The sequence below is a fragment of the Panicum virgatum genome, chromosome 3N (genome assembly GCF_016808335.1).
Source record: "Panicum virgatum strain AP13 chromosome 3N, P.virgatum_v5, whole genome shotgun sequence".
Lineage (NCBI taxonomy): Eukaryota > Viridiplantae > Streptophyta > Magnoliopsida > Poales > Poaceae > Panicum > Panicum virgatum.
The window spans coordinates 65,969,117-66,111,435 of NC_053147.1; the positions used below are offsets into that span (position 1 = coordinate 65,969,117).

The window sequence follows — 142,319 nt, forward strand, 5'->3', positions numbered from 1 at the left end:
CGCAGCCCGCTCTTGGGCGCCTCTCTCTGTATAGCAGCAATCTGGGCCTCATGGGCTCTCCTGGCCTCCTCCTGAGCAAGCCTGTCCTCTCTCTGCTGGGTCACGAGCTGCTGTAGTAGTGAAGTGAGCTCGGACGGCTGAGTCACCTGAGACTCAGAGACTGTAGCAGCTGCTGAAGTCGGAGGTGCTGGCTGTCCTGAACCTCCTGCCCTCGTGATCGTGACTGGCTGGGGCCAGCTGAAGGCAAGTACTCAACGTCGTCGGAGGAGTCTGACTCAAGCTCAGACCAGTGAATCTCATCATCTCCCCCGGGAAGCTGTGCCTCTGCTGCTAGGAGTGCCTCATCCTCCTCTGCCACTCGTGCCTGAACCTCCGGTGACAGTCGAGCCATCGCTGCTCTATCTGCGTGTCTGCCCCTCCTCTGTCCTGTGGAGCTGTGGGTCGGTAGACAGGGAACCTGGGAGCCTCGTCGTGACGGTAAGGAGCACTGATGGGTGACTCTGCTGGCACTATCATAGAGCATATGTAACTGATCCAGTGCGCATAGGGAAACTGTCGCACCACACCCCATCCCGTCTGTGATCACATCCTCTATCTCAGCCAGAATAAAGTCAACTATGTCAAACGGCTCGTGAGTGAGGATGTGTAGAAGCAGGAGCTGCTTGCAGTCCCGTAAACCCCCTCTGGGTAGCCACTCCTCGGTAACAGAGTCCTCCGGAGTGCCATGTGAACAGCGTAAGCCTCTGGGTCAGCAAGCTCGGCACTCTGGCGTAAGAGGCTGGGAACAGCTGGCGGAAACCACTGAGTGATCGCCTCGTGAGAAGGAGCAATCCCGCCAACCATCGCCCTGCGGGGTGGATCTGAGTCCCCGTAAACCCTCTCGTGCAGCGAGACGTCGACCAGGTCAACTCCAAGAATACCAGCAATGGTCGCCCTCGACAAACCAAAGTCCTGCCCTCCAAACATGAGTGTACAGCTCTGCGCTCGGGGGCTATCCAAGCTGTAGCGTAGAACACTCTGACCCAGTCCTCGATATAACGGTTCTGCTCCATCTCTAGCAGTCTAGGCAGACCTCTGAAGTGAGCAAAGTGTGCTCTCACATCTGCTCCCCCTGCGGCTGTCCTCAGTGAGACCCAGTCAAGAACCCTGTGCTGAAAGATCCGGTGGCCCCGCCTCTGGTAGGTCTCGTAGAAACTGGCCTGTAGCAAAGTCCAGAACCTCCTGTCGACTCTGCTGTCTCGGGTCACCGGGGAACCAGACCTCCTCGTCAACACTCCACCTGAGTCTCTTGACCTTGGCCGCATTGGCTCGGGTCAAGTTCTGGAGCAGCACACCTGGCTCCAGACGCACAACAGTGTCCATACGGAACACTGCGCGCTCGGCCTCTAGGGCCTCGGCTCTACGAGCTGCTGCTGCTGTAGCTGTGGACCTGCGAGGCTCCTGTGGCTGGTGACCTCCTCGCGTCCTCGGTCCAGTGCGACGCTCGGTCGCTGGTGAAGTCTCTGCTGCTGGGGATGTCTGCCGAGTGCGGCCAGACGGTCGTAGAGTCGGTGACTCCTGTGTGCTCTGCCCCTGAGACTGCTCGGACTGCTCTGCCTCTGAATCTGAATCTGCAGCTGTATCTGACTGATCTGACTCTGGTGCTGCTGCTGTCGCGGCTCTGGTGGCCCTGGCACCTCTTACTCTGCCCATGCCCCTGCCTCTGCCTCTGCCTCTGCCTCTGGGGTCCTCCCTGATCTGGAACGGACGAGCGCGGCCTGATGCCTGCTCCTCGGCGGCCTTGCCACCATCTCGGCCTTCTACTCGCTCGCCTCCTTCTCTTCTGCAGGAAGAGTCCGCGTGCGAGGCGGGCCTTCTCGACCACGACCCGACCACTCTGTCCCTTTCTCTTCCTCGCGACCCATCTCGAACAAGCAAATTGTCGAGCACCTGGTTGAGCGCTGATCGGGTGCTGCTGCGGCGTGGAACTGCGGCTGCGGCGTGGGGCTGTGGCTGTGGCGTGGTGCTGCGGCTTGCGTCGTGAGCACGGCGGCGCTTGGAGCACGGAGGGCGCGCGCGGCTGGCGTGATGGCGGCGGCGGCGGCTACGCGCGCAGGCGGCGGCGCAGAGCGTTTGCGCGGGCGGCGCCGGTGCGCACGGGCGGCGCTGGGCGAGCGCGAGGGCGCGGCGGCGGCGACTCGACGTGGCAGGCGAGCGGCGGCGAGTGGTGGCGCGAGCGGAGGGAAGGCGGCGGCGCGAGAGGAGCGAGTCGAGCGGCGGCGGCGTGAAGGAGTCGGGCGAAACAGAGGCCGGCAGCGCGGGCAAGAGACATATATGACAGGCGGGCCCACGATTTTTCTTAACGCCGGTCGATCCGACGCCTAGGTTTTGATCACCGGTTGATTGCGTCGGTGTAGTTCACCCGAGGCTTCTGCAGATCTGAAACTGAACGCCGGTTGAACCGATGATGTCAAGAGTATACTCGTCGGTTGATAAATCAAAACATCGGTTGATTGCTAGGTCTGATTTGCATTTACTATCACCGGTTGATCCGATGGTCTGACTTTTGTATACGCCGGTTGAACGCCTGAAACTTGACTGAGCTGAGACAAAACTTAGTAACGCCGGTTAAACCGATGATGATGCTCCATTGAACGTCGGTTTAACCGGTGAAGCCAAAAACCCCACACTCAGCTCACTCTTCTATGCTAAGTCCAATAAACTTATAAAATTCAAATAAACTCAAGTCAATGGACTTGCATAGGCGACTTTACCCTCAAAATAAATAGGATAGCACACTTGCTTAAATAAATTTCTTTTCAAACACAAGGAAAAACCGCAAGAGAGACAAAACGCCAAATAAAATGTATGAGCCATGTCATAGGAATATTGAAGATAGAAAGCTTCAAACTCATCATGACATTGCTCATTAGGCAATAACGCACCTAACACTTTGCTCTTTTCACTTTTCATGAATTAAGATCTTGTATATGAAAACAAGTCTCATTTTCATCAAGTGATCTCCTTTGTGACCCTTACGCATGCAATGATGATGCAAACTACAACCACATGCGAAAGTATAGTAAACATGAAGTGCACATCTAGATGACAAGAAATGCATAACAATAAATTAAGATCTACTTGTCAAGTTTGAACCCACGGGAAGCTTCTTCATGATGAGCCTTTCTACAAGCCTAGAGGAAAAACAAGTGGACCACCACCTCTAGCTAAACCCTTGCTCATCACTATCTTACCATGGTTAGACAAGTGTCCTATATGTATGCATTTTTCTATATGACATGGCAACTTACATGACGTTTGCCGCATCTAACACATTGAGCTCATTTCTTAGCCTAACAAAGGTACTCTCGTCTAAAGGTTTTGTGAATATATCCGCCAATTGCTCCTCGGATCTCACACCTTGAAGGGAAATGTCCCCCTTGGCTTTGTGATCACGCAAGAAGTGATGGCGAATATCAATGTGCTTTGTGCGAGAGTGTTGAACTGGATTCTTGGCAATCTTTATGGCACTTTCATTGTCACAAAGGAGTGGGATCCTATCTAGTTTCACACCAAAGTCCAAAAGGGTTTGCTTCATATATAGGATTTGGGCACAACATGCACCGGCCGCTATATATTCCGCTTCCGCGGTGGACAAAGCCACGGAATTTTGCTTCTTACTCGACCAAGAAACTAGAGAACGCCCAAGCAAGTGGCAACCCCCGGAGGTACTCTTGCGATCCACACGGCTTCCGGCAAAATCCGAATCCGAGTATCCCAAGAGATCTAAACTAGCGCCTTTGGGGTACCACAAGCCTATGCTAGGAGTGTGCTTGAGATACCGAAGGATCCTATTCACAGCCGAAAGGTGTGACTCCTTTGGGTTAGCTTGAAAGCGGGCACACAAGCACACACTAAACATTATATCGGGCCTAGATGCGGTAAGGTAAAGCAAAGACCCTATCATAGAACGATAGAGGGATTGATCAATCGGTTTACCGTCCACATCCAAGTCGAGATGCCCATTTGTTGCCATGGGTGTCTTGATTGGCTTGCACTCATCCATCTTGAACTTCTTCAAGATATCTTTGGTATACTTTTCTTGATGGATGAATGTCCCTTCCTTCATTTGTTTGACTTGAAAACCAAGGAAGAAGGTCAATTCGCCAATCATGGACATCTCGAATTCCCTAGACATCATGGTAGCAAACTCATGGCTTAGCAAATCATTAGTTGAGCCAAAGATAATATCGTCAACATAAATTTGACAAATAAAAAGATCCCCGTTGACGTCTTTTGTGAATAACGTGGTGTCCACCCTCCCGATCTTGAAGCCTTGCATGATTAGGAAGTCACGAAGCCTCTCATACCAAGCCCTTGGAGCTTGTTTGAGCCCATAGAGTGCCTTGTGCAACCTATAAACATGGTTAGGATTCCTCGGATCTTCAAACCCGGGAGGTTGCTCAACATAAACAAGTTCGTTAATAACACCATTTAAGAATGCACTTTTCACATCCATTTGATACAACTTAATGTTATGATGTGAAGAGTAAGCAAGAAGGATGCGGATAGCTTCAAGTCTTGCAACCGGAGCAAAAGTTTCACCAAAATCCAAACCTTCGACTTGAGAAAACCCTTTTGCCACAAGTCTTGCTTTGTTGCGTACCACCACCCCATGTTCATCTTGCTTGTTCCGAAAGACCCACTTGGTGCCGATGATGTTCTTGTCTTTTGGAGGAGCTTCGAGAACCCAAACTTCATTGCGGGTGAAGTTGTTCAATTCTTCTTGCATGGCCATCACCCAATCCGAGTCCTCAAGCGCTTCCTCTATGCTAGTGGGTTCAATACAAGAAACAAACGAGTGATATTCGCAAAATGAAGCATGTTTAGAGCGAGTTCTTACTCCCTTTGATGGACTACCAATGATTTGACCAATTGGATGATCCTTGGAGATGCGACCATGCTTCACTAGCGGTACTTGCGTGGATGCTTGTTGGGGTGGATCATGGGTGACTTGTGCTTGTGGTGGAACGTTTTGCTCTTCTTGTTCTTGGACTTGGGGTGTTGGCGTTGGCACATCTTCTTGAGGTTGTGTATCATCTTTTTCTTGATCTTCATCCATTTGGGGCGCCGTGGAGGTGCTTGGTGTAGATGAGGAAGATCCTCCCCCTTGATCATTGTCTTCATGCACCTCTTCCGGCTTGATATCCCCAATGGACATCTTCTTCAAAGCTTCATCAATCTCCTCATCACCTACATTTTCATAGCCAACAACCTCCTCTTGGGAGCCATTAGATTCATCAAACTCCACATCACATGTTTCTTCAACTAACCCGGAGGTTTGATTGAATACTCTATATGCTTTGGAGTTTGATGCATAACCAAGAAAGAAACCTTCATCACATCTACTTTCAAACTTACCGAGCCTTTTCTTCTTATAGATGAAGCATTTGCAACCAAAGACTCGAAAGTATGATATATTTGGTTTCTTCCCGGTGATGAGCTCATATGGAGTTTTCTTGAGGAGTCGGTGAGGATATACTCGGTTGGATGCATGACACGCCGTGTTGATTGCTTCCGCCCAAAACTTCTCGGACGTGCCATAATCATCCAACATTGCTCTAGCTAGGGTGATGAGAGTCTTGTTCTTTCTTTCCACCACTCCATTTTGTTGAGGCGTGTAAGTGGCGGAAAACTCATGCTTGATGCCCTCTTCATCGCACCATTCTTCAATCTTCATGTTCTTGAACTCGGTGCCGTTGTCACTCCGGATCTTCACAATTGGGGAGTTGTACTCCCTTTGAGCTCTTCTTGCAAATGTCTTGAAGAGTTCCGGAGTTTCACCCTTATCGCCTAGAAACATAACCCAAGTGTAACGTGAAAAATCATCAACAATTACTAGGCAATAGAGGTTACCACCAATGCTCTTGTATGTAGTTGGACCAAAGAGATCCATGTGAAGTAGCTCGAGCGGCTTGGAGGTAGACAACATCGTCTTGATGGGATGATGTGTTGCAACTTGCTTCCCGGCTTGACATGCTTTACATAGCTTGTTCTTGTCAAAGGTGACGTCCTTCAAGCCGGTGATCATCCCTCTCTTGTGGGCTTTCTTGAGGTTGCTCATGCCAATATGAGCAATTCTTCTATGCCAAAGCCACCCAAGAGAAGACTTGGTGAAGAGGCATGTCATGGTGCTTGTTTGCTTTGAAGAGAAATCCACCAAGTAAATGTTGCCATGCCTAAACCCCGTGAATACCAATGACTTGTCTTTTTCATGAGTTACTACAACACCATTCTTGTCAAAGGCACACGTTAGTCCAAGATCACACAATTGAGCAATTGAAATAAGATTAAAACTAAGTGCTTCTACAAACAAAACATTAGAAATAGATAAATCTTTAGAAATTGCTATTCTACCCAAACCTAAAACTTTTCCCCTTGAGTTATCACCATAGGTGACGTGTTCATGATCGCCGGGGTCTTCAAGGGAGGTGAACATGCTATCATTGCCGGTCATGTGTTGAGAGCAACCGCTATCAAGTACCCAATGTTTTCCACCGGCTTTGTAGTTCACCTACACACATGAGAATTCACTTTTGAGTTTTAGGAACCCAAACAAGCTTTGGGCCTTGCACATGTGTGACAAGAGCTTTTGGGACCCAAAGTTGCTTGGGGAGCTTCTTCTTTGACTCCTTAGTGAGTTTGCCAATGAATTTGGCCTTCACCTTGCCCTTCACTTTACTCAAGAGAAAATGGTTATTTTCAAACATTGAAGAGTAATTCTTGGGTAATTTAGGAAGAGGACGTGATGGTAAAGTGCACTCCCTAGTGTGGTGCCCGGTGACTTGGCAATGTTGGCAATATGATCCAACTTCCTTGATGAAGCTAATCTTGATCTCCGGAGAAGGAGTAGTGCCTTGATTTGGCTCCGGAAATGAACCAAGACCTCTCTTGCCATAGTCACGTGCATTGTTGAAGAGAATTTCCTTGTGGATGTATTCTCCTCTTGAGAGCTTCTCCACACTACTCTTGAGGCTTGCCACTTGATCCATCAATTCCTTTTCCCTAGAAGGTGTAAGCTCGGGCAAAGCATTAGTAGCATTTGCATTAATGAGTAGGTCATCACATGAAGTAGAAGCATTGACCTTCTCAATAGTTTCATGAGCAAAGTTCTCAAGACTTGGGTCAATTGCTTCATAGGCAAATTCAAGTTCTTGATACTTGTGAGCCAACTCCCTATGCTCTTGTTTAAGCTTTTTGTGGCTCTCTTCAACTTGCTTAGCAAGTACAAGTGACTCATTGTGCTTTTTGAGCAAGTCATTGTACTTGCCAAGCAAATCGGAGTGGGCAAGCTCTAACTTGGCACGAGTGCTCTCAAGAACCTTGACTTTGCCCTTTTCCCTCTTGATGACGGATGTATACTCATTAATGAGATTAGCAAACTCATTAGGGTCAAGCTCATCATCACTATCATTTTCACTCTCACATACCTTAGAGTTACCTTTGGCCATGAGGCACATTGGAGGTGGAGGTAGTGATGGTTCTTCATTTGTGAGAGCGATAGTGACTATGTCTTCTTCATCACTTGATTCTTCGCTTGATGAGACATCGGTCACCCACTCTTGCTTTTCCACCAAGAAGCTTCTCTTGGTGTTGCCCCTTTTCTTTGGGAAGAGCTTGGTCTTTTTGTCATGGCTCTTCTTCTTCTCAAGCTTCTTGTTCTTGTTTTTCTTCTCATCTTCTTCATCATCGCTTGAATCATGGCGATGTTTGCCTTTGTTATCCTTCTTTCTCTTGTCCGGCTTGGGGCAATCGGGAGAGATGTGTCCTTTTTCCCCACAATTGTAGCATGTTTTGTACTTGACATCTTCCCTATACCGGAACATCCTTCTTTTGGGGTCAAAGTTGTAACCCTTCTTTTTTATCTTGTCGCTCAAGCGTGTGAACTTTCTCATCATGAGAGCAAGTTCCCCATCTTCTTCATTATCGGATGAGCTTTCATGATGATCTTCTTCTTCATTGCTTGAGCTAGATTCTTGCTTGATCATCTTGAGCTTGCGGTGCTTGTTGACCTTGGTTTTGAGAGCAATTGATTTGCTTGTTGTTGGCTCTTCTGTCATACCAAGGATACTCATTTCATGAGCGCGAATTTCGCCCACAAGCTCTCCCACTTCCATTGTATCAAGATTCTCCTTTTGAAGCATAGCATTGATAATGTTGTACTTGGGCTTCGGAAGGAGCATGAGAATCTTGCGGTTGATGGAGCCACTGTCAATTTTGGAAACTTCAAGAGCATTAATGTCCTTGACAATGACATTCAAGCGGGAATACATATCATTGCAATTTTCATGAGCAAGCATTTTAAAAGAATCATATTTAGCTCTAAACAAGTGATATTTTTGTTCACGGACTTTTGTGGAGCCTTCATGAATTTCAATTAGCTCTTTCCATATATCACTTGCTAAGTCCATGCCATTTACTCTAGCAAAGACTTCCTCACTAATGGCTTCGAAAATTGCATTTCTAGCCTTTGCATTCCATTTTAATTGCTCGGCGGTGGGAGTTCCGGTGAATCCGGTCTTAGTGGCCAACCACACTTCGGGGGCAATCGCATCAAGGTATGCGGCCATGCGAACTTTCCAATAGGCAAAGTTCTTGCCCTCGAAGTGAGGCGGCGAACCACCCATCTTGGCCATAGCTCTAGGCGGTGAAGCCTAATGATCCAAATGAGCAACGAGGCTCTGATACCAATTGTAAGGATCGATGGACCAAGAGGGGGGGTGAATTGGGCCTTTTTCAAATTCTAAAGCAAGGTAAAACAACCTTAACCTATGCAATACTAGTAGGGCACCAATTCACCAACCGGATAACTAAGCTACCTACACAAGCTAAAAGAGATAAAAACAAAGTAAAGCCTAGCAAGGTAGAGCTAAGTTATGATCTCTAAGTCAAGCTCATAAGTAAATTGCATGAAAGAAAATGCTTGAATAAAGAGAGTGGACAAGAGACGACCGGATTTTTCCCGTGGTGTCGATGTGTTGGCACACACCCCTAGTCCACGTTGTGACACTCACTAAGAGTCTTGTCACCTCCCATGTCACCGAGACTTGGGCGCTCACTAAGAGTCTCCGTTCACCATCCCGGCGTGGTGGAGCTCAAGCCACGTACAATCTTCTTCTCCGGGCTCCCACAATCCTTGGCAAGCTCCGCGAGAAACACCCCGATCACCAAGATCGCCTAGGTGATGCCAATCACCAAGAGTAACAAGCTAAGGCCTTCACTTGAGCAAGAACTGATCACCAAGAACGGATGCACACTAGCTTTTCTCTACTCAAGTCCTTAATCTTGCTTCTTGATTGATTGAAAGCACAAGTATGTGAATGATGAAGCTCAAGGTGGCTCTTGACTATGGTATGAGTGTTTGGATGTTGCCTGGTGTCAAGAGTAGGCGAAATGACCCATTGGAGGGGTATATATAGGCAGCTCACACAAATAGAGCCGTTGGAGAAAAGCTGCCAGAAAACTGCGTAGCGCCGGTTAATCCGACGTACCCCCCATTGTCATCGTCGGTTTAACCGGTGAATGTAAACTGCCTCTTCTGAAAACTAGCCGTTACAACTGGGGCAGATTAACCGACGTAGCATCGGTTTAACCGGTGAGTGTAGTTGTCCACTGAACCACTGAAAAATCAAGTCTCTGGACAACTGCACCGACGTTAACTCAAACCTATCGTCGGTTTAACCGGTGAGTACAACTTTTGAATTCCTCTGAAAAAACCATCTCACTGGTCAATTGCACCGACGTCTTGATTCAAACAGCGTCGGTTAATCCGGTGAATAGAACTTGAATTTCCCTGGAAAAACCAACTCTGGACCAATGCACCGACGTTAAATTCAAACACGTCGGTTTAACCGGTGTATTGAATTTGTCCAGACTCTGCTGACTTCGTTTAACCGACGTATGGAAAATTGAGAGCGTCGGTTAAACCGGTGTATAGACTTTTTCTGATTTTGTCTTTTCTGATTTGAGTCTTGAATGAAATCCAAATATTCTTGAGATATAGTTTGAGAACCACTTATTTGAACTTCTAGAAACCTGAGTGACCATAGTGTGCATCCATTTTCAAATGACCATGTCCATGCTCAAGTTACTAAGCTTTAACCCCTCTTAATAGTGCGATCACTACAAAACTATAAAACCTATACTAACCTAAGTGTCCTTCTCAACCTTGTGACACTTAGGACTAGAAAGATCCTTAGCCTTGACATAAAATTGAGTTGAATACCGAGATCGCCTTTTTGAATAATGAAATTTGAGGGGCCTCTTTTGACATATGACCAAATGAGCGATAATGATCTTTTAAGCTGCACAAACTCATTAGTCACAATAATGGTTGTCATTAATCACCGAAACATACCTTGAGGGCCTAGATGCTTACAGCGGCGAAGATCAAGAGGCTCAGGTGGAGCGTAGCAGAGGAGGATTGGTTCCCAGTGAGCCGAGATGGCAGAGTGGACCACCGGTTCTGGACACTTCTTCAGGCCAGCTTCTACGAGACCTACCAGAGGCAAGGCCACAGGCTCTTCCCGCACAGAGTGCTTGACTGGGTTTCACTGAGGATAGTCGCAGGGGGAGCGGACATTAGAGAGCACTTTGCACACTTCAGAGGTTTGCCCAGGCTATTTGAGATGGAGTAGAACAGATACATTGAGGACTGGGTTCGAGTGTTCTATGCCACAGCCTGGATTGCTCCCGAGCGCAGAGCGGTACATTTCATGTTTGGAGGCCAGGTCTTTGGTTTGTCGAGGGCGACGATTGCAGGGATCCTTGGAGTCGACTTGGTCGATGTCTCCCTGCACGAGAGAGTCTACAGGGACGCAGATCCACCTCGTAGGGCGTTGATTGGCGGGATAGCACCTTCTCATGAGGCGATCTCTCGGTGCTTCCGCCAGCCTTTCCCAGCCTCATATGCCAGAGTCCCCAGCTTGCTGACCCCAGAGGCGTACACAGTTCACATGGCCCTCCGGAGGACCTTGTTACCGAGGAGTGGCTACCCAGAGGGGTTCACAGGACTGCAGCAGCTACTACTACTCCACATCCTCACTCATGAGCCTTTTGACATTGTGGACTTTATTTTGGCTGAGATCGAGGATGTGATCACTGATGGGATGGGTGTCGTGAGGCAGTTTCCTTATGCACACTGGATCAGCTATATTTGTTCTATGATCGTGCCCGCTGACTCACCGATTAGTGTTGTCTACCGTCAGGATGAGGCCCCCCGGTTCCCAGTTTACCGTCCGACTGCTCCCCAGGACCGGAGGAGGGGCAGACAGGCTGAGAGAGCTGCCATGGCACAGCTATCAGCAGAGGTTCAGTCCCGAGTGGCCGAGGAGGACGAGGCACTACTTGAGGTAGAGGCACAGCTTCCCAAGGAGACGACGAGATCCACTGGTCAGAACTCGAGACTGACTCCTCTGAGGACGACGAGCACTTCCCTCCTGCACCAGCTGCTCACGATCACGAGGCAGGAGGATCCAGAGTGCCAGCAGTCACTACTGTCTCCGAGTCTCAGGTGACTCAGCCGTCCGAGCTCACCTCTCTACTTCAGCAGCTAGTCAGTCAGCAGAGAGAGGACCGGCTCGCGACAGAGGCCCAGCTCACTGCCATCAAGAGGGAGGCTGCTCTAGAGCGTGCTGCATCAGAGGAGCGGTTTGTCGGCCTACTTGACAGAGTCACTCAGAGGACAGACGCTCAGTTCCAGCAGATGCAGCAGGGCATGATGGCTATGTTCGGCATGATCACACAGCTATACTCTCACTCCGGACTAGCCCCACAGCAGCCAGGTCTTCAGGGTATGGGAGCACCTCCACTTGCAGTCACTCCAGCTCCAGCCTCTACAGCAGCTCCAGCTTCGTCGACGACACCGAAGACCACTTTCTCGTTGTCCGCACTTCTTGGGTCTACCAGTCGTCAGATCTTCTCTCCACTGCCAGCGACTACGCTGTTTCAGGACTCACCGTCAGTGGTTCAGTCAGTCGCCCTCCCCGTCGTACCACAGGCACTACCTTCAGGGGGAGGAGGAGGAGGAGAGGAGTCCCTACCACCACAGTCGATGCAACCAGCAGCCTCAGCAGTCACAACTTCAGATGCTGACACCTCTTCTGCTGACCCGCTTACGACTTCTACGGATCCTCTCCCAGGCAGTGCCAGCACGAGAGCCTCCACGATAGCTACACCTCCAGTCAGCTCGGACCCGCAGCTCCCGTCCATCACCGAGGGTTCTCCGTCCGATGACGACGACCTGGACCGCTTCCTCGCCGTGCCGCGACAGCAGGACCCGTATCTCGCCTTTTTGGTGCTTTGATGCCAAAGGGGGAGAGAGTTAGGGGGAGTTAGAGTCAGGGGGAGGGTAGAGCTCGCAGAGTGATCGTAGATGCCAGGACTTGATTGTTGTATCTTTATTGGCTTCTAGTTCATGGACATGTATATTTGACTCTTGTGCGTGTTGCTCTTTTATGACATGTCTATGGATTCTGTTCGAGCCTTCGTGCTCTTTGTGCGTTCCTTTTCGCGCGTTAATCTTTCTTGCTTTACTTGTTTAAGTTATTATTTGTGTTGTCATCAATCACCAAAAAGGGGGAGATTGAAAGCATCTAAGCCCTCAAGGTATGTTTCGGTAATTAATGACAACCATCATTGTCACTAATGAGTTTGTGCAGCTTAATGAAATCTTATCGCTCATTGGATCATATGTTAAAGAGTCCCCTAAATTTTATCATTCAAAAAGGTGATCTTGGTATTCAACTCAAGTATATAACAAGACTAAGGATCTTTCTAGTCCTAAGTGTCGCAAGGTTGAGAAGGACACTTAGGTTAGTATAGGTTTTATAGTTTTGTAGAGATCGCACTATTAAGAGGGGTTAAGGCCAAGTAACTTGAGCATGAACATGGTCAATCAAAAATGGATGCACACATTGGTCACTCAGGTTCTTGGAAGCTCAAACAAGTGCTATTCAACTCATATCTTAAGAAGAATTGGACTTCATTCAAGACTCAAATCAAAACAGACAAAATCAGGAAAAAGCCTTATCACCGGTTTAACCGACGACATCAATTTTCTATACGTCGGTTAAATGCTATCACTGAAGCATGGACACTGAGTTCACCGGTTAAATAGACGATATTTGAAATTAACGTCGGTGCAGTTGTCTAGAACGTTGGTTTTTCTAGGGAATTCAAAGGTTATACTCACCGGTTTAACCGACGATATTTGAAATTAACGTCGGTGCAGTTGTCCAGAACGTTGGTTTTTCCAGGGAATTCAAAGGTTATACTCACCGGTTAAACCGACGATATTTGAAATTAACGTCATTGCAGTTGTCCAGAACGTTGGTTTTTCTAGGGATTTCTAAGGTTATACTCACCGGTTAAACCGACGATGGATTTGAGTTAGCGTCGGTGCAGTTGTCCAGAGAGTTGGTTTTTCAGTTGATCAGTGGATAACTACACTCACCGGTTAAACCAATGGTACGTCGGTTAAATTGCCTGAGTTGTAACGGCTAGTTTTTCAAATGGGAAGTTTACATTCATCGGTTAAACCGACGATGACTTTTGGAGGGCCGTCGGATTAACTGGCGTTGCGTACTTTTCTGGCAGCTTTTCTCCAACGGCTCTATCCGCGTGAGCTGCCTATATATACCCCTCCAATGGGTCATTTTGAAGTCTCTTGACACCAGGCAACACTCATACACTCATTCTATTGTTGAGAGCCACCTTGAACTTCATATTTCACTCATTTGATCATTCAATCATCCAAGAAGCAAGACTAAGGACTTGAGTAGAGATAAACTTGTGTGCATCCGTTCTTGGTGATTGGTTCTCGCTCAAGTGAAGGCCCTAGCTTGTTACTCTTGGTGATTGGCAGCACCTAGGCGATCTTGGTGATTGATGTGTTTCTTGCGGAGCTTGCCAAGTTGATTGTGGGAGCCCGAAAAAGATTGTACGTGGCTTGAGCTCCACCACGCCAGGATGGTGAACGGATACTCTTAGTGAGCACCCTCGTCTCGGTGACTTGGGAGGTGACAAGACTCTTAGTGAGTGTCACAACGTGGATTAGGGGTGTGTGCCAACACATCGACACCACGGAAAAAAATCCGGTCGTCTCTTGCCCACTCTTTATATTCAAGCACTTACTTTCATGTAATTTATTCATGTGCTTGACCCTAGAGATCATAACTTAGATCTATCTTGCTTAGCTTTATATCTTGTTGTATCCTTTATAGCTTGTGTAGATTGCTTAGTTAGCCGGTTGGTGAATTGAGCCTTACTAGTATTGCATAGGTTAAGGTTGCTTTATTTTATTTTAGAAATTTGAAAAAAGGCCCAATTCACCCCCTCTTGGTCCATCGATCCTTACACAATGAACGACCTGCACCTAACATCGGCCATTGGCGAGATGATTTTTTTTCAGGTAAAAGAGAGTGTTATCTTTTAGTTTAAAGGATTACAATCATTCTTGATTTCCAACCTGTTCGGCTGGCTGGTGGCAGGTGCTAATTTGTTGTGAGAGAAAAACACTGCTGACTGGTTGGTGGCTGATGCTAATTTAATATGTTAGAAAAACACTACTGACTGGGTGACGTCGAACAAGTTGTTGGACATTCATCGACAAGATCAGGCACGCCACTAGCGAGTAGAATCTAGGATTCCTGATCATCCTTAACCTAACCTTAGCTGGTCGAGACATCGGCATCACCGAAACTCCAAGGACAAATGGCAGGTCGGCAAGGCCAGAGGAGGAGAAGCAGATGCATGAACCCGGCCACGAACGGCAAGGACACATGGGATTTTTGATAGCGGATAGGGGCGGCCGATGTGTCCAAAAAAATATCAGCCGTCCCTCCCGGGGGGCAAATCCGACCACTATTTTCGCTGCAGCGTGTTGCTGACCTGGCAGGCCTCCTGGCCAAGAGAAAGATACGGCGGGGCCCGCGCAAAAAATCCACATTTCGTGGACCGAAACGCCCCTGCCACTTGGGTGCGATCCGCCGGCCCACTTGGCCTGCAACTTGGGGGCCTGTTTTTTTCCCGTCCGAATTATGCTACTACATGGACAATGACTGATGATGAGAGGGACAGGGACACCTTCCTTGTTTCCTGGACTTGTCAGCCTGATATCTCCGGCCTGGTAAAAGGGACCTTTTTTTCTTAGGCCGGTGAAGGGACTTTGGAGCTTGCATTTGCTTGTGTGGTTCTGAAAAGGGGGAGGAGGAGCATGAACATTTGCAGGTGGAATTTTGGAAACTTCGTGTTGGAACCAGTGACGGATTTAGAATTTTAGCATAGGGTATGCCGTGATAATTTTTTCATATACAATTTGATATACCCGTATTGAAACGGTATGACTTGTACATAATTACTCCCTCGGTCCCAAAATAAATGTAATTCTAGGACCAAACACGCAAAACCAATGCTAGATGTAAAATTACCAAAATACCCTTTGTCTTTTGTGATGAGTGCATGAGGTGTTAGTTGTCTTTTGTGAGAATCTTCCGGAAATTAGCTTGTCTTTTGTGGTAGGTGAGTCAAAGTTAACATTTTTTGTGGTATAAATTTTGAACTCTAGAATTGTATTTATTTTGGGACGGAGGGAGTAATTCGTATCCAAGTCTGCCAAGTCATTTGGTATACAATAATACAAAAATATGTAAAGTCTTGAATTCACCAATTAAGTACAACAAAATATGCACAAAAAAGCTAACACATCTAAAATAGTTCAGAGATGATTAATCTTCATGGAAAGTCTCCATTATGTCATCTTGATCACTTTGATGAAAATATCCCACTTAACAAATAACATGCTATCACCCAACTTATTTTTTAACCCAAAACCTTAGCAACAACAAGTACACCAAAGTGGCAAATCAGACAAGGAGCACTCGAGTCACAAATTAATAAACTAAACTAGACACGATTACACAAACGTGTGCTGGCAACTAGGCTTGGAGACTGAAGCATTGGATCGGACTGGATCACTGGAGCTCTGGTAGCACTGATCCCTGGCAGGCTGGAGGCTGGAGGCCGCAGGCGGCTGGCGGCCGGCGCGCTCGCACCTCGCGCAGAACTGACGGCCCTTGGCACAACGCGATCGGAAAATTGAGTACGAGGACAAAACATTAACCCGCCGTGGGCAGCATAAGGCTGCACTCGCGTCCTCTTGCGAAGAAGTCGATACTGGGATAGGCTGGACTGCAGGGTATGCCGCGGCCAACCCGGCATACCTTATGGCTCCGCCACTGGTTGGAACTGTAATGTATAAAGTTATCTAAGTCTATGGTTCTAGTCTAAGATTGATTGAAACAAGATGGTTCATCGAAACATTCTCAGTAGCCTTGCTTCTACGCTCTTTGAATTTCCAGAGTCGGAATTTTACCAAGTCCTAAGCCACATTTGCTAGTGCTTTAACATCAAAAGAAATGGTTTTAGTCTTTGAGGGCAAGTTGTCAAGCTTTGACATCAAAAGAAATGGCTTTAGTCTTTGAGGGCAAGTTGTCAAATCTAGACGTACTCCCTCTATCCCTTTGTAAGTGTTGCCCGGGAAGTGTGTAAGTAAAGATACGGAGGGGACGGAGGGAGTATGCAACAATCTTTAGTAATTGATTAGGCAAAACTTTGCACTTGCATAGCAATCTTCCCGGCATGGCAACCCAAAATTCCACAGTTTTGCAACTCGCCTAATCATCAGAATATAAGACAATTGCAGCACACCATACTTGCATTTTGTTTACCCCACTTGCAAAATGAGAAAAAAAACTAAGGGCATTTCCGGAAAAGGCCCACAGTGTCGCCACTCGCCACAGGTCTCCCCATCAACGCTGCCGGTATAAACTCGCCCCCCTCCGGTGACCACCATTGCTCAGGCTGTTCCCAGCTTCCATCCTCCCCTTCTCACCGAGTACGAGGAGCGAGAAAGAAAGCGACTTTCCTCCAAGCATGGCGGGCGCCGGCGCCGGCGCCGATGACGATGTGATGGAGGTTAGCTGCGGCGGTGGAGACGGCCGCGACCCCGGCGCGTACGCGGCGGTGCTCAAGAGGAGGCTCGACCTGTACTGCGCCGCCGTTGCCAAATCCATGGTGCGCTTTCTCCTCCGTCAAAGATTTGGAGTCGCTTTGGTAGAGTTTGCAAGTTCTAGCCCTCGGTTTCAGGGATACGAATTTTATTGTAAATTTTACTTTTTGGGAAATCTGACAAAGGAAAAAGAATCGGTTGCTTCATTTGAGGACTTGAAAAAAAAATCTTAACTTGGTTGGTCTGCATACTTGTCAATGTAGTCCAACACAGTCAGTGATATGCCGGGGGCCACATCAGAAATTCCAATAGCTTATGGCACCTACTTACATATGGTACAAAAAATCCCCTGCCTGTGAGAAACAGAGGAAGACACCGCACTGTGCATGTCCATTTCTCTTATGCAAACGCTGCCACTTTACATGAAAACTGTATCTCGTACTACTTACTGATTTTTTCCTAAGGTAATCGAGGGAGTCTTGTAGTGGTGACACTGACATGTAGGATTACTGATTTGGTCTATGTGGAATGTGAGGAGGGAGGATGTCTTGGACACTCTGCATACACAGCGTTGGGATATTCTGATGGAGAGTCATTGACCACAAATGATTGAATGAGCCTGATGTGATGGACACCCGATAGGATCTTTTCCTCTTGTTTCTTTTTAGATTTTTTATGAAAGAGTATATCTTCTTTGTTTCTTTTTCCATCTGAAAGCGATAGGAAACATTATATGTTATATGAAAATGAATTTATACGTTGATTTTCATGAGTTAGCTATTCGGTAATTAGTACCTAGTTGAGTGGTTACTCCCGCCGCCCCCCCCCCCCCCCCCCCCCCGCGCGGGGAAGTATCCACTTTTATTTGGATATTGTAAAAGAACATCATGCATGCCTTTTTCTGTGGTCCTCAATCTCGCGCACAGATGGCATGTTTATTTTGCATTTTGGTAATATATATTGAAAGGATAGCCTTGGAATTCCTTTAATATTGACCCTTGCAACCAATGGTTCTGCAAAACTGCAAGCTATGTATAATTGTTTTCCCTTACTATGTGGGTAAGGATGTGCAGTACTAGTGGCTTTCCGGAGCTTAACTGTGACAGAAACCTCGTGTACTGGCTGCACCCAGCCCCTTACCCCTTTGTTGCTGTGATGTTTATGTAAGTCCATTTCAGGAAGCTAAATCACAAGAATTTTCGTTGGGCTACCGCAACTCACAAGCTTCAGACACTTCACAATTGATTTCTCAAGCTTCCTTTGATGGTATTTATGACCTTTCACAATTACATACATGTCAGTGACAGTGAGTCAATCTATCAAGCAACTTGGGCAAAATGTTTACGCCTAAATTGCCTGGCAGGAAGATTTCGAAGGCCTTAGGTTGATGAAATGTGGTCTTGCATGAGGCCTAATGCTAAAAATGTGTTAGAAATCAAATCCCATTCTCAACTCACATTCACCCAGTTGAACATTCCAATAGAACATTATCAGATACCAAATTTCAGTTATCCCAGTAAATTCGATTCTCAGTTTTTCTTCAAGTACTGCTGAACCATCTGCTAGCGGCTATAGTCTTCTGTGATAATTACATATGAAGATCTGGACTCACCAGAAGTTCCGTAGAATAGGGATTAGCTTTGTGACTGGTTGATGTCCATATGGTGTCCATTAATTATTCTGGAGAAATGTTCTTAAACTATGAGTAATGTTGGTGAGGTCATAAATGTTGAGACATGAATAGCCTGATCTGCTTCAGTTATACTGAACACTGACATCAACTCTGTTAGTAAGTTGCACTGGGCATGCAACTCTGTTGGCTCCAATTTGCATCCTGGCAGTGTGCAGATATGCTGCATATGTGGTTTGGAAAGCATACGGGGCCCTTTTGCAACATTCAAACCATCAACCACCATTGGGTTTTACATATTTTACTGTCATGTTTTGCTTTCTTTATTTCGATACACAGATGCTGGAGATGGGGGAACCCTAGTTACAAACTCAAATATCATAGACCATGAGGATTTTCGAGGAAATCCAGCTAACAGTGGTACATCAAAGGAACAATCAGATGATGATGGCGATCTTGAGGAGAATACTGACCCTGCCAATACAAAGAAGATGAGGAGGTAACATAAATTGTTGCATTACATGAGTTAACTTGAGGAGAATATATTGACCTTGCTAAATTGAAACCATTTCTTGATTTTGTTGTGAGTGAGAGATCGAACCTTGTTAGAAGGCAACATACTTCAGTTTTCTCGTTCACTTTCTTTACCATTCATTGCCTTTGAAGGCAGGAAAGATCCAATCACATCAAGCTCTGTCCAATTGTCCATATCCACAAAAAAAACTTTATAAATTGCTTTAGTACTAAAATTAATACCTATATTCCTAGATAAGTTAGTGATGCAGTTCAAAGTAACCAGATCCAGGAATTCCATGTCTTTTGCCATTACCTTGACTCTACATGAAATCTAGTATGTATGTATGTCGGAAGCTTAACACACCATCTTACTTAGTTAAATTTAATGTTTTGATCAGAATGCTGTCAAATCGAGAATCAGCTAGGCGATCAAGAAAGAGGAAGCAAGCGCACCTGACCGATCTTGAATCACAGGTTTCAAATCGTGACAGATGAATTGCCAAGTTAATCTCCAACTGAAGTGAACATAATAATGCTAATTACTATATAATTCTCTAGGTTTCCAAGTTAACATCTGAGAATGCATCTTTGCTAAAGCGCCTGGCTGATATGACTCAGAAATACAAAGATGCGACCCTTGACAATAGAAATCTTACAGTTGATGTTGAGACTATGAGGAGAAAGGTTCGTTTATCTTAACTGCGTCACACATTTTTTCTGTTGTTTGTTGTAAGCTTTTAACCGCATCAGTTTGCATATTATCATACTAATGTTTCCATAGGGAGCATTAGTTGTAGCTATTTGTACTATGCACTGCATCAAGACTAAGATCAATGTTTACATTTCTTTGTATGGACAAAAGGCGGAGAAAAGGTAATATGAAATTTTACTATACTTGTTTTAGATAACATGTGAAATTCAGTTTTCATCCACGGTGATTTCTTACTGTAGCAAAAAGTACAGCACATTTTCTATTTTCCTTTCTACATATGAGAATAAAATATTTTTTCCTTTTCCCCTGTTGCAGTTTTTTTTTCAGATACTTTTTTCTTCTAATAATTTTATTTTTAAGAATAACAGTGTTCTCTTACAGGTGTGAGGAGTTGTAAAATGAAACAAAATATTAAAAGTGCCATTCCATGTTCCAATGCTCCAAGTGTGTGTCCCATTAAACCTGTGGTATTGCCCTTGTGGACGGGCTGTTCTATCTCTTGAGAACATCGATACCGCACATGAGAAGTCCAAACAGGATACTACCATACAAACATTTGATAATGCTTGTGTGTGAGTATATGTACAACTCTGTATTCTTGTATCGTGAGTAAAGGCGTTTTTGAATTTCAAAATGTTCATGTTTTTAGGATTTTTACATATTCAGACAATAACTGCAAACTGGGCTTATACTATAACTGTTCCAATCATGTTTCACAAAACAAAGGTCTTCACAAAAATCTGCTAATTTAACAAATCTGCACACCATCATATATTAAAAAGACATCTTCACAAACTTATACTGCTACCCCTTTTACATTTATGCTTATTTTCTCTGGAACTTTACATTTGTTAATAAGCATCGTACAAAAGTCCACTGAAATAAAAGTTAGCCACAACTGCCTTTATATTCCCCTACCCAGAGGCTGTAGGCATAGACATAATTGGTCCCATATCCTTGTAATTTATTTCTTTAACAAAGTATTGTTTTCAGGTGAACATAGCTGAGGAAGCTGTCAGGAGACTAACTGGAACAACCCTCCTGTTATCCACCACATGTGACAAGACAGCGAGCAGCATGCGCTTCTCTTCATGTCCATCTGATGCGGGTTCTGTTTCTGTCACCATTGAAGATAGCATGGAACATTTTCTTCAGGCGCCACTTCAATGCGATCCAATCAAGCTTGACCACCCAAATGCAGCAATTCTTCTGACCAGACGAGAGATGGGCACCAAGCCGGATTCTCTGCAACGTGTCGCTAGCTTGGAGGACCTGCAGAAGAGGATCCATAGAGATTCAATACATTCTGAGACTGCATCAACATTCTCAGACCCTGAAGCTCTTGCCAATGGGTAACGTGATTTATAAAGATAAGCTCTATGATGAGCAGAGTTGTAACGCTCTAGCGCGCTAAATTTTTTTTGTGGTATGGAATTTGTAGCACCCATATTTGGGTGAGATCGGTAACGGTCCCGGCCTGGGTAACGGTTCTAGGAAATGGCACCAGACCCAAGGTCAGAAAGAGCCGGGGTTCGGGGGATTTCTCGGCCTGCGTTAGAAGGCCTTATAAGAATGCTCGGGGGGCGGCTAGCCCCTCGCAGGTCGATTTTTTTTTTCTGGGTGAGATCTATACTGTGATTTGTACACTATCTTGAAGGTAAATAATCTGTGCTTAAGACTGAAACGTTTGACTCTCTGCACTTCTTAGCCTTATTAATATAAGAAAAAGACATGAACAACTTCTTTAGGATTGTGTTAACATCGATATGAAGCTTGTTCTCCTATCTCTCTTTGCTATGTAACCTATATATATCCTGTTTAGTAGACATCAATCGGTTGAAACTGTAGTTATTGATGTGCATGACTATAAAAAGACATGATTTGTGGTATTGCTCCTATGTGTAACAAAAAGTTTCATGTTTACTTGGATTATGTGAACCTAGAGGCAACGAGCAAGAAAACTTTTCTTCAGACCATGAATCACTTTAGACCCCTGGCAAGGCATAATCACCACAGAAATGCACAAGATCTAAATGAATTTGCACAGTATCTTTCTGTGAATATGATTTATTTTTCTAACTTTACCGCTGCGCTCAGAATGGGATAGCTTGATCCTTTACTGGATCTCATATATTGTAGGTTAAACAACTTGCAGTTAAATCTTCATAAATGTTCAAAGAAAACACTGAAAAGGACTGCATTATTTGACTTACCTTGAGATGAAGTGTTTGGCAGCCGCCGGAATCAAGTGATGCAGCACTGAAATTCTTGGATTGTGCTTCTTGTCCTGGGAACAGACAGGTTCATGTATAGTGTTCCCAGTCATCGATAATCCATCAGGCAGATAAGCATCTGCGTCACATAACTGTGTCGATGATTGGCATAAATTGTATCAGCGAGGCAGCCTATTACAACTCTAACTTGGTAATACTACTGTCAGTCCAAACGGAAGCAACTCATGGAGAAGCCAGTTCCATCATCATCCATCACATGCCTCACGCCTGAAACATACATATTTTGACAGTCATATATTCTGTCTAGAATCCTTATGGAGAGAACAAAATAAATAAGAAGGCAACTGACTAGAGTTTTCATTCGCTGAGCTAGTGACTTGTTCCCTTCTTTACTCTTTAGAGTGTGTCAAGTCAAATTTATAATACAGAACATGCCTCAGATGAAATGGAAGGGACTGTGAATGGCCTTTATTAAGTGAGATAAGAAGAGACGGAGGAAACAGAGTATGTATTGTGAGTTGCCTTAGTCTCAGATGAAATCTTTACTAATTCCAGGGATCGGAACATTTCGCTTCCCAACTGGGCTGATTTGGTTCATACATGGTTTCTTTGTATCAACCTGATTCTCTCTACAAATCTGGTTCGCTCTGCAAGTCGCGTTCTGATTCGCTCAGGTCTTGTTCTGCTTCACTCTGCACGTCTGCTTCTGAGTCGCTCTGCAAGTGTGCTTCTAATCTGAAGCAAAAATCAGTACCTGTGTACAAAATAGCACAAGTTGGGAACAACTTAACGACAAATAGCAAGGGCTACGGGTATAGTATTCCAAATGGGCCAGGCACGATGGGCGGCCCGAAGCACGACACTAAAAAGCACGGCACTAGCCCGACCCTAGGCACGATCCATCGGGCCGCAAGCTGGCCCGGCACGATGGGGTGTTAGTGCCTGGGCCGCCACTCCGGCCCATAGTGCCGGCCCGAAGCACGGCACAATGATGGGCGGCCCGATAGCGGCCCGATTCATTTAATGGCCCAGCAGCCCACCTCCCCTTCCCTCTTCCCCTCCAACATATAAAATCATCAAACCCTAATTTTCCCCACCCCCAACCGACCACCCCACCCCAGCCGCCCCTCCCTCTCTCTCCTCCAACCCTCCAACCCCCGCGGTCCGCGCCGGCCGCCTCCGCTCCGGTCAGTGCCCGCGCCGGTTGCCACCCGCCCCAGCCGCCTCCGCCCTGGCCGCCGCCGACCCGGCCGCCGCCTGCCTCGGCTACCTCCGCCCCGGCCGCCGCTCGCCCCGGCTGCCTCTGCCCCGGCCGCCGCCGACCTGAGCCTCCGCCTCCTCCTCCCCGGCCGCCACCGCCGCCGCCACCGCCGCCGCCGACCCCGGCCGCCGCCGACCAGTCCGCCCCGGCCGCCTCCGCCCCGGCCTTCGCGCGCCAGATGGGCCTCCAGAGCCCGATGGGCCAATCGGGCCGCCGTGCCGGCCCGGCCCTATAAAAAGGCCTTAGTGCCGGGCCTGGGCCGCTAGTTTGGCCCGATGGGCATGGCACTATCAGGCCCGATGGGCTGATAGTGCCGGGCCGCTTCGGGCCGGGCCACGTCAGGCTAGGGCCGGGCCGCCCATTTGGAAATCTATAGCTACGGGACGCGATAGGCAGGCGAGACTCTCACATTCTGACCCCACCAGCAGCTGCCGCCGTCGCCGCCAGGCCGGGGCCAGGATGACATGCCGGGAGACAGACGTCCAGGCGGATCTAAAGGCATTCTCCGTGGCGACATGCGCCATTCCCCTGGTCCAGAACATGCTAAACTGAACCCGCATGCAACCAACCTGACAATGCCCCCATGTTTAACTATGGCAACCTTGAAGAGAAAGATAGCGCAGGATTACATGGACTTGATCAGCGCTGCTCTCCAAATTGAAGGGAGCACGCAACATTTTCTCCAGGGTGTCACTCCAAGATGACCAGATCAAGCCGGGCCAGCAGTTCCTGTGGCCAGTTGGTGAGTTGGGACATGGATGCCAGTGCAGTGGCTACTTTCGAGAATCTGCAGAAGAGGATACATGGAGATTCAATACATTTTGGGACTGCATCAATAATGTCAGATCCTGAAGCTCTGGGTAATGACCTTAATGTGAAGTAGCACGTTATATTTGCAAAGAGATTGCTCTGTGGTGGGGTCCTAGTAGTGCTCTAGCAAGATGAGTTTTGTAGGTAATGTAATTTATAGAGACCATGTATCTGGATGAGAAATGTGCTATAGTTTGTACACAACCTTGAAGGCAATTAATTAATAAACAATTTATGCAAGCCTGCCAATTTTTGGAAGTTGAGTCTTCGCTAGGCTTATGCAGGCAGGGCACAGAGGATTGCTAAGAATACCTCTTCTATTGAATTTGGTATGAAAGCATGTTATACTATGAAGCAAATGTAGCTCTCTGCTGTATAACATGTTGATTCTCTTCAGTGGACACAAAAGAGCTGAGATGAGATAGCAATAGAAGACACCCATTACTAACCAGATGTTATTATGTGAGAAATTTTTTTCTTGAAAAATGCAGGAGAACTGTGAATCATTATATTAAGAGAAAAAAGTTATTATGTAAGAAATTGTTCCTCTGTTGACGTTAAAAGTTCCTCTTCTTGTTTTTTGGCATTTTACTTATTTCTAAAAAGACGAGTACATGTTATGACTTGCCTTTAGTCTCTGGATGAAAACTTAGTAGTTGCAGGAATCTGAACAATTTCCTCTCTGCTTTTTGTCCTGGGTTGAGTTGGTTCATATATTATCTGTTCAGGCTGATTATCTCTGCAAGTCTGGTTCTCGTTCACTCTGAAAATCTGATTCTGGTTCACTTCGCGAGTCTGATTCTTGTCCTGGTTGGTTTGCTTCGTAAATCTGATTCAGGTTCGCTCTGCATGTCTGTTTCTGTTTCGCTTTGCAAGTCTGATAACATTTCTGGTTTTGGTTGGCTCTGCAAGCTTGGTTCTGGATGGTTCTTCAAGCCTGATTTGCTCTGAAATAATTTACAATATATTAATTTGTGGTTTTGTAGAAAATGGCACAAGTTGAGAAAAACAACAGCAAAAGTGGATGAGGAAAAATAAAAGGGGAACGAGTATTAACAGTTATAAAGGCAAAAGGGGAATGAGAGCCATCGCCCTGCCACGTGGAACAACTAAACGAATGCTAAACGAACAGAAAACAAAATAGCAAGGCAACTCCCACTTGGGAGTTTCATTCTCATTAATTAGCATGCCACATCGAATTTCCTGATGACATAGCATCAAATTTAAGAAGAGAGGGAGGACCAGTTTCATCTAGATAAAACTACCTGTACACGGATACTAACTCTTGATGAGAGAGTCATGACTCATGAAATTAAATGTTGGAGCCTACAAAACCACACCATGAAAACTATGCATTGGAGAGGTAGTATTTCGAACACCATTTCATTTTTATTGAGTTGCATGCACCAACCAATTCATCCCAAAAACTTAAACTAGTATGAAAAGGAGGGCAGTTCACTTATATTCCAACACTCCCCCTCACGTGCAGGCTCCCTCAGGCCTCAAACATGGAAGTAGGAGTTGGCTGCTATTATTTTATTTAATCGCATATGCTAGGACCCTCCCTCCCCCCCCCCCCTCCCTCCCTCCCTCCCTCCCTCTGCCCTTGCATGCACCAACCAATTCAACACAAAAACTGAAACTGATAGGAAAAGGAGGGCGATTCACTTATATTCCAGTAATTTTCTTGTTGCTTGGATTAGCCTAAGGATCTAGCCCACTTACTTTTACAAAAGATTGTGAATAAAAAAATTTGAACGATGCAACAAAGCATATACTTGACAAATATCAAATATGTCAAAGAGAAGCCATTTTTCTTGTCTTTGAGACCATCAGTGAAATCATACATCCTAGATGTATGAAGTGGAGATTTATTGGGCTTTTCGGAGACTTCGTACCTGTGGTACTTCGAGTGGCTGTGCCGGTATAAATTTGGGGCCATTGAGTAGAACTTCTGGGATGTGAGAAATCTTATGTGCATGCTCCCCTTTGCAGCTCTCAATCAGCCGTGGACAATCCCTAATGTTCAGTTTCTTCAAGGAAGTAAGGTTCCGTATGCTTTCAGGCATGAATGCCAGATTATTGTTGTTACAGATGTGCAGTTCTTCAAGGGAACTGATCTTTCCTAGCCATTCCGGTAGAACCTCCAGGTGCTTTAAATCCAAATATAGATTTCTAAGAAAAGGAAAGCATGGATGGACCTCTGGCATGGTCCTCATTCCATAAAAACTAGTAAGTTTCAATATCTCCAGGGTGGGTGCAAGGTGCTGAAGTCTACTCCACTTGTCATGAGAACAGTCCCTGCTTCTGATTTCAACTTGAAAAGGAAGAGTGGAAGATGAAAGTTGCCTAAATCCATGTTTTGGCAGCACCTCATCACTGTCACTCAAGTACCAATACATACTTTTGGGCGGATATGGAAGGAACCTCAACTTTGGGCAGTCGGAGACATGCAGCTGATGCAAATTAGGAATTAAGAACTCGTCATCTTCATCACCTGACCGTGTTGTCCACCACTCATCCAAGTTCTCCAATGAATCTAAGTATATAGCTCTTAACTTTTTACAGTTACCTTCCTCTCCATAGAATTCCTTGCCAATTTTCCTGATGCTTTGCATATGACGCAGATCTAATTCTCTAATATTTGGGAGCTGCCCTAATGGGGGAAGCGATTCACATGTCTGTAAATAAAAGAGTCGGATGCGGACGAGATAAGGAAGGTAGGAAGAAATGTCAAGCATCCAGTTAGGTAAGCTCTTGCTCCCATACCAATGTAGTTCAAATTCTTCAAGAGTACAAGGAGGTATCAGGTTCTCCAGTACCAACCGACTCTTCTCTGCATCTTGATTAAATGACCAGTGAAGAGTTAGCTTCCGAAGCTCTGGATTATCACGCAGCTTAGCTCCCTGCGCATCTTCTGGATGACATACATTCTCAAGGTCTCTAATATCTAGCTCTTGACAAGTTGATTGCCTAAGCCCCACTATACTGCTGCACCCTTCATTACTCTCATTGCGCACATGATGTATGGTAGGGGCTCCGAACTTATTAGTTTCTGGCAAAGCCCATACAAGAGTCCCCAACAAAAACCGATATCGTGGTTTAATCCATGGAAGGTGAGTCACGCAATTAAAAGCGTTATGAATGAGAGTATCACAACCAACAAATTTCCATACTTCAAGCTTCAGGTCACCAAATGATTCGCAGAGACTTTCAAGTTTTATGCAATATGATAAATTGAGATGCTTCAACTTAGATAAATTCTTGAACGACTGAGGCAATGCTAGAAGCTTCGAACAACTTGCTAGGTTCAAAGATTGAAGTGCAGAAAGGTTACCGAAACATTCAGGAAGTTTTTTGAGGTCATGGCAGTCTGAAAGATCTAGGTATTTCAAATGCTTAAGTTGGCAAAAGGAATCTGGTAACACTTGAATCTTGTAACAATCAGAGAGGTTTAAGAACTCGAGTTTGTAAAGATTGCCAAAATCTCGGGGCAGGTTTTGTAGGTCATGGCAATCGGATAGATTTAGATGCTCTAAAGTCTTGAGGTCAGCACTGTCAGGAAGTTTGACAAGTTTGGAACAACTTGACAAGTTTAGGAATAAGAGTTTAGGAAGGTCACAAAAGTTATCAGGGAGCTTTCGCAGTGCACAACAATCTGACATGTCTAGGTGCCGTAAGGATTCAAGCTTGTGAATTGATTCAGGCAATTCTTCAAGATTAGAACACCCTGAGAGTTTGAGGAACGAGAGTTCAGAGAGCTCCCCAAATGATATGGGTAACTTACTAAGGCTCCTATTGTCAGATAGGTCGAGATAACAAAGTTTGAGAAGGGTACCAATATTATCGGGCACACTTTCAAGTGCACAGTTGGACAGAATCAGAGTTTGCATATTTTGAAGTTTATGCAAGTTCTTTGGAAGTGCTGCCATTGGCAAACCTGAGGCATCAAGATACCTTAACAGCACCAGTCGATGAATGGAGGATAGCAGCAGTTTTTTGCTTGGAACATGTTCCCCTTGGATGAAACATCCTCTTAGGTCCAATACACGCAAATACTTGGATGAAGAAAATGATTTTCGTTGAAGATTCATTCTGCTGCACTCTGTAAAATGGAGAGATCTGATTTTGCTTGGAAATTCCTTGACAACCTTTGACTGCTTCTGATAATTCATTAGCCGCATATGCCTGTTATAACGCCTTTCAAGTCCACTCCATGCCATTTTTTCTGAAGCATCTGAAACAATTAGCTCAGTGCCAGCTATTATTTTGGCAAGGTCATGCACCAAATCATGCATGGTAACCTTGTTGGGAGCTACGGCATCCCCTCGAGAACTCTGCAAACAGGTTATTTGTTCATGTTAGTATTGAAGTTAAATCTATCAGTACTATATTGTTTCGGTAAGCGGATTCTCACTCAATGTAAGAAATAGCGGGTTAAGATATTTAGCGGAAGCCCTTCCAAAAAGCTAAAAGAGCTATAGCGAAAGCTATAGTGGAAGCTAAATCATTTAGCGGAATGATAAAATAATCAATAATTACATACAAAATAAGAAGCATCATTGGTCTAACACTCTAAAATAGACTTAACACGTCTCTTGACTGCCCAACTGTGCCCGTGTTGCTTTGTGTATGGTCCACCCTAGTTATATTGATTCTTTATTTCTTTTGACTACATCTTTAGCGGACATAGCACACATTTAGTACCACTAAATCCTGTAAAACCCCTTTAGCGGACATAGCGGACAAATATTGTATAGCATAGCGGTAGATCTCCTAAAAAGCTAATAGCGTGCTATTTTGTACATTGTTCTCACTCCAAGGTATTATGCCTTGCATATAGAAAGTAAAGCCATCAGCTTGCAGAATCCATACACTAACACAAACCAGCCTGTAGTGTCGGTTGAAAAAAAAATCTTATATAGATTAATGTGGGCGAATAAAAGTCTAAATTGCCCTTCATCTACCCTGCCCCGCTACATTCATAGCTAAAGGCCCAAATTTATTTGCATGCAAGCACCCTATCAAATATATTTGCATCAATCAGATTAAGCTTGCATGGTAGCATGGAGATGGCAGATAGATGGGAGGGATATTTTTGACTTTCATGGCTCAAGGAACCCCTAGGAACTAAAAACTAACGATATTCCATGACAAATTTTGAATCCTAAAATTAGCGATATGAATTACTCGATTTGCTTGATTGATGGATGCACAGGGAAGAGAGAGAGAGAGAGAGAGAGAGAGAGAGAGAGAGAGAGAGAGAGAGAGTTCTTAATTATATAGGACCAGGATCAATGTATGGAGGCGGCCCGTCATTTTTTCTGGATAGAACTAGGTCCACAATGTATAGAAATAGGTCCAAAGGGTATAGGACCAGGTCCTATATGCACATTGGAGAGGCCCTCTGTGTACTTGTTATTTTTTTTATCGAACACGCAGGAGAGCTGTGTACTTGTTATTGCGACAATCAAGGAATGAAACAATCTTATATCTCTCCTATTTCTCTTATTCCACCATAGGTCGCAGAGGTGAACAGCCCAGGTCATCTTCCAACCAACTATGCAGTCTTGGCCCTCCACCGGACGTATTTGAAGGCAAAAATAGTCCAAAACAACAGAACTATGTGCTAGCAAAAAATTCTTAGCATTTCAGAATTTATTTACTGCATGAATTCTTTACTAAAAAATAAAAAATAGCCATGCTAAATCCTTTGAGTGTTTTTCTGTTGGAACTTATTAGGAGTGCAAGAGTCCTTTTTAAAAACAGATATGTTAATTTACAGTTTTCCATACAAGTATAGTGATGTCAATTTAGTGGGCAATTAATTTAATTTCTACCACAACAACAACAACAACAACAACATAGCCTTTTTTCCCAAGCAAGTTGGGGTAGACTAGAGATGAAACCCGAAAGAAATAAGTTCAAGGTTCAGGCACATTGATAGCTAGTCTCCAAGTGCTCCTATCCAAAGCTATCTCTTTAGAGATATTCCAATCCTTAAGGTCTCTCTTAACCGACTCATCCCACGTCAGTTTAGGTTTACCTGTACCCCTCTTTACATTATCGACCCGCTCAAGAACCCCATTACGCACCGGCGCCTCAGGAGGCCTTCGTTGGACATGTCCAAACCATCTCAGCCGATGCTGGGTAAGTTTCTCCTCAATTGGTGTCACCCCGACCCTATCCTGAATAACTTCGTTCCAGACTCTATCCCTCCTTGTGTGCCCGCAAAACCACCGCAACATCCGCATATCTGCTACACTCAGTTGCTGGACATGTCGCATTTTTGTAGGCCAACATTCAGCACCGTATAACATCGCCGGACAAATTGCTGCCCTATAGAATTTGCCTTTTAGCTTTTGTGGCACCCTCTTGTCACAAAGGATGCCAGAAGCTTGCCGCCATTTCAACAAGCCAGCTGAAATTCTATGCCTAACATCTTCATCAATGTCGCCATCCTTTTGTAGCACCGATCCTAAATACCGAAAAGTATCCTTCTGGACCACCACTTGCCCATCTAGACTAACGTCTCCCCCCTCATGCCTAGTCGCGCTGAAATCGCACATCATGTACTCGGTCTTGGTCCTACTAAGTCTGAACCCTTTCGACTCTAACGTGCGTCTCCACAGCTCTAACTTCCTATTAACCCCTGCCCTACTCTCGTCAACTAGCACCACATCATCAGCAAAGAGCATACACCAAGGGATCTCGCCTTGTATATCCTTTGTGACCTCATCCATCACTAAAGCAAATAAATAAGGGCTCAATGCTGACCCCTGGTGTAGGCCTATGTTAATAGGAAAGTCAGTGGTGTTGCCATCACAAGTCCGGACAAACGTCGTCGCATCCTTGTACATATCCTTAATGAGGGTAATGTACTTAGTTGGGACTTTGTGCTTCTCCAAAGCCCACCACATGACATTTCTCGGTACTTTGTCATATGCCTTCTCAAGGTCAATGAAGACCATGTGCAAGTCCTTCTTCTGCTCCCTATATCTCTCCATCAATTGTCGTATTAAGAAAATCGCCTCCATGGTTGACCTTCCAGGCATGAACCCAAATTGGTTTTGGGTCACACTTGTCACTCTTCTTAGGCGATGCTCGATAACCCTCTCCCAAAGCTTCATCGTGTGGCTCATCAGCTTAATCCCACGGTAGTTAGTACAACTTTGAACATCGCCCTTGTTTTTTTAAGATAAGTACTAATATACTTCTTCTTCATTCTTCCGGCATCTTGTTTGACCGAAAAATGAGATTAAAAAGCTTAGTTAACCATACTATTGCTCTATCTCCTAGGCATCTCCACACCTCAATGGGAATACCATCAGGGCCCATCGCTTTACCTTCCTTCATCCTCTTCAAAGCCTCCCCGATCTCTACCTCCTGAATTCTCCTCACAAAACGTCTGTTGGTATCGTCAAAAGAGTCATCTAACTCAAGGGTAGGGCTCTCACTCTCCCCATTAAACAACTTGTCGAAGTACTCTCTCCATCTATCCATGATCTCCTCATCCTTCACTAGCAGTCGATCTGTCCCATCCTTAATGCATTTGATTTGGTTGATGTCCCTTGTCTTCCGCTCGCGGATCCTAGCCATCCTATAAATGTCCTTCTCCTCTTCTTTCGTGCCTAGCCGCTGATATAGGTCATCATACGCCTTACCCTTTGCTACACTCACAGCTCGCTTTGCAACCCTCTTCGCTAATTTATAGCCCTCGATGTTGGCTGCACTCTTGTCAAGGTGGAGGCGCTTGAAACACTCCTTCTTCTCCTTAATTGCCCTTTGCACCTCGTCGTTCCACCACCAGGTGTCTTTCCCCTCATGTTTGCCCCCTACTCACGCCAAACACCTCTGAGGCCACCTTCCGAACACATGTTGCCATCTTTAGCCATATGTCATCTGCGTCTTCTCCTTCTTCCCAAGGCCCCTCACCTAACATCATTTCCTTAAACGCTTGTGCCGCTTTCCCTCTAAGCTTCCACCACTTTGTTCTCGCAATCTTGGCACGTTTGTCCCGGTGGACACGTACCCGAAGACGAAAGTCCGCCAACACAAGCTTGTGTTGAGGGACAACACACTCCCCAAGTATCACCTTACAATCTAAGCAATCACGTCTATCCTCCCTCCTAGCAAGGATAAAGTCGATCTGGCTCGAGTGTTGTCCACTACGAAACGTCACAAGATAGGATTCCCTCTTCTTAAACACGGTATTCGCTATCAACAAGTCGTAGGCTAACGCGAAGTTCAACACATCCTCCCCCTCTTGACTCCTGCTACCATACCCAAAACCCCCTGCACTCGCTCGAACCCTACATTAGTCGCACCCACATGGCCGTTGAGATCTCCTCCTATGAAGAGTTTCTCGCTGATAGGCACGGTACTAACCATGCTATCTAGATCTTCCCAGAACTGCATCTTGGTGCTCTCACTAAGGCCTACCTGAGGGGCATATGCACTGATCACATTCAAAACCGAATCACCAACTACCAACCGGATTAGGATAATCCGGTCGCCTTGCCTTCTAACCTCTACGACTCCATCCTTAAGGCTCCTATCAATTAAGATGCCTACACCATTCCTACCCGGAGTTGCTCCCGTGTACCAAAGCTTGAAGCCAGTATCATCAACCTCCTTCGCCTTCTGGCCCTTCCATTTAGTCTCTTGAACGCATAGAATATTTACACGCCTCCTAATTGCTGCATCAACTAGCTCGGGTGTAGTGGATAGAAAGAAACTGAAGTATTTAATATTGTCATGCTACATCAACCAATGACTGCGAAAGAAATGTCACTACTGACCTGAGAAGACTTTGAAATAAGAAGGAATGACATTCCCAACAAATAACTGATACAATGATGGCCATCAATTGATTGAACATATCCAAGGGCCCTCCATTGCTGGATCAAGTGGTCACGAGCAATAGTAAAGCCCTTGGGAAAAACTGCACAGTATGTGAAGCACAACTTGACTTCGAATGGCATGTAGTAATAGCTCAACATGAGACTCTTCAAAGTCTTTGATGTTTGATGGTCTTCTGTCATACCCAAAATAATCTCCCTATCCCGTATATCTTCCCATGCTTCTGTAGACTTATTCTGGGAGAGCAAAAATCCAAGAGAACGGGCTAGTAGTGGTAGACCCCCGCACTTCCTAGAGATCTCTCTTCCAATGCTCTCTAATCTACTGATGCCATCATTATGTCCCAATGCTCTTTGTCGCATCACATTCCAACAGTCATCCTCAGATAAAAAGCTCAAATTGACATGATCACTCTTGCGCACAGGGCAGATTATTCTTCGCTTCGCTAGAACAGAGACATCCAGCTTTTCCACAACACGTTGTATACGTGTAGTCAGTATGATCTTGCTTCCCTTCCCACCATACTGTAGCATTTGCTGCAACTTTTCCAAATTATCTTCATCTTCCTCCCATATATCATCCAAAACAATCAAATATCTTTTAGATGGTAGAATAGTTTTCAGTTGTTCTATTATGGTTTGCAAATCATCATTTTCAGTATATCTTTCACTTGTTAAGCTACCAATACTTTTACATGTATGTGATATTATTGCTCCAATTCTGGACAAATTAAAATTTGCAGAAACAAAGACCCATACTCGTAGATCAAAGATTTTGGCTCTCTTGTCTGAAAGAACAGCTTGGGCCAGTGTTGTCTTCCCAAGTCCACCAAGTCCAACAATAGGAATGATCGAGATATGCTCCTCAGCTTCACTTCTCAATAGCAGCTTCATTATGTTTTCTTTTTCAGTGTCTCTTCCTATCATTTCAATGTCTACATCCTCATTTGTCCATGCAACAGTATCTCCATTTGTACTCTGTTCGGCTAACCTTGGTGTGTTGTAATTGGGCACAAGATGGAGGTGATGACCATCTTCCTTTATGATGGCTAACTCCTTCTTCAACTTCTTTATTTTATGAGCCATGGTCAACTGCGTTAAAAGTGGATTGTAGGAGGAAAAGAATAGCTTCATCTGCAAAAAAAAGGAAACCATAACAATCTTGACATATCGTGTTTGACATAAGGGAATGGAGCACTCCAAAATACTTGTTATCATATCTTGGACCAAAAAATGAAGTGGTTAATGAAAGAAATAGCTTCATGTGTTACTAAGAGAGACAATATTAATATAGGCACTTAGTGCAGTTATTTGGTAATAAATGTGCTCAAAATCAAATGAAATATGAAGAACAGTACTGCAAATATTTCAGCAGAGATTCGATTCTTTTTGTGGAAAAAATTAAATTGTTTTCCATGTTGAATAGAAGTGTCAGTTTCTATGGTTGTTGGTTTCTATGGTGGGTTTTGCATATATATAGTTATTCCGATAAGATGTAATATTAGGTTTTAAGAAATCAGTCTATCATAATCTATTGCAAACATTACACATGTGTAGGGACATCCTAGTACAGATTCGTGTAATCAAGTTTAATTTGAGCTCCGAATAAACTAAAAAAGTTTTCTAAGGAAGAACTTAAATTTATATGATATTGCAACCTATGTAATGTTACCCTCAGAAATTTAATTTCAAACTAAAAAAATATGCTTTTAGAAATAGAAAAAATATTAAAGAGACTTGAGGTTCAAACAAAAGAAAAAAAAGCGCAAAAGAACAGAATTAACCATATCTTTTGTTCACTATTTCCACATTCAAAATTTAATTGGTGGGATAATTCAACCCCTTATATTTATAATAATTATATGCATACAAAGGAATGAGGAGGTAAAAGACCAACAGATTACATTCATCACTGAACAAGATTTTGAGAAGCAAGTGAACGACCCCCTCATTCCTCAAACCAAACACCCCCTTGCTATTTGAGGTGTGCTTAGTAAGCATGCACGCATATTTAGCTGTACAATTTTACTGATAAGGAGTTGTTGTGTACTTCCCTGCAGCTGTGTGTGTGCGCGCGCGCGTGCGTGCTGTGTGTGTGCGTGTGCATGTGTGTGTGTGTGTGTGTGTGTGTGTGTGTGTGTGCATGAGTGTGTGCGCGCGCGTGTGTGTGTGTTTGTGTGTTACGAGCCTAGAGCCTCCTGGTGAATATAACTAGGTATTTGGAATTGCTTTAGATATGATTTGAAGTATTTAATCTTAACTAAAAGTGCTATTTAATTTAAGTGGAAAGTGTTCGTTAACCTTTAGTTGGAACCTCTTCTAATTTGACATTGAAAGTGGTTAATATTAAATTGGAAGAGCTAATGACTGGTTGTTAAATTTATGGGCGCGAAAGCTCTTCAATTGCAAGTTAGGAATGAACCAAGAGCAGATGCAACTTGGGATGGTTCCCTATATGTAAAACTCTAACAACGGATAAACAAGCGAATGCATAAAGTTGAGTAAAATTATAAAGTATTTTGGGGGCGATTAGACTTAAAGAAATATTGAGAGTATTCATAATAGGCATTGATGAATCAGGAAATGGAACCCAAGTAAATATTAGTACCTTTGATTGGGTCTGCTTAATGAGTTGAATAGCCTCTAACTTATCCAGCAAGTCCTCAACATCATAAGCGACAGACTTGAACTTTTTCATCCAAAGCTGCACAGTCTTCCCTTCATATTGATTCTTCTGCCTCTTGTCAGCATCATGCATCAAGGCTTGCAGCAAATCCATTGTCTCCTTCAGGTCGCCTACGTCGTCCTTGAAGCTCCAAAGCAGCGTAGCCTCATCCCAGACAAGCTCACCAAACTTGCCAGTGATGAGCTCCGGCACAGCACTCGCCATCTCACTGCTGGTGCCGTGCCGCCCTTGGCGGGTTCAGACCAACTCAAAGCTGGAGCTACTCTTTGCTTTGTTGAAGAACACAGGAATGATTGCTGCTGTCTGAGTTTGTGGAAGAGCTCATGCAGTGGAACGGTGGAAGACAGTGGTGGTGCTACATATTATGCCCCTGCATACTTGTTTTGTCTCTGGCACCAGCTGAAAACGGCTTTGTATCAATACCTTGAGTGGAGTGCACTCTGCACTCGAATCATCAGTGCACTGGAAAGCTACAAGCATCACCAGTTCGTTGGACAAAGCAGCTCTACGAAAAGAAGGGAATGTGGTTCCCTAATGGTGTGCACGGTGCACCAGAGTCCAGAATCCATCCATGAACTCACTTTGGAAAGGCGCGTGCATCAAGAAAACTTCAGGTCCTTAAACTGCTCAAGTGAACCTTCTCTTCGCAGCAATGTTACGACAGGAAGTCAGGAACCGAGGAACAGGATTGTCTTCCTCCCGGTTTGTCTGATTGATGCATTAAAAGCTATCCTAGTCAGAAGATGGCACATAATGCTTAGTAGTAACAGAGTCTAAGGCTCGTATTGTAGCAATATGTCAGCGGACAGCTGAAGAAGCGTTTCGTCGAACAGGTGCCAGGCGAACCGAGCACCGTCCTGTCGCGAGCAAACTAGGTAAGGGTTCAGACATTAGAATGCTAGGGCTTGGCAGACGATAGAGGTGAACTCGCCTTCTTCCCGTTGCTAGCCGGCTGCCGGAGAAGTCGAGGTTGTGCTGCCGCCGCGTCGAGCCGGCTGCCGGAGTAGGCGGGGCGCGTTAAGGGTCAAGCTGACATTGTTTGGAGTTGCAGGTGGTGTGGTCAGGTCACGTCTCACTCTCGCAAAATCGTGGCAGCTGAAGAGTTCGGTTACCGCAGTAGCAGCTGCTGCCTGTGCCGGCGTCAATTTCACGGTTTCTTTTCTACCACATTTTTTTTAGAAATAGAAACAGAGGGCTATATACTTGGCTGCATCTGCATCACGGCCACCACGATCATAAGGAGCGCGAGTGGATGCATGCGGCTTCATCTGACCGACACTTTTCAACATCTCTTACAAATCCGGAACTTTCAGGTTGTGAATCCAGAATTTCCACTTTTGCTGTGATTTCTAGAGTAGAGTCACTGCTTTCTGAATTTTTATCTTCCTGGCTCTTGACAGATGACTCTTGATAAGTTGTGATGGTTACTGATGATATTGAGCAATATTTATTATATAAATCTTTGAGAAATTTTCAAATGAGATAAGTATTTTCTCATATTTCTTCATCTTTAAGAATCATATCATTAATTTCTGTGCACAGAATACTCAACAAATAATCAGTGATTAATGCGTTAAGTTGCATGCAATCCATATCCCTTTGATTTGTTATGTCAACATTTTCCAACTAAAATTTGGAGGGAAAATGCTTGCAACTACAACTTGTTCAGCAAGCGGACCAAGTGTCTACAAATGATTAAGTACATGAATGAACAAGGAAGCATTGTGATAAATTACATGATTAAGTTCAGCAAACGACCAAGCGTGCACGTGAGGCTTTTTTGTCTCTCACAACTCACTTGGGTTACTTGAGCACCGAGACTGAACCAAAGACCATTGTGATGCATCCCTCTTGATAGTACGACATACCTATACTCAAAATCAAAGATAAATTACATTTCAACTTCTTGAACTTCTCTTTTCTATCTTATGCCGCACTTTGATCAATCACAAACTAAAGTCTTCATCCAACTTGTCTTCTTTACTTTGAGCACATCTTCCTTGAGCTAGTGGCCTTCAACTTTCTTCTTTGAATGAAATCCACTTCTAGTTCAAGTCACCTTATTCACACTACGATTATAGAAAGATTGATATTTGCCAACATGAACACTATATATAACAAAGATTCTTCAAATTGAACCCAAAAAAAGTTTCGTCACCCTAGCATTGGTTCCTTGGCACAACAACAATTGTCCTTCTCCAAGCTTAGTTCCTAGAAATCCATTCCTGAATTCCAACTCTTCATCTTTGCATCACATATAGCTTCATATACGTTTGTATCATATTCAACCCAACAATGAAATCCACTTTGATTCACAAGTCATTTTCCTTCTCTAATACGTGACGCTTTTTAATGTGAAATTATTCTTGTCTCTTAAAATTCTTGGACTTGATCATTATCGGTTTCCTTGCTCACGCCAAGCCTTTGCTTACATAGCCTCTAGAAACTCGCCTTTCGATCCCATCTATTTATTCACAAGCGCCCTTTTGAACTCACATTGACTTTTGCTATTAGAATGAAAACTATTTCTTCCTTGCTTGTTAAATCATCAAACATCGTATCCATTTCTTATGACAAGCTTTTCCATATTTGAGATTATGTATACGCATACAAATTTGTCTCATTCATAATACTTTTGATTGTCAACTTCAATCCCACATACGTCAAACAAGCTTCATTTGAATATAAGAATAAATTCTTTATCATTGATACATACCAATTCACATGATAACTGTTGCTTGTTATTATTTTCATACTAGATCATGTCGTGGCATTTATCTTGTCATATGAGCCTTTATCTTGAACATTAATTCATTTCATCATATAAATTGCAAATATGATAATCAATTTCTACTTATATACTCAACAAGATGGTTAGTCCTTTAATCGTGGTGTCAATCAATCCACCAAAAACAACTAGGGGCCTAGATGCACTCTCACTAACCTACACGTCCTTTTTGCAGAAACACATTGCATTTAACATCGAATCAGATATGATTTGTCTCATGTCACGACGAACAACATGATTCAAACAGAAGTTGATCAGTCTTGAAATCCATCCCAATTTCATTTGCTATCTTTTTCTTTCATTGCCAGGCTGTTTAACTTTTGTTAAAATAAATAAGATGCTTCACTTCAAGGGATCTCTCTCTCTCTCTCTCATTTTTTTTGGAGCATTGTATTGGTGAAAAGAAAATGCCGTCAAATATTTGAGTGCCAAGCAAGCTCAACGGCCATCATGAATGTAAAATTAGGAATTGAAAACCTTGGCAGTGAATTGGACATCTCCGACATGGTTTGTACTGCATGCATAGGATGTAGAAACTCTACAAGTATGAGCTTATTACAAACATTATTAGTCCCATTGATTTATATTGTCACACAATTACTATAATCATGAACTATGGCACGATGGGCTATGTTTCTGACATGATGTTGACGAAGTCGACAAAAGTTAGGCCGGCTGCAAACAAAACCCCAGCAGCAGCAGCAGCCACGACGTTGATGGGAGACCGGTCATGAAAAAACGGAGTTAACAACTCTGCCTTGTATCCAATGGCACGCCGGCTGCCAAGCAGCCGCCGGCTCTTGACGTACCGGGTGGGCTGGCCGGCTGGGCACGCACTTTGCAAATGAGAAGGGTTGACATCAAATAAAAATTGTGGTGTCATGCATGTCACAGGCTTCAAAATGTGCTCAGTCCAGTCCATCTTTGGCGAACGACGACTTGCATTAGATATAGATACAAGAAGTTGAGATTCAAACAGCCGATCGAAATGCTACTAGTTTCTGGAAATGATAGTATATATGTTCAGTCAACAGTCTACACGGCATGGAATGATGGGAATGTTACTAGTTTCTACACGGCATGAATAATGTTCTTGGAGAAAGTCGATCAAAGCAAGATCATTATAAATGTTGCCTCCATAGCATAGCATAGCATGTTATTTGACATCGTGCTTACAGCCTCACACACACACACATACACACGATCGTTATGGAAATGTTAACTGCTTTATCACCTGCTTTAATCTCGCTCGTTGTAGTTGTAGCACTACTCCTGTTTATATGAGCAGCAGCAGTAGTCACGACGATCAAGAATGCTGCCGCTGGCTCCTCCACGCCGTCTCTCCCACCGGGCCCGTCGAAGCTCCCGCTGATCGGCAGCATCCACCATCTGATAGCCACCGGCGGCGAGCTCCCCCACCACGCCGTCACCCGTCTCGCCCGCGAGCACGGCCCGGTGATGCACCTGCAGACAGGGCAGGTCGGCCTCGTCGTCGTCTCCTCCCGGGAGGCGGCCAGGGAGGTCATGAAGGTCCAGGATGCCAACTTCGCCCACCGCCCGGAGCTGACGGGGTCCAAGACCCTCCTCTACGGCTGCGCCGACGTCGCCTTCGCCTCCGGCGCCCACTGGGGCCCGCTGCGCAAGATGTGCGTCGTCAAGCTCCTCTCCCCGAGCCGGGTCAGGTCCTTCGCGCCCCTTCGGTGGGAGGAGACGCGTGCTCTCGTGGCCAGGATCGCCGGGCAGCCGCCGGCCACGGCCATCGACCTCCGGCCCATGCTCGAGGCCCTGAGCAGCGCCGTCGTCAGCAGGACGGCGGTCGGCGAGACGTTCGAGCACAGGGGCGCCATCTTGATGAAGGAGGGCCTCAAGCTCATGTTGGAGTTCAACCTGTCGGACCATTTCCCATCGTTGAGCTTCCTTGACGTCCTGACGAGGCGCCGGCTGAGACGGGTGCACCGGCAGGTCGACAAACTCCTCGAGAACGTCATCGGAGAGCGCAAGAAGCTCCGGCAGGAGAACTCCAAGTCCAGGGACACCACGGAGAACATGCTAGATGTGCTTCTCTCGATGCCATGGAACGGCAGGACATGGAGGTGCCCATTACGCAAGATAACATCAAGGCTGTGATCATGGTACATATATAGACTCCCTCTCAAAAAAAAAAAAAATCTAATCCATAATCTATCAACAACTAATAATGGGAATGCAATGGATACGATGCAGGACATGTTTGTCGGTGGAACAGAGACAACATCGAATACGATAGAGTGGGCACTGGCAGAGCTGATGAAGAACCCTAAAGAGATGGCCAAAGTCCAAGAGGAGGTGAGAACGAAAATGCAGGTAGGACAGACCCACCTGGGAGACAACAACAATGTCGGACAGCTCAGCTACCTCAAGCTTGTCGTCAAGGAGACGCTCAGGCTGCACATGGTGGCGCCTCTACTAGTCCCCAGGGTCTGCAAGGAGCAGTGCCGTCTCGGGGGCTACACGATCCCGGCCGGCAGTAGGGTGGTGATCAACGCGTGGGCTTTGGGCAGGGACCCCAGCTACTGGGAGGATGCAGAGACCTTCCGTCCGGGGAGATTCCTTGACAGGAATGTCGACTTCAAGGGGACAAGCTTTGAGTTCCTGCCGTTCGGTGCTGGCCGGAGAATTTGCCCCGGAATAGAGTTTGGGCTCGCCACCATTGAGCTTTGTTTAGCTCAGCTCCTCCTCTATTTCGACTGGAAGCTTCCGGGTGCCATGGAACCAGAGGACCTCGACATGAGCGAGACATCAGTCGGTGCACTATCAGTATACCGGAAGGAGCCTCTGCGGTTGATCGCCACCACCAGTATGCATGCTCATGTTGACCTCAAGAATTGATTGCTCATGGTGCTGCTGATATTCTGATAAAAGTTAAGGGCTTTCACTGCCGGAAACCCACTCTTCGTCGAGTGCTATGTAGTTTGCCGAGTGCATCCTTTCGGGCACTCAGGCAAACAAGCTCTTTGCCTAGTGCATTGGCAAAGAGCTTGTTTGCCGAGTGCCAGAAAAAACACTCGGCAAACAAGCAAGTTTGGCTAGTATCTTTTTTAGCACTCGACAGAGATTTTTTTTCCTTTTCTACCCTTCAAACTTTTTCTACACTCCACATCCAATATTTGATAATCTATGTTCAAATTTAGTATATTTTTGAATTTGTTTGCTATACTTGATTACTTAATTGCATTTCAAGTAGTTTTTTTGAATCAAGTCAAAATTAAACTGCAAGTGATTGAATAATAGAATAAAATGAGTAGGAAAATGATACTCATGTTATTCAGCTTAGTTTGAGACCTTACTTGTGAAATGAAAAGTAATTTTGAACATCTATTCAGGAAACATGGCCACGAACGTGTGGCTGAATGGTTTTTAAAAATTTTAAAAAAGCAAACAAAGTCTGGAAATCATAAGATTTGTCATGATGTGATGGTATCATGCATGGAGGCTGTTCTCGGTGTTTTACCGTCACGTCTATCTAGGGATACCCTTAGGTAGAGATATGATCGTGGGGGATCGCCGAGATCAGGAACACGATGGTGCAAGCAACACGAGGGTTATACAGGTTTGGGTCACGCCGCCGGCGAGATCTCCGGCCTCGTCGCGCTCCCCCCGGAGGTAATCTCCCGATCTCCTTTCCCCTCCAATCCTCCCACTCCTCCCTGGCCGGCACAAACAGATGACTTTGATGGCGCATCTCGTGGCTGCTCTTCAGGCGGGCTCCTGCGGGCTTCCCTGTTGCGTGGCGCCTCCGCGTCTTCCTCCTCTACAAGGCGGCGACGCCCCTCCACTTTCACGCCCTCCAAGGTGGCCCCACTTGGCCGCCGATCCGAAGGTCTGCAAGACCCCGTCCAGCTCTGTGCAACTGATCAAGCTCCACCATAAATCTTTGAATTAAATCTACTGCATACATGGCATTTCAAAAAATTGCAGGAATTACAGCACCGGACTGATAATCAATGAACAGAAGGGCATGCAGTGCTGCTAATCAAGTTGCCTGGTGCTTCTGCAGCTTCCTGCACGGTAGATATGGTGGCCAGCTTTCTTCTCATTAGTCATGCCTGTGTCAATTGCTCGGTCATCTAGATTTTAATCTCAGCTGCTCTAGCCTCCACGGTAAGGCTCCACAGTTCCTTTATTTATTTTACAGAAGGGATGCAATTGTACTCCCATCATATTAGATGACCAAATGCAAATAATTTGTTTTATTTATGTACTTTCCAGTCTAGACTTGAATGGATTTCGATCCGCAGCACAGGCTGACTTGCAAGTGAAATGCAGTGAATCTTTTTCCCCAACCATCCATCATATTCATAGATTTTTTTTTCTAGGTACATCTCCCGCAGGCGTTCTCCCTAAATCAGGCGTAGTTCATGTTGTTAGGTTCCTGTTGGTACCCTGTAGCAGGGATACCCACTCTTACTGCAGCAAGGCATGACCCGTGTAGTTATCCGTAACTGCGCGGAAAGGACGGAGTAGCCAGGCCCCACGGGTCAGACTCTTCCCTCACCAGGCCAACGGCCCCGGACCCGTTCCCCGCCTGGGGATGGGTCCGGAGACGCCATGTGTCTCTAAGGAAGGGAAGCTCCATGTCGACAGCCGAGGCCTCGGACCCCCCCCCCCCCCCCCCCGTAGGGGTCCGGGACCTCCTGCGTCCATCCGGACCTCCCGCACTGCGTGGGGGTCCGGAGCCGCCACGTGGCCCGGAGGCACGGGCTCGAGCGCGAGCCTTCCGCTGGAAGACTCGCGCGCCCACTGCATTTAATGCAGATGGACAAGGCATGCTCTGCCGACGCGGCACGCGAGACAGCCTTTGTCAGGCCTCACTGTGCACCGCGTATTACCAAGGTGCACAGTGCAGTCGCCTGTGCCGCACCCGCGCAGAGCCCGTCTGCAGCATAAAATGGATACGATGGCACGGCACTTTTCCATCATGCCGCCTACGCCGCAAGCTACACAGCCCGCTTAAGCTACGTGGCAGGCGTCGCCAGGCATCGTCCCGACAAGACAGCGCCAGGACGTGAGGAACAAGGGACTCCAGGAGTAGGCAAAGGAATCCAGGAGAGAGATCTCCTTTGCTTGCGACGCCATAATGTGTGAACAGTACGTTATTTTATACTACATCGTTAGGCCCACCTGTCGGGGACCCAACAGCCATGTACGCGCCTCCCTTGAGATATAAAAGGGAGGTGCTCGCTGTGCACAGGGACTCAGCTAAGAAACACACACACACAAGCTCTCGCGAACTCCCTCTCTCCCGAGGGAAGGCAATACAACACACAGTGGACGTAGGGTATTACGCTCCGGCGGCCCGAACCACTCTAATCCCGCTGTGTTCATCGTGTTCTTGAGAGAGATCGAACTAGGACTAGCTAACCCCCGAGTACACACCCTAAGGGCTAGGGCGGGTGCCTTCCGCCACCCGGCTGTGGTTTGCAGCACCACGACATTTGGCGCGCCAGGTAGGGGAGCTAGCTGGTCGCAGTTCGTCTCTTTCTCGCCCCGATGGTTCGGGTGGACGACGTGGAGATGACGGAGGGTGTGGCGTCCTCCACGCCACACGCCTCTCGTGTCCCTGCTCCAGGGGCAACTGTGCTTGTGGAGCAGCCACCGTCGGCGGCGACGCGCGCTGCTCGCCGGCAAGAGTCAGGGCGCCCATCAAGGGCCCCCTCACAAGCTGCGAGCAGCGGAGCGCTGGCAGCGGCTAGGGAGTTGCTTCGCAACCCCCCGGCTGAAGCAGCCTCGCCAGACGCCCTGAAGCAGTGGCGGGACGACGTTGACCGTCTCCTCCACCTAGCTCAGGCCTCCCCCAGTTCTGCAAGGACTGGGCAACGACCTCCGCCCGGCAACGCGGTGGTACCTTACCGCCAGCGTCAGGGCGGTGCGTCGGCGTCCGTGCGCTCCCCTACCGTGAGGGGTGCACGAATAGAAGACCTGCGGGCGGAGCTCAACCGCCGGCGCGCGGGAGAGGATGCCCGCATCTCCGTCGAGAGGGCGCGAGAGCGCCGTCTTAACATTGAGGGCCGCAACCTCAACGCCGACTTGGACGTGGTGGCACCCAAGCCCCCAGTGAACGCCCGGATACAGCCAGGCGCACCAGTTGCTGGGGTGGGCTGCGCTGCGCTAGCGGAGCACCTCCGCGCCGTGGCATGGCCATCCAAGTTCCACCCCCACCTGCCGGAAAAGTACGACGGTACCACTAACCTGTCGGAGTTCCTGCAGGTGTACGTTACCGCCATCACAGCGGCTGGTGGTAACGGCGCCGTCATGGCAAGCTACTTTCATGTAGCCTTGTCTAGGCCAGCCCAGACCTGGCTCATGAACCTCACACCTGGGACGATCCAGTCCTGGGAAGAGCTCTGTGCGAGGTTCACAGCGAACTTCACCAGTGCATACCAGCAGCATGGTGTGGAGGCACACCTTCATGCCATGAGGCAAAAACCCAGAGAAACGCTCCGGGCCTTCATCTCGCGCTTCACCAAGGTACGGGGTACCATTCCTCGTATCTCAGATGCATCTATTATTACTGCTTTCCACCAGGGGGTACGTGACGAGAAGATGCTCGAGAAGCTGGCGACGCACGAGGTGGAAAGCGTCACTACGCTTTTCTCCCTGGCAGACAAGTGTGCCAGGGCCGCTGAGGGCCGTGCATGGCACTCAGCCCCCCAAGACGGAGACGCCAAGGCTGGTGGCTCCGGTGCTACCGCGCAGGGCGGTAACAAGAAGAAAAAGAACAAGAACCAGAGTCGCGGGGAACCGCATTCTGGCGGACCAGTCGTTGCAGCAGCAGCGCCGGCGGCGGCGCCGGCAGCGGCGGCAGCGGCTGGGGGCCAGAATGCACATGGCAAACGCCCTCGCCCGCAAGGTGGAAGCGGAGGTTCATGCCTAGTGCACCCCACCGCTCGCCACAGCACCGCTGACTGCCGCGAGATCCAGAAGCTCGCAAAGCGGGTCAGTGGGCGGCGTGAGCAGTCCTCCAAAGACGGTTCACCCCCTCCTCGCCAGCGGGTCGGAAAGGAGAAGGCCTCCGACAGCAGGGCCGCGGCCGGGGAGAAGGAGCTGGGGGACCAATCCCCCACTCGAGAGCTGAAGGGCGTCTACCACGACGATGACTCCGATTCCGACAACGGCGACCGCCGCAAGAAGCTGTACGTAATGTACGGCGGAAGCTGGGAGCTTGTCTCCTGGCAGGATGTGAAGGCCATTCGCCGGGAGGTCCTCTCAGTGAAGCCAGGGGTCCCGAAGGCGGCGCCGCACCGGAGGTGGATGGACACCACCATCTCTTTCGGGCCATCCGACTGCCCGGAGAATATGGCCGGAGCTGGTGTACTACCTCTAGTCACCGCTCCTGTCCTATCCAACGTAAGGCTCTATCACGTGCTGATTGACGGTGGGGCTAGCCGCAACGTCATCAGCTATGCAGCGTTCAAGCAGCTGCAGATCCCGGAGTCCAGGCTGACTCCCTCTCACCCATTCTCCGGAGTGGGCCCACACCCGGCGTTCCCTCTGGGGAGCATCACATTGCCGGTCACGTTCGGGACCGAGGAGAACTTCCGCACAGAGAGCGTCCTGTTCGATGTTGCGGAGGTGAACCTCCCGTTCAACGCCATCATTGGCCGACCGGCACTCTACCGCTTCATGGCCATTGCCTATTACGGGTATTTGGTCTTAAAGATGCCTTCCCCTGCCGGAGTCCTCACCATGCAGAGCGACCGCACCGCTACTGTCGCTGCAGTTGAGAGAATGCATGCTCTGGCGGCAGAGGCTGCACGTTCCGAGGAGGATCCATCCACCTCGCAACCCAAGGTGCCTGCAAAGGCTCCCAAGGTCCAACCGTCCGATCCGGACCATGTTCCTGTGAAGACGGTGCAGATTGGAGCGGACTCCACCAGGACCACCCGCATCGCGAGGAACTTGGAGGAGAAATAGGAAGACGCGCTCATCGCTTTCCTCCGGACAAATGTCGACGTGTTCGCCTGGGAACCGTCACAGATGCCCGGGATCCCCAGGGAAGTGATCGAGCACAATCTGAGGATCTACCCCGACGCCATGCCGGTGCGCCAAAAGCCTCGGAAGCAGTCCGTGGAGCGACAGAACTTCATCCGCGAAGAAGTCCACAAGCTCCTACATGCCGGCTTCATCGAGGAGGTCCACCACCCCGAGTGGTTGGCCAATCCGGTCGTCATCCCAAAGGCCAACGGGAAGCTTCGGATGTGCATCGACTACACCAGCCTCAACAAGGCATGTCCTAGAGACCCCTATCCTCTTCCGCGTATCGATCAGATCGTGGACTCCACCTCCGGGTGTGACCTTTTGTCTTTCCTAGATGCATACTCTGGTTTCCACCAGATTCAAATGTCTAGAGAGGATAGGAAGCATACTGCCTTTGTAAAAGTAGATGGGCTTTATTGCTACATTGTCATGTCGTATGGTCTAAGGAATGCCTTACCCACGTTTGTACGAGCTATGAACAAAACCTTCTGTAATCTAATTAGAGATATTGTTGAGGTTTATGTCGATGACATTGTGGTCAAGACTAAGGTAGGGTCAACACTAGTGGAGGACCTGTCCCTCGTCTTCGACCGGCTCCGCGCCACGCGCACGAAGCTGAACCCAGAGAAGTGCATCTTCGGCGTCTCAGCAGGGAAGCTGCTGGGTTTCCTGGTCTCACATCGAGGCATTGAGGCAAACCCAGCCAAGATCAAGGCGATCGAAGCGATGAGGCCTCCTGGCCGCATCAAGGACGTCCAGAAGCTTACTGGATCTCTCGCTGCTCTTAGCCGCTTCATATCGAGGCTGGCCGAGAGGGCCCTTCCCTTCTTCAAGCTATTGAGGAGGTCCGGTCCATTTTCTTGGACCGAAGAGGCTGAACAGGCCTTCCAGGAACTGAAGCAGCACCTCACCTCGCTGCCAGTATTGGTGGCTCCAGAGCCCGGTGAGCCGTTGTTTCTGTATCTTGCTGCGTCTGCGGAGGCAGTTAGCATGGTGCTGGTCGCCGAAAGGACAGAGCAAGCTCGCCAGGGGAACACCAGGGTCTCCCTGGCCAAGGATGGTGAGCTGGACCCCGGACACGGGGGCCCGCCAGCCTCACCCCAGCTTGAAGGTCCAGATCCCGCACAAGCAGGTCCGGAGGAGCCTCGACCCAGTGGGAACCCAGAACCGCTGGGGGCCCAAGGACCTGATGCGGTGGATAAGGGCGAGCCGGACCCGGTAACTAGGGTTCGGACCGTCCAAAAACTAGTTTACTACGTCAGCGAAGTCCTCCACGAGGCGAAGGCCAGGTATCTTGAGACGCATAAGCTTATCTACGCAATACTTATTGCATCCAGGAAACTGCGCCACTACTTTCAGGCACACCGAGTTGTCGTAGTGACCTCTTACCCGTTAAGAGCGATCCTGCAAAACTCCAATGCCACAGGCAATATCGCCAAGTGGGCGGCAGAGCTGGTCGAGTTCCAACTGGACTTCCAGCCACGCCATGCAGTCAAGAGCTAGATCCTGGCTGATATCATAGCGGAGTGGACTCCTTCCCCAAGCAATTCTGGGGGTCCGGTCGTCAACGCTGGACCCCCGGAGCCGAAAATCAGGACACCAGTCTTCACCGAGCCCCACTGGACACTCTTCTTCGACGGGTCCGCCCGCGAGAAGTGGGCCAGAGCTGGTGTGGTCCTCATCGACCCAAACGGAGATCAGCTGAAGTACATGGTGCACCTTGAGTTCAAGGCCACCAACAACATGGCGGAGTACGAAGCTCTGATCTTTGGCCTGACATAAGCCCTGTCCCTGGGGGTCCGGCAGCTTCTGGTGAAGGGGGACTCTCAGCTAATCATCAAGCAGGTCCGAGGGGATTGCAACTGCAACAATCCCCAGCTCACGGCATATCTCATACACGTGAGGAAGCTCGAGAAGGACTTCGACTCCTTGGAACTGCAACACATTCCCCGCGAGCTCAACTCAGCAGCAGATGATCTCTCTGTGAGAGCATCTACCTGGGCATCCGTGCCCGAGGGTGTCTTCGAAAGACGGCTACTGAGACCTACCGCCCAGCCTGCCGAGCTGGGTGAAGGGGATCAGGCTAGCACCTGGAAGCTAGCGGTCCCAGCAGCATTCCACCTTTGGTGCCCGACCTGGGCTGTGTGCTCTGTTGAGGATCCTAGTGACCTCATAGAGCCACCCCCACCTACTCAGGGTGCTCCCGATGCATGGATCTCCGAGATCCGGGACTACCTCAAAGATAATATCCTCCCTGATGACGATGTGTCCACTGAGCGCATAATCCGATTGGCTAAACGCTACGCGGTGGTAGAAGGGGATCTCTACCGCCGTGGCGCCAATAGTGTCCTCATGCGGTGCATTTCCCAGGGAGAGGGCCGCGAGTTGCTTGCGGAGATCCATGGAGGCGAGTGCGGAAGTCATTCCTCCTCTCGCACGCTTGTTGGCAAGGCCTTTCGGCATGGCTTCTACTGGCCAACAACACTCCAGGATGCGGGTGAGCTGGTAAGGTCCTGCAAAGCATGCTAATTTCATGCAAAGCAAATACACACCCCGGCTCAAGCTCTGCAGATGATTCCGCCCTCATGGCCATTCGCTGTGTGGGGTGTGGATATCCTGGGGCCATTTCCCCGCGCTGTCGGCGGGTACCGGTTCCTCTATGTCGCCATTGACAAGTTCACCAAGTGGCCGGAGGTTACCCCTGTGGTAAATATCACTAAGAAATCAGCAGTCGCATTCCTCAGGTCCATTGTGTGCAGATTTGGCGTCCCAAACCGCATCATCGCGGACAACGGGACTCAATTCAAATGCAGACTCTTCCAAGAGTACTGTGAGGACATCGGCATCCAGCTATGCTTTACGTCCGTAGCACATCCCCGCAGCAATGGACAGGTTGAGAGAGCAAATGCAGAGATCCTCAGGGGACTCAAGACCCGCACCTACAACTGCTTGAAGAAGCATGGTGCCAAATGGGTTGACGAGCTTCCATGTGTACTATGGGGCAACCGGACCACACCCAGCCGAGCCACCGGGGAGACTCCATTCTTCCTGGTCTACGGGGCTGAAGCATGCCTTCCCCCAGAAATTCACCTGGGCTCACCACGGGTCCAAGCCTTTGACGAATCCATGAAGGAGCAGCTGCGGCGTGACGACGTGGACTTCGTTGACGAGCGAAGGTGGCGAGCAGCAATCCGAAATGCACGCTACAACCAGGCGCTCCGGCGCTATCATCAACGGTTCGTGCACAGTAGGGAGCTCCGGGCTGGCGACCTCGTCCTCAGACGGATCCTGAGCCGAGCAAGGCTCCACAAACTTTCCCCCAGCTGGGAGGGGCCGCTTAGCTGGTTCTGTACCCAAAAGCCTACACACTCCACCACCCTGTAACGAGTACTCTAATACCTGGAGCCAGGTAATTAGGGGCCCGGACCTCGTTCCAGCTCAAGAGTTGGCTTTCTAAGTCCAACACGGCATGTCCAGCCCTATATCTCAAAGGATCGAGTACAACAAAGTGACCTTTCCCACTGCTGCGAAAGGTCTGGGACGATGAAGCCAGGTCCGGAAAGATCGTGCTGTTCCCTGGAGTGGTTCGGAGCCCTGTGTAGCACCTTAGCCTGGTCCCGTACCCTAAGCCTACGCACTCCACCACCCTGTAACAAGCACTGAGCTACCTGGACCTGCGCATCTAGAGCACCGGACCTCGTACCAGCCTGGCACTGGTCAGGGATGAGTCCCGCGGGCCTGCTACTAAGCTGTAAATTTGAAATGGTACACAGGTTAAACCCTGACTGGTGGTAGCCAGTCTCAAACCATTGAGCCTACCTACCAGGGGGTCCTAGTATCCGCTTCAAAGCCTTCATGCAGATCAAGGTCCAGTCTCAATGGTAGACAGACTCAAAACAACTGAGCCTATCTCCCAGGGGGCCCGGAGCATCCGCTTTGTCCCAGACATCATGAATGGATTCTGCATGCGTCAAACAGCTAAGTTGTAGTATTATTGCTACTGTATAAGCGAATTTGATTCTTCTCTCTGTAGTTCTGTATGCTACACAGGGAACAAGGCGCTTGCTCGTCTTACAAACTATGCAGCCCTATGCCCAAGGAGGTCCGGAGTATCTTCTATGGCTCACGTGGCAGACAGGTCCAATCAACTGAACCTATCCGCCAGGGGGCCAGGGCGCCAGGGTGCTGTATACCGCAAACCAACAACTAACAAAAAGTTAAGTTGAAGTTTTTTCTATTTCAAAATTTCAACTAGTACAATGTTGTTACATAATGCAAAAAATACAAAGATACAATGCCCAGCTCAAGGGTCTGCAGGTTCCCGCTTGAAGTAGGCGGCAACGAAGTCGACGACCTCCCGCACGCTGTCCCGAGCGGCGGCCTCCGTCTCCGCTACAGGGCCATTGACCACGGGTGCCAGCGAGATGGCCGGGTTGTGGCTCTGGAGGCAGGTCAGGATGTGCTCCGCCACCATTCGGATCAGCTCGCGACCCTCGGCTTCGAGCTGTCCAGCAAGGACCGGCCCCAGGCGCTGGAGCCTATCCGAAGCAGAGTTCAGCACTGGGAGGGCGTCAGCTATCGAAGCTGGCGGCTCCGCCAGTGGCACCAGTCCAAGTGGCACCAGTGCCAGGCTCACTTCGGTCGCCCAGTCAGCGATCCGCTGGGCCTCCACGCGCTGGTCCTCCTGGTGCTTCCGGACCGCCTCCTGGACTGCCTCTTGCACCCGGGTGTCCAGAGCCGCCTTGGCCACCTCCACCTCGCGGGACCTCTCCTCGAGCTCGCGGGACCTCTCCTCGAGCTCGGCCTTCCTCTTCTCCAACCACTCTTTCAGCTTCTTGAGGGAGTCCCACTGACGTCCAAGTTCCTTCTCTATGCCGGTGGCGTGGGCCTCCCGCTTATAGAGGGACTTCTGGGCCTCCTCCAGCTCCGCCTCGGCATCAGTCAGCTTGCCTGCTCTTTCCTGCAGTTGCTCACGCAATCCCTATAGAGTAGCAGAGAAGACGTCGAGCTCCTACCTCCGGACCTCGAGACCCAGGTTGCGAGTCTCCAGCTCGGACTGCTGGGCCGCGAGGCGGGTCTCGAGGCCAGACCGCTAGGCCGCGAAGCCAACAACCTCCAAGGCAAAAGTTTCCTCCCGCTGGGCTAGGGCCTTCTCCCGGCTCGATACTGCAAGCTCCCGGTCAAACACCTTCTTATGGTTGGCTCGGTAGGCCTCTTGGTCCGCCTTGAGTTTCGACCAAGCTTCCGCAGCGCGGGAGGCTTCAGCCTTCGTGTGCGCTTCCAGGCGGGTGTGCAGTCGGAGAGGCGCTGGCGCTCGCTCTCCAGAGCAGACCATTCCCGCTGGAAGGCCGCCTCGGTGGAGGAGGTTGCCTCCTCGATCGACCGTCGAACCTGAAACAGCACCTGGGGGAGGGGAGTCACATCCTCCTCCGGGGGTTGGAGCTGCAGGAGCCGCTTGCCAAAGACCACCTCCAACTCCTCCTCTGCAACAGGACCGGAGCTGGAGGTGGGGGCTTCCGCTGCAGCACTTGTCTCCAGCGCCTCCGCTGCCACCGCGTTGGGTGCGGCTGTGCCCAGCACCGGCGCCTCCGCCGCCGCCGCGTGGGGCGCGGCTGTGCCCAGCACCGGCGCCTCCGCCGCCGCTGCGTCGGGCGCGGCTGTGCCCAGCACCGGCGCCTCCGCCGCCGCTGCGTCGGGTGCGGCTGTGCCGAGCACCGGCGCCTCCGCCGCCGATGCGTCGGGTGCGGCTGCGCCCAGCACCGGCGCCTCTGCCGTCGCCGCGTCGGGTGCGGCTGCGCCCAGCACCGGCGCCTCTGCCGCCGCAGCGTCAGGGGCAGCAGCGCCCAGAGCCGGCATCTCAGCCGCCGCGGCGTCGGGTGCGGATGCCCCCAGCGCCTGCGCCTCAGCCATCGCTGCGTCGGGTGCGGCAGCACCCAGCACCGGCACTTCCGCCGCCGCCGCGTCGGGTGCGGCTGCGTTCAGTGCCGGCGCCTCCACCGTCGCTGCGTCGGGTGCGGCTGCACCCAGCACCGGCGCCCCCACCACCACTGCGTCTACTGCCTCCACCACAGGTGCTCCCGCCACCGCAGCGTTGTGCGCTGCTGAGTCTGGAAATGACGCGCCAGTCAGCATCATGTCCCGCACCACTGGGCTGGCATAGGTCGCTGTACCTGAGGGTCCCGCACCCGCTGTCGCCGTTGCTGTCGACGCCGAGGCCGCCTGGGTACAGCCGAGGAGCCGGCAATGGTGGAAGAACTACTGGGGCGACGACCCCTGGCAACAAAGTGGAGAAACCTTCAGCAAAAAGCGGGGCACCTGGCGCAAGGGAAGAAAGCAGGATAACACTAACCCAGAAGTACTGGGTACCCAGCGTCCTCGGAGGCCCGGCCTCTTCTCCTGTAGCTGCGATGCAGGCGCAACCCGGGCTTGCTCCTGCTGCTGCTGTCCCCGTGGCTGCGGCACGAGCGCGACCTGGTGTTGCACCTGTTGCTGCTGTTGCCGCTCTCACGCCCGCTGCAACTGCTCCTGCGGCTGCTGCTGCTGTTGCTGCTGGCGGGAGGAATTCCTCGGCGGCGATGGTGGTGGTGCAGTCGCCCCAGAGGACCCGCGAGGGCCGGCAACCCGGGAGCTACCCTGGCCCGCGCCCTCAGAGGTCCTCTGGCGCTTCGCGGCGGGCTCCAAGACCAGGGTCCCGTCGCCCCTGAGTAGCCAGCGCCGGCCTGCATCTCCCGACGATGCACCGGAGCTGCTCTGTGCCCGGCTGGAACCGGCTGTTGCCGCGCTGCTGGCCGTGGCCTGCTTCCCCTTCGTGGTGGCGCCGGACCCCGTGGCGCTCAGTGTAGCTTGATCCCCGGACGCGCCAGGGATCCGGAGCCCACGGTTCGGGTCGCCTCCGGTCTGGCGTGGGGCCAGCCCCCCGTCATCCAGAGTTGGCAGGGTAGCCAGCACCGCCACCCTCGCGGGGTCCTCGCAGAGGGGGGACTATGCACTGAGGGAGGATTAGGTTCTCCGGGATGAAGGCATCTCCCGTCACGTTCCGCACCAGGATCTCCAAGGCTTCCTGGGTCAGGTCGCTCCCCTCCCCGCGGTGGGTCCTGCTGCAGTCGTTGAGGCCGGTGAAGTTCCACGCAGGACGCGGCCGCTGCTTCAGGGGAGCGATCCGGCGCTTCAGGAAATCTCCAAGCACGTGCCACGAGTTGAGGCCGCTCTCCGCCAGCGACCTGATCTTGCTCAGCACAGAGTCGAATTCCGGCTGCAGGGACGGCTTGGCCCTCCAGGTTGCGCGGTCAGAGGCGGGCCCCTCGGTCGGCAGGGCGAGGCGCTCGTTGGCTTCGGTGGTGGCGATCACCCAATCCCTGCGCCACTCCTCCCACTTTCCGCCAGCAAGGCCGGGAATGTAAGGAGTCGGCGGGTCACTCCTTATCTGGAAATAGTACCCCCCCACTTCGTCCCTGCTCCTTCCAAACCTCACCAGAACGAAGAAGTAGCGGAAGAGGATGATGCAGGGCCGCACTCCCACGAACATCTCGCATAAGTGCATGAAGATGGACGTCAGGAGGAGGGAGTGGGGTGTCAGGTGCTGAAGTTGGAGGCTGAAGTCTTCCAGCAGCAGCAGCAGGAACGAAGAAATCGGCAGTCCCACGCCGGTGGAGATGTGCGAGGTGAATAGCACAAACTCCCCGGCGCGGAGGTTGCCAAGGGGAACCGAGCCTGCTCAGACCCCCCAGCCGGTCTCCTGAGCATTCCACCCAAGCAGGCGGCGCACTGTGTTCAACTCTCCCTCGGTCTGGAAGCGGCGGTGATGAACAAGGGATGCCATCTCTCGGTGGAGTGAGGAGCAGCCTGCGTAGGGGAGAAAGAGGCAAGGAAAGCTCGAAGGCAAAAGGGCGCAAAGGCTGGAAGGAAGAAGGCGAATGCGGGAAAGTAACCGCGGAATGCGGTTCGCCCCATTATAAAGCCTGACTCAACCGGCGCACCCCGGAACCGTCGCCGGAACCCAAGCGACGCCCGCGCCTGGTGTTAACCGCTCAGTCCATGACATGGGGGCCCAGGCCCACCTGTCGGGGTGAGCGGGTAACCAACAAGGGTGCGAAAAGACGGGATCTGAATCGTCGCCCGCGCGCGCGGAGCGAGGCGGAAGCTGAGCTGACGTGCGCGTATTAAGCGCTGGCGTGGCCGAGCTTTTCGGGAACTGTGCCGGTGGTAAATGATCCGTTTACTCCGGTCGCAACAATGCCGAGCGTCGCGCGCGTGACTAGGTGAACCACTGTGCGTGGGGCCCATAGTCAGTAAGCCGTTGTGATGTGATGAGGCAGCAAACAACCCGATGGATGGTCAAATCCGGTCAAGACCTATGCAGTAAGAAGCTTCAAGCTATACGAAGCCAAATCGCAGTAATGGCCCCACCTGTGGGTTCGTACCTCCCCCAAGGTGGGCCCGGGGGCCACTGTCGGTACCCTGTAGCAGGGATACCCACTCTTACTGCAGCAAGGCAGGACCCGTGTAGTTATCCGTAACTGCGCGGAAAGGACGGAGTAGCCAGGCCCCACGGGTCAGGCTCTTCCCTCACCAGGCCAACGGCCCCGGACCCGTTCCCCGCCTGGGGATGGGTCCGGAGACGCCATGTGTCTCTAAGGAAGGGAAGCTCCATGTCGACAGCCGAGGCCTCGGACCCCCCGTAGGGGTCCGGGACCTCCTGCGTCCATCCGGACCTCCCGCACTGCGTGGGGGTCCGGAGCCGCCACGTGGCCCGGAGGCACGGGCTCGAGCGTGATCCTTCCGCTGGAAGACTCGCGCGCCTACTGCATTTAATGCAGATGGACAAGGCATGCTCTGCCGACGCGGCACGCGAGACAGCCTTTGTCAGACCTCACTGTGCACCGCGTATTACCAAGGTGCACAGTGCAGTCGCCTGTGCCGCACCCGCGCAGAGCCCGTCTGCAGCATTAAATGGATACGACGGCACATCACTTTTCCATCATGCCGCCTATGCCGCAAGCTACACAGCCCGCTTAAGCTACGTGGCAGGCGTCGCCAGGCATCGTCCCGACAAGACAGCGCCTGGACGTGAGGAACAAGGGACTCCAGGAGCAGGCAAAGGAATCCAGGAGAGAGATCTCCTTTGCCTGCGACGACATAATATGTGAACAGTATGTTATTTTATACTACATCGTTGGGCCCACCTGTCGGGGACCCAACAGCCATGTACGCGCCTCCCTTGAGATATAAAAGGGAGGTGCTTGCTGTGCACAGGGACTCAGCTAAGAAACACACACACACAAGCTCTCGCGAACTCCCTCTCTCCCGAGGGAAGGCAATACAACACATAGTGGATGTAGGGTATTACGCTCCGGCGGCCCGAACCACTCTAATCTCGCTGTGTTCATCGTGTTCTTGAGAGAGATCGAACTAGCACTAGCTAACCCCCGAGTACACACCCTAAGGGCTAGAGCGGGTGCCTTCCGCCACCCGGCTGTGGTTTGCAGCACCACGACATTTGACTGTCGGTACCCCAGGACTGGGGTACCCCCTCTTGCTGTGACTAGGCGAAAGGAGCCTTGTAGTTATCCTTAACTACGTCCAGCAGCCGGACCTCTGTGGTCCGGAAGCCCTATTCACCCGGCAACGGTCCCGGACCCGTCCCCTGGTGTTGGCGCTCCTTAAGTATCCGTTTTATCCCTTGTTTATCCTTGATAATGGCATGAATTCAATATCAAAATCACTAACCGTCCTAACCCCGGCCTAATTATTGGTCATTTTCACATATGCACATATATTTTGGAGGAACTTCGTTTTTGCAGGTTTTTGGCCTATTTTGGAGCATGAAATTACGAGGCCCGTGATCGAGCGCTAACACGGAGAAAGACGAAGGCCAAAGCCCAAAGGAAGGACCAAAGCCTATGTTGATTCGAAGCACATTCATGCACATCCATCCTCCAAGAGAGCCCAAAGGACCAAGCCCACGAAGATGAGATCAAGATACTTCGAGATTAAGCAAAGCAAAGAGATATTTAAGGAAGGATTTTCCATCCTATCCTTCTCCTCGAAGAAATCTCGAAGATAACGACGTCTAAAGGGGTGCAATCGTGAAGGACAGAAACTCTAGAAGATGCGAGGAGTCTACACGCCAAAAATGAGACCGAGGCGAGCCCGAAAAGGGGTAGGCCGGCCGGCCTAGGCCCATGGGGCCGGCCGGCCCAGCCCTTTTCTGAGGCGGTTTGCCTTCCCCTTCGACCGGTGGCTTCCTCGGCTTATCAATAGCTCCCACCTTATTCAACTCGGGGCATCCATCCAACCAGAACTCGACGAAAACCTAGGGCCAAGACCGGAGGAAGACGACGGCCGCCGCAAGTCTTCGAAGTTGTTTAGGAGATGGCTTAGGCCATCCCTAGCCACCATGGCCTCCCTGCATGGTTGTGTCATGGTGGAGTTCATGAGCTAGTTGGAGTCATCAATGGTGTATACGCGGTGGTGGCGATCCAAACGAATCTATTATGTGAGTAATGTCTTCATGTCATCCGATCTATTTAGCGATCATGTCTCTCCTCTTTCGATTTCGTTCTTGCTTTTGGTGCGCTTATTCCTAGATCTATTCTCGAGATAGATTGCATGGGGTGTTCTTGTAGCTATGGTGGCTAGGAGTTCATACCGGTTCTACCCAAAGGGGGTTCGACTTGCTTCAGGGTATCCCGTTGAAAAGGGGGGCGTCGTGACAGGCCGTCTCCACAGAGTAGGTTGGGTATCGAGGGATCGGATTGGAGGTTTTGATTTAAAGAGGCTTTGGATGAGATGCATGTTGAGCTTACTCGTTTAGCTAGAACTACAACTAGAATGCGTGTGATAGGTTTAGTCATGCCTTCGGTCATGCTTTATCTTTACCGATGTTCATGGATGAGATCAACCTTCGTACATCACTCATATCTATCAAAGGTTCACCTTTTATATGCAATTAATGCTTCATGTTAGGATAGATCCGTTAGATTAGATGGAAAACCCTAGTAAGTTCATTGTCGATCCACGGATTGATAAACCTTGGGGGAATACTCTAAGGGAAAAGCTACCACGAACCGTGCGCTTGCGGTATACAAATCGGGGGCGTTAGTGAACGTCAACAAGCTTTTCTGGCACCGTTGCCGGGGATCGGCAACACGAACCCTAGGGCGATCTATCTAGTTTTTGGACTAACCCTAAATTTTATTATATCATATACCCTTGTTTTCTTGTTTGTGTCCTTGAAAGCAGGTGGAAAAAGCTAGACACCAAACTTGGGCTTCGAGAAGTCCACAACCCGCTCCAACAAACTTCGACAATCGACGACAAGACGATCGAGGAGTTCTCGACATCAACATCAAAAACCCTAGATCCACTTCGACAAGATGTGAATAACATCAAGTTTCGCTCTTTAGTGGTAGGTGCTAACTTTTGTTAGTGGCCCAGCATCCGCTATCGAGTCCCCACTCCCTAAAGCAAAAGATGATAAATAAGGTACGCCGCCGTGTCAATTGATTTTAAAGACAAATGTTTTTGGGAAGATTTGTTTGCTCAAGCAATAGGTATGAAGCATGTCCGAAAAGAAAATCGTGCGATTGGATCATCATCATCATCTATGAAGTGTCGCTGTTGTGATGAGTTTTTCGTCCAAGATCAGATATGTTCCATGAGGAAATAATAGATTATTATGAAGTTCCATCAAGTCTTCTTTCCAACGCATCAAAAATTGTTAATTTTGGAGATCGGTGTGAAGAGTTATGGAAAGATCTTTCAACGCTGCGCGTTCTGAAATCTCTCGGGACGAAGCGTAGCGCCGGAGTAAAACAAGCATAACTTTTTCATCCGAGGTCCTATTTGGGTAAATGACCACTTTTTGGAAACATGATTTGATACACCTCACAATGAGCTTGGAGTTTGGTACATGTTCTGCACTGGACAAAGGAGCAATTCAACGAAGAAAGGTGCAGCAGCAAACAACGGAGAAAGGGATGACGATGTCAAAGGATGATTGGAAGGCCGAGTGCACAAAAGTTGATGATTTGAAGTTGACCAAAGCTGGAGGCAACAAGATTAGAAGAATCATGACACCACCTATCTTCTCCAGTGGGATGCTCGATATACTTCTAGTCGAGTGATGCTATCAAGGAAGAAAACCGCTCAGATCATCAACACAAAGCACGGGAGCCTCCACCAATCCCGACACCTTGGGTAAAGCAAGAACATTGGAGAAGACACATCATTGAAGCTGTGATTGCTGGTAATCAATGGTGATGACCTTGAAGCCAAGGACACACGACAAGACGCTCCAAAGACCACATGATTGAGATCATTGACATCTTCGGATGAATTCACAAGAAGATACTATTCTCATCAATATTCTGCTCGACCTCAGAAGAAAATTGCAGTATATTTTTGGATATTCAAAAGCTCCACGAAGTTCCAATTCCAACGAATCAAGAATGAAGTCAATCGAAGTTTCCCACAAGAAGTTATGGCCAAAACATCGAAAGTCGTGCACTCTGAAATTTTCTTGACAGCACGCAGCGCTAAAGTAAAACAGTAATAACTCTCTCATTTGGACTCCGTTTAAAGCGAGTGACCACTCGTTGGAAAGGTAATTTCATAAAATTTTCAATAGATCTATATTTTGGTATATGTTCTGTTGAGTGTACAGGAGAGATTCAACGAAGAAGAGGCAGGAGCAACGCAATGAGAACAAGATAGAAAAGATGACGATGACAACAATGAAGAGGAGCTTGGGCGATGTTTTCATCAAGCGTACATGATAAAATTCAGAGGCTTGGAGCAGAGGAAGAACCCCAATGACATTGGCAAATGAAGGCACAAGCGGTCGACCTTCGACAAATGAAGATGTTGCAAACAAACCACGACGGATTACAAGAGCACAACATTCAACACATAGAGACGTGAGAAGCAAATCACGACGGACCACGAAGAGTGCATCAAGATGACATCTCGCACAAAGCACCACGACTCCAATGAGTATGAAAAAGCTCCGAGGCTAAGGTATACAGTGAATTCTCAAGCTTCTATTGGTTTTGTTGATAATCTTTAAATATCTCATGCTCGAACCGATAGTCGGAATGAAAGTTTAAATTCTATGCCTTGTTCTTTTCATGATGATAGGCTAGAGTTTCTTGAGAAGGTTGATTTCATGCTTAAAGAACCTTTGCCTAATAATGAGCTCCGCGCTATGCAAGAAACACATGCTGCATTTAATTACACCATGTCTTGTTGATGAAATTTAATTGAGGATGTGATTATGTTGCATATGTTTACAAATAATTGCAAATCTCGATCTTGCTTTGCGCTTGGTCAAGCTCATGACCCTAAAAGAGCACATGTCGGGAGAAGCCCGGGATTTCACTAACCATGCAGGACATGAAACTCAAATGATGAGGAGGGAAACCGTGCCCAAAATTTTGAACACCATCATCAACATCTTCAAGTTTCAAGAACGGACGTCGCTAAGCCTCATCAATTTTGTGCACAAGTCCAGAGGTTTACAATGCAAGAAAGTTGAATATTCAGGATCTCCATCAAGTCCTCGGTTCAACGCATCCATGATCGATACAATTGAAGACCCACGGGAGGAGCTATGTCTCAAACATCGGAGATGCACGTGCTGAAATCAGCACGAGGCAGATTGCAGTAACGGGAAAAAGGGGCATAACTCCCTCAATTGGAATGCGTTTTGGGTAAATGAAGACTTGTTGGAAAGAAGATTTTGTGCACCTTGTATTGGATCAATTGGTTGGTGGAACTCCCAATCTGGACAGAGAGGAAAATTCATGAAAAGAAAGGTAGCGACGAAGGACAACAAAGAAGGAGGTGACGATGATGTGAGAGACGATTGGGCAAGTTTTCCATTAAGCGTGATTGATCATGTCCAACATGGGAAATGGAATAAGAGCTGCATGGAACACCTTCACCTCTTGCATGAAGGACCATGGCTTCACATCAATGAGAAGGTATGTGAGAAAGTCGAGCTCTATGACTCTAAATGAAGCGCTTTGCGGGAGGCAACCCGATCTTTTGTCTTATATATTTTAATATGACCGTCTACATTGCACTCTTTAATCGGAATATCAAGTAACATTGTACCATTGCTCTAACAAAAACCACAACTTCATGTTGTTCATTCTAAATGTTATTGAGGGGGCACTTTGTTATTTGATCTTAGGAAACTTGTAGACCTTTTTGTGTGCCTATTAGTGTTTAGAGTCTTTTTCTTTGTGTCCCTTTTAGAGAGATTTATGAAGCATTGTACTACCCTTTGATTCTAAACTTGTGGCTAGTTAACTTAGGCTAACTTTTTGTTTTGTTTTAGACCAACGCATCATGTCATATCATTTTATTCACTCACCCCATGTTGCATTGCATACCATGCTGTTCGTTTCACCCTTGCATTGCATTGCATGTTGCATTTAAAAAAAACTTTTCTAATAAACATTGACTAGCCTCGCTTTTGAGATCCTAAAACCCTTAGGAAAACCACTCATAGAGCAATCCTAAAACCATAAGGTATGTTTTTCATTCAAAAAAAAATCTAACATTTGTTTCTCTCTAGTTTTTTTTTGAAACCATCTTAGATAGAATTTCTATACCCAACACTCTCTCTCTTCAAAATTTTTGTTTTAAGCCAAAAATATAGGAAACCCATAAACCTACTTCTAAAACCTTGTTAGCTCGGTTGCTTGATCCTTTTTCGATAAATAACCTTTTCATTGACAAAAGTTTCACTTCTTATGAAGTGCCGCGAAGGTTTTTTGTCACTCTTAGCAATTGTTTTTGAATAAGCTAGTTGCAGAACAACATCGAAAAGTCCTTTCAACCTTGCTAACACTTGTTTTTGCTAACTTTGCATTTACATTTTGCATCCACCTCATTGTCCTCACTTTCATTTTGTTAGCTTGATCCTTCGGAAGAACTTTATTGATGAAAGCTTTCATATCCATGTTAATGCTTGACGTGAGCATTTTCCTTTTTGCAATCTTGTGTAAACATGGTGTTTAGACATGATTGAAGACCATCATCATTTAGTTACCAAGCTATGAGGTTGCATTTGGTTGGTTTATAAGCTTTGCAATGCGCTTTATTTTTTCTTGTGCTATGAAGGCCTACTGATCTTGGGATAGACATGGTGTTTTGACCTTGGTTAAATAAGTCTTTGTGGCTATGGAGAAGTTCGGCAATCTAGTTGTAAACATGGTGTTTAGAACTAGGTGTAAACATTGTCTTTGTTTATGTACCTTCCTCTCATTTGCATTTACACTAGCACACACGTACACTCACTAGTTTCGCTAAGCTAACTTTGCCACAAATTGAGATCTTAGGAATGGTAGGTTTGTTGGCATTTGTTTCCACTCCTGACCGTCATTCCGGGGGTAGTGTGTGTTTAAAATGTTTTGCAGGCATGAAGAAGCGCTCCCATGAGTTCAAGACCAAAAGAATTTCAATCAAGATCGTCGAAACCCGAGAAGGATGCAGCTGTTTTCATCAATTTGAGAACATGTTCAGAGCTGTACAGGAAATAAAAGTTGATATTCAGAGGCTCCATGAAATTCCCGTTCCAACACATCCAAGATCAATGAATTTGAAGACCCGTACAAGGAGATATGGTAAAAACTTTGGACGTTGCGCGTTCTGAAATTCGTCGGGACAGATTGCAGCGCTGGGATAAAATGGACATAACTCTATTGTTCGGAATCAATTTTGGACGAATAAGGACTCGTTGGAAAGGAAAATTCATGCACTTCGCAATGGAGCAATGTTTCAGTACAGGTTATGTTCTGGAAATTGGAAGAAAAATTCGTGAAGATGCGGCAGCAATGAGACAACGAGGAATTGAAGGTGGCGATGACGACGTGAAGCAATGATTGGGACCATGACTTAGTACAAGAAGAAGTTGAAGGAAATTGAGGCAACAAAGGTGAAGACACATTGAAGATGATATTCATACGCATGAGGGAAGGACTTCAAGAATTTCAAGATGGTCCATCTTCTCCTTCCAAGCCTAGCATCATGCTAAGCATGGGGGAGGATTTCGTGGACAAGGAAGAAAGATCTCATGGAGTAAGATAATCACGGTTGCCACAAGATGCTCATGATTCTTCTTCCATGCTTAGCACAATGCTTAAGTATGGGGGAGGCCGCGCTACACTTCATTACAAGCATCGAGAAGGACGGTAATTCTTCCTCAACTTTCTCTTTTTCTAAATGCTTGTACATATATGCCTTCAACCATAGATGCAACCTTTGTATATATCTCTCAACCTATCACATGGCTTCTAGGAGGACAACCTAATTTTGTTTTTGTTTTCAATAAGTGTAGGATCACCATCACTTTGAGCTCACCACATTGATACATTTTGGCAATGCCTTATGCTTATGGAAAAATGATGAAAGTTGCTGCTTTGTTTTACCTACGCTATGTTGTATATGACTTGACCATTTGCTCTCAATTAAATGGAATTAAAATAATTAAATACCGGCTCTTTTATTTGTGGAGGTTAAATGACTAAATTTTAAACCCACATATTCTATGTTGCTCTTGATTTAAGTCTACCGATGACCTTACACCTTGTGTTATTTAATTTGAAAACTTATTTCCTATGCCATCTACATTTGTGAATCTCTTGCAAAGTTCTACCTACCAAAGCCTATACACATATATTCTTTCATGATGAAACCTTTAGATTGCAAACTTATATTTTGATGAGTTGGATTAAGATTGATTTCTTTGGTACGAGACTAAGAAGCTGGTCATTCCGTTCTTTTTGTGTAACCTTCTTTTTGCTAGCCTATCTATCCATGCATTGTGAGTTTCCACTTCGGGAATTTTGCAAACCTCGCTGGATATCCACCCTAAACCAAAAATATCTTTTTGTGATTACCTCCTTGACCACAACCCAATTTGAGTATGGATTATCATTTCGACGGAATCAAAAGAATCAAGGGCACCATATAAAGAAAAGTTTTGGGAGACAAGGCTCCCCGGAGATACTTTGATGCCTAATAGAATCGCGACTTGGCTTTGGGTTTGCTTTGCTCTTGCATGGTTTACCTAGAGTACATCAACTATCGTGTTCTTGTTGTTCGTTACCGATTATCCTCGTGTAGTGACAGTATGCGGGAGGGAAAGGTTTTGATCCTGGAACACACCTTCAAGCGGTTTTACGAAGAAGAAGGTGAATTTGAGATACTTACCCTAGCTAGTTGGTTCTCCCACTATTCATACTCGAGGACGAGCATTCGTTCAAGCATGGGGGGATGGCTGGGTAAGTATTCTATGTTATCAAAAGTTCTAAGGAGCAAAAAGAAAGAAAAGAAAAAAAAGAAAAATGAAAAAAGGGGAGAAAAGAAAAAAAAGAGAAGAATAAAATGCTCCTTAGTTCTTTTTGGTTTCATTAATTTTCCAAGTTACTTTGAAGAATTATTCCATACTCAAATCTTCCAACCATGTGCAATCCGATAACGAGAACTTCATTTGTGTCTCGGGATCATCCATTTGCCACTTGCACATGTCCACCTATCTAAATGTGTGTGTTTCATCTTTCCCCCTCTCCAACATTATTTTCCAATGGCCTTTTTGACTAGTCTCGGTAATCCCATTAGATCTCTCTCTTAGTTTGACAATATTTCAAATATAATGTTTTGCTAGGATTGTTTTTACCTACCAAGCTCCACATAAGCCTTCCACTTTTATATATGAGTAGAATAGGTTGAAAACAATCTAATGTAGGCTTGAGCGACTTGATGAGATGAGTATTTCCATGATCTTTTGCAAGAGAACCTCACTTATGTTTGATATGCATTCTTTTGAAAACTCTTCACGATAAAACAAGGTAAAGGTTTGAAGTTCGCTTAAGTTTGAGAGCATTGCATTTATTTATTATTGTGGCATGTTCTTTAATTGCTAGTCTATCTTCCATAATGAAAAAGTAGCCGGTCACAACATGAACTTAAATGCTAAATACTTGAGAGAGCAATATGTCTTGTTATGTATGACTAAGTGCAGAGAGGACATTGAGGGGCAACGCTGATTTCTTTATAAGAAAAGCTCCTGGACTTACTCGAGGACGAACAAGGTTTAAGCATGGGGGGAATGTTGGCGCTCCTTAAGTATCCGTTTTATCCCTTGTTTATCCTTGATAATGGCATGAATTCAATATCAAAATCACTAACCGTCCTAACCCCGGCCTAATTATTGGTCATTTTCACATATGCACATATATTTTGGAGGAACTTCGTTTTTGCAGGTTTTTGGCCTATTTTGGAGCATGAAATTACGAGGCCCGTGATCGAGCGCTAACACGGAGAAAGACGAAGGCCAAAGCCCAAAGGAAGGACCAAAGCCTATGTTGATTCGAAGCACATTCATGCACATCCATCCTCCAAGAGAGCCCAAAGGACCAAGCCCACGAAGATGAGATCAAGATACTTCGAGATTAAGCAAAGCAAAGAGATATTTAAGGAAGGATTTTCCATCCTATCCTTCTCCTCGAAGAAATCTCGAAGATAACGACGTCTAAAGGGGTGCAATCGTGAAGGACAGAAACTCTAGAAGATGCGAGGAGTCTACACGCCAAAAATGAGACCGAGGCGAGCCCGAAAAGGGGTAGGCCGGCCGGCCGGCCTAGGCCCATGGGGCCGGCCGGCCTAGGCCCATGGGGCCGGCCGGCCCAGCCCTTTTCTGAGGCGGTTTGCCTTCCCCTTCGACCGGTGGCTTCCTCGGCTTATAAATAGCTCCCACCTTATTCAACTCGGGGCATCCATCCAACCAGAACTCGACAAAAACCTAGGGCCAAGACGGGAGGGAGACGACGGCCGCCGCAAGTCTTCGAAGTTGTTTAGGAGATGGCTTAGGCCATCCCTAGCCGCCATGGCCTCCCTGCGTGGTTGTGTCATGGTGGAGTTCATGAGCTAGTTGGAGTCGTCAATGGTGTATACGCGGTGGTGGCGATCCAAATGAATCTATTATGTGAGTAATGTCTTCATGTCATCCGATCTATTTAGCGATCATGTCTCTCCTCTTTCGATTTCGTTCTTGCTTTGGGTGCGCTTATTCCTAGATCTATTCTCAAGATAGATTGCATGGGGTGTTCTTGTAGCTATGGTGGCTAGGAGTTCATACCGGATCTACCCAAAGGGGGTTCGACTTGCTTCAGGGTATCCCGTTGAAAAGGGGGGCGTCGTGACAGGCCGTCTCCATAGAGTAGGTTGGGTATCGAGGGATCGGATTGGAGGTTTTGATTTAAAGAGGCTTTGGATGAGATGCATGTTGAGCTTACTCGTTTAGCTAGAACTACAACTAGAATGCGTGTGATAGGTTTAGTCATGCCTTCGGTCATGCTTTATCTTTACCGATGTTCATGGATGAGATCAACCTTCGTACATCACTCATATCTATCAAAGGTTCACCTTTTATATGCAATTAATGCTTCATGTTAGGATAGATCCGTTAGATTAGATGGAAAACCCTAGTAAGTTCATTGTCGATCCACGGATTGATAAACCTTGGGGGAATACTCTAAGGGAAAAGCTACCACGAACCGTGCGCTTGCGGTATACAAATCGGGGGCGTTAGTGAACGTCAACACCTGGTTGGGAAAGGTTCGGGAGCACCACGTGTTCCGGAAGAAGCAGGCGCTCAGCCCGGACAGCCGGGGGCTCCGGACCTCCCGTGGAGGTTCGGATCCCCGCGGAATCCCGGACCCCCCATGGGGTCCGGGATCCCCTGGGGCACCACCGGACCCCTCGCCAAGGGAAGGAATCGACACCCCGCCTCGGGGTGGTCCGGAGCCACCACGTGTCTGCAAGCGCAGACACGTATATAAAGCCGCTTGGTCTCCATTTTAAGGTTCACCTACCACTGTATTCATTGCGGTAGGAGGACGTCCGCATTGTTGTAGCAGAAGCCGAGGCGATTCTTTAACCAGGGGGCACTATTGATCGCGTATTACCAAGATGCATAGTGGAGCTGCTGTCACCGCCCACGCCGCGCCTGTCAGTCTGCCATAACAGATGGATGCGACGGCTCGGCTTCACCCATTATGACGCCTACATAATAGCCTCAACAGGTCACGCCGCAAGCTACGATTCCCCCAACGGGCACCTTGCTGACGGGACAAGAGAAGACCTCCCTTCGTCAGAGGGTCAGCAGGGCATGGAAGCATATCGGAAGAAAGATTCGTAACCACTGTAGCCATTTAAGTACTCTGCGCAGTATGCTGCACAGTCACGTTGGGCCCACTTGTCGGGGCCCCAACGTCCTATGTATCCGCACCCCTTGGTCTATAAAAGGGGGCGCCCGCTAGAAGAAAAACTCAGGCTGGGTGAAAGCCAAGACCCGGCAGAGGATAGATTCATACACAACCAAGATCAATACCTCTCCCAGTGGATGTAGGGTATTACGCTCCGGCGGCCCGAACCACTCTAGATCGTGTGTTCTTGTGTGCTTGTCTCAGAGCTAGAACAGCCCAATCGCCTAGTACCTTCCCGAGTACTCCCTCTCTGGGAATAGGCGGGTGCGTTCCGCCACCCGGCTGTGGGTACCCTAGAAATCCCGCGACAGCTCCCCTTTCCCCTTTTCATAGGCTTCATGCCAAACTCTCTGTATTACTGTTTTAAGCAATGGAAATGGGGCTTGCCTCATGTCGAAAAAAATATTCATAGTAAGCTGTGCTTTTGTGGCTCCAATGAACTTCTATGTAGTTGTGTATGCATCTAAAAAAGATTCAGTACATGTTTTGGTGCTTAAGGGCTGCTATGATAATTGAATTGTTGGTTCTCCAAGCCTACATATATCCTTTGGTATCTTGCATCATGAAGCTAATATTTCGTTCATCATTTCTTTAAAATCCAAAAGGTAATCGTTTAGTATCTTCTTATTCACATTATTTGCTTATGTTTGAATTATTTATTTAATCTTAGCCCTGTATATCACGCCATCTACATTTTGGTTTTGATGTTTTATTTTTGATAAAATGGTTACGTCACATAAGCTCTTGGGTACTGTATTTGCACTTGTTAACTTATATTGAGGCATTAATCTGATATTTCTTTTTTGCAGAAAATGATTTCTTTAAAGCACGTCAAAAACTAAGCTTGAACTGAATGAATCTTCCATTGGGAAGAGAGCTGCTTACCATCAGGCTTCCCACCAACACAATGAGGCAAGATAGAACGGGCGGGGGAAGAAAAACTAGGAGCGAGCCACATTCAAGAGGGTTGTCAAAGGCCCTCTCAATAGAGCTATTTTGTCATTGAATCGATGGAGGGAAGACTCCTTCGGTAGGTGCCCCCGACTCTTCCAGTTTCTGGGTGGGATCTTAAGGCTTAATCTCTGATTGCGCAGGATTCATCTTTGTTTGGTAACCTCAGACCCTGAACCAGGAGTTGGAAGCGCCTTTGCCAGACTTTCCAATTGAACACGATGCGGGCGATGCAACTCGGCAAGGAGAAGGCTGAACCCTGGTGCTACACTACAGTAGAAGCTTTGGCAGTTTACCATGGCTTGATGTTATAGTTGTCATGCTAAAGCCGTTGATAGCTACTTCACTTGACGAGCTAAGTAGAAAGACACTTACATTGAACTTAACACAGGGTCTTCTAACTGATATTTGGTAGAGAAGGAATGAGCCGGAACTATACCACTTCTTTTATCAGAAGATTATTTAACACTGATAAAGGCTTTTCTTCCGCAGTCCATTGATGACCGATTCCCTGCCTTTTACTGTTTCCCCTGTACACCCATGGAATATATAAACCACGATTCTCCAAACCTTTGTTACATTGGCAATAAACAGTAGATAATCTTCACTTGAAACACACACAGTTATCAGGGGATGAGCAAAAACAAATAGATTCAAATGCCTGGAACAAAGCTGAACAGAAACGTCCGAAAGGTATTTTGTATTTGTTTTATGTATTATCTTTTGAGGGGTTCCATTCTCGTAGAGTATTTTGTCCTTAAAAAGTGCATCAGCCGTATTTAAAGTTCCGTTCTGTACTTTGAATTATCAAACACGTTGAACTAATCTCAGTCAAAAATGTTGAAAGCCTTGTGGCAATAATAAGTTGTGAAATTTTAAATAATTTTTTGCTATCACTGCCACAGCCAACACCTGATACTATCTGTACATAGCTGTTGTGTAATATTAAAACTAACCCAGACATTTTATGTACTTCTCAAGAGGAGTTGACCAGAGCTGTTGCCAAGTTGGAAAAAACCAAGCAGAAACTGGCAGCACTAAAAATACAGGGAGACAATAAGCAAGGGACTCCAATCCTTGTTCCAACACTGGGAAACAAAAATGCAACTGCAAAGAAGGTGAGAGATAAACAAAGAGAACTGCAAGATCTTGAAGCTACCCACAAAGAGTTAATGGTATGTTTAAAGCTCCAAACTATTTTCTAGACGTGTATATGGACTTTAAACTTAACACATGCTAATATAAGCAGGAATTGAGTTCAAATCGTTTGGAGGAAATTAGGAGACTGCACAAAGAGAATCGAAACTTTGAACAAGACAGCTACATTTCATGTTCACAGTATTACCCAACACATTGTGTGATTGAAGGTTAGGCCTTGTAATGTTGAATTCTACATGATGTTTTTGCTTTTTTTTGGTTGATTCCAGAATATACTGACGTTCACAGAATTCTACATGATGTTTTGGTCGCGCCGAGATGGTGTCAGCCGGTGATGGCGGCGACGCGGCTTGCAGTGACCTCATCTGCGTGACTGGAGGCAACGGCTTCATCGGCTCGGGGCCTGTCCGCTTCCTCCTCGGTCGCATCATGCAGAACCTGGTGATGCTGGCGCTATACCCTGTATGTGAGTGAGGCTGTCCAACATGTGCAAAGAAATATGGAATGGCTTCTCCAGGGAGGCACTTAAGGACCTATGCTGGTTCACTAGAATGCCTTGCCTTCTGCAATCATAATTTAGTGTGGATTGGAATACTTAAATTTCAACAATATCCCCTTTACAGCGTTATAATACATTATGAGTATTTTGCTTTTGGAGAGGTTTCACATATGTTGGTCATTCAAATCTTGATGCAACAAACCTTTGCTACTTATTAGTGACATTTTTTTATAGTAGTTCTATGCATTCCAATTATTTTAAAACAATTTAATTTTAAACACATGCCTGTGGCATGTACATTCCTTACACTATAGATGTGTGGATGAAAATAATTATGGTATGGATTATGATTTAAGCTAAATTGTTGGTTAATTAATCTAAATATCTTGTTTCTTAGGTTGTTTATATAATTGTCACATATCAATCACTGTTTTAAAATATGTACATACTGCATGTGGGCCTATGCTAGAAATCTCTTGATTTTAAAACATGTGCGTGCCGCAGATGGGCACTACTAGTCACTCAAAGGTTGCATTAGGCTGTCTACACTCGTGATCCTCTATATTCATCCTCTAAATGAAATATTCCGTCCTAGTCATTGAGATTCTCTTCTCTATCCCCACTTCTCCCGCACTCGTCATACTCTATATCTCATCCTCTATATCCTAGTCATCTACGTTTTCTACTCAAATCTACACTACCCACCCCACGTCTCTCTCTCCTCCCCTGCTTCTCCTCCCTTCTCCGCCGGCGGCGGCAGCGCTTCGGCAGCGTGCAACGGCGGCGCGTCGGCGCGCGACCCCGAGCAGCGCAGCTAGTCGGAGCTCCAAGCGGCGGCGGTACGCGGCTTGACGGAGGTCCAAGCGGCGGCGGCGTGCAGTAGCGGAGGCCGGGCGCACCACACGGACGGACGGGCGCGGCGCGCACGCAGGGATAGGGGCGCTAGTGCGGGAAGTAGGCAGGGAGGCAGCCAGCGCTAGCGGAGAGTGTCCGCGGCAGCAGGTGGTTTCGCCATGGCGGCGGGCGCCACCGCCGCGAAGCTGCACCTCTCGTCGGCCGCCGCGGCCGAGAGCCGCCACTCGCTGCTCCACCTCGCGGCCGTCGCGGTCCTCTGCTCCCTGTTCTCCATCTACGCTCGGCTCTGACGGCGCGCACGCGGCCTCCTTCCTCTCCCTCCTGGCCATGGAGGCGGGCGGCGTGCGCGCGTCCGCGAAGGCTGCGGTGCGCGGCGAGCGGTGTGCGGGGCAACGACGCGCGGAGGCCGGCTCCTCCCCGACGGCGCGGCTCCCGGCGGCCGGCCCGCGCGGGTAGCAGCTGGGTTGGGGGGGCGGGGCGGGAGCTGCCGGGGCAGGCGATGGCGGGGGCAGACGTCCAAGGCAAGAGGCGGCGCGGCGAGCGGTGTGCGGGGCAACGACGGGCGGATGCCGGCTCCTCCCCGGCGGCGCGGCTCCCGGCGAGCGGCCCCTCCCCGGCGGCGCGGCTCCCGGCAGCCGGCCCCTCCCCGGCGGCACGGCCCGTCCCGGCGGCGCGACTCCCGGCAGCCGGCCCCTCCCGGCGGAGGCCGAGGCAGGAGGAGGCGCGGCGTGCGGTCGGCCGAGGCGGCGCGGCAAGCGGGCCCACGCCACGCTGTCATGTAGAGGGCTTCCTCTGTCTCCTCTCGATTTAGCGAAACTTGGAACTTCCGCTCGTTTACCGTGCTCGTCCCAGTCCCCGCTGCAGCGCTTTTTTTACGCTAAAAGCGTACTGCAGTGCGGGGTACCGGAAGCCGCTGCGGGCAGCCTTATAGGTTATGGGCCTTGGACCTATGAGAGGACGTGTGTGTTTGCAATTGTACACCGTCACCCCCAAATGCGGCCCGTGATGTTGTTTTGAGAATGCTATAATTCTCCACCACGTCTGCTTGGATCTTTTGCTATGCGGCCAGTGATGTTGTTTTGAGAATGCTATAATTCGGTCGTTTTGTGGGCACCTACTCTAGTTCATTTCTTAACCTAAATTATATACACATAATACTATTCTAGTTTATTTTATCAACTTTTAGGTTGACCAAATAATCCAAAATTTATCTAACTTGCATCCCTACATAAACCACAACCATTGCTAGTATATTTGCACCCTTATTATTTAATAACAATACAAAGGCCACCTAGATTATTGCACATGGATATTGCTTGGTATAGTGTAAGAACAAAGACCATGCGTGCCCATACCCAAAACGCGAGAGAACAAGAGATCATATATAGAGACGCAGTAGCTAGCAATCTAGCTAGGCTTTGTCAGGCTTGTTAAGGAACGCCAGATCCCCATACGGCATGAAGTGGCACACTGGGGTTCCACCTGGGCGCGTGTTGAGTATCTCAAAGGCCGGGTGGGCCGGGTTCCAGCTGGAGGTGTCGACGTGGCAGAACGCCAGCATGGAAGCCGCGGGGCCACCGCCTATGCCGCTAAGCGACGCCACGTAGGCTCTGTATCCCATCATTATGTGGCACTGGTAGACGGCGTACGGGAGCGGCACCCGGTGGCAGGACACGTAGTGGCCGCCGTGGATCGGGGTGACCGCCTCGACGGCATGCGGCTGGCGCGGCAGGCCGCCCTGCGGGAGCGTCGAAGTGGACGCTGCTGACACCTAATTCTGTCAGTGCAGAGGCCGACCGGTCTGCCCGGTCGGGCCGACAGGTCAGACCGGTCTGTCCAGTTGTAATTTGAGTAGTCTTCGTTTTATTTTGAAAATTTTTGTATAAACCGATTTGGAGAGGGATATGACTTCCTCGGCATATAAATATAAAGCCTAAGGCCGATTGAGGTATTCCCAATCGAATCAATCAAAATATCGCATTACTTTTTATCTCTCAAACCCTAGTCTTTTCCAACCCTAAATTGCTTTCTTCTTTCGTCTCGACGATGTTTGAAGACGTTCTGAGTGGCCTGCCGACCTCAGAGCAACCCTAGCCGTGCAAGCTCCGACGGGGTCCCTCCCGAGCTCGCGTTTCTAGGTCTTCGCGGTTCTCTGCTCCACACCGGTCAGACCGGTCTGTGGAACCGGTCAGACCGGTCCGCTAGGGCATCGCTGGTTCAGATCGTTTTGACGATATCCTGCGCGTTCTAGCGCATTCGAGTGTGTTGGCGCGATTCAGTGTCAACACATTTTTTGGCGACTCTGCTAGGGAAAGATTAATCTGGTTTTAAAACCGATCTAATCTACTCCTTGAAGAAGATGGGATCTTCAGAGATCGACAAGGAAAACATCATCACGGCTACAATGGAGAAGCTCATCGGAGATGGGCGTAAGGCCTACCTTCTTGTGGAGGAGCACATCAAGGCACAATTCTTGAAAGGCTTCAGGAAGGATCGTGGTGGCCTCGTCAAGAGGGTGGAGGAGTTCGTACTGCCGTCTCTCAAGCTTAGCAAGGATAAGATTGAAGAGATCCCCAATGTAAGCCTCTCTCCCTCTGATATGTTTGATAGAATGTCATCCATAATGGATCAAAAGATTGTTGCTGCACAAGCTGCCGCGGGTGACATTTTGATTAAATTGAGTAGTGATGTTGATGCGCTTAAAGGTAAACAACCCATGTCAGATCCTAACTCATTAGATCCGAGTTCGGCTACCCCTGAGTTCACATCTGAACCACTCTATGGTATGCCGCCGAACTCGTTCTCAGGGCAAACCCCGTCAGCGTCGACCGTGCACACAGCACCAGCCGGACCGGTCCCACAGACCGGTCAGACCGGTTATCAAACCGGTCAGATCGGTTACTCAGTACCATCGCCGACGCCTCTCGAGACAATTCTAGGTTCGGCTACCCCTAGCCGAACTAATGAGTTGTCACTGTATACACCATCTCGCACTACTACTGTAGCGGGAGGGCCACGAGGATCTGGACCTAACCAATAACCGATCCCGACTTCTTCACAGACGATGGCGCATGGAAATTCTAATGCACACCGTTTTTCTGAGTTTTATACCAGCCAGCACTATCAGGCCGATCTCCTTAAGTTCAAAGAAGATCTGGCAAATGCGATTAAAAGTAAGTTTGGGGTGGATATGGGTACTACGCGTTTGTATAAAAAACTTTATCCCGCCGAGTTTGATTTTACCCCTTTTCCTGCTGGTTGGTGTATTCCTGAGTTTACTAAATTTAATGGTGATAATTCTCGTACGACTTGGGAACACGTTAGTCAATATGTCTTGCAGTTGGGAGAAGCCGGTTTCAATGACGCTTTGCGTGTGCGTTTATTTTCTTTATCTTTGACTGGAACGACTTTCCCTTGGTTTTCCCCGCTTGCTCCTAATTCTATTCGTAATTGGGCTCAGTTGGAGCATAAGTTTCATGATCACTTCTTTAGCGGGGAGACCGAAGCGAAATTGTTGGACTTGATGAATCTTCTTCAGAATATTTCAAAAGATTTAAAGAAATTAAAAATTGGAGTTTTAATTTGACGATTTCTGAAAAAGATTTGGCGGATTTGGCATTTAATGGTTTATGTTCTTATTTGAAAGAGAAACTCGAGGGCTTTGAATATCATACCGTGAATTTCTTGCAAGTCAAAGTCATGTGTTTAGAGTTTAAACTTAAAAATGCCAAAGATACCTTCAAGCCTCATCGGTCCAACACGCATATTCTTGATCATGATTCGGATAGTTCGGACGATGATAGCAAGGAGGTATACGCTGCTGAATTTGTTTAGCCATCAAAGGCCAAACCCGGTTCAGTTCCGTCTCTCAAGCCGATTCAAAAGAATTGGCAAGAGGAGCTGAAATTTACTTTTGATGTTTCTAAGTGTGATCGGATTTTTGATGAATTGCTTAAGAATGGTAACATCCGATTGTCACATGCTATTCCATCCCCCGACGAACTTAAACGACATGCATATTGTAAGTGGCATAACTGTACATCTCATGCTACTAATGATTATAATGTTTTTCATCGACAGGTACAATCGGCCATTAATGAAGGACGATTGGTACTTTCTGAGATGCAAATTGACAAGGCTCCTTTCCCTGTTCATATGCTGGAATTGAACAATCCAAAGGTGCTCATTCGGCCGGAACAAGCCGAAAGAGCTAAGGGGAAGCATGTTGTCATCGGTGATCCAAGACCGATGAATACAAGTGACAAGATCCTTGCCCGGGAATTTATCAAAGAGAAGACTGATGATGGCAAGGATACTCTGAAGATCATTGTCAGAAATCCCAGACTCGGGGGGCAAGGAAGATCTCCACCAGAAAATCGGGCTGCTGATCAGGCACGACCGGCCAGACCGGTGTCTCCGACCGGTCAGACCGCTCTGATGACCATCCCCGGACTTTCAAGCCAAAGCGTCCGGAAGTGGGTACTTGGAAGACCAATGAGGTGAAGGTGCAGGGAAGGACTGCTAATCAGAAGCCCACCTTCGACCAGTTGTTGAACAAGTACACAAAGGCCTTTCAAAATTATCGGCCGCTAAAAAAGAGACCGCGATCGCCACCGCACCAAGATCGTCCAGTGTCTCCAAGGAGGGAATCCAGCAGGTGCAGAGGTGATGTTGTCACGTTGTATCCTCCCCAGAAGATGTATGCTACCATGCCATGGGTACCACCGGCGTCAAGTGCAACAAATCCGGCATGGGAGCATGAAGGGATATGGATGCAGTGTTTCCCGATGCCTTATCCTCCACATTATCAAGGGAAAGCTCCAGGGTGCTCGTGCACGACCGATTGGGACCACACCAATCTGGTCTATTGCAGCAGACTACACCGGTCAGACCGGTCTCACCAGAGGCCGGGCCAGGTTCCTGCTCCAAGATTCGAGTATCACATCAAGGAAAAGAAAGAGGAGCAGAAGCCTGTTGCTGATCCAGAGAAGCATAAAGCCGATGTTATTCAAATCGGTGAAATCAAAGTGCCCATAAAAGATATGGGCAAAAAGCCGATGGATATTGAAGAATCGGCTGATGTTCCTTCACAAAAGCAGGTCATAGCTAATGATCATGAGGCCGGTAGCAGCAAGAGCGTAGCGGACAAGTACCATCAGCCTAGGTGGTGCCCTTCAGGTTTAACTCATACACAGAAGAGGAAATTGCAGCACCTTCGCAACAAAGAAAAGAAGGAGCAGGAGAAAGAGAAGATGAGGGATGAGGACTTCAACAGATACAGGCCCATGTTCCCTCAGAGCAAGGTTTGGAAGGTCAAGACAGCTGATTAGCCAGCCAGACCGGTCGGACTGCCGCAGCCGACTGGTCAGACCGCTCTGACCAACCGGTTAGACCGGTAGAGCCTACTGCAGAGCCAGCAGCCGAATCGGCACCGCCCGTTTCAGTTACTTCTGTAGACGAAGCCCCAGAAGTTCCTCTGACAGCAGAAGACGATAAATTGGTGGATTATGAAGCGTCTCCGGAGCGCACCAACTTGGAGATTAATATGGTGCACTTATCTTCGGATTACTTCGTGGTTCCGGAAGAGGATTTGGCTCATCTTCAGTTTGGGCCCCGTGAAGCTATGTTCTAGAAGCCAAGCGAGAAGAACAACCATCTGAAGGCTCTTTACCTGAGGGGACACATCAACGGGAAGCCGGTGACTCGCATGCTAGGGGATGGTGGGGCCATTGTAAATCTTATGCCCTACTCGCTGTACAAGAAGCTCGGCGGCCAAGATGAGGACTTGATCAAGACAAACATGACGGTCAGTGGTGTTGGAGGGAGCAAGCCCCTTAGTGCCAAGGGAGTTGCTTCCATGGAGCTCACCATTGGGAGCAAGACGCTTGCTACGGCTTTCTTCGTCTCGGAGGTGCAAGGTAACTACAATTTTTGCTTCTTGGGAGGGATTGGATTCATGCAAGTCAGTGCGTTCCTTCTACCTTGCATCAGTTACTTGTTCAGTGGATCGGCGATGAGGTTGAGATTGTCCATGGGGACACTTCATCCTTTGTTGCTTTAGCCGATTCAGATTCTATTAGTGCACACGACAATGTCAAGTGTTTATCGGGTGTGGATCTGTCCGATTATGATTTGATTAGTTGCACTAAGGATGATTTTGTTTCTGCTGTACTAAAGCCGATGGATAATCGGCTAAATCATTTAATGTAAATCAAATGAGTACAACAGAAGCTCTAGAAGCGATCGGTCAGACCGCTTGTGCCAACCGGTCAGACCGGTCCAGTCCCGTTCGGTGCACAGAGCCGACCGGTCAGATCGGACACCCCGACCGGTCAGACCGGTCCAACACAGAGTGGTTACAACAGAGGCTAGATCAGTATCGGGCGCGTACGAACGATATGTGTGAAGCCATTGAAGATTCTGATGATCTAGACAAGCTGGGCCAAGGGTTTGCATCGGCCGATCCTTTAGAGAAAGTAGACATTGGTGATGGAACTATCCCTAGGCCGACCTTTGTAAACAAAAATTTATCAGCTGAATATAAAGCCGATTTAATTAATTTGTTGAAGGAATATATTGATTGCTTTGCTTGGGAGTATCATGAAATGCCCGGTTTAAGTCGTGATTTTGTTGAGCATCGTTTACTGATTAAAGCCGGTTTTAGACCTTATAAACAACCGGTTAGGCGTTTCAATCCCTTTATTTATGACGAATTAAAACTGAAATTAATCATTTACTTGATCTTGGATTTATTCAGTCTTGTCGTTATGCTGATTGGATCTCTAATATTGTACCCGTTGAGAAAAAAGATTCGGGGAAAATTAGAGTGTGCAGTGATTTTAGAGATCTTAATAAAGCTACTCCCAAGGATGAATATCCTATGCCTATAGCCGATATGTTGATCAATGAGGCTTCCGGACATCGTGTCATTAGTTTTCTTGATGGTAACGCCGGTTACAATCAAATATTCATGGCCAAAGAAGATATATCTAAAACGGCCTTTAGATGTCCAGGATTTGTCGGTTTGTTTGAGTGGATTGTTATGACTTTTGGTTTGAAAAATGCAGGTGCTACTTATCAAAGAGCTATGAATTAGTCTTGCATGATTTACTTGGTGTCATCTTGGAGGTGTACATTGATGATATTGTCATTAAATCGGCCGGTTTGGATCATCATTTAGCCGATTTGAGACTTGCTTTTGAGAGGATGCGCCGGTATGGTTTGAAGATGAATCCACTCAAATGTGCTTTTGGTGTATCGGTTGGAAAGTTTCTTGGCTTCATTATTCATGAGAAGAGAATAGAGGTTGATCCTAAAAGAATTGAAGCCATGAGGAAGGTTGAAGCCCCTACATGTAAGAAGGATTTACAGAAGTTCTTGGGCAGGGTAAATTGACGATGAACTTTATCGTCGAACTGCCGAAGATTTGCTTCTCAAGTGTTTAGACCCGGATCAGGCCTGGGTTGCTATGAGTGAGGTTCATGAAGGTATTTGTGGTACTCATCAATCGGCTCCCAAGATGAAGTGGTTACTTAGAAGATCCGGTTTCTATTGGCCCGCCATGCTACCGATTGTTTCAAGGACTATAAAGGATGTGAAGAATGTCAGCGGTTTGGTGATTTGCAATTGGTGCCTGCTGCGTTGATGCACCCTATTATTAAACCATGGCCGTTCCGAGGTTGGGGGTTGGATTTCATTGGACAAATTAATCCTCCATCTTCAAAGGGGCATCGCTTCGTGTTGGTTGCTACGGATTATTTCACTAAATGGACCGAAGCGGTTCCTTTGAAGAATATAACACATAAGGAGGTAATTGAGTTTATTACTGATCATATTATTCATAGATTCGGCATTCCACAAACTTTGACAACGGATCAAGGTTCTTCATTTATATCAAAAGAGGTGCGTGACTTTGCCGAATCTTATAAGATTAAGTTGCTCAATTCATCTTCATACTATGCTCAGGCCAATGGGCAGGCCGAGTCTAGTAATAAGATTTTGATCAAACTTGTCAAGAAGAAGATAGAAGAAAATCCTAAGAGGTGGCATGAAGTGTTATCCGAAGCACTGTGAGCTCATCGTATATCTAGACATGGTGCTACTAAGGTTACTACTTTTGAGCTTGTATATGGTCAAGAGGCCGTTTTACCCGTTGAGGTAAATCTGGACGCATATAGATTGGCAAAGTAAAATGACCTCTCCGCTGTTGATTACCATGATTTGATGATGGATAATATTGATGAGGTGACTGACAAGCGTTTGAAGGCTTTGAAGGAGATTGAGAAAGACAAGCTTCGGGTGGCTAGAGCTTACAACAAAAAGTTAAAACTTAAATCTATTCAGGTTGGGGATCTGGTTTGTAAGATAATTTTGCCTCTTGGGATGAAAAGCAACAAGTTTGGCAAATGGTCGCCAAGTTGGGAGGGTCCATACAAGATTATCAAAGTTATCTCCGGTAATTCGTATATGGTGGAGACGGTGCAAGGTGAGCGTCTACCAAGGGCTATCAATGGGAGGTACTTGAAAAAGTTCTATCCTAGCGTATGGCAAAGTGCATGAGGACGAAGATGGCCGGTATTAGATATCGCTCTTAGTTTTATTTTTTAGACTTGTATGCTCTGTGTAAAACATGTACATCAGGATAGTTCTTGCTTTTTGCCTTGTGAAACTTACCAAAAAGCAGGGGGGCATATGTTGACAGCCAATTTTGGCAGTTCAGAGGCCGACCGGTCTGACCGGTCGGGCCGACCGGTCAGACCGGTCTGTCCAGTTGTAATCTGAGTAGGCTTCGTTTTATTTTGGAAATTCTTGTATAAACCGACTTGGAGAGGGGTATGACTTCCTCGTCCTATAAATATAAAGGCAAAGGACGATTGAGGTATTCCCAATCGAATCAATCAAAATATCGCATTACTTTTTATCTCTCGAACCCTAGTTTTTTCCAACCCTAGATTGCTTTCTTCTTTCGTTTCGACGACGTTTGAAGACGTTCTGAGTGGCCTGCAGACCTCAGAGCAACCCTAGCCGCGCAAGCTCCGACGGGGTCCCTCCCGAGCTCGCGTTTCTAGGTCTTCGCTGTTCTCTGCTCCACACCGATCAGACCGGTGTGCTGAACCGGTCAGACCGGTCCGCCAGGGCATCACTGGTTCAGATCGTTTTGACGATCTCCGCGTTCTAACGCATTCGAGTGTGTTGGCGCGATTCTGTGTCAACAGCTGCCCACACGCCGCCCTGGCTGGCCGGGCTCCCAAGCATGCCCATGGCGCTCCGCACGGTGCCCTCCAGCGACGCGGCGCAGGCCTTGGCCTCGCCGGCGACGGGCGGCTCCTGGCACCTGTACAGGGTGTCCCTCACCTGGGCGGCCTCGGCGGAGCCTGCCGGGATGCTGAAGGTGGCGAGGACGTCTGCTAGGTTTCCGAAGGGCACCCTCCCGGCGACGTCGTGGGGGAGGATTGCTGACCCGACCTCCGTCGGGAAGGAGAGCGTCATGGCGCTGCCCGGACGCAGCTGCGCCTCGTGGAAGAAGATGCCCGTCTCCGCGACCATCCGCGGATCACAAACAGAGTTGAAGAGTATGCATGGACTGATACTGGGCTGTGCAGAGTAGTGCTCCACAAGCGGCGAGTGATCAATGCCTCGCTGGACAAGATCTGCAATGGCCGCCGGCATCGTCGTACCGTGGAGGGCCTACTGCCAGAACTGTGCCGCCGGAGTCATAGCTGCAGGGTGGCTGTGCGTTGCGGTGGCGCCGGCGGCCACCATGATCATAAGGAGCGCGAATAGATGCATGCTGCTTCGATATGTATATTTCTGTGTGCTCAAGAATGTACTTGAGGAAAGGAAGCTCTGATTGCTTGGTTGTTGGCTCCGAGCCTCTGTTAGCTGAATAATCCCTTGTGCCAGTTAGTTAGGCGTTTTCATTTTCCGTTTGCTTTCTGTTAGATCAGAGCGCGGCTTGGGGTCTGTCCGAGTCGCGCGCTAGGACGGCGAACTGCACGCTGGATCGTGCGCATTAAGGTGCGTGTGGGATGGCACACGCGCTGCCGATCGTGGCGCGCACAAGCCGGATCGTCGGCCGTTTACAGGGCGTGGCGATCGCTAATAAAAGGAAGAGAAAAACCAGAAAATGCTGCGGCAGTTTGAGCAGCACAAACCCTGTGTCCACTTGTGTTCGTGTGTGTGTGTTCATTTTGTTCACCCTGTGTCCACTTTTGTTCGTGTGTGTGTTCATCTTGTTCGTCACCTCCGGTGATCATCGTCGTGCTCGTCGCACTCGGTGTCCACCTCCAGTAGCTCGTGTTCCGCGCATCGGCGACCACCGCTCCGACGGGCTGGTTCATATATATATATATATATATATATATATATATATATATATATATATATATATATATATATATATATATATATATATATATATATATATATATATATATATAGCCTACTTTTCAACGGCATACTTTAACCTTTAGTATGTTATATTATCTTACTATTACTCTATCCAATTCAAAATACAAAGGTTAAGGACACTCGCAATCATATACTTAGGCTAATCCAAGTGGATGGTTTCATATTGATGTTTCCAAGACAACCACATAAGCAAAAGACTATGAAACAATGTTTGAAACTATCTCTCCCAATGTAAAATTTCATGTTGCAGTTTATTGGGATCTATGTTGCATTTAATTTCAAGAAACATAGATTGTTGGTATTCGTGTAGAGAGAGTTTTATTTAGATGAAACTGGTTTCTTCTCTTTCTACTTAAACTCCATGCCATGTCGCCATATAATTCTACATGACATGCTAATTATTGTGCATGAAATGAAACCTCCACTGGGAATAGCCATAGTGAAATTTTGAGAAATAATTTCTATGGAAATTAAATGACTATGTGAAAAAGTCCATGCATAAGTGATGGGAGAAGATCGATAGAAGTGATAGGCATACCTAAGATGTCAATAAGGACAAGTAAATAGTGTCAGGAAAATGCGTATCACATTTGAGTATTTGACAATATAGAAGTGATGAGCGACGAGTACTGCGTGTCACTATGGTGCATCATTAATGACCAGCTGGATAGTAACATACACTAATTAATTTCACCGTCACTTGTGACCTTGTTTGAAGTGACAAACATTGTTCTTTGCCCATCACTTCTATGCCAAAAGTGGCGGGTGTTCTTTTTCTCGTCACTGTGACAGTGTACTTTTTGTGATGAAGGTTGTGTTTGCTGCTTTTGCTCTCGATCAACAGATTAAGTGTTAGCGGAGTTGCAAAGGTAAGACCATACATCCCCTAATATAGCTATATATGTGAAATTCATGCAAGTCATTTTTTTTATTTTTGACCAACAATTTCTTTAACAATAATTTATTTCAAATAGAAAAAGTTATATGTTATGATACCTGGATTCGTTAACATCATATTTATGTTGTCAATCTTATAATTTTTTACTATTCACAAAATATTTAACTTAGAATAAATATAAGCATTAACTTACTAAATGAAAACAACCTATTATGACATACTTTTTTACTCCTGTCTCACAGATTAATTATGTAAAGACTAGCAAACAAGATGGCTAATTTGTTTCCTGGTTGGAACGTGGCTATACTTGGAATTGAAGAGGTTGAGACGTCGCATTCGGCGCTAACATAATCAGATTGGTGTGTTCGCTTCAATTATGTGTACTTGGTTTTAGCTGCTTTAAATAAACAACCACTACTAAAAGTTGAACAAATATCATTTTTTGTATTTCTCTATCTAGTAGTACAGATAATAAGACACACGCAAAGACAGTACATGCAAGGCCCGGCCGGCCGGCCGGGCTGCGCGACAAATGTTGTTGTCGTCGTAGGGACTTACAAACACTAAAACAACTTGTGCATCCAAATTTGAAACCATAAGAAAGTGATTTGAAATGGACGACAATGCAACACTGACCTCCCACCAGCCAAGCACTCATGTTTCGGACTTGCATGGACATCCATCCTAATTGCATGCAGAGATGAAAGCGACGATTGATTATTTATCTCTTTTTTAATTTTGATGCGTGATGATCGTCGTGTGTGTGTGTGTGTGTGTGTGTGTGTGTGTGTGTGTGTGTGTGTGTGTGTGTGTGTGTGTGTGTGTGTGTGTGTGTGATGTCTGCCGTCGAACGTCTGCTAACGTCATATATGCGACGTCTGCTGTATATGTAGATTTCTGCTTGAGTAGAACACGCATTCTTTCATTTTTTTTGAGATACGAATTCTTTCATCTAAAAAAATGGAACATGCATTCGATCAGTTGGGCCCATATAAATTTCATGTGAGTGTACTATGCTCCAGCCCAGCCCGTTAATTCTTTCTTTCAGCCCGAGTTGTCATTGTAATTAAGCCAATAAGGCCTATAAAAAGGCCTCCAAATTTGCACTCCTCCTGACAGAACATTGATCAGATTTTCTCTTGTTTTCCAATTCAGTCAAATCTCACATTTTTATTGCTATGGTTAAAGTCAACTGATATAGCGTGCAATGATCCGTCAGAACATGTTCGTCAGATCACAATTTTATTCGTAGGGTTACACTGAGTCACTGACTCATGTTTTACTTAATTTATTTGTACCAGTGGTGTTAGGAAAATAAATAAATCTTCTCATACGAATCTTACTGTTAATTTTTTTTAGATAAAAGGATGTTCCGGCCTTGAACAGTCTCAAAAGAACGTTTATAGCCAAATGAGGGATCCGGCTCTCGGCCCCTCACGTTAGATGAGTTCTTAGACTCTAAACCTCGAATAAGAAATTTCAGCAAAACAAGAGAAACTAAAGAACAAAGATGGAAAGGTAGAAGGTTAAGCTTCAATCTTCTTCTTCATTCTGCTTTTGCAATATCTTCACACAACACCAATCCATGACATCTATGTCTGCTTAGAAACTTGATGTCCGGATCATCCGTGCTTGCCATGTATCTTCACGTAAACATCCGTCTAACACATGGGTGTGAGGAGATATCAACATCGCCTCCAAGAAGGGAATGACACCAAAAGGTGTCACCAATGATGAAGTTGGCAAATGGTTTTCCATCGCATCCAGCTTCAACATGGACATATAGGTAGCTAGGGTAGTGCATCGGCAAAGCCTCCATGAAGGAAAGTAGCACCATTGCTGGCTGGCGTTAGGCCGGACTGAGATTTATCCCTGGGATCTTTGAGCCACATCTACATGTCTGGCTTTTCTGCACTAGTTGGCCGAACGAGGCCGTCGTACTGCACTTCGTCAACCAGACCCGAGCGGTGTGCCCACCAGCAGAGGTCCACCTCTTGAGGGTTGATGAGCCTCAGCACGCCTCCACCTATGAGCCGTAACTGCTGGCCCCCTCGCACCTATGCACCTACACCTCAGGTGAGGCCGGATCCAGCCTCACCATCCAAGGATCCAGCGTTGCCTCCCCCGCCTCGTGGCAGGCCCACTGCCAACCGGCGCTCAGGCCGCGCGGGAAGGGAGCGGAGGATTGGGGAGAGAGGCCTTCGCTGCAAGCTGCCGCAGAGCAGTCGCAGCGAGGGTGGGAGGGGGCGGCGCCGGTCAGTGTGGCGAATCACGCGCGCCAAGCCCGAACGTAGCCACCGCCATGCGACCGGCCACCACGCTGCCTCCTTGCTGCCATGAGCCACTAGGGCTGCACCAATGCTGTCAGCGCCTCCTCTCCCCACAAGCCGCTGCTACTAGACCGCACGATAGCAGCGGGAATCGGGTGAAATTGCCCAGGCGCCACCCTCCCGGCTACCACACGCACCTCTATCAGCCAGCTCCGGCAGCGGCATAGGTGGCGGCGCTAGGGTTTCGCCCCGAGATGGCTGGTGACAGCGAGGAGGATTGGAGGAGGGATGGAGAAAAAATCTTACTGTTAATTAGAGACCCTGTTAGCCCTTTGGTGCTTTTACATGGCACGACGTGTTAGAAAAAGAAGTGAATTAGCTGGGGTTGACATGGCGGGTTTTGAGTCATTAGCTGTTTGTACATTATTATTCAAGTATATAGTTTCACTACTACAAAAACTGATTAACAGCGACCTTTTTTTAGTAGCTCTGAGGCGGGCACAAAAAATAACAGCCTCTGTTAATGCCCAGCATTAACAAAGGTGGTCATTTCTTATTAACTGAGGCGGTTACAAAAACCGCCTCATAAAATCGATTAACAGAGGCGGTTGACTTTAACATGACCGCCTCTATTAATCGTCGTATTTTCAGAGGCGGACCATTTGCAACAACCCGCCTCAGTTAATGGGCCGAGCCCATTAAAGACCCATACCCCAACCAAACCCTAACATATCTCACTCCCTCCCTCACTCTCTCTCTCTGTCTCCCCCCTCTCTCTCAGTGCTCCCTCCCCGACCCCGACCTAGGCGGCGGCGGCGCTCATCCACCACCAAGGCCCCCTCCCTCCGGCACCCGCGGCCGAGACCAGGGCAGCGGCCCCCGACACCGACCCGGACGGCACTCCCCCCATCCGGCCCCCTCCCTCCGGCACCCGCGGCCGAGGCTAAGGCGGCCCCTGACGCTGACCCAGACTGCGTTGGGGCGCGACGGGCGGCGGCGGCGGCCGCGGCCGCGGCCGGCGGCGGGTGGCGGCTCCGGCACAGATGGGCTCGATGGGCCTGTGATGGGCTCGGCAAGCCCGTCCTTTTTTTATTTTTTATTCGATTAATAGAGGCGGTTGTAGTGCAACCGCCTCTGAAAATAGCTTATTTACTGAGATGATTGCTCAGAGGTGGTTGCTCTTGACCGCTTCTGAAAATGTATTTTAACCGCCTCTAAAATGAATACTGCAGTAGTGTTTGTTGAACATGTTTCCAAACAAGAAAGAATAGGTTTGGCGGTAGGCCACAGCAATACGTATTGCATGATTTCAGGCACATGAAGCCTGAACATGCATTGCTTTATCTAGTGGAATAGCATCTTGCAACCACAAGTGATCCAAGGCTTTAACTTCATAATTTCTTCATCTTCTGACTGGTATACGATCGAGGATGTCAGTTGTACTAGCAGATATTCATACAATCATATAAATTCTGCTGTGCTAGGGGCTGCACCTTGTCTTATTGATCAACAGAAACCATACTTTTTTTTTGTAATTTCAAAAAGGAGCAGAGAAAGAATAGTAATAGTGATAATAGAGTCTGGATGATCAAGAATGAGCTTGATTTCTAATGCCTTTTTAGCTGCATGGGAGATAGCTAGTTTGATTAAACCTCAAACATTTGTCTTGAACTCTTGATAATCTCTTCTTTTCAAGTAAAAGTTGAGCTCACTTTGTCCTACCACTGATGAATACATCCAAATTGAAAATCCTAAAGTTCTAGAAAGAAATTATAGATGCAGCATTTTGCTAATCACTCTTGTGTAGTGGTGCTCATGTAATAATTAGTTGTTGTGACTTCTAATCCAAGCCTAGAGTAGATTAGAAGGTGCTAGTACATACATGGACTAATTTGGATGTTGAGAAATGCAATTCAAATGAGTGGAAACCACCGCCAACAAAATAAACGAGAAGTGCATGAAAGCTTGCCTGTAGCTCTACCAGATAATATAATGAAAATCCATAAAGGTACGAAGAATAAAATGCATGAGAAGGGGAAAACGGGCATGCCCATCATATGTTCCACATGAGTTTGGAATCATATATAAAGAGGAGTATAACTTAATTTGTCCAGTTGAAGTAAAAGCCTCATGATTGATGTAGTTTTTTTGTCGCTGTGGTACTGAATACTTGTGCCATATTTAGGGGCCTATTCATTGTCACAGTGAGAAACTGGAGGAAAACAAATCAAATGAGCTTGTTAAATGTGAGAATAATTAACCCATCAGGTTGCTTTTGGACCAGAGGAACATTAAGGTACTAGTTAATATATACTCATTTCATCTCAATCCTTGAACCATATACCACAATATGAATATTTTTTCCTCGTAGTTACAGAGAAGTGAACTCTATTTTTTTTTACCAAAAAACCGTAGTCAATGTTAAAGTCGTGATGGCTGATTTCGGTGCTGACATGGTGTTTCAGGATAAGCCGCCTTCGCTCGGCAAGAAGATTGACCAATTCAACAAGAATGATCAAGCAACGGGGCCTGGAGGACTCGGTAACGCTCATCACCTTCTCAAGCAGCCACAACTATGCAAGCGTCTCCACTACGATGACCAGCAAGTCACTGATGATGTGAGTATTAATTATATTGTGATTTCAATTGACAGATCTAGTTGATATCATCACCACCGATAGATATGATCGGCTGCTCTATGATGTTAACATATATAGTTAATTTCCATTGCTCGGTCGCATTTATATCATCTACAAACACATGGAATAGATGATGGCCTTGATCGAGAAGGTGACCAATGAGATTGCCAATGGTATGGAGCGGCTACAAGAGCTGGGTGAAATGTACAAGGTGTCAGTTGCCTGCGAACTCATTGCCTGATGAATTGGCTGCCAGCAGCCGTTTCGGATCCGGAGGAGCAGCTATGCCTATATTGAGACAACCACGTCAACACGGTGAGCAACATGCACAATGCGCAGCTAGATAAATTTGAAGATGCAGCATGTCCTTGTGGTAGACTGTAACACCCTAATTTTCAATTTAGGGTCCCAAATAAATTTAATTGTTTTGGTAATAGGATCGTTAAGGTTTATTTAATTTATCTTGCATTTTAGAGCATTTATCGAGAATTAAATAATTTACTTAGCCTTAAAATGAAATATAAGAAAATAGGTTTTGAGCATTCATGCTGCTTTGCATCATTTACTTGCTTGTTGTTCAGTTTAAATTTGAATTCGTTGAATTTAAATTTGAATTGAATTGTTTGACTCAGTTTAAAAAATGCAAAACCAACTCTTTTTCCCTCTCTCTTTTCAGCCCAGCCCACTCCCTATCTTTTATCTTTCTTCTTTTCCTGCAGCCCAATCCGCGGCCCAAACCCTTTTTCCCTTTCCTTCCTTTCTTTCTTTCCCTGCAGGCCAAATCCCATTTTTCCCGGCCCAAAACTTCCTTCGCGGCCCAACCCGGCCTTCCCTCTCTCTCCCTCTCACACCGCCACTTGGGACCCGCTCGTCAGGGGCGTCTCCTTCCCCGTGCTCGACCGGGACTCCGGTCCGAGTCCGTCTGCACCGCGCCTCCTTGTGCCGCTTTGCCCCGCACGCCGAGGCCCTTTTTGGCCCCATATATAGTGCCACGCCCTCGTCCTTGCCTCTCATCAAAAGCCGCAACTGCCCTTGCTTGAAACCCTAACCGCCGCCGCTGCAAGCTCGAGCTCGGGATCTGCCGCCGTCGCGCCATCATTCCGCCGCCTTCCCCCCGCTCTCGACCACCACTGAAGCTTCGCCAGAGGGTGACGGACCTCTACGACCTTTTTTCCTCTCTCCCTCGCCTTCTCGCGCTTGGAAATCATTCGCCGGAGCAAGTCTGACGGCCCGTTCTGCCGTTCGCCGCCGAGCACCCCTGTCTAGTCTCCCTCTCGCCCAACCAAGCCCCTAATCGAGTTCGCGTCGTCGCGTTCTTGCTCCCCGTCCAAACCCGAGCCAAACCCGACCCTGGACAGCCAATTTCGGCCTACGCCGGCGAGCGAGCCACCGCCGCAGCCCTCACCTTTGGCGCTCAGCTCCGCTGCCTGTGCCGCCGCATCACGCCTGAGCCGCCCGACCTGCAACCGACGGCCGAGATTAGATCCCATCCCGAGTCAAAACCCAGATACTGGTCAACTCCGGTGTTTTTGCACAAGAGCCCCTATGATTTTCTAAAATCAACCCGCGGTCCAAGCCAGTTCAAAAGTATTTATAAAACAGCCCTTTTCTTTTCGTTTTAGTCCCTGATCTTTTATAAAATAGTACCCACCGTCCTTAGCTTGTTGTTTTTCACACTAGCCCCAGAATTTTAGGTTTATTTATGTTTTAGTCCTCAATTTCTTTACCAGAGCCCTTTTTAATGCAAATCTTTTACAAATAAGCCCTTGAAACCATGTTTTGGCCATAACTTTCTTGTTTTAACTCCGTTTTCGACGATTCTTGGGCTCACGTGATCCTTACAACGTGTAGAATAGCTTTGTAACCTCGTTTTGTACTGTTTACATTGTTTGGTATACTATTTTTTATTTATTGCATTTGTTTGCTTGTATGTGCTCGTGTGGTGCGTAGACGATACGCAGTTCGAGGGTCAGCAAGAGCAAGGATTTGATGACGCAGAGCAACAGCGGCATTTTGAGGAAGGCAAGTGGTCCTTGATCATGCTTTTTGTCCCAAATGAATCACCAATTATTCACCTTTACAATTATTGCATGCATGTGTCTATAATTTGATGGGAACCCAATTAAGGACATGCTTAATTACTTGATCAAACTTGGGCTATTTAATTTATGTTGGGTAGCATTGCTAGTTGCTAATTACTTTGGGCTATGGATAATGAGATAAATGCTACACCTTTTTACTACATGTTCATACTTGGTTATTATTGTTAAACAAGATCATATGATTTAATTGGAACATGGAGAACCACATAGGATAACAATACAACCACAATACTATATGACTCTGGTCTTGGCTGATTAATTAGAAACTTTAGCATGTGACGATCTTACCGAAAGGGCAAGAGGGGATGCATCGATGGGGTATAGCCCGGTCCTCTTGGGGTAGCAGTCTTTGCTAAGGTTCTGACCATTAGGGAGGTTTATCCTCTGCTTTGACTTGAAACCTTAGCGGGTTGTCATGTGTTAGGGAATCTTTGTAAAGGCCTCGTAGTGTCCCTATGCAATCACACCTCGGAAGTGTGGTATTGTGCTTGGCCCGCACATGCGTGGTTGGGTTCAAAGTTCTTCGGAGCTTTTACGCGAATTGTGGTGAAAGTGTACAACCTCTGCAGAGTATAAAACTGATATATCAGCCGTGCTCACGGTCAAGAGCGGCTTGGACCCTCACATGATAATTGAACTTGAAGATGATCTAAATCGATGCTTTATTTATGATGTTGAGGTTTACTTCAATTACTTATTTGTGGGTAATGGTATAAACTTACATCTAGATAATGCTTGCTAATAAAACTTGACCAATTAAAAGTGCTTATCGCAGTTAAACCATGTCAGCTATTCCTTGATTTAGCCTTGCTTGTATTGTTTGTTTCCCTACCACTTGTTGAGTACCAACCATAAGTGTACTCACCCTTGCATAAACACTGTTCAGACCAAGATAATTGTCCGGAGTACCCAGAAGACTTCGAGGATTTCTAGGCGTATGTCTCCCGGTCGACTACCTGTGATGATGAAGATTCCGCTGTTACTCTAAGACGTTTACTATTCGCATAAGTTTAAGACTTTTGGTTATGTAATTAAGTACTTAATACTCTATCTCGTTTTGGCATTATTATGGTATTCACTTTATAAGTCTATCATATGTGTGTAAACTTGATCCTGACGCACATATGAGATGCATTTGGTTAACCGGGTGTGACATAGACCTTGACTTGCGACGTCCTCTTCCGAACCAACTCCGGTACATGTATATTACATGCATGCATGACCATACAACATATAAATTAAATTAAATTAAAGATCCTATAATATAATTAATAAATTTTGGTGCTTGCAGAGTTCAAGGACAAAGTGCATGTCGTGTTGTGCTGCTACCTCTACTCTAAGGCAGACGGCTACTATGGACACGAGGACGCCAAGGGCAAAGCAGTATATCCTGTACCCCAACCTGCTAGAGGATTTCTTCTACTGGGACTATATGCACCCCATGCAAGGTGGCTTAAAGGCCGTCCTGGATTCTCTGGAGCAACCCCTCTGATATATGAAGTTGCTTTCTTGAAATTCTTGAAATCGAAATGTAGATTCTTACGCGAGTCATCTTAAAAAAAGAAGGAAATTCTCACAAAAGTTCGACATGAAATCGATCGATCCGATCCTTTTTTCATATAGTTAGGTTCTTTAGTTTATTGTTAGTTAGTCTTAAGAAAAAGAGTTATTAGGTTCTATCTTGAACTTATTGGCTTCTGCTTCTTGTACTACTATGTGAATCATGAATAAATGAACAGTCCGTTTGTTATGGTTGGACATAGGAAACCTAATATCTCACAGCTCTTCGCTGAACCAACCATTCAAGTTATTGACGTTTCACCATTGACCAGAATCCGCTGGTGTTGGCACGGAATTTGGCTCACCCATTTTTCTGTTTTTGCCTTTGTTCTTGTGTTTAGCAAGAATGATCAATAAGCCTGCTAGTATTAGCCACGTTTTAGCCATAAATTAAGTAATCATCTGAGTTTTAGCCATGTTTGTTTTCTCCCGTTGCGAATGCACGAGCATATTTGCTAGTATTTATATACAATACAATCAGTTGTACATGCAACTGACGACACAAATTTATTTCCATAGTCGATCCAGAGTCTTTACACCGATACTTGCACGACTTAAGATCCCAAACAAACCTAGAGGCCCTTTTTATGAACCTAGTTCTAGCACCGTCATTATTCAATATAATAGCCGCCACCTTCGAATGCACACAAGGCCATGCATACTTGTATAGTGCACATGTGTGGTATGAACAAAGATCGCCATGTCGATCCATGTCCAAAATGCGAGGATTAGAGGTGGCCGTTATACTTCATTTATGGCGATGCTTAGATTGCGCAAAGCAAGCTAATAGGCCCTTCCTGCCTTCTTGACGAACGCCAGGTCACCGTAAGGCATGAAGTGGCACACCGGCGTGCCACCGGGGCGAGTGTTGAGCACCTCGAAGGCCGGGTGAGCCGGGTTCCAGCTGGAGGTGTCGGCGTGGCAGAACGCCAGCATGGAAGCCGCCGGGCCGCCACGGAGGCCGCTGAGCGAGACCACGTAGGCTCTGTACCCGTTCTCCGCAGCGTGGCACTGGTAGACGGCGTAGGGGAACGGCACCCTGTGGCAGGACACGTAGCGGTCGCCGTCCAGCGGGGAGACCGCCCGGACCACGTAGGTCTGACGCGGCAGGCCGCCGTGGGGGAGCGCCGACGTGGCCGCCCACACGCCCTGCTCGTTCACGGTGCCGAGCATGGCCATGGCGCTGCGCACGGTGCCCTCCAGGGACGTGGCGCAGGTCTTGACCTCGCCGGCGACGGGCGGCTCCTGGCACCTGCGCAGGGTGTCCCTCACCTGGGCGGCCTCGTCGGAGCCCACCGGGACGTTGAAGGTGGCGAGGACGTCTGCTAGGTTTCTGAAGGGGACCTTCCCGGTGACGTCGTGGGGGAGGATCGCCGCCTCAGCGTCTGCCGGGAAGGAGAGCGTCATGGCGCTGCCCGGCAGCAGCTGCGCCTCGTGGAAGAAGATGCCGGTCTCGGCGACTGTCCGTGGATTGCAAACGGAGCTGAAGAGTGTGCATACACTGATACTGGGGAGTACAGAGTAGTGCTCCACGAGCGGCGAGTGGTCAATGCCTTCAGGTTCAGGGTGATGACAAACCAATAATCAGGGGATTTTTTTTCATGTCCTTGTTAACAGAAGCCGACTAAGTGTGAATTAGTACAAAATAAACCTTTCATGACAAGATCTGCAATGGCCTCTGGCATCGTCGTGCCCGGGAGGGCCTGCTCCCAGAACTGTGCCGCCGGAGTGTCGGTGGCAAGGTGGCCGTGTACCGCGGCGACGCCGGCGACCACCATTATCAGAAGGAGCGTTGATGGACCCATGCTTTGGTATTGCTCTTAGCTTGCTAGCTCTATGCTCTGATTGCAGTTGATGCATTGGCTCCGGATGGTCTGGTATAAATAACCCTTGCTGTTCCTCTGAGTAAGTGGCTCCACAAGACAAAGGCATATATGCTCATTTGGTATTCTTCTATATATTGTCCAATCTTCGCTAGCTGGTTGAAGATGGTTATTCTTATTTATCCTTGTAAGAATATTTCAAGAAATAATTACGAAAACATTTATTAGCTAGCTCACTTAATATACTTTTTTTGTTCTGTGATCAATATATACGGGTTATCGGGAAACAAATAAATAATTTTGTGAGTAGTACAAAACCGAGATATATAGAGAAGAAAAGCACTTGCAAGATTTCGGTATATAGCAAAAGATTATTGTAAACATGGAGGATGGAATCAGCCCACAAGAAATCATATATATGACCAACTCATCGCTAATCATTGCGGGAATAATCTATTTTTTTAAACGAACCAGGACAGCTGCCGATTATTATATTAAAAAGAAGCAACAACGTCTAGACTGAGCACAACAAAACAACAATAAAGACGATAACGGTCGGTTGGACTGAGACATCAACACGACAACTCAACTCCACTCAAACTCTACACAACAAAACCACCGCTCCACTCGACCACGGCAGCAAAGCCGAAAGCAGTAATGTAGCACCCACCCATAAACCACACTCTTGAAGATGTCGAAACCTCAGGCATGACCAAGCGTCGATAGGTATTGAAGGAGGACGAGACCACTGCACCAAGAAAACCCACCGCTATGGAGGACCCTTCGCAATGATGCCGTTGCAAACACTCCACCCGATGGAGTGAAAAAACACCGGACCCAAGCTACTCGCAGGCTGTGTTGTAGTCGCCACCACGACAACACAACGCGCGGGGGCCTCGCCGCATCCGCTGTTGGACTACACCTCTCACTCGTCGCCTCGAGGAAAAACACCACGCACGGGGACCTCACCACGCCTGCCATAGCACTCCACACCACGGATCCGTTTCCTATGTTGCTGTCGGAGTCGAGAGCAAAAATGCCCCGCACCTTAAGATCTCTAGCAAACAGCTAGCCGTCGCCGCAGGTCGACTTCACCTCGATGCATCACCCTTGCAGCTAGCCACTGCCGCCAAAGCAGCAAGCCAAGAAAGTCGCTTGCGCCGTCTTCCAACATTGTACCGCATCGGGTGGCCCCAGCCAAGCTAAGCGACCCGCCACGATCTGCTTCAAGCCTAGTCGTCCCACGGTGCTGTATCCGCAAACATCATCCTCTAACGCAGTCCCACACCGCACTGACCGTTGCTAGGGAACGCTAGCCGCCGCGGTCCATTGTAAGCAGCCAACCGGCAACCATGTGGCAACCCTTAGCACCAATACAGCAAACACCGGCGAAAGCCGCCATGGACAATGGACCGACAATGCCACAAACCGAGCTGGGTCTCTGAGATGACGCCTCTAAGGAGAGCATGATGCCAAAAAACACTGTCGTCGCTCGTCTAGGATCTGGACAAGGGTTTCACCCAGAGAATCCTGTGCAGCAGGGTTGTAGCTCCAAAATGACGCTCCCAATGGGAAAACGACATCCAAGGACGCCGTCATCATCCCACCAGCAAGGGCTTTCGCCTGGAGCATCCCAAACACTCACTGCACGCACACGACGTGGCATTCAGTCACCACAGCCACGATAATCCCCCCGGGCGATGCTGTCTCCACACGCCATGCCGCCTAGCTCCAACTTTGCTTTGCTCACTGGTAGCTGCTCCAGAGCGGCAGCCACGCCCAGAGCGACGTGCCCTCAGGGCCCACCAATCATGCTGGAAGCTCCTTGGGACGTCACCACGCCATGAGGAGCGCCTGGCCGCGATAGCCGCGCCACGCCCTCAAGCCCCCAAGCCAACAACCTTGCCACCACGGGCCACCTCCACCGCAACCGCCTCCACCGCTGACACCTTCGCTTCCGCACACGCATGCCTCGGCGCCTGCTCCTCGTCAATGCCCACACGCACATGATGCTACTGTGCCCATGCTTGACTGCAGTGGCGGATCCAGGAATGATTATCCACCAGGAATGATTAAATGATGAGCTGATTTCTCCTTCCTCCCCTTCCCTTTCTTCTTCCTCCCCTTCTTCCTCCTTCTTTCTTCTCAAAAATGGGGGGGGGGGTCCATTGTTTTTTCGGGTCAAGGAGGGGCTGAGCCCCCCTAGACTCGGAGTTGGATCCGCCCCTGCTTGACTCCCACGCATCGCTGCCCTCGCACCTGGGAGCAGCCCACGTGTCGTAGTCTCATGCCTGGGAGCCGCCTACCACCGCGCCCCGCACCTGGGAGAACCTAGCGCTTGATCCACCTCCGTCACAGATTCGCCACTATGGCCGCCGGATCCGGTCGCAAATCGGCCACTATGGCCGCCAGATTCGGTCGCAGATACACCAGATCCAAGCTTGCCGGCGCCACCGCGGCCCGCCCCGCAGCGTGACCCTTCCATGCCATGCGCGGCTGCACCCTCCAGGCAAAGGGGAGGAGCAAAGGTGGCCCCACTACAGCCGTCCTTGTGTGGCCACATGGGCTTACGGCAGCCGGCTCCGGCGGTGGCCCAGCGACGAGGAGAGGGAGGAGTGGGGCGGCGGCGGCGAAGGGGGCTTCTGCCCATGTCACCCTGCGTGGGGGCGACACGAGGGCACTATGCCGAAAATGTGACTTTGCGGGAATAATCTAGGGTTGAAGTGATTCGGGAGTTTTTTTAGGGCAGGTGATTCGAGAGGTTGAGATGTCATTTTCGGTGGTAAGGTCATCGATCAAATTAGTGTGTTTTGTATTGACTATGTACTGGAGTAGTTTGTTAGAGTTGCTCTCAATAACCGTAAGACACTACGTGGACTGTCCATTTCCAGTCAAGTTTATATCGAGTACTCCCTCCATCTCAAAAACAAATCATCCTCGGAATTCTAAGATAAATTAAAAGGAAGGTAAAATGATGGTGTTTACCCTTATTTATTACCCATATTTGGCACTGATTGATTCTTGCATGCATATGCACTTTCTAAATATTGTAAGATGACTTATTTCTTGGGCAAATTTTAAATCCTAGATTGACTTGTTTTTTTGGGATGGAGGGAGTATATACTCTCTCTTCTCTTTCTTTTTTTTTTGTCAAAGCATATGAGTTGGAGGCTTGGACCTGGGGGGACAACTTTCATCATGGAAAACATGACCAACTGATCTAACGCTTAGCTCATAGGCCACTTTCTCTGTATGGGCTATTCCATACAAATTTCAAATTGAAGGAGAACAAAAACTCGATTGGTTAGGGTATAACAGTCCTAAGCAACCAGCTTCCCGGTCGAGAAAACCTCCTCGAAACCTGGCTGCGCCAACGAGGGGAATTGTTTTACCCACAGGTGGAAATAGACCTATGATGTATCGCCGGAGTGCTTCGACCAGCTGGTCTAGCATCCTTTAGGGTGTCTTGAGGTGTTCTCACATGTAACATCATGTTCTTATATTGTGCCTTGAGGTGTTCTCAAGTATATGTAGTTTCTACATCCAAATTGAAGTACAAAATTTGATTGACAAAGGAAATTGGCAATATATATACCCCATCCACTTAGGCAAAAATTTAAGAATAAAGCACACTGTCTCCTAATAATGTGTGAAGAATGCGATTAATATTCCTGTTCTTTTGCTATCACAACAATGATGTAGGCACGTACGTAACACCACGCACTCAGCACGAACCTAACACTACAGGTATATTTTAATATGAGAATCATATGCGACTTGTTTGAAAAAGTGGCTTTGTAATATCATAGTTTATCTAGGTCTCATAAAGGTAATAGAAAATAATAGTACTGGACAAAATTGGTTATCAGGTTCGCAGGAATAGATGCCTGATATAGTTTATCCAGGTGTCATAATTAAGGTTGCTAATTATATCATTTAATTGTTATGTTAGATTAATAGGTTTAAATTAGATTTGAGTACTAATTAAAGGTGTTAGGGTTCGGGGCAGGACTGGGGCACCTGCCATTTTGGCTAAAATGCACTAGCACCTCTGTTGCTACTATTCTATGATATCACAAATATAAATCCAGTTAAAATTGTTTTGATTGTCTCTCTTTCATGAAGGAACTCGAGTTGCTTTTGCACCGAGCCAAACACAAAGCATAAGCATCAATTGGAAGAGTGGCTGAGAAACTTTCCGTAGACTCCTTTCATCTTCTTTGTATCTTTCTTTGTTTCCTAAAAACTGTGTATGAACCTCCCTTCTTTTATTTTACAATATATAACCAGTAGAGGTAGAGGCTAACATAAAACCATAAAACCAATTGGAGTGTCATCAAAATTATATACTATAAATAGATATATTATGCATGCCTAATATAAAAATAATATAATCCAAATTCTAACTACATATAAATAAATAGTTATCTTATGCCTAATAATTTATATAATAATAACATAAAACCATAAAACTAAATCGGGTCCAAAATACATCTACAAATATTTATCATGTATATAAACTAAATCAAGTGCTAACTATATCTACAAAATTAATTTGCTAAAGTATTAAAAACAATATTACTAACCTTTTAAAAAAATTAAAAAAATTAGCCCCCTCCCCTCACTCAGCTGCCATGAACAGTGAGTTCACGGCAGCTTGGAGGGGGGAAGGGGGCGGGGTATTTATAGTGGGGGCACAAGGCACCAGTTGGTACTCAACAACCGGTGCCAAACACTAGGCATCGGCACCGGTTGAAGTTACCAACCGGTGCCTTTGTGATGGGCACATGGCGGCACCGGGTCATGGCAAAACCCGGTGCCATTGTCCGCTTATTAGGCACCGGTTGGTGCCACCAACCGGTGCCCAACCAACCGGTGCCTATTCCTCCTTGTTCTTTTGGTACCGGTTGGTGGCACTAACCGGTGCCTATACGCGGGTTTTGGTACCAGGTGATGCTTTAACTGGTACTAAACCCCTTACCTTTGAGCGCCGCTGGCCAAAGGTACCAGCTGCAACAGCAGCCGGTACTGATGCGTGGCATTAGTACGGGCATTAGCATGATGGGTGAGGAATGCCCTTGCCCCCACCTTATATATTGAGCTCCTCCGACATCAATTTTCGATGTGGGACTCTCCCCCAGAGATATTCCAGATTTCCCGCCCTTCGGCTTTGATACCACATGTTAGAGTATCCGGCTCAGCCCGCTATACCCACGAGCTGGCGCCCTACCATACCTTAGGTCCATCGGAGCCCAAACAACAAAGGCCTTGAGCCTGATGGGTGAGGACTGCCCCCACCTTATATATTGAGCTCCCCGACATCAATTTTTTGATGTTGGATTAAATCTAACAAGTTCTCGGTGTAATATTAACAATGAATACGGTGGTACAAAACATATTAATAATGAACACACGGTGTGATATTTGTGATCTAAATGTGCGGTAGTGTAATGTATAAACTAATGTCTTCTACATGAGAACCGCAAATCAGTAACGGGCACAGATGGCCTTTTGGTAACGGGCATAGCACCCATTACCATTATCGGGTTACTAATGACCCATCATCGGTAACGGGCATTTGCCCGTTACCAATAACAGTAATTGGTAACGGGCATTAAGTCAATGCCCGTTACCTATAATAGAATATCAATAACGGGCATTAACTACGCCCGTTACCGATAACAAAATATCAGTAACGGGCATCATTACGCCCGTTACCAACAACAGTTATAGGTAACGGGCATTATGGTAATGCCCGTTACCTATGTGGAATTAAACAACAACAAAAAAAAGAAATCAAAATCTCTTGTATTCCTTTATTACATCCATACACAGTTACATCCATACACATTATTACATACACATTATTAGAGTCCTACAGAAAATATGAATTGAATCCAACAAAACAAGTAGATGATCATCGCTATCCCTCATGCCTTCTAGCTCTGTACCAGAAACTGGTCTGCTCACACATATAGAGGCCTATCAGCAAAGCAATTCTCAAAATAGACACGAGAACATGAGTGGATTTAGCTAAAACTAATGTAACCGTCAAGCATAATAAAATAGGCAGTAACAGATGCATCAGTAAAAACAATTTTCTCATCATGTCATCAAGTGATCTGAAAATCTAAGAAAATAAAGTACCAAGCATTAAATCACTGAGAATCATAGGTTTGAGTAATATACCAAACATTGCGATACTATAATTGACAATCATTGCGATAAAGCTAAACATGCTGCATGCAACACAGAGCAATAGGGGCATAGTATTGGGAAGTGTTCTCATGAAAGGAACATTTGGCATGTGATAGTTTACTTGATTACCCCATAAGAGAATTTCATGACAAACGGTTGATATACTGAGTCTGATAAATGTTAAACTTCAGAACATTTACCTCTCTGACAAGAAACAGGAAGGCTACCCCTTCCAGAATGCCTCTATGATGGCTCCTTTCTGGCTTGACTTGTTCCCTGCAAGCAATCATGCATTCAGAATTCAAAAATATTAGAAGTGCATGTTTAACAATACCAACCACAAATATTTGCTTGATGGCCATTCTCCCGGCTATCCAGGAATGCAAATGGCATAGAATAATTTGAGTTTGTGTTTTGCTGTAAAATTGCAGAGTATACTATTAATACAAATGTCCAAACATGCAGGGAACTATTAATACAACCATACTTGTGTTTGTACAATAGACAATAGTCATTCACCATATATGAAAAAAGGAATATTTGTTTATATCAGTAGAAATTCTAGACCAACAGAGCACTTCCTAAACTTAATAGTAACCATGCACATATATGTGAAAGAATATCTATGTCTTATAACACAGAGCATTTCCTAAACTGAATAATAATCATGCATATATATGCGAAAGAATATCTATGTCTTATAACACAGTTCATTTTATTTTTCAAGTATAAAATGAATAATAGTTGCATGCCTTCATCAACCAAATCTGGGCCTAGAGCACATATAATTAATAAAGTTTGAAGAAAGTAGCTCATAGTACCTGACAATGTCTTGAACAGCATGGTAGTACTACCTCCCAAGGTGCTTTTGCAAGACCTGTTAAAAAAAGGAAGACCATGTTCAATAACTTAATACAAAGAGGAAAGATCAACAGTAGGAAGGAGCAGATATGGTTCTGAACCTGGGTGGAATAGAGAGTGCTGCAATCCCTCCTCTCCACTCTCCAGCAACACCTTATCTGACCATAGAATTGAATGGTGTGAGCATTAGGTAGATCCATCTGCCAAATTTAGCATGGGAGCTATCCCCACCTCCTTCCCTGAGGTTGTTGGATGAGGGCATGGTGCTCGTCTGCTACCTCCAGCACCACTCCTCAATAGACTCCAGCTCCTCTCTCCCCTCTAAGGCTCCAAGCACCACTCCTCAATAGACTCCAGCTCCTCTCTCCCCTCTAAGGCTCCAAGAACAGATCAAGATGTCCCTTTCATATATGGGTCAGTTCGATCCATGCCACTCCAATTTCTTGAAATTGGATCTCATGTTGAAAATCATGCCATTGAGTCCAATTCTGCTATAGAATCATTACCTTAGGAGCTCGTGGGTGGAAGGGCTCGTGGGTCACTGATGGCTTGATCCGGTAGAGCCACCTGCAGCAGAGAAGCTGAATCTGATGAATCAGATGGATGGAGCAGCGAGATTGGCTGATGTGATGGCGGAGGATGAAACGGGCGGGGCAAGGCTCCTGGCTCCTAGGCGGCTCCGGCCTGAGTTCGGGGAGGAGTGCACCGGCCTGATCTTGGAGCGCCACGACGAGGGAGGGAGGAGGGCCGGCGCCGCCCTCATAGGAGGTCGTGGAAAGAGGGAGGACGAGGGGGCGGAGGGCCGGCCGCCGCAGATCCGCCATGCCCTGCGCAGATCCGGCCGCCATGGCCGCCGCGCAGGCCTCCGCCACCAGCGCCACCATGGGAGGGCACGGGAGGAGGGAGGATGAGGGGGCGGAGGGCCGGCCGCAGCAGATCCACCATGCCCCGCACGGATCCGGCCGCCATGGCCGCCGCGCAGGCCTCCGCCACCGCCGCCGCTACGAGAGGGGGCGGGAGGAGGGAGGAGGAGGGGGCGGAGGGCCGGGCGCCGCCGCCATGGGAGGGCGTGGGAGGAGGGAGGATTAGGCGGAGGGCCAGCCTCCGCTGCTATGGGAGGGCGCGGGACGAGGGAGGAGGACGGGGCAGAAGGCCGGCGCCGCCACCATGGGAGGGCGCGGGAGGAGGGAGGGGAACGGGGAGGAGGACGGCGCCACGAGGGAGGGAGGGCTGTGGGCGAACGCGAGTGGGTAGGTGTGGGCGGACGCGAGAGGCAATTTAACGGGATTGAAATAAAAATTCGGGTCTGGGAACATTGATATGTAACGGACATTTCGTGACCCGTTACGACGAGTATTATATGTATCGGGCATTAATTGACACCCGTTACTAATAAGGCTGGGCTGTGGTCTGGAAGACTTATAGGTAATGGACGTAGACTCATTAGTAACGGGCATTAATGATGTCTGTTACTTTTAATATGTTTGGTAACGGGCCACATAAGACCGTTACTAATACCGTGTTACCTATTTGAGGTTTTCACGTAGTAATTCCCTACAAGTGCTATTTCCCGCCTGTAATATTTTTGGTAACGGGCCACATAAGACCGTTACTAATACCGTGTTACCTATTTGAGGTTTTCACGTAGTAATTCCCTACAAGTGCTATTTCCCGCATGTATACCGTTGTGTATGTATGATTGGTTAAATTTAAAATAATTCATTATCCATCATGTGTAATACATGAATCCATCATGTGCATTACATGATTTAAGACTATTGCCGAGAGTAGTAAATATAAGAGTAAAATGCACTGTGGGTCCTTAAACTAGTTGAGCCGTTCTGTTCAGGTCCATGAACTTTGAAAATGCATTTTTAGGTCCAGGATCTATTTAAGTGTGTCATCTAGGTCCAATTCAGCCACGCCATACCCTAGACCGTCTATGTGGACGGCCAACTCGGATCCGACATGGACTTAGATCCAACGTGAACTGCCTCTCTCTCTCTTCCTCCCCATCCCCTCCTCCGGCGTCCTTCCCGTGCCGCCGCCCCTACTCTGCTCCCTCCCTCCTCCGCCGGCGGGGGCAGAGAGCACCGCGTGGCTGTCGACCTCGTGCGCCGGTGGCCCGAGCGCACGCCGCCGCCGCTCCGCGAGCCCGCCGTGGCCCGAGCGCGTGCTACCTCAGCTCCGCGAGCTCGCGGCTCGCCGGCCGCGCCTCGTCCTCGCCACGCCTCCACTGCGAGCGGCCGGCGCGCGCGCGCGAGCTGAGGGGGCGAAGGGGGAGGAGTGGCGCCGGTGATGGGGGCGCCTCGCCTCGCCTCCGCTGCGCGACAGAGGAAGCAGGGGAGGGCGAATGCCGGCCGCCATGGCCCCGCGGATGACAGGCTTGACGGCGGGGCTCGGCTGCGGCCGAGCGCGAGCAGGCGGAGCTCAGGCGGGCACTGCGAGGACGGCGGAGGAGGAAGGGGGCGGCGCGCGGTCTTCTAGGAGCTCTGCTCCGCTGCGCGAGGGAGGAGGAAGGTGGTGGCCGTGCGGATCCTCGCCGGGGAGGCCGGAGGAGGCGGTGGCCGTGGAGGCCGGAGGAGGCCACGGCGAGCGTGCGCGCGCGGGCCGAGCAGCGAGCAGCAGCGGCGTGCGAGCAGGGGGCGGAGCGGCGGCGTGCGGGAGAGCTCCGACAGAGAGAGAGGGGCGGGGAGAAGCGGACGGAGAGAGGGGGGTCGGGACGCCGCCGGAGCTCGGGGTCGAGGAGGTCGCCGCGCGTCCGCCGCGGCTGCAGCCGTGCCCCGGCCCGCCCGCCGCTGCCCAAGCCCATGGCCGCCGGGAGGAAGCGCCGGGAGGGAGGGAGGAGGAGGGGGCGGCTCCGCGCGGCGAGGGAGGAGGGAGGAGGGGGCTGCGCGCGCCGCCGTCTCCGCCATGGGTCTGGGCGCGCGTGCCTCCGCCGCTGGCCCTGCGCGCGAGCCGCCGCCGCTGGCAGCGCGCGCGCTCGCCGCCACCCCGCGCCCCTGCCGCCGGAGGGGACGGGACGGCTCGCGGCCGGGGCAGGAAGGGAGGGCTGGGGCAGCTCGCCGCAGGGAGAGAGAGGAGACGAAAGGAGGGAGTGCCGGGCCCCTGCTCGCCGGAGAGGGAGGAGGCGCCGAGAGAGCAGGGGGCGCCGCCGGCTAGAGGGAGGCGGAGGCGGAGGCGTGATGGATAGGGGCCCCACATGTAAGGATCCACATCACCGCACAGTCAACCTGCCACATCAGCTTCTAGGGTATGGCGTGGCTGAATTGGACCTAGATGACACACTTGAATAGATTGTGGACCTATAAATGTATTTTCGAAGTTCATGGACCTAAACAGAACAGACCAACTAGTTTAAGGACCCCCAGTGCATTTTACTCTAAATATAATGATCAAACCGGCTGGCGGGATCAACTATTTTTTGTATCCTATATATGTTGTTGTCGGTCGTTTGTTGGACGGAGAATAAAATATCAGGGATTGAAGCATCATTCTGTTGGGAATCTTCGGTGTGGAGACATTTTTATACTTTTGATGCGATAAATATTTTTCTTAGAGAAGCAAATCATAAAGCACACCTATATCATTTTTGTTTTTTTTTCCGATAATGAACATGCATTTCTTGCACATACTTATTTCATCAACAAAGATGGAATAGTTATAACTACTCAATCATGAGCTACAACACCATTATAAGAAACAACCACCGGCCTAGAATCAAATATCTATCTTAATAGTGACTGATAATATGGAGATCTTGGGTTGAGTAGAGGTAAGAAAGCTTATGAGCATTTGAAAATATAAGTTCTTTTATTAGCTAAGTTCTAAGTCAAACTTCCCTCTAACTTCAATCATGTTTATCGAAAAACACATCAACATCTCAACACATCATTTTTTTTATTAAATCCATCATTATATATGTCTCGATAATGTATTTATTTGGTATTGTAGTATTTATAAACTTTTTCAAAATTAGAAAATAACTTGGAACAAAACTAAAAGGGACTATATTTGTTGGAACAAGGGGCAAATGCCTAGATGATGTGTTTATTTATCCCATTGCTGAATATATCTCGGCATACATTTCCATGGCTTATCACCTGCTCCACCAGCGGGGTGTGCTCCATCCATATAATGATGCATCTTGAAGGAACAATTTATAAGCGCATGTCTCGGTCTTGTGGGATCACCGGCTCCACCATTGAGGTGCTCCATCCATATAATACAGATTGAAGGGACAATTTATAAGCGCATGTCTTGGTCTTGTGGGATCACCTCCTCGGAGTAGCTAGCAGCCATGGCTATATATATACCCAACCGTTGGGAGCCACAGCAACCATCTCCCATCGGAGCAAGGCTCCTTTCTTCTCTCCCTCCACCAGACCAGCTCAATAGCCAATAGATAGATAGCGATATCGAGACATGTATCCATCCGCCCTTCTTCTGATCATGGTGGCCGCCGCCGGTGCTGCCACGGTGCAAGGCCACCCTGCCGCTCACGGTACTCCGGCAGCACAATTTGGGGAAACACCCTGATCGGCTCACGGATGCCGGATGCCATCGCAGATCTTGTCCAGAGAGGTACTTATCCGTGCATATATTGTAAGATCATGTGTAACACATGTTTGCCGATAATACGAAGAAATACTTCACAATACTACAATTCATTTATTCATTCATCATATTTTTTTCCGAAAATACGTACGTCTTGCCATAATTTTTATTAGAAGAAACAAATAAAAACTTAGTTTTTAGGGGGGAAAACGTGACGGTCCCAAAAATCACACAACAACTAGGCGTATTTCCCACAACTTTGATGTCACGACATATGACTAAATAGCTATTCTACTTCCTCCGTTTCAAATTATAGGTCGTTTTTGCAAATCTAGGTACATAAATTTTGCTATGCACCTAGATAAACAATATGTCTAGATGCATGACAAAAATTATGCATCTAGATTTACCAAAACGACCTACAATTTGGAACGGAGGGAGTACATCACAAATCAGTCAGTATCTAAGTCGATTGATCGAAATAGTACAACCCAACTAATAAATAACCCGTCCGAGAACAAGCAACTCACCGAAACAAGCACCCACCATTTAGGGGTGGTAAAAGATTTTAATTTTTTGTCTAGATAATCTAATGTCGGGCTCTAAAAGGGGCGGCTCTAATCTTATACAAATTTTAGCTTAAAAATTAAGATTCAAAAATAGCATCGAGAGCATTAGCGCCATGGGTTAATTTGATTGAGTCTGTGCAGGCATTGATCGCTCGCCGCTTGAAGAGCACTACTCCGCATCGCCCAATGCCAACAACGTGTGCATCATCTACTACGCGATCTGCAACCTGCGGAGCGTGTCGGCGGGAGGAGCAGCAGGTGATCTCTTCTTCCACGAGGCGCGGCTGCGGCCAGGGAGCACCATGATGGCCTCCTTCCCGGCGGAGGTCGAGTCCGCCATCCTCCCCAACGACGTCGCCGAGAAGGTCCCCTTTGGGAACCTCCTGGACGTCCTCGCCACCTTCAGCATCCCGGCGGGCTCCACCGAGGCGGCCCAGGTGAGGGATACCCTGCGCAGGTGCCAGGCGCCGCCCCTCCCCGGCGAGCGCAAGGCTTGCGCCGCGTCCCTAGAGGGCACCGTGCGGAGCGCCATGGACATGCTCGGCGGTGGCGCCGGCGCGTGGCCTGCCACAAGATGCCGTTCCCGTACGCCGTCTACCATTGCCACATGACGGGGCTGTCAGCGACCAGGGCTTACAAGGTGAGGAATGAGTAGTACTCACTCCTGGCTATGATGAGTGAATTGTCAACCGTGCGGTGTGATCGTGTGCTTGGTCTTTGGTTGCAGGTACACGGGCGTCTAGTGTCAACGGTGAGCTGCCGTGGAGGTGCTGTGGCCGATGGACCGTGCGATGGACGGCGGTGAAGGGCAGCCGGGACCGGAGCTCGGGCCGGGCGGTAGCTGTGGCATCCACTCTTGGATCGAGGGCGCAAGCACCGGTGGATGGCGGGTTTCTTGGTTTGTGCCACAAAATCAAGCAGGCAGATGGCGGTTGAAGACGCTAAGTCATGGAGGCACGGGCGTCGGTCTTCGGACTGGCGGAGGAACGGGCGTTGACGGCGTCTAGGTCCTCGCTGCGGGTGAGGAGGTGACAGGCGTCGGGCGGCGTCTAGGGCCGTCAGAAGGCCGAGGCAGGAACGTCGTCTAGGGCCACGGCGTGGAGGCGGGAATCTTCCCGCGCGTGGAGTTTTGGCGGTTTTCTCAAAACCGGCCACCTACCCGGGTTTCGCGGACCCTCCAAAACCGCGAACCAGATCTTCATCAACATGGCGGCATCGCGGAGAAGACTTCATTTCGAAGAAAGAACCTCAACCGTCAGATGAGATTCGTGTCCGAGCACAAGGCTAACGCTAAGGCTGTCAATGCCTTGTTCGCTGGCGTTTCTCGAGCGGAGTTCTCACGCATCCAGGGTTTTTAGGAAGCCCACAAGGTTTGGACGTGCCTTGAGAACTACCACGAGGGCACACCTCAGGTTAAGGCTAGACTGTTCGAGACTCACCGGCGTGAATATGAGAACTTCACACAGGGCCCGGGTGAGAGCATTGGCGACATGTTCAGTCGGTTTCAATCGATTGTGAACAAAATCAGTGCGAACAGATCTGCTAATGCCCTTGACTACACAGAGCATGAGAAGGCTCTCAAGTTGCTCTACGCACTTGACCGCTCTGTGTGGGATCTCAAGGTGAACACGATCATCGAGTCTGCATGCTATGAGACTCTGACCATGAATGAGCTTTTCAGCAAGCTTAAGGCCACGGAGGTGGATAACCAGACACGAGCCAAGCTCAATGGTGCCCCTCCTTCCAAGAGCATCGCTCTTGTGACTGGTCCAGGTGGATCGAGCTCTAACGCTAACTCTGCTCTTGGCTTTTCTCTTGCCTCTTTGCCTTCTGTTACAGATGAACAGTTAGAGACGCTGGGCGATGACGACTTGTGCCTCCTCATCAACAAGTTACAGCGTGTCTACCACAACAGGTAGAGGAAGAAGAACCCTGGGTGCTACCACTGCGGCGATCTGAACCACTTCATCGCCGACTGCCCCAAGAAGTCCGGCGGTGGCAAGAACAATAACTTCGACTACTACCGCCACCGCGACCGCGACAAGGGAGGCTCCAACAAGGAGCATCGGCGCCACAAGTACCGCAGTCGTGACCGAGATAAGGGAGGACGCTTCGACAAGGAGTCGCTCAAGAAGCGCTTCCAGTACAAGGCCAAGAAGCGGGAGAAGGCTTTCCTGGCGCAGCTCAGCAACCTCGACAAGAGCTCCGACACCGACCGCTCTTCTTCACTGACCTCTGACGATGACGACAAGAAGAAGAAGAAGTGGGACAAGGATGCCACCGGCTTCATCGGCCTTTGCTTGGCGGCCGGTCGGCGCAAGGGCTTCTGCACCATGGCGGGTGAGGCCAATGGTGCTCATGCGTCTCCATGTGGACATGCTACACCGACGCACGACGACTCTTCTCCTGGATCCTAGAGCGATTCAGAGGTAAACTCCACTATCGACCAGCTTGATACTGAGGTTAGGGAGTTGTACGCCGCTCTTGACAACCAGAAGAGGCTGCTTAAGGAAGCAACTAGAGAGCGTAGAAAGCTTAGGGCTGAGCTGGCTTGTGCTAGAGAGAAATCTGGTGAGGATGAGTGCGTTAGCTGCATATCTCACATGAATGATCTTGTTGCTCTCCGTGCGAAGCATGATGAGAACATCGCGAACTTAGATGTTGCTAAGACTTCACTTGCTGACGTGTCTCATGAGCTAGCCAAGGCCAAGCATGAGCTTGAACTGGTCAAGGACGCTCCCATTGTTAGTGATGTACTTGAATGTGATGAGTGTCCCATCTTTAAGTCTGATCTAGCCCCTTTGCAATCTAAATTTGCTACTGTTGTGTGCGAGCTAGAGGAGATGAAGTCTAGGCCAGTGTTGCTTGGTGCATGTAAGCTTTGTCCCATGCTTAGGTCGGAGCTAGATGAGAAGAACACCTTGATTAAGTCTTTGGGGAAGACTAAGGTCGTGGAGTCTAGCCCACCTATTGATTGTCATGTTTGCCCTGGTCTGATTTCTGATTTGGACAATCTTGCGGTAGAGAAAGCCAACTTGGAGAATGAGAACACATATCTTAGGGCGATTCTGAGTTGGGTTTCTAGCAGTGAGCCGCAGTTGGGCATGATGATCAAGCAGTTTAAGCGTGGTGATGATTTTGGGGTTAGTTACACATACACGAAGTCAGACTTTGACAAGTTGTATGGTAAGATCGGCAAGGCCGCTGGAGTTTTAAGTACTCTAAACACTGCTAGCACGAGCACGCAGCCTTCGCTTGTTGACCCCGTGGATGGTGTGCTGAAGGAACCACAAAAAGCACCTCCACAGAAGTAGGTTTGGGTTCCAAAGCCCAATGAGCTGAGGAATCCCCTCGATACGCTCCTTGCTGCCACAGCCCAGGTTGGCCAGAAGAAGGGGGCTGCTCCTCTCCGTCCGCAGGCGAGGCCTCCACCTCCCAAGAGAGAGGTAAGGTACCACTATGAGTACTGTGACAGAGAAGGTCACCTGGAGGAGTTTTGCTTCAGGAGGAAGCGGGCTATGAGACGTGACCAAGAGAGACGTAACTTGGATATGTACTCTGCTCAGGTGCATGGTCCTCCTCGGCGTGGTGGTAGGCAAGATTCTAGGGCGCGCCATGTAGGTGGAGGACAGGGAGACGGTGGAGGTTACCGTGCTCCAGCGGGTGGTCGCTTTGCCGGTCGTGCTCCTGGTCGTCCTCAGTACGGCTATGGACCACGGAACCGAGGCTTTGGAGGAGGTTACGATGCACCACGCTTTCCTCGCGGTGGTGGTCGTCAGCCTCGCGGTAGACAGGACAGGGGATACGCTTTTACTGATTTTACTAACCCTTCTGTAGAGCAAATGGCTCGACACTGGTTTGCTTCACACTTTGCTAACCCCAGTGTTGAGACATTTGCTCACCCTTTGTCTCACTACTGATGTGCAGGTTGGAGGCTTGGAGAACAGGTGGATCATGGACTCCGGTTGTTCGCGCCGTATGACCGGGAATGACAAATGGTTCTCCAGCCTCACCCCAACGCGCCACAAAGAATACATCATATTTGGGGATAATGGTAAGGGAAAGGTATGTGGTGTTGGTGCTGTTAGAGTTTCTGATCGCTTCACCCTAAGAGAGGTTGCTTTGGTTTCGAATCTTGGCTTTAATTTGCTCTCTATTTCGCAACTTCTTGATGAGGGGTTTGAAGTTCACTTCAAGGAGGGTTGTTCTCGAGTTTTGGATTCCAGAGGAGACCTGGTTTGCCGGATCGTGCCCCTAATCATGGTATCCGACACTAACTATTTATAAAGAACTAAACACGTTAATTCGTTAACACATGCGTACGTGCACCCAAAACTTTCCATATAAGAAGTTAATCATTATTAATGAAACTGCATACTCGGCCTAAACACGGCAAAACTGAACAATTAAAAAGCTTCAAACCTACACCTCCGGAGACTCCGGGTTTTAACCCAGATTGTCTGGACACCAATTTCTGGAGACTCCGGATACAAATCCAAAGTATCCGGATAAAGCAACTGTGCACGCCGTGGTGGCCAGCGGCGCACGGCGCGACCGTTACCGGTGGCGCGGCGGGGAAAAAGGGCTGGGAGGCGAGGAAGGTGTAGGAGCTCACCACGAACCCATTTTGGGGGCTGATTTGGGTGGAGGAGGGCCGGAGGGAGCGAATCGACGACGTACAGAGCTCCAGGCGGAGTTTCCATGGCGGCCGGAGCTGGAGGGGCCGATTCCGGCCGGGTAGAGCTCGAGTGCGGCATGGGGACGTACGGTGAAGGTGCGGGATGTGGTTGGGGAGGCTCTCGCGAGAGGAATCGAAGGATGGTGGCCGGAGGCGGCCGGGGCGCCGGCGGGAGCAGCTCTACTCGGCTCTGCTCTGCTTAATTGAAGGAAGAGGAGAGAGGGCCGAGTGAGAAAGAGGAGGCGGCTCGGTTGAGGATAAAGATGAACGCCAGTCCGGAGTATCCGAACGTATATCCGGAGTATCCCGGTAATTCCGGAATATCCGGATGCATACCCGGAATTTTCGGGTTCACAATGTCTCCAAGAGATAAAATTGAAATGAGTCGATTTGATATCTTTTGGAAACTTGTTCAAATATTAAAATTGAGTCATTTGGCATTCACACTATACTTTTAGCTAAAACTTAGTCCTCTCCATGTTCATGCATTTTAGTATTATTTGATTTCAAAACCGGCTCAAACCTTTATTAGAATTCATTTTAAAAGAAATTTTCTCATCACATAGGTTAAATTGCTAGCAAAAATTTATTTAGTGGCTTTGTTCATACAGGTTTAACGCTAACGATCATGTTAATCTCGCAATTAATCTTAATTATAGGTGATTAACACCTAGGGTGTTACATACCTATACTCAAGATAAAATGTGAATCACTCTTCATTCACTTGAGCCCTGAAGTGTTACCATACTTTTGACTTTGTCAACCTTGGGATTTGAGCATTGCATTTACTTTTCTTGAGCAAATCCATACTTGAGCTAGTGACTTAGCATTCCCATCTCATTTGCAAATCTATTCTTGGAACCTAAAGTCACTCCATAAAATATTTGATGTATTACATTGCTTCTCCTAATAAGGCTTATACATGGTACTTCAAATACCCCACGGACACTAGTCACTTCTTCGCTCTACTCAGGATCTGTATTTATAGCCGCGGAGGAATTGATGGAGAAGTGGAAGGGCGCCATTCGAATTCGTCGCCGGGAAGTTCAGGAGGTGCGCGTAGGTGCACGGGAAAAGGAACCATCACGCGGGAATTGGCGAAAGACCAAAGATATGGCGTACGCTACTATAAAAAATAAAATTGTGTAGTTGTGCGAAAACAATTGACTAGCGCAGTGGTTTATAGATACTGCCAAACTGCCCTGGCTCGTGTTTGAACCCGTGCAGCAGCAGAATTTTTCCTGTGTTTTAACTCGTGCACGTGTTTGTCTTCCTGCGCCGGATCGAGTTGGATCCTAAAACATCAATTTCATTTTGGGCCTAACATTGAAACAGGATGAGGCCTTATTATCTGCGCCTCCACCATGACACGCTGGACCCCACAGCACATACACATGGACCTCCAGGACCCACCCAACGGGACCTACAGTTACGCGTGTTAGTGAAAGGACCTTGGATGTCGCCTAGAGGGGGGTGAATAGGCGTTTCTAAAAATTCTGCAAATTACAGCACCTAAAACAGAAGTCAGCACACCGACCGGTCTAAAACTTGGACACTGAAACAAACAGGCAACTGGTCAGACCGGTTGGAGGGACCGATCAGACCGGTCCTATGCAGAACCTGCCCAAAATCAGAGTTCTCCCCTCCTCAAGCTCTAGTACAAATGTAACTTGGTGTAGTGCCTCTGTAGGTGATGTCAAGTATATTTCTAGTCCTTGCACACACAGAAACAACACAGCCAAGTAGATCGAGCGGAAGCACAAAGTAAAGCTAGAGAACAAAGTAGTGAGGCAAACCACAAATGAGACACAAGGATTTATTTCCCGAACTTCAGATTCACCAAAGTGAATCCTACATCACTGTTGAGGAACTCGTCAGGTGTAAGTCTATTTCAACTCGGTCCCTTGAGTTGGGTCTTTTTCAACCACTTCTCCTTTCCACTATGTTGATTCTTTTCACCAAGGGGGCAAGATCATGTCCGCACAAACTTGCCGCTGCTCAACACACCATTGGAAGCTAGCCAGCGACGCCTAGCCGTCTAGGAGGCAAGCCTCCAAAAGTAACAAATGCCACAAAGCTTTCTCGACGCCGATCTCAAGTGCTTAAGCTAAGATTGCTCTCTGCAGCTCAAATTTGAGCTGTCCCAAGGCGCACTTGCTCACACACGCTCAATCTCTCAACCTAACTAAAAGATATCAAATCTAGTTAGCAAAACTCACAAAGAGTGTTGGGGAGAGCTTGCTGGTCAAGAGAAAACTTCAAGAAGCACAAGAATAGCCAGGGAACCAGTAGCCCACGCAAGAGAGGGCCAAAGGGTATAAATACCCAACTTCTAGAAACTAGCCATTTGAACTGTCAGAATAAACCAATTAGACCGGTCAGACCGGCTTGGCCGAAACTAGCCGTTATGCCCTAGGACCGGTCAGACCAGTCAGACTGGTCAGGGCCAGAACACTAAGGTAAACCCAAGGACCCGTCAGACCGGTCCTCCTGACCGGTCAGACCGGTCAGGGCCAGAGGAATCCAAACCCAAGTTAAGTTGCCACACTTGGTCCACCAAGCTAACACTTGATCATCCAAGTAGCACAAAGTTAGTTCTCAGGGGTTTTCTCTCAGAATCCTCACTTGGGTGACCTATGAGCACTTTTGAGTGTGTCAATCAACCAATGTTGCATTCCTCTTGATAGTACAGCATACCTATACTCAATATAAAATGTGAATCACTCTTCATTCACTTGAGCCCTGAAACACTTCAGCTTTGCCATACTTTTGACTTTGTCAACCTTGGGATTTCAACATTGCATTTACTTTTCTTGAGCAAATCCATACTTGAATTAGTGAGTTAGCATTCCCATCTCATTTGCAAATCTGTTCTTGGAACCATAAGTCACTCCATAAAATATTTGATGTATTGCATTACTTCTCCTAATAAAGCTTAGACATGGTACTTTAAATATCCCACAGACACTAGCCACTTCACCCTAGCAAATCGCACATGGTAAGCCGTCGCTCTACCAAAGTTTGCTTAGTCCCTCGGACTAGTCATCTCAGTTCGTTTCTTCACCACTTGCCTTCACCTCATTGAATTAAGCTTTGCACATCAACAGTGAATTCCACTATTCATTCTTTATCTTCATGTCTTTGTCTTTGTGTTGTAATCATGAATCTTTGATCCTTTAGACAAATAACTCTTCACTATGTCAAGCCATAATTAGAAACCATCTTTGATCAGCATGAACACTTGTTTCTATTTTCCTTCACACTATGCTTGACTTTCAACAATATTTGCCTTTTGTTTGATTCTTTATCACATGAGCCAATGACAATAATTAATTTATAAATGAATCCCTGCTCATGACAACTTCAACAAAATCATTAGTCCTTTAATCATATTGTCATTCAACTCACCAAAATCCATTAGGGGCCTAGATGCACTTTCAGTTAGCCACGTCGGCCTGATAGGCCCGCAGTGGTACACATGGATTGCTGGGTCCCACCTATCTAGTGAACCCCTCGTTGACAAATTTGACCCACAACCCTGACACGTCGACCTTGGGTCCCAGTCAGCGCATGTCGCTGCCAGGTACACATACTGGATTAGTCAAACGGGACCTACAGCTACATGTGTCAGCCACGTCAGCCTGCTAGGCTCGCATTCGTACACGTGGACGCCCAGGTCACACCTCTCTAGTGGGCCCGTGTTGACATAGTTGACCAACAAGCGTGGCACGAGGACCGGGTCCACGTCGCTACACATGGTAGCCGGTCCAGTTCTATGACAAGTCGGGTTTCGAGGGCGCACCGTTTTGTAACGCTATTAGATGATGTTTTGCGACACGTGTCTTACTTTCGTCACAGTTCCGCATCGGATAAGGGCTGTGATGATGACCTATGATGAAACGAATGCTGATATGTGACGCGTGTTTTGTTTTCTCATAGTTGAACAGGAGCTGAGGGCCGTCACCGAAGACCTATGATGGATCCTAAAATTTCATCATAGAAGCGGTCTATTCAATGACGAATTTCTGAAATGTCAAGCGCAAAACGTCATTGGAGCTCCCATTTCTACTAGTGAAACTAAATGAGCTTGCAAAATGTGAGGATAATTAGCCCATTGCCTCGCTTTTGGAATACAGAGTGCAGGAGAAAATTTGGATACTAACTACTTGTTCTGCTGTCTAATGTTTACAAAGATGTGAACTCTATTTTTTTTCTTAGAACAAATCATCATCGATGCTTTTGTTCGAAGCTGGCGATACAAGTTATTTTTCCTAAAATGTAGACATTAGAATTTAATTTCCCTTTGTCCGATCATTTGTGCTGAGATTCCAAATTTTTCATTACAACATCTTTATTTAAGGTGTGCCATAATTTCCAAATATGTATATGTTCACTACAAATAGACCATTTTGCTCATATATCTCCACATACATAAGAACAACAAACATCTCTACAGCACCATATATAATTCTAAGCAGCAAATATTAACTAACCACACTAACATATTATGGGTACACACCTCCAGTACAGTCCTCCAGGCTGCAAAAGAACAAAAAAGAATTTATTGTGATTTACAAGCAGCCCTCTGGTGTCTGGTCTTGTCAGAAATCTTGGCAGCTATGCCAAGCCCTAACTACATCTCCAAGCTCACGCCTCAGCTCCTCCCACCCGAACGTTTTGCCGTCGCCGTCGGCCACCTCGAGCCTCAGCTCGACGAGCATCAGGGGCGGTGCCACTTCGGACATCTCAACTGTCATCGCGGCCAGCCCTGAGCCTGACAGGCCCCCTAGCGGCAGGCACTCGAGTCCTTTCTTCCCCACCACGACGTACCCGAGCTTCCCGCCGGCGCGCCCGAGCTGCTCCAGCGTCTGCTCCGGCGACGCCATGGTCATGAACCTCTTCTCTCGGTTCCTCTTGTCGAACAAGCCGGACAGGTCGAGCCCCGGTGACATGGAGATGATGTCGAAGGCGTTCACCGCCGGCGCCTGGAACGCTAGCGCGCGCTCCGGCTGGCCGTTGAGCAGCCCACCGAGCTGCGAGTCGACGCTGAGCGAGCGCTTGAACCACGGGTGCGTCACCAGCGCCTCGACGGCGACGCGGGTGGCCGGGTTCGGGTCGAGCAAGCGATTCACCAGCCGGCGCGCTGGCTGCGACACCCACTCCGGGAACTCGTACTCCCGGCGGTGCGCCTTCCGGCACATGTCTGCGATGTTCGAGTCGTCGAAGGGGAGGTGCCCGGCGAGGAGGACGAAGAGGATGACGCCGCAGGACCACGCGTCGGCCTTGGCGCCGTCGTAGGCCTTGCGGCGGAGCACCTCGGGCGCCGCGTAGGCCGGGGTGCCGCAGGCGGTGTGGAGACGGCCGTCGTCGCGGAGCGAGTCCGGGAGCGCGGAGAGGCCGAAGTCGGAGACCTTGAGGTTACCGTCGCCGTCGAGGAGGACGTTCTGCGGCTTGACGTCGCGGTGCGCGACGCCGCGCGCGTGGCAGTAGGAGAGCGCGGAGACGAGCTGCACGAACACGCGGCGCGCGGCGTGCTCGGGCAGGCGGCGCCGCGGGAGCGCGGCGAGCCTGGAGAGCAGGTCCCCGCCCGGCGCGAGCTCCATGACGAGGTAGATCCTGGCGCGCGTGGCAAGCACCTCGTGGAGGCGGAGCACGTTGGGGTGGTGCAGCCGGCGCATGGCGGTCACCTCGCGGAGCACGCGCGGCGCCATGCCAGCCGTGCCCATGACCTCGGCCTTGTCGAGCACCTTCACCGCCACGGGCTCGCCGCCGGCGACCGGGCGCGCGAGGTAGACCTTGGCGAACGTGCCGCGCCCCAGCAGGCGGCCCAGCTCGTACTTGCCGAGCAGGCTCTTGGCCTGCTTCTTGCTCCCCTTGCTCTTGCTGTCCATGGCGTCCATGGGCGCGACAGCAACAGCGAGGCAGGAGCACCGCAAGGTTGGCGCACGGCTTAGTGCTACGGCGACAGCATTAGGTGAAGCTGTTGATTTGGTGCCCTTAGTTTTTTATATGGGTTATGAGTTGGCTATGCAACTTGCCTTTTTTTTCTTTGTTTGCTATAAATCAATAACTTGGGTTTGGTTAACCATAGTTAATAGTATTTGGGTTCGCATGTAAGAGAGGGTTGCGTTAGAGATCGATACTAGCCAAGTCGGCAACTGGGCAGGAGTTTTTGTGACTATTCTTGAACTGCACACACCAAGGAATTCACATACAAGCTCACTTACGTTTTAACACTTACTCCCTCTATTCCGATTGTAGGTTGTTTTGATAAATTAAGATACATAGCTTTTGCTACGCGCTTAGATATACGCACACACTTGATCTATATTTGATTAAGGATCATGTATGTATGTATGAAATGTGTTAAGATAGGATGTTCAAGTAGAGGTATCTTGCTGTGAATGGTTTGATTAGAAGCTTCTAGATTTCATGGTGAATTCATAGCTTTGGTGAGGGGGCACTGAGCTCTCATTGTGGTGTCGGCATATCGCCTACTGGCCCCTGGTATTCTCGGAGGCCATGCTTTGCTACCTGGTGCTGGCCCTTCAAAAGGCAAACATATTCCAAGTAATTTGTGTCATACCAACTTTTGCCTAAAAGTAAAGAGAAAGATATCAGCAGATTGCATCGCCTTGTCTCTCTTTTTTAAACAAAAACTACTCCGGCTTAAATATCCCCTCCAATCACAAATAAGTGACACATTAGACAATTACTCAGTCTGAATACACTAGTTGACTAATACTTTTTTGTTACAAACTATTTTTACAACATAGTATTAAATTTGCAATATCTTTACTTGGTATGGACCAAACTACATAATGTGAAATTGTGAAAAAAAAACTTGAAAATAATAGTTGACATGATTCTTGCCGTCCGTGATGGTATGATAAACCTACATGACCGTACCACCCTTATATACACAAAAGCTTTTGTAAATTTTTTACTGGTTTGATCTTCTCTAGATTGTTGACCATATACAACTATACAAACGCATGGTGTTGTCCCTGCCCTTTCATTTATTTTTTATTTTTAATAAAGGTAAAAATTAACTAGGCTACAAATTATAAGTTATAATACAACCAAACGATGGCACATTTGCTTGCACTATTGGTACACAAGGTCATACATGAGTATGAGAATTTAATAAAGGTAAACAAAAAATAGACAGATCAAAGTTGGTAAGATGCAGGTATCCGTGGTATGAATTAAATTGATAGATTGAAAAAAGCATGAAAGTCGATCTCTTGTCAACACAAACTTGGATTGTTTTAGGCCTTCTCAAGTTCATAAACTTGATCATACTTAGCCAAGAAAACTTGATCATACTAAGAAAGAGTTCCTCACTTAAACAATCCATCAATTCCCAATAATTGGAAAAAAACAATCTCATAGATTTTCATGAGATTGCAATAATTTTTGGTGCCATACATCTTCAAGGCAGTTGGTTAGAACATCTCCAAAGATTTGGGTAGGCATGCCAAGTTGTCATGTCTTAAGGTCGTTATCATATATAGCTCTAGTTTATCAACCTAGTATTGCATCATTTTGTTTTCCTAAAGAAAAACTGAGATAGGAAATACTTGCGGTCCTCTCATTGGCAGCATCTATTTTGGCAAAGCTTATTTGGGGCACTTGCTTTCTCTTCCATATCACGGGGAGAGTGTTAACAATACTTTAGTCAATAGCACATGGAGAGTTGGCATATCTGCAACTTTAATTAAACTAATAAAAACAGAAAGGTTCTAGTTAAATTAGGACTTAAGCACTATATCTCCTCGCTTTAAACTTCACACATGCCCAAATTTTACGAGCTAATATACCACTCTACAATGAAATAACATATGGACATATAAATTTTAATGCAGAACCAGATAAGATCGCCACTAGCATATATTCTCATGTCAAGGAATGGCAGATGCTGTCCTTAATCACTAGTTCACTACCATTACACTATTAGCTATCTAGAGTTGCATGCTCCATATCTTAAGGATAAAATCATCAGAGTACAAAGCTGATATTATAATAATGCACTCATGTCCATAATAAACAATATCAATAATAGGTAGCTGATAGAAAAGTAATTGTATATCAGACTGCTCTTGTCTATAGCATGTAGAATATAATTGAAGGTATACATCTGGATCTAACTCCTTTGCATGATCTGTCCTTTGCTTCAGACATTAGGACCCATATGCTTTTGACAGCATTAGTCATAATCGGACACGTCTTGTTGTTGTCAACTGTATGGAAGAGAAAGTTGATTGGTGCCAAAGTAGATGAGATATTTTCAGGGAAGGCATCTACGAAATGCTTGTTTTTAACCAATGGATGCTTAGTGCCTCGTTCGACAGTTATAATTTATGTGTATATATTCCCCAGCTTGGTTGGCATGGCAAGTAAAGTATTCGAGTATTGATTGGCTCGTATCAAAGTTTGGGCAAAACTATGATAAATTTTTGTTGCGTTCTCAGTGGAGGTATCTCTGCACCCATAGTGGTGGCTTCAGTTTGATCACCTAGCATGTGTGTGTGTCTATATATATACACTACCAGAAAACGGCACATTCGTCCCTGCACGTTAGTACCGGGCGCACTTTGGTCCGGTACTAAAGGTCAATTTAGTACCGGGCGATACGCACAGTGTCCTGAGAGTTGAATAGTACCGGCGGGAATCACCACCGGCGACGAGAAGTAACCGTTTAGTACCGGCTGGTGACTCCAGCCGGTACTAAGTAGCACTTAGAAAATTTAATACCGGGTAGAGTCACCATCCGGTACAAAAAAAAATGTTGAGTTTGTACCGGACGTAGCCTCCGCCCGGTATTAACCGATCACGCCAATAAAAATCTTCTGACCGTGGGCAGCCCGCGGCCTTATCTCTTCCCTGACTTCACCTTTTTCCCTTCATCTCTTCTCTCTTCTCTCAATCTTTCCTTGTTCTCTCGCAGCAGGGAGTGGACCGGCGGCCGGCCGTGGCATGGCGCCGGCGGAGGCGCGCGGGTGCGGGTGCGGCCCGGGGCCGGCGGTGGAGCCGCGCCGGTGGATGCGGCCCGACCCTCATCCCTTCTCTCCTCGGACCGGCGCATGGCGCCCATACCCCCCCCCCCCCCCGCCCCCTCCCCGGCCAGCCGGCCGCGACATGGCGCCGGCGGAGGCGCGCGGGTGCGGGTGCGGCCTGAGGCCGGCGGTGGAGCCGCGCCGGCGGATGCGGCCCGACCCTCATCCCTTCTCTCCTCGGACCGGCGCATGGCGCCCCCCCCCCCCCCCGGCCGGCCGGCCGCGACATGGCGCCGGCGGAGGCGCGCGGGCGGGTGCGCCCCGGGGCCGGCCGCGGAGCTGACCGGCGCATGGCGCCCCCCGGCCGGCCGGCCGCGGCATGGCCCCAGTAGAGGCGCGCGGGCGGGTACGCCCCGGGGCCGGCGGCGGAGGCGCGCGGGCAGGTGCGGCTCGGCCCCGGCGGCGGATGCGCGGCCAGGCCGCGGCAGCTCCCTGCGGTGGAGGCAAGCCGGCAGGCACGGCAGGCCGTGGCGAGCCTGCGCGGGCAGCGGCTCCCTGCAGGCGGCCGGGCGAGGGATTTTTTTTTCATTTTCAGATTTGTAGGTCAATAATGTTGAATCCTTTCTTACAGAATCTGGTGTTGTATAATTTTTCTTATAATTTTATATCTTTATCATCTTGGCTTGAATGTTGTGAAGCTTTTCCGGCTCCTCATCCCTTTCTTTTTGCTCTCAGTTTTCTTCACTGCCGCGGCTTATCATTTTTCTCTGTTCTTGAAGAACAAATGTCTGTTCTTGTTCTATTCATAAAGAATAGAGAAAAAGACGAGCAACGATGGTTGAAAGAAAAACAAGAGCAGAGAGAAAGGGATGAGGAGCGGGAGAAGCAATCTAATTTTTTTTGCGCCAAAATATCTTTAGTACCGGTCGGTGTTTTTGACCGGTACTAAATATGTCATTTAGTACCGGTCAGACCGACCAGTACTAAATACTAGCATATTTAGTACCGATCGGATGGTACCGGGCAGGGAACCGGTACTAACTAGGGGTTGCCGCCCGGTACTAAATACATGAAGTTTTGACACAATGCTTCTTTTTTGGAATTATATCAACGCTTGAAGTTGTCAAATTCTATTGGATATGCATGACCTTATTAGATTGATACTCAAAAGAGTAGTGAAACCAAGTCATAGTTATGAAATTCTAAACAAACACTGGAAAATGCTTAATGTTTTCATATGTTTGTTTCTTGGCCAATAGGATATTTGAGTTAGCTAAGACATTTATCTCCCTATAACATAGAAAAAGGTCGTTTTTTTTCCATTTCAGGTTCATGTCATCCTTTTTTTTTGTGCTCCTGATTTTGAAATGAAATCACGTAACAAACAATAGAGTGGTCCTAAAAGGTCTTAGTAGTATGTTTCTGGACCACTTGTTCAAATGTCATATATATATGTATATATATATGTATATATATATATATATATATATATATATATATATATATATATATATATATATATACATATACATATATATACATACATATATATATACATACATATATATATATATAGTACTCAATCAGTATATATATGTATATATATATGTATATATATATGTATATATATGTATATATATATATATGTATGTATATATATATATATATATGTATATGTATATATGTATATGTATATATATATATATGTATATATATATATGTATATATATATATGTATATATATATATATGTATATATATATATATAGTACTCAATCAGTACCATAGTATTCACGTATTTTTGAGATATTTCTCTTGTTTCCTAGGATCAAGTTCCACATATTCTACCAAAGATATTCATAATTCTCAACCTTCAAATGAGAAATGATTTATTTTTGCTCCGAAGGAATGATCTATTCATCATTCTGCCATGAAAAAATTGTACTTGAAGATTTTAGCTTTAGGATTGAGATTCCCCTGCAAGTGGGAGCGCGCGACTGAAAATATGACCAATCTATTGTCAATTTCTCAACATTGACTTTGCTTTCAAGCCAAGACCAGAATCGCCACCAAATAAGTCAATTTCATATATTGTGTCTCACTCCTCTTTTCAGTCATGGATCCTGAGGTCAGAAACTTTATTCGGCACAATCGAATACTCGTCGCCCTACCTTTATCTAAAATTCGAAAACAAAAAAAATACAGATCTTCTTGTCTTAAGCCAGTGAAATCGGTGTGGAATCCTTCATATTCCCCCCCTCCACATGTTTGCCCATTGGCAGCACTCCAGTTCTCAGCAACCCTGAGACAAGAACAAAACCTTGATGCTGTCACCTTTCATGCCTTGTGATTGGATGGCCCACCACACTCTCCCTGTCCACATGTTTCCGGGACGTGGGCCCGGCGTGACACGCGGTGTGGGCCCGCAGATGCCACTACGGCAGATTAAGGCACTGGCTGCGAGGAGTTGGATTTTCTTTGGCTGAAGAACAAGAGAGCCAGGTCCCATTGCCCACTTCAATAGGTAAACTATTTCAGGTTGCCGTCACAGAGAATTTGGTTATTATGGGTGCAGGTCACCTGTAGTTGTCCTTTCAGAGTATATTAGAGCAAGTGGTCCTAATCAAAGAAGGTGCACTTGCTGTTCGAAATACAGTTCATCATCATCAGCTTGCTTGATTTTTGCTGGTGATAATAAGTTAGTTTGGTAAAAGTTTAGGTAAATTTGCAGATTTAGAATCTGAAGCTATGGCCTCCTCTGAAATGAACTCATGGCTAGAAGAACACAGGAATGCTGTGTTGGTACTCTCTATCCTTACTGGTGAAAACAAATGGTGAGATATGGTGGATACTGGTTAACTATCCTTAGCTTCTTCCGAAATAATTCCAAGCAAATTCAAGATCTTTGATAGTGACTCACAGCAAGATTAACACAGCTAAAGCTAGTTACCTGAGATGAAATCTCCAAGAGATTACATACATCTGACGCAAGCTAACACGCTCAGCTTGGTTTAGAGGTATATACGTTGCTGTCAGCAGATGGAAACATACGCATGCATGTTCGTCCTTCCCAGAGGCAGATCCAGCGGTGGGTCTGGGGAGGGGCTCCAGCCACTCCTACCGCCAGTGGATCCATGGAGCCCCTCCTAAACCCCTCTATAATTTTTTGATATGAATACGTTGCGAGAAGAAGCTAAAGTTATCTAGAGGTAAAAGAAAACCCCTCCTAATAATTATCCTGGATCCGCCACTGATCCTTCCTAGCTGAAGCAGATAAAACCAACGGACGACAATAATCCAGTTGCTGGAGTCTCCTTTCAGTATGGTGAATGAATGGTTTAACAATATGCTCAATCTGTCCGTCAACTTGGCGATAGATGTATATATGCAGCGATCGATCTCAGGGTTCGTCGGGAGATCCAGGAAAAGATCTCGGTTCGCTGTCGACGGTTTCATTTCCATTAATCCCCCAGTATGTCTCTGTCATTTCAGACTTCAGAGCGATGCCTGCCGACGGCGACGGCAATGGTAGATTTTCGGCAGCAGCGTCTAGGGTATGTATATATTGACCTGGTGAGAGCTCGGGCATCATCTTTGATGTAGAGCTAAGCCTGCCTGGTTTAACTTATTTTGTGCCTGTTGTTTGAATGGAGACTGGCCTGCAGCAAGATCAATGCTTGTTTCAGCACTGGGTGGTTTCAGAGAGTTTGCAGAGACATTGAGCTGGAAACGAAACTGAGGTCAGGTTGACAGTTAAAACTGGTGCAGTGAACTGAAGAAACGTACCACTTTTTTTTCACAACCGTGCTTGAGCATGTTTTTCATTAAGAGAAAAGTAGTTACAGACACAAACTTAATACGGTCAGATAGAGCTTGACCAACACAAAAACACAAAAGACTGAAAATAGAAGAACACTGGAAAAATGCACACACAAATAAGGAAACACAACGACAACACGAACAGCAGCAAAGCAACACGAACAGCAGCAAAGCAGCAAAGAAACGTACCCCCTCTTGTCCCTAGCTTTGCATGTTGGTGACATGCAGAATAAGGATAAACAACAAAATTTGGTCAGTGGCTGTCGCTATTGGTTGTTCCCGACGATTAATCAGGATACTGTGCCAGCCTATGGCAGTATCTGTCGCCTGAGATCTCTGGGCACTATGCTAGCGAGATTGCCAACATCAGCATGCGGCCGTCGGCAGCATGCGGCCTGGGGCCGATGATGGAGCGTAGCGTAGCTACACTCCAGTCCAGTGCCGACGAGGACAAAGCCACTGGTAGACGGTCTAGCTAGGAGGTAGGGTAGGCAGGGTCCAGCCGGGGCACGGCAAGAGGGGCGCCATCTCCGGCGACGGCGCCAAGCTGCATCCCGCGGCGGACGGGCCGGGGGAGACAGAGCACAGATATCTGAGCGCCGGCGGTGTCGCCGCGGCCGGACCCGGGCCCAGAGCTCGCATGCGAGACAGACAGAGGTGGCTGCGCGAGAGCGGGCAGGACGAACAGGCCCCGCCGCCGGGAGCACCGCACCACCAGCGCGAGATATACGCGATGAGATCGGGTGCACGGCCGGCGCGCGGCAGGAACACCGAGCACGGCGGCGCGGGCGAACGCGCCGCGGGAGCGGGGGCAGGGGTGGTCGGGATTTTGATTTGCCGTCCACCCCGGACTGGACGGTACTTTATTTACCGTCCGGGCTCTCGAGGTCACCTGGACCGTTGGATCTTGTCTGGACTGTCAGGATTCGGCCTGGCGGGGCCTCCAAGCGTGCGTGAAGCGCTTCCTGGGCCGAGGGGAGGCCCGGTTTTGTAAGCCCGACTTCTCCATGGCCCGCGATGGATTTCGTCCGGCCCAATGATGGCCCGCGTCTGGCGGTTTTTTCTGTTTTATATTTTAAAAAAATTAAAATTTCAAAAATATATTTCGGTTTTGGAAAATTTTAAAAATATACCCCGGTCGCCCTATGGGGGGCGACAGGTCTCAAATGTAATTTTTTTTCTTCAAATTTGCAACGAAGTCCCTGGAGAGAAAAAAAGGGGGGGCCTGTCGCCCCCCCCCCCCAACGGGCGACAGGCCCCTGTCGCCCACCCCAGGGGCGACAGGCCAGTGGGCCCACCAGGGGGGCCGGTCGCCCCTCCTGCGGGCGACAGGGGGTCCTGTCGCCCCCCCCCCCCCCACGGGCGACCGGGTCAAGCCGCCTATATAAGGCCTTCCCCTCATTCCCTCCTCTCATTTGATCTCAGAAAATCAAAAAAAATCCAGAAAAAAGAGAGGGGTGAGAAGAAGGGAAGCAGCGAAGCTCTGCCGAATTCCGCACTTGTGATCTACCGGTAACTTTCGTATAAATTCGTTGATATTGTATAACAATTTAATTTAATTAGCAGATTAGCTGAATTAGATTTGGTGCTTTAGAACACTGGTTTAGTATTACAATTTGAGTATTATTACAGACTTTTTCAAATAAAATAATTATACATTAGAATAGAATTATGATAGTACCTTATTGATATTGCAGTATAAGACAATAGAATTATAACAGTACCTATATTTTCACGCATCGATTTGGTATACGATATGTGCATTGCTTAAATTATGGTTTGTTATTTGGCGCACCACACTATAGCGCCAATGTCTTCGTCAGGATCAACCTACATTCCGTGGAGCAAGTGTAAAGCCACCGTACCCAAAGGAATTGATGTGCCAATGTGCTTCTGCGGTTCGTTATGCAAGTTCATGCAATCTGAGGTTTTAGGAGATGACTACGGCATGATGTTCTTTATGTGTGAGAACTACGAATATGATCCACCTAAGCGATATGGCAAAGACCGGGCCAAGGTAGCAGGACAACATACGCTATTTTTCTATATGACATAACATTGAGTTATGATTCTAACTTGTGTTGGACAAAGTCTCCTCCGCCTCTTTGTGATTTTATGCAGTGGTTCGACACCGTGCAGTCGCAGCAGGCAAAGGACATTGTGGAACAATAAGCAAGATGGGCTGCAGAACGTTGGCGCCGAATGAAACACGAGGAACAGCAAGAGGAGAAGCGCAACAAAGAGCAAGAAGAGATCCGCAAGAGGATGGAGGAGGTGGATCGTAAGGCGGCGGCCGAACGTGAACCTGACAGGGAGAGAAAGCGAGAGAGGGCACGTCGTGCGAAGGAAGCCGGGCCCGAAGCAATTAGGAAGGGCAAATATCCTAGGTGCACTCAGTAGAGTAGTACCATGTAATCCCGGCATTTTACATTCCATAAGGCATGGTAGGTTTAGATGCAACAAGAAATTATCTTGTCGCATGCACATGCCACTGCAATTAGTTGTTTGTGTTTTAAGTTGAGAGCTTAACTCTGTGTGTTGTAGCCTTTACCATTAATTTGCAGTTGTAGCCGGGAGTCTATGAAATCTTTGAACTTTTCCTTAATATTTTCGGAGCTTTTCATGTCACTAGAATACTAAAAAACACACATTAATATAACGATAAGAACTAAGAACTAAGAAATACATCAGGGTCTGCTGCTAAAAAGCTCGAATAGCTCAAAATAGGAACCATAGTGTATCTAGCTGCGAGTACGAGATCACAGGTTACCACTGCTCAGCACGGCGATCACGGGTTTCCCAAATGTCGCATTCTTTGCCCAGACATACGTGACAAAAGACGACAACCCAATAGCAGTGCTCTTCCAACATTTCAAAAAGATGTGACAACACGGCAACCACACCAGCTCACCTTCAAAGCAGTCTCTCTGGCGAGGACGACGGACCTGTCATTCTATAGCGAAGGTCGGTGGCGTGTAGTGGGGAAGGCGGCATCTAGGCGCGATCGACCGAGCGGCAGTAATGCAGTGCTGTGAGTCTGCATGCACAGAGATGCATCGAGTAGTCATTTCGAGAATCGAATCTAGCCTTTTCAGTATTAGGTCAGTTAGCCTCTTCACTGTGTTGTCATGTAGGTTTTTTAGGTGCATTTACACTCCACACTCCGGGTATCAGACCTTTGTGCGCCTATAAATACTCCCAAGTTTGTGAACTCCCAGCACAACACAAACATCAAACCTCATTGTATACCCAATGTCTGGAGGTGGGTCTAGCGGGAAGAATTACTATGGTTTTGGGAAAGGAAAAGGGGGAAGAAAGGGAGACCCCATAATATGGGAGGGGCCTCTTGGACCTGATTTCTTTCCGGAACCAGTGTTTGAGTTTCCGCCACAGCACAAGAGTGAATTTACCAATGAAACTCCTCTTCGACAATACGATAACCGTAGAGAACCGTGGCCAAAATGCAGACATGGTGAGGACTGCTTAGTGCAGATGTGCACCGACGGGATGGATGGCGGTCGGCATTTCTTTAAATGTCCACACGCATGGGTAATACTCGGTTGTTTTATTTCTTTATCTTCAATGAGACACCTTACATGGAATTTGTTTTGCAGTCTTCCGATGCACCAGAAAATTGTGGTTTTACTAGGTGGGTAGATCCTGCACCAATTGATTCTGTTCAGGAGTTCATCGAGTATCTCCAGATAAAGATCTTTGATCTGGAATGTAAGGTGAACCATTATGAGGAAGTGAGCGAGGGTAACAAAGACGACGAAGTTGATGATATCAGCAATGCAGCCGGTTCACAGGATGAACCATGCACTATTCCTTACTGCAACTGCCTTTGTCACAAGAAGAAGGGCCATGCGCCTCCGGCACCACCGCCTGCACCACCTGCAATGGGTGGATACTGCGGAGAAGGCTCAACGCAGTTTGCTATGTGGGGGTACGGCTACTAGGACTACCCTAGTGCTAGTGATATGCTGCATCATTGTGTTTATTCTGTTTTTTTTTAAATTACCTATGGCATGTTAGGTTAGTCCGGAATCTGTTTACCGTAGTTTGCAACGGGTTCTGACATGCCACTGCATGTGTGATGTGTGTTTCATTATCGTTGTATTATGATGTAAAATTTGGTGGTTCACATTACGTAATGCATTTCTTAGTTCTTATTTCTTATCGTTATATTAATTACATGTGTGCTTTTAAGTTACCTGTAGATCAGGAGTACGCAATTCGGCAGAGTTTCGCCGCTTTTCTTCTCCTCACCCCTCTCTTTTTTTCTGAATTTTTAGGCTCAAATGACAAAAGGAATGGCGGCGAATGGTGGCCAGGGTTTAAGCAATAACGGAAGCAGCAGCAATTAGTGGATTCATGTTGAGTTCCTCGTGTCAAAAAAAAGAAATGGTTAAGGATACAATCAACCAAGAAATTATTACTTCGAACTTCTAAACTCTATTGGTAGAAGTAACTAATAAGTACAAATAAATGATAATCGAAATCGTCTGAATTGCTTCGAGATCTTGTTTTTAGTTTCTAATCATTATAGGTTTGTGTAAATCAACGTGAAATCTGCATCTACCAGACATCCGCGCTGAAAAAAAAGTTTATAATTCGAAATCACATGAAAAGTAGTTTCTCTAGTGTCATCCTTTAGAGGCCGCATCGCCCACCAAAATTGACATCCGACACCTTCCGTAAATTTCATGTAATTCGAACTCGATTTCCAAATCCTTCTGCAAATATATCACAATAAATCTTCGGACGCTGGAGCAATTTTATGCAATTCAATAGGCTTTGTTGGCCAGAGTTTAAAACACAGGACCCTGTCGCCCCCCCAACGGGCGACACGGCCTGTCGCCCCTGGGGTGGGCGACAGGCCCCCTTTTTTTTCTCCAGGGACTTCGTTGCAAATTTGAAGAAAAAAAATTACATTTGAGCCCTGTCACCCCCCAATAGGGCGACCGGGGTATATTTTTGAAATTTTCCAAAACCGACATATATTTTTAAAATTTTAATTTTTTTAAATATAAAAAAGAAAAAACCGCCCGCGTCTGATTCTGAATGCGCCCTGCTGCTCGTTGCCTGATTTTTGATCTGAGCAGACGACAACGTCACCTGGGCCGCCCTCTCTGTCTGGGCCGTCACCGTGGACTCCGGTCTGTATCCATGGGCCGTCACCTGGACCTCTCTGCTATATGCTAGACAGCTAGAGGAATTCATCGATCTGCATCCGTGGCTCCCTCAAAAAAAAAAATTATGTATCCATGGCGAACACAGCTAGCTAGTTTCTTCTTTTTTGTTGGCGAAAAGGGGAATTATATTAATAAGAAGCACACCGCAATTTTATAGATAATTTGAAAATTACAAGACGCAACCCCAAACACCATAATCTTCTCGTTGCCGCTAGAGCTACCAATAGAAGTCACATGTGTGACGGGTAGTCAAATCATCACACAAGACTCAATAAATATTTTTGTTGTCAAAATAATTTTTTCTCGTTGCTCAAACAATGATAATTGTTCCAGCAATAAAAAAAATATTCCGCCAATAAAAAATTTTGTTTTAGCAACAAAACATGAGTGCATCTATTTGTTAGGACGGTTTCGGACCCAAAATACATAATCCTGGAGGGGTGGACTGCGGTCCACTTAGGGTCACGCCTGAGAAGCACCCGCCGGTCTCCTGTCCGCCAAAGAAGAAGACCCACAGCAAGCCAAGATCCACCTCCACTTTCCAAGGGGCGCTAAATCATTTTATTGCCATTGTGCCTGGCCGACTGATAACAGATAATATTCTTCTCGCCGATGAAGTTACCCACTTCCTGTAAACAAAAAGATATGGCGTGGATGACTATGTTGTTGTAAAACTAGACATGAGTAAGGCTTATGACCAAGTAGAGTGGTCTTTTTTGAAGAAAATGATGATGAAAATGGGTTTTGCAAGGAGATGGGTGGATATTATAATAACATGTGTTACTACAGTCTCTTATCGTATCAGGGTAAATGGCAAACTTACTGAGGAGATTTTACCAGGCCATGGTTTGCGACAGGGAGACCCACTCTCTCCTTATTTGTCCTTGATCTGTGCTGAGGGGTTTTCTGCCTTGCTGAATGCAGCTGAAGCCAATGGGTTTTTATCAAGTGTCAAAATCTGTCAACAGGCAACGAGCATCAACCATCTTTTGTTTGCGGATGACTCACCGCTACTTCTGAAAATTGATGATCGAAGTGCACATCATCTGCAAAATATTCTAACCTTGTATGAGGACTGCTCGGGGCAGACAATCAATAAAGATAAATCCTCGATAATGTTTAGTAAGAATGCTAAGGCAGCACACAAACATCAATTGATGGTTGGTCTGGACATCACAATAGAGGCAAGAAATGATAAGTATTTGGGTCTACCAGTCTATATGGGGAAATCAAAAGCAAAAACCTTCACGTACTTGAAAGAAAGCGTTTGGAAAAGAGTTCAGGGCTGGAAAGAGAAGTTGCTTCCCAAAGCTGGAAAGGAGATATTGATAAAGGCCATAGCGCAAGCAATTCCTACATTCGCAATGTCCTGTTTTGATCTCACAAAAACTTTATGCGATGAAATCAGCAGGATTGTTTGCAGGTACTGGTGATCACAACAAGAAAAAGAGAATAAGATGCATTGGTTTTCATGTGATCTTTTATGCCAAAGAAAGAAGAAAGGGGGGCTCGGTTATAGGGATCTCCACCTTTTTAATTTGGCTAGGTTAGATGGAGACTACTGCTAAATCCAGAATCCCTCTGCACTCGGATCCTAAGAGCAAAGTATTATCAGAATTGCCATTTATTAGATACGTCTGAAGGTCCGGGTATTTCATATTCTTGGAGAAGCATTGTTTGCGGTTTACAAGCATTAAAGGAGGGTTTAATTTGGAGAGTCGGCGATGGATCACAAATAAACATTTGGTCAGATCCTTGGGTACCAAATGTTGTCACTAGAAGGCCAATCACACCTCGTGGACACACTATCTTGTCAAAGGTTTCAGAACTAATTGACCCAATAACAGGGGACTGGGACAAAGCGCTAGTACAAGATGTGTTCTTGGAAGAAGATATGAAGCATATTTTGGCAATTCCAATTAACTCTAACATGGATGATTCTATAGCTTGGCACTATGACACGAAAGGGCTCTTCTCAATTAAATCCATGTATCACACCTTGGAGGACAATCGAGAACGAAGAGCAACTATACACAACGATGACACATCGGCACCAACGACAATTGCAAACCAAGAGGTTTGGGGAAATTTATGGAAGTTAGAATGCCCTCCAAAGATTAAGCAGTTTCTTTAGCGCCTAACTCATAATAGTCTGGCTTTTCGGATGAACATTAAAAGAAGAGGAATAGACACGGACACTCGCTGCCCAGTGTGTTTCAGGATGGATGAAGATGGTGGTCATTTCTTTTTTAAGTGCAAATTTGTTCGTAAATGTTGGCAGCTGATGAACCTCGAATGCATTAGGCTGAAGCTGGTCGATCTCAAAACCGCAAGGGAGGTAACAAACTGTATCCTTTCTATGGAGGAGAATAGAAAATATGATACCATCACCCTGATGTGGTCCTGGTGGGATGCAATAAATAAAGCTAATGCTAGTGAAAAAAGAAGAGCAGTAGAAGAAGTGGTGCATCAAGCACGAAGCATGGTTTGGGAGGTAAGTGCTAGGCTAAAGAAACCAATTAAGAACCACCAGAAAGTGAAGAAATGAAATCCACCACCGGCTAAAACTCTCAAAGTTAATATTGATGGTGCTTTTCTGATGGAGAAAAAAATCTGGTGGATGGGGTTTTATTGTAAGAGATACCAATGGGGCTGCAGTAATGGCTGGTGCATGGAGTTTAGATTCAGTTCATGATGCTTTTTGTGCTGAAGCTCAAGCTTGCCTGGCAGCTTTTAACAGCAATGTCGACTCAAGGGATGACAAGAATCCAGCTGGAAAGCGACTCGTGTAACTTAGTCGCTGCCCTGAAATCATTTGCCTTTGATCAATCACCGGCTGGTGTTTTGCTTAGGAAGGCAAGACAACTGATTCAATTAGATTTTGTTAATGTTGAAGTTTTGTTTACCTTCCGGTCTTGTAATTTGTGTGCTCATGGGTTAGCTCGCATGAGTTTGAGTTGGGACTCAGATCAACTATGTGTTTGGTTTGATCCCCTCCCAGAGTAATCTCCTTAACAGTTTATGATTTTTCTGAACCCCCAAGTGGCAACGAATAAAGCGATCACTTTAAGTAAAAAAATCATTTTATTGCCGCAACAGCCAGCACCCGCCACCAACACCGAAACATCATTGACGATGAACGACCATCGACCGCCGTCTTGAGAAAGAGAGGAGAGGAAGAAAGATCCACCGCCGCCAGCCAAGCGACTGACGACAGGAACACAGCTAGCTACTTGGTATATCCGTCATCTCGCCTGCTGCCCAGCCCTAAGTTTCTAGAGGACCTCACCACATGCATCCAGGCCATGTCGTCAACGCGCGTCGCGTCGTGCAGGCATTGCCAGGTACGCCGCCGACGCATGCAGACACGCAGCTGCCGTCCGGCCGCGCCGGCTGAGTTGGCCGCCGGCAGCCTCTCCTTACACTCCGATGCGACTCATTTGACCCAGTCGCACAGCTCGCTCGCACTAACACCAGCAACTCACCAGTCACCAATGCGCGCACCTGCTACTAATACGTGCATCCGCCGGGTCAACTCCGTCACCTCTCGATCGATCGAGCTCCCTCGGTCGTCCATGGCTTCCCGCTGTCGTCCGCCGGTCGTCCGCGCCATGGCCGCCGCAGCCTGCTTCTTCCCGGTCCTCCTCAATCTGCTGCTGCTCCCCGCCGCCGCGACGGCCTCCGCGCGGCGGCGCCCGCTGTTCCGGGAGTACATCGGCGCGGAGGGCCAGAACGTGACGTTCGCGGACGTGCCGGTGCACCCGGGCGTGGACTTCCACTTCATCCTCGCCTTCGCCATCGACTACGCCGCCGACGCCGCCAACGCCTCCGCGCCGCCGCGCCCCACCGACGGCCGCTTCCTCGTCTACTGGGACGAGGCCAACCTCACCCCGGCCGCCGTCGCCGCCGCCAAGCGCCGCGGCGGCTGCGGCGGCGGCGACGTCCGCGTCGCGCTCAGCCTCGGCGGCGACACCGTCAACGGCGCCAACGCCACGTTCCGCGCCTCCTCCGTCGACGTCTGGGTGGCCAACGCGGTCGTGTCCCTCACCGACATCCTCACCACGTACGGCCTCGACGGCGTCGACGTCGACTACGAGCACTTCGGCGAGCGCGAGACGCCGGAGGTCTTCGCGGAGTGCGTCGGGCGGCTCGTGCGCGCGCTCCGGGCGCTCGGCGTCATCTCCTTCGCGTCCATCGCGCCCTTCGCCAACCCGGACGTGCAGGCGCACTACGGCGAGCTCTGGCACCGGTACGGCGCCGAGTTCGAGTACGTCAACTTCCAGTTCTACGCGTACGACGCCAACACCACGGTGCCGCAGCTGCTGGGCTACTACGACGAGCAGAGCCGCCGGTACGCCGGCGGCGGCGGGAAGGTGCTCCTGGCGTTCGGGACGGACCCGGCCAGCGGCGGGCTCGGGCCCGGGAAGGGCTTCTTCCGGGCGTGCCGCGCGCTGCGCAGGCAGGGCCGGCTGCACGGCGTCTTCGTCTGGGCCGCCGACAACTCCGCCGCCGACGGGTTCCGCTACGAGCGCGTCGCGCAGAGGTTCCTCGCCGGCGCCGCCACGGGGTTCACCTGAACTGAGCGATCGAGTTGCCCATCGATTCCGTACGCGTGTATGTTCGTGTACGTGTGCCGTATTCGTTCGTAAATTCAGTCCCTCCCCGTTGTAATTCTTTTGTAATAACACAAAATTGGCTCAAATTGAAGTTTTTTTTGTTGGTTTCACGAAAAAAATGAACAAGTCCATTTTACACCCCCTAATTTTATCAAGAAGTCCAAAAAAAACTCCCTGAACTCAAAAACCGGGCAAACTACCCCTCGTCTCTTCAAAACCGGACAAACTACCCACTCAAGTGGTTTTTCTATGTGGTCCCCACAAGTCTCCGGCAAGTGCCGCTGCTACTCCAGCGCTACGCCGCCGTCACGAGTCGACGGCGCCGGCGACGCCATGCGGGATGTCGTCGTTGTCTTCCGCGACGACGCCGCACCAGGGTGGCGGCGACGGTTACAAGCTGGCAGTTTGTTCCAGCCGGTAATGGTGCAGCCCAGCCCAGCGCGGTTGTTGCAGCCCGTCACCGCGAGTTTACGACCACTACTGGCCCACGCACACAGCATTGAGGCCTGTTAAGGCAGGCGAGGGCCCATTCGATGAATGCCGAGCATCGGCCCAATATCAGCCACCGATTCGAGGGAAATGTCAACGCACCGTGTGGTGGGTGTGATCCCCGTGGTCGGTCAAGAACCGACAGGCCAGCTACGACCGACGCGTGGGTGAGTGAGAAACCGCGTCCGTGCCGACCAAGAAGCCTCACGAGAGGCCGTGCGGGCCCACGTGCCGCTGCCGTACCGTGCGCCGCGGCGCACGCATGCAGGGAGAGACACACGGACGGGACGGCGAACGCGCGCGACCGCTGCGGTGTCCGGCCGCGTGGGTGCACGCGCGCGCATCCGCCAGGTCGTCAACCCGGGGCGTGCATGGGCCGCGGCCGGGGGTCCAGTCCACCCGCATGCAGCATGTCCTCCACTCCTCCACTGACTGACCGCGGCGGCCGCCGGCCGGACCAGGTCCAAGCAGCCATCGTCGGAACGGGTCGCTGGCCCCGGCTGGGACGGCCGGACGGGCTGTCCGGCTGTCCCCCCGCCCAACAGCTAGCCGCCGCCCCTCCAGGCTCCAGCTGTGCACAGCTCGGCGTTGCGTTGCGTTGCATGGATCGAGCTCGCCTCGCTCTTGGATCATCATTCTGCACGCAGCTAGCTCCACCTCCAGGGAATCATTAATCTAATAATCTCCGTGACGTGCTGTCTCCCCCGGCGCGGCCCGTGTCAAACACGCACCGGCACACTAGTTAGTACTCCCTCCGTTTCAAATATATAATTTGTTTAACTTTTCTATCCTAAGTTTGAGCACTCATTTTATTTCAAAAAATTATGTAAATATAGTTAAATTTAAGTCATTCACGGAGAACTTCTGTTAGCAAAGCAAGGCACAACAAAAAGAACTATTTTACACAAATTTTTAAATAAAACAAGTGGTCAAAATTGAGATTACAAAAATCAAACAAATTATAATTTCGAACCAAGAAAAGAGTGTAGTACTTTATTACTATTCCAAGGCCAGCCGATCGTCCCAACAGGCACACTAGTAATATAACACCCGACCGTTTTCTTATTTCTCCTATGTTTTGAAAGAAGAGGAACCCATCCATTTTCTATACATGTGCATTTGGAATTCAAATCACGGGTGGTTTAAAATTTGCTCCAAATAGTTATCCCTCCCTGCATTTGCAGACGTTTTAAGTCCCCAAATTGTACCTTTTGTACCGCGCGTGAGGGTTCGAATGTGCTCCAGCAATTCCTCGATACATCTTCCTTCCCCAATAACTATTGGGATGTCTCAATATTTTACCCCAACTTTCCTCAAATAAAGGAATGGATCATGCTTTCCAACATGTCTTGTATCAGGACAAGATTATTGGTAGACTGTAAAAGCAACTCTGCCAATAATCTTAAAACTACTATTGGGACATCTTCTAATACCAGTTATTGAGAAAAAATTGTTGACAAACTACTAGAGATGGTCTAACATCCACCTACCCTAAACATTCATGCTCATGGAACAAAAAAAAGGAAAAAGAAACGGGCCATTTTTCTTTCCGTTTTCCAAAACCTAATGATGTCCATTATTATCCACAGCATTTGACATGTTTTTTTTTTCGAGAATGTCACAGCATTTGACATGTAAAAAACAGAATTTGCCTTTTTTTTCCTTTCACTTTCAAGGATTGGACCGTTCTATGTTCAAACGTGTTTCCCCTTTCATTTTCTGGTGCGATTTCCTGCTGAGATCTTCCTGCACTTTCCGTTGAACGCATATATAACGCAGGCATGCAAAGAATATATATACTGATCTGCATTTTGACCAAGTATGAGGCCACGGCAGAGGGCCCCACGCCGGGCACGAAAAGTCAATGCCATGCCAGCTCCTCCTCTTCCGCCGTTCAGATTTCAGACAGCCTCCCTCCGGCTCCGCCACTATAAAATCAGCCGGCGGCCACCCACCCTCCACCGCCGCACTGACCAAACCCAAGCCGCAGCCGAGCTTCCCTCCCTCCGACGCTCCCCCTCGCCGCAGCGCACGTCCGCCGCCGCGTAGTATATAGAAGAAACCGGCGGCCGGCAGGGCGACCGATGGACGCGCTGAGCCCGGAGCAGATCTCCGAGTTCCGGGAGGCGTTCGCGTTCTTCGACAAGGACGGCGACGGGTGCATCACGCTGGAGGAGCTGGCGACGGTGATGGGGTCGCTGCAGGGGCAGCGGCCCGGCGCGGAGGAGCTCCGCGCGATGATCCGCGACGCCGACGCCGACGGCAACGGCACCATCGACTTCGCCGAGTTCCTCGGCCTCATGGCGCGCAAGACGACGGGCGCGGGGGCGGCCGGCGGGGACGGCGCCGACGAGGAGCTCCGCGAGGCGTTCAAGGTGTTCGACAAGGACCAGAACGGCTACATCTCCGCCACCGAGGTCGGTCGGTTTGGTTTGGTTTGGTCTCTCCTCTTCGCGCGCGCTGCCACCGACGCGTGGGGTCGTCTCGTCTCCCTGGCTGACGTGCGGGTCCCCCTTGTCTTGCTTGCAGCTGCGGCACGTGATGATCAACCTCGGCGAGAAGCTGACGGACGAGGAGGTGGAGCAGATGATCCGGGAGGCCGACCTCGACGGCGACGGCCAGGTCGACTACGACGAGTTCGTCAGGATGATGATGCTCTCCGACGGCCACCACCAATGAACCGGCCGGCCGCCGGCCATGTAGCTAGCGGGCTGGCTAGCGATTCTTTTGCATCGATCGATCGATACCATGCACCCTCCATTTTTCTCTTTCTCCGGTAGATGGAGGATCTTCTCCCCGTAGCTCTGGTGCTTGTTCCTCCACGATTGTATTGTTCGTTATCTGTAACTGATTAATCAAAATTTATTGATATGATCAATTCGTCAAAGGATGGCGATTGTTATGTGGTTAAGAACATACTCCATTTGTTTTAAATTATAAGTTATTCTAAGAATCTTGAAGAGTCAAAAAATTTTCAAGTCTGACCAAATTTATACAACAAGATAATAACATTTACAATATCTTGCTAGTTATATTTTTATGGTATACCTATTTGATGTCATAAAATTTTATATTTCTCTCTATAATTTTAATCAAATTTTGAAATAATTTGACTCTCCAAAATTCTTGTAATGACTTATAATTTGAAACGGATGAAGTACTATCTACGTGCAGTTCATGATCTTGAACAACATTGCGAATTTGTGATGGCATTTAAATTTCCGTTCCGTTTACTAACAGGGTATATGAAGTAGTAGGTTTGCCAATGACAATCCATGCGTGCTCAGCAGGCATTGCAGTATTTTATTGGGGATTTCGTTCACCCACTGACTGACAGTCGACAGAAGGTGCCAGCTGGAAGAGGGCTTGTCCCCCGCCGCCCAAGCTTAATATATTTACGCCGTGTTTAGTTTCCAAATTCAAAGTTCCAAAATTTTTTCGGACACCTGCATGGAGATTTAAATCTAAACGAAATAAAAAAAACATATTTTACAGTTTGCCTGTAAATCGCGAGACGAATCTAATGAACATAATTAGGCCGTAATTGGACGCAAAATTACTACAGTAATGCTACAGTAAACACCCTCTAATGACGGATTAATTAGGCTCATTAGATTCGTCTCGCGATTTACAGACGAGTTCTGTAATTAATTTTGTAATTAGTCTATGTTTAGTACTTTAAATGTAGAAATATACTCTTTCAAAAATTTTACGGGAGGCAACTAAACAGGGCCTTAGGGTGTGTTTAGATCACTTTGCATTTTGAGTTTTTTGCGTTTTTGGAAGGAAATCTTCAATATTTGAAGTATTAAATGTAGACAAATCACAAAACTAATTACAGATCACGTCTGTAAACTACGAGACGAATCTAATGAGCCTAATTAATCCATCATCAGAGCAAATTACTGTAGCATTATTGTAGCAATTTAGTGTCTAATCACGTCCTAATTAGGGTCATTAGATTCGCCTCGCTATTTACAATTCATTTGTATAATGCGATTTATTTTTCGACTACATTTAGTACACTATGCAAGCGATTTACAAAAATTTTGCGTTTTGCGTTTACACCATTTAAACAAGGCCTTATTGGTTTCGGTGTGGTTGACAATGAGGACGTTTTGCCTGGTTTATGTCTTGGTCCTGTTTAGTTTCCAAAAAATTTCCTACAGTATCCAACACATTAAATTTTTGAACATATGCATGAAGCATTAAGCATAGTTGAAAAAATAACTAATTAGCCGTTTAATTTTAAATGACGAGACGAATCTTTTAAGCCTAGTTAGTTATGATTGGATATTAATTGCCAAATAACAACAAAAGTGTTACAGTACCAGGAGCAACCAGAAGGATGTTCTGACTACTTGAATTACTCGAATATGCCCAGCCAAGTACTCGACGCCTGCAGGACTCAGCTACGAAGAGCTCGGGGGCTTGTCAGATCCGGGACAGCGGGACTGTTTATAGACATAGAATATTCTAGAGTAAGGAATAGCTCATGGATGTACCTTACCTCTTTTGTAACTATTCGAATAGGCATAGAACTAGCTACAGTACAAAGAAAACTACCCGATTATGTTGTAGTAGGATTCCAACTGTACTGGGCTAGGACTTTCCATGTAACTCTGTCCCCCCGAATATATAAGAGCGGGCAGGGACCCCCTCCAAACAATCATCAACACCTAAGGCAATACAAACCACACAGGACGTAGGGTATTACACAAACTCGCGGCCCGAACCTGTCTAAATCTTTGTGTTCCTTGTACCATCGAGTTCTAGAGTAGTCGATCCCTACCTACAAACTCTACTGCCAAGGGTATCCCTGAGCAGGCTTAGCGGTAAACACCGACAGTTGGCGTTCCAGGTAGGGAATTTGGCAAGTTACCAACGAATTCGATGGCTGGATCAAGCGACGTCAATGACATGCCGAAGGGCACAACCCTCGTTTTCGGTTCTTGGGCATACACGGCTGACGGAACTCGCCTAAATCGAAAACCTGCTCCCGACATCCGCGAGTCCGCGGATCTCGACGAGAAAAGAGTTCTACCCGAACTCGACTCGAACAACTCGGGAAATGTGACAACTAAAAACCGAACTCTTAGTTTGATCGAGTTCGACACAAATCCTGATTCCGAAAAGCCTCATTTTTCCAAAACTCTTGGAAATACCGGGCTCATCTCAAGATGATCAAACGCCCTAAGATCAAAAACTCAGAACTACTCACTGGAGTAGATCAAGTTTCACGGTCAATCAAGGGCTGCATCAAACTTGCAGAAACTGCTCTCGGCCCATCTACGTCGTGGAAGATCCCCAAAGCGTTAAACCCACTACAGAAAAGAACGGGCAATATGCTCTCTGGGATCGATCGGGTGAGTTCGAAGCTTGCCGACTACATTAAGATGGCTGAAAACACTCTGCAAAACAAAAAGCAGAAAGCGAGAGGAGGATTCTGCCGGGGAGCTGGTGAGACAAACCCCCGGCTTGTTTGGACGGGACCGTCTATCTCCAGGATACCTCAGAGCCCTTCACCGAAACCTGCTCGCACTCGGACTCCGAAACCAGTCGAGTCCAAATTCGATCAGGACTTTGATCGCTTCATGAACGGTCTCGAGAACTTTGAACCGTTTGATGATCTCGAAGAATGGTCAGACAACATCGAGCTGTTCATGGATGCTATGGCCAGCCCACCCAAACACGCCGACGCTCTTTGGGAACTGGCCAAGCTTAAAAAGGGAAAAGCAAAGGCTCCAGAACAATCCAGCGACTCAATCTATGACAAACCCTGGATTAAGGAGCCTAAGGGGCAAACTCCTACTCAATCATGGCTACACTGGATGAACGAGAACGCCCTCCGTGTAGAGATGGGCATACCACTTCTCGCTCACCCAAAGCATATATACTCAAAAATCGGTGGGCTAACTGACTCCGAATTCGAGTACTCTTCCGATCCGGAGGAACAGCTGGACGACCTAATCCAGTACAGTAAACAAGTTGAGTCCAACTCGGCTAAGAACCTCAAGTCCGATCAGGACTCCCTCCCTAACTTGATTATATATGCAACGCCGCAAGGACGGTGCATCTCAGGAAGGCACAAGATCCCATCGCCTCTGGCTCACAGCTAGCGGATCTGCCCTACCAACAGAGCACTCCTCTAGATCCGTCCTCAAGCAAACAAGACCAAGAAATTCAAGACCTTTGCCGTGAAATCCTCATGGTTCGTATCGCCGAAGAACCTAAGGGTGATCCCACGGAGCGTATCAACCTCGACGACTACAATTCTGATGATTTCGACGAGTACCTTTCTGACAACATGGAAACTACTCCTCCTACAATCACTGAAGCTCAAGCTGCTAACAAGGAGGATATACCTACTCCTCCCCCTCCTCCAGTGGTGACCGTCATCGTCCAACTGGACGAGCAGCATCCAGCAGAAGACCTCTACGAATGTCATCGCCAGCTCAACCAGAAGAGGGCGTTTAGGCGTCAGCGCCTCGCTAACATCCTACAAGAACAACAAGGCGACAACTACGACTACTCCAACCGCGACCTCCGCAGTGTGATCAACGTTGGGCGCGATGCGCGCAACATCATCATCTCAAGGAGAAAGGAACGGGAGGAAGTCGAGGCATACAGCCCTTCTTCCAACTACCGCATCCCGCCAAAGGCTTCCGCATCTTTCAAGAAGCACAAGCCGGCAACCATCAGTACCCGCCCTCAGGGTAAACCACGCACCCAGCATCAAGGTGAATCGTCTCAGAGCGGAAACAGGATCAACAAAGTACTGCTACGCAAGTGCTTTATCCACCCAAAGAGCTCTCACATGATCTTCCAGTGTGACTCACTCCGCAAGGCCCTTGGGCCACCTCTCCTAAAGGAGACCCTGCCAATAATCTAGTCGACCTCTGCATCGACTAGTTCTGCTTCGAATTTAGTCAACCATCATATTGACTAAGTTCTTTCTTCGAATAAAGTTTTATTCAGTCATGTAAACCATTGCTCACGTCCAACGAGCAAGGGGTAGGTCTTAAGAGTCAGAGTCTGTCATTTTACAGTTATCGTAATCTCGACAAATCCAAATAAAGTGGATTCCTCATATATCGACTACTTGGCTCTCGCTCACACAACCAATACCCCATCTCAAAAGCCTTGCTCATCTTTAGAGCAGCTATCGAGTAGTTCTTGTGGTTCATACTCGAGTGCTTTTTGGGCATTTACGTCTTGGGCAACCCGACGGGGTTCGTACCTAACAGTTCTATCCTAAAAGACACTCTAGCCCTCCGGAAGGACAACCTACTTGCTATGCCCGAGTAGGTCTTGGATACTCTTTCGGCACCTTCATCTTGGGCAACCCGATGGGGTTAGTACCTAACAGACTTGCCTTAAGAGTTACTCCAGTCCTTGGTTAAAAGGACACCTTACTCGCCATGCTCGAGTAAGTCTTGGATATCCCTTCGACATTTATGTCTTGGGCAACCCGACGGAATTCATACCTAATAGTTCTGTCTTACGGATTACTCCAGTCCTTGGTTAAAAGGACACCTTACTCGCCATGCTCGAGTAAGTTTTGGATATCCCTTCGACATTTACGTCTTGGGCAACCCGACGGGGTTTGTACCTAACAGTTCTGTATTACGGATTACTCCAGTCCTTGGTTAAAATGACACCTTACTCGCCCTGCTCGAGTAAGTTTTGGATATCCCTTCGACATTTACGTCTTGGGCAACCCGACGGGGTTCGTACCTAACAGTTCTGTCTTACGGATTACTCCAGTCCTTGGTTAAAAGGACACCTTACTCGCCTTGCTCGAGTAAGTTTTGGATATCCCTTCGACATTTACGTCTTGGGCAACCCGACGGGGTTCGTACCTAACAATTCTGTCTTACGGATTACTTCAGTCCTTGGTTAAAGGACACCCTACTCGCTGGCTCATGTAGGTCTTGGATACTCTTTCGGCACCTTCATCTTGGACAACTCGACGGGGTTAGTACTTAACAGACTTGCCTTAGAGTTACTCCAGTCCTCAAGAAGGACACCTTACTCGCTCTGCTCGAGTAAGCTTGGGATGTTTCTAGAATATTCACGTCTTGGTTAACTCGACGGAGTTCAATCCTAACAGTCCTATTCTAGAAATCCATACAGTCCATTAATAGGACATACTACTCGATACGATCGTGTAGTTTGGGATATTCTCGCAAACAATTGCATACTATCTGGGTAACCAAACAAGGTCTATCCTAACTGGTCAACTACTAAAATCCCTCATGGAGAACAGATAAGTTCTTGATACTCTAAAATAAGTTGACACAAGTTTTCCGCTTGCTTAGTTTACTATGGGATTCTTCGATACAAAATCTTTCTGCCTCGAGTACTTGACGGGTACTACTCACTTGCTCGAGATACAAAGAGAATTCCTGTTCTCCCTTAGTACTCTGAGTAGTTGTCGAGAGCTGTCTGTCTTCTTATCTATCAAGAAACTTCTTATACCTCCTAAATACTCGATAAGAATTTTTTTTCCCATTTGGACAACAAAGTCTGCATTAGCTGCGTGCTAATTGAAAATTTTCCTCCAAAAAAGGAAATCTACTCTAAGCTACGGCTTTTTTCACCTTCTAGGTGCTATTCCCACTTGGTTAATCCCGAGGGATTCAATCCTAACTGGTTAGCACCACGGATTCAGTCCAGAATCATAAAAACTCGACCCTAATCGAGAATGCCTTGCCTATAAGGCACCTACGGATACAATTCGTTGTATCTGCTTTTATGACTGAGTGGGCCCGATGCTGCCTACACTCAGGACCCACGAGTACAACCACTCGACACAACAAAGGATTCCACAATCCTACCACCAAATACTTAACGTTACACAAATATCCAACATTTGTCCAAAGTACTTCTGGCTCACACGCCAACTCAATTACAAGAAAAGCTTAAGGAGACTCTGCCCTGCTCAAGGTTTCAACAATCTGATCAGCCACCCTGGAAGTTTCCGCCAAATACTGACGGATCTTATCCTCCGTAAAGTCAGCTTTGGCTCCTTGCCCAAGAGCGTCCAGACGAGTGGTTGCCTGATAAGACTTCACTAGCCCAAGCACGTGACCTACGTACTGACAGGTGATGTGGGAGACAAACCTCTTGAAGGCTCCAGGCACCCTGCGAAGCCTCAAAGCCAGCGTTAGCGACTCATCTCCATCCTTTTGTGGGATATCCATGGCCTCCGTCACCTCCAGGGCAGCATCTCTGACTTCTTTCAGCTCCACGAGCTCCTGCTGCATCGAGTCTCGAGACTCTGATAAAGTCTTGAGTTGTTGCAGCATTGATGCTGTCTCTCGGTTAGAGTCCTCCTTAATCTTCTTAATCTTCTCTATCTCATCTGCGTTTCGGTACATAAGAATCTTTAAATCCAGTACCAAGCTTTCCTGAATCTCTAAAGATTTGGCACAAGCTGTGTACTCGATTAAAAAGAAAATCTTAAAACACCAAGCAGATTTACTAGTCGATTGCATATCAAATGTTAAAGACTAACCTTTCTTAGATTGGGAAAGTTCCCTCAGCTTTCCCTCAAGAGCAGTCTTCTCAGACGAGAGCGTTTTAACCATCTCCTTGAGAGCATTTAGCTCTGTCTCATCTTGGGACTGGCCACCCTTCTGTCTCAATGCTTCCTACAAAAACAAAAAAAAGATCAGTATACTACTCGATCTACTACAAAAAGTACTCGAGGTATTCGACTACTTACTTCCAGCAGCTTGAAAGCACGCTCCACCTTTTCTCGCGGCAAGTCACTTTCCCGATGTGACTTGGGAAGTACTTGCCACAACAACAGCCTTTTTGGGCACTTCTTCAATTCTTCCTACAGTATTCCCTGTGATTTGAGAATCTAAAGGAAGAACATGCTACTTAATCACACTAAGAGTAAATAAAAGGATACATTTCCTACAAGGCACTACAAACTTACCTGCAGGGGTCTCCGCAGGCTGTTTATCATTGCCTCCCTCAGGAAGCTTCTCGCCTTCTCCTTCTCCTGGAAGCCTGCCGCTTCCGCCATCCTCTGGGATTTCCTCATTGGCCCTCTCCAAGTTCGGCAATGGAGAATTCAGAAGCATAGCGTTGGCCATCACCTCCGCATCGCGAGCACTCATCTCAGGAGTACTCGGGGGCTTCTCCAGCCCCGGCTGAGAAGCCGAGTGGCTCTCAGCCCCCACGTCCTCTCCCAGGACTGCATTTCTGCAAAGACAAAGTAGTTACAAACTACTAGATTCAAAACAAATCCTACACATACAAGTTCTAAAGAACTTACGCAGGAGCTCTTATTAGGGCAAACCCCTTAATGCCAAATTTGCGGG

General features: G+C 47.8%; 8 protein-coding genes, 3 long non-coding RNA genes and 1 pseudogene across 17 annotated transcripts; 6 read left to right on the forward strand and 6 right to left on the reverse strand.

The window, feature by feature from the left end:
- The first annotated feature begins 16,871 nt into the window (after positions 1 to 16,871).
- Positions 16,872 to 21,589, forward strand: LOC120666855 (light-inducible protein CPRF2-like). The gene is made up of 6 exons (XM_039946839.1): positions 16,872 to 17,112; positions 18,226 to 18,313; positions 19,017 to 19,176; positions 19,592 to 19,667; positions 19,752 to 19,877; positions 20,899 to 21,589. The coding sequence occupies exons 1-6, from the start codon at positions 16,972 to 16,974 to the stop codon at positions 21,259 to 21,261; spliced, it is 954 nt and encodes a 317-aa protein (XP_039802773.1). The 5' UTR covers positions 16,872 to 16,971; the 3' UTR covers positions 21,262 to 21,589.
- Positions 21,321 to 24,830, reverse strand: LOC120666856. Its single transcript, XR_005671908.1, has 2 exons — positions 24,030 to 24,830; positions 21,321 to 22,893 (listed from the first exon to the last, which is right to left on the reverse strand). It is a non-coding gene; the product is annotated as an uncharacterized LOC120666856 (long non-coding RNA).
- A 12-nt stretch (positions 24,831 to 24,842) lies between these two features.
- Positions 24,843 to 37,131, reverse strand: LOC120666854 (disease resistance protein RGA2-like). 3 transcript variants are annotated; one of them, XM_039946836.1, is made up of 4 exons: positions 35,680 to 37,131; positions 33,012 to 34,205; positions 26,109 to 28,547; positions 24,843 to 25,157 (listed from the first exon to the last, which is right to left on the reverse strand). In XM_039946836.1, the coding sequence occupies exons 1-4, from the start codon at positions 35,959 to 35,961 to the stop codon at positions 24,993 to 24,995; spliced, it is 4,080 nt and encodes a 1,359-aa protein (XP_039802770.1). In that variant the 5' UTR covers positions 35,962 to 37,131; the 3' UTR covers positions 24,843 to 24,992. The 3 variants fall into 3 exon arrangements, with proteins under 3 accessions (XP_039802770.1, XP_039802772.1, XP_039802771.1); XM_039946837.1 differs by having other exon boundaries at positions 24,997 to 25,157; positions 28,168 to 28,547; positions 35,680 to 37,127; XM_039946838.1 differs by lacking the exon at positions 26,109 to 28,547 and having other exon boundaries at positions 35,680 to 37,126.
- Positions 37,132 to 40,003: 2,872 nt separating this feature from the next.
- On the forward strand, positions 40,004 to 41,605 carry LOC120668033 (annotated as a pseudogene).
- Positions 41,606 to 42,146: 541 nt separating this feature from the next.
- Positions 42,147 to 69,655, forward strand: LOC120666857. 5 transcript variants are annotated; one of them, XR_005671911.1, is made up of 7 exons: positions 42,147 to 42,187; positions 42,285 to 42,404; positions 42,503 to 42,900; positions 67,711 to 68,481; positions 68,770 to 68,963; positions 69,038 to 69,155; positions 69,235 to 69,655. It is a non-coding gene; the product is annotated as an uncharacterized LOC120666857 (long non-coding RNA). The 5 variants fall into 5 exon arrangements; XR_005671912.1 differs by having other exon boundaries at positions 67,711 to 67,867; positions 67,932 to 68,963; XR_005671913.1 differs by having other exon boundaries at positions 67,711 to 67,867; positions 67,958 to 68,963.
- A 2,056-nt stretch (positions 69,656 to 71,711) lies between these two features.
- LOC120668034 (BURP domain-containing protein 13-like) lies at positions 71,712 to 79,969 on the reverse strand. Its single transcript, XM_039947994.1, has 2 exons — positions 79,514 to 79,969; positions 71,712 to 72,038 (listed from the first exon to the last, which is right to left on the reverse strand). Exons 1-2 carry the CDS (start codon positions 79,967 to 79,969, stop codon positions 71,712 to 71,714), a joined length of 783 nt encoding a protein of 260 aa, XP_039803928.1.
- A 10,642-nt stretch (positions 79,970 to 90,611) lies between these two features.
- Positions 90,612 to 92,025, reverse strand: LOC120666858 (protein RAFTIN 1A-like). The gene is made up of 2 exons (XM_039946841.1): positions 91,831 to 92,025; positions 90,612 to 91,732 (listed from the first exon to the last, which is right to left on the reverse strand). Exons 1-2 carry the CDS (start codon positions 91,982 to 91,984, stop codon positions 90,963 to 90,965), a joined length of 924 nt encoding a protein of 307 aa, XP_039802775.1. The 5' UTR covers positions 91,985 to 92,025; the 3' UTR covers positions 90,612 to 90,962.
- Positions 92,026 to 99,019: 6,994 nt separating this feature from the next.
- On the reverse strand, positions 99,020 to 99,398 carry LOC120664998. Its single transcript, XR_005671075.1, has 3 exons — positions 99,293 to 99,398; positions 99,163 to 99,219; positions 99,020 to 99,077 (listed from the first exon to the last, which is right to left on the reverse strand). It is a non-coding gene; the product is annotated as an uncharacterized LOC120664998 (long non-coding RNA).
- Positions 99,399 to 103,611: 4,213 nt separating this feature from the next.
- On the forward strand, positions 103,612 to 104,798 carry LOC120668035 (BURP domain-containing protein 3-like). Its single transcript, XM_039947995.1, has 2 exons — positions 103,612 to 103,645; positions 104,329 to 104,798. The coding sequence occupies exons 1-2, from the start codon at positions 103,612 to 103,614 to the stop codon at positions 104,796 to 104,798; spliced, it is 504 nt and encodes a 167-aa protein (XP_039803929.1).
- Positions 104,799 to 113,198: 8,400 nt separating this feature from the next.
- On the reverse strand, positions 113,199 to 114,863 carry LOC120666859 (CBL-interacting protein kinase 4-like). Its single transcript, XM_039946842.1, has one exon. The coding sequence runs from the start codon at positions 114,763 to 114,765 to the stop codon at positions 113,467 to 113,469; it is 1,299 nt and encodes a 432-aa protein (XP_039802776.1). The 5' UTR covers positions 114,766 to 114,863; the 3' UTR covers positions 113,199 to 113,466.
- Positions 114,864 to 130,380: 15,517 nt separating this feature from the next.
- LOC120663846 (chitinase 2-like) lies at positions 130,381 to 131,606 on the forward strand. The gene has a single exon (XM_039942789.1). It carries the CDS (start codon positions 130,453 to 130,455, stop codon positions 131,452 to 131,454), a length of 1,002 nt encoding a protein of 333 aa, XP_039798723.1. The 5' UTR covers positions 130,381 to 130,452; the 3' UTR covers positions 131,455 to 131,606.
- A 2,320-nt stretch (positions 131,607 to 133,926) lies between these two features.
- On the forward strand, positions 133,927 to 134,898 carry LOC120666860 (calmodulin-like protein 5). The gene is made up of 2 exons (XM_039946843.1): positions 133,927 to 134,399; positions 134,512 to 134,898. The coding sequence occupies exons 1-2, from the start codon at positions 134,067 to 134,069 to the stop codon at positions 134,659 to 134,661; spliced, it is 483 nt and encodes a 160-aa protein (XP_039802777.1). The 5' UTR covers positions 133,927 to 134,066; the 3' UTR covers positions 134,662 to 134,898.
- The last annotated feature ends 7,421 nt before the right edge of the window (positions 134,899 to 142,319 follow it).

Excerpts from the sequence above, each read along its gene's own strand:
- LOC120666854 (XM_039946836.1), bottom strand. The coding sequence starts at position 35,961 with ATGGCGAGTGCTGTGCCGGAGCTCATCACTGGCAAGTTTGGTGAGCTT. Across the intron at positions 28,548-33,011 it reads TTATTTCAAAGTCTTCTCAG|AGTTCTCGAGGGGATGCCGT; the intron begins GTCAGTAGTGAC and ends ACCTGTTTGCAG. Across the intron at positions 25,158-26,108 it reads AGCCACTCGAAGTACCACAG|AGCAAATCAGGCTTGAAGAA; the intron begins GTACGAAGTCTC and ends AAATTATTTCAG.
- LOC120666860 (XM_039946843.1), top strand. The coding sequence starts at position 134,067 with ATGGACGCGCTGAGCCCGGAGCAGATCTCCGAGTTCCGGGAGGCGTTC. Across the intron at positions 134,400-134,511 it reads GCTACATCTCCGCCACCGAG|CTGCGGCACGTGATGATCAA; the intron begins GTCGGTCGGTTT and ends TCTTGCTTGCAG.
- LOC120666855 (XM_039946839.1), top strand. The coding sequence starts at position 16,972 with ATGGCGGGCGCCGGCGCCGGCGCCGATGACGATGTGATGGAGGTTAGC. Across the intron at positions 19,668-19,751 it reads TGACCGATCTTGAATCACAG|GTTTCCAAGTTAACATCTGA; the intron begins GTTTCAAATCGT and ends ATAATTCTCTAG. Across the intron at positions 19,878-20,898 it reads TTGAGACTATGAGGAGAAAG|GTGAACATAGCTGAGGAAGC; the intron begins GTTCGTTTATCT and ends TATTGTTTTCAG.
- LOC120666858 (XM_039946841.1), bottom strand. The coding sequence starts at position 91,984 with ATGGGTCCATCAACGCTCCTTCTGATAATGGTGGTCGCCGGCGTCGCC. Across the intron at positions 91,733-91,830 it reads TGCAGATCTTGTCATGAAAG|GCATTGACCACTCGCCGCTC; the intron begins GTTTATTTTGTA and ends CTGAACCTGAAG.
- LOC120668034 (XM_039947994.1), bottom strand. The coding sequence starts at position 79,969 with ATGCCGGCGGCCATTGCAGATCTTGTCCAGCGAGGCATTGATCACTCG. Across the intron at positions 72,039-79,513 it reads AGGGCGGCGTGTGGGCAGCT|GGCGGCCTGCCGCGCCAGCC; the intron begins GTTGACACAGAA and ends ACGCTCCCGCAG.
- LOC120663846 (XM_039942789.1), top strand. The coding sequence starts at position 130,453 with ATGGCTTCCCGCTGTCGTCCGCCGGTCGTCCGCGCCATGGCCGCCGCA.
- LOC120668035 (XM_039947995.1), top strand. The coding sequence starts at position 103,612 with ATGCCGGATGCCATCGCAGATCTTGTCCAGAGAG. Across the intron at positions 103,646-104,328 it reads CGCAGATCTTGTCCAGAGAG|GCATTGATCGCTCGCCGCTT; the intron begins GTACTTATCCGT and ends GAGTCTGTGCAG.
- LOC120666859 (XM_039946842.1), bottom strand. The coding sequence starts at position 114,765 with ATGGACGCCATGGACAGCAAGAGCAAGGGGAGCAAGAAGCAGGCCAAG.